Source organism: Stigmatopora argus, chromosome 3 (assembly GCF_051989625.1).
Source record: "Stigmatopora argus isolate UIUO_Sarg chromosome 3, RoL_Sarg_1.0, whole genome shotgun sequence".
NCBI classification, from domain to species: domain Eukaryota; kingdom Metazoa; phylum Chordata; class Actinopteri; order Syngnathiformes; family Syngnathidae; genus Stigmatopora; species Stigmatopora argus.
In genome coordinates this window covers 5,875,383-6,019,561 of record NC_135389.1, presented here as the reverse complement: position 1 = coordinate 6,019,561, position 144,179 = coordinate 5,875,383, and the positions used below count along the sequence as shown (strand labels likewise).

Below are 144,179 nucleotides of genomic sequence, written 5' to 3'. Positions count from 1 at the left end.
CAGAATTGTGTATATGTATTCACTTGGTACAGATGAGGCCTTTTTCCAGAGTTTTGATTATATGCCTCTTCATAATAATGTTGTCTATAATGAAATCAATCCAATCTCATTCCACTTATTTTTAAATACACTACAGCTTACCAACATATTTCATCACTTTTTCATAGCTAAAATCTTTCTCAATTTTCAGTCTATTTTTAGTTTCTCTATTAAGGTCTTCAGTGCTACACAGTTTGGAACATCTAATTGCATTCAATAGCTTGAGTAATTAAGAGAATTGCAACAGTATACGGGAAGATGCCACGGTCATCATTAAATATCCGGAGACAATTTGATTTATGTAGTGTTATTGGGCATGTGGCCCGTGGGGTGAGGTGGGCCGCTGTTATGTATTCGCAGATATGAATCAGGGCAACATGGGGGTGCAAAATCGTGTTGCTACCTAGCTGGCAGAGCAGGCTCATTCTGATGCCTAAATGAGGAATGTCACTGCTCCTGGCAATTTATTCAAGTCTGCATTGCAGTTCTATGTGGGTCTTATTAAATATGCTAATTGAGTAAAAATCAATGCATGAATGTGCCATTAATTTTTATCAGCTGAGTGTAGGAAATACTAAAATTAATCCTTTCCTTGGGTCACTGTCATTGACAGCTACAAATAACTCAAGACACCCTGTTTGTACTTATTGACTCAGACCTGAAATTCATCAGCCATCCAAAGTTTATCAAGAAATGTGCTTGTTATTACCCAAAAACATAGTCAAAATTAAGGGGTCCCTGTCCAAACAAGACATTAAAATACTTATCCATGCAATCGTTTTTAGATTCGGTCATTACAAAAGCATATACTATACAAGATACTACAGCTAATCCAAAATACTGTTGCTAGACTCCTTGCAAATACTAAGAACCATCTTGAAATTACATCCAAATGGTTTCAGCAGTCCCCAAAAATGTTGAGCCACTTTATACTTTTATTTATTTATTGGTGCATCATCAATGAAAGACTCACATCCTCTACCTCAGGGGTGGGCAAACTATTCCACAAAGGTCCGCGGTGGGTGCAGGTTTTCATTCCAACCCATAAAGACGACACCTTTTCACCAATCTGGTGTCCGACAAGTGCAATCAGTGGATTGCAGTTATGTGCTTCCTTTTTTCTGCATAAATCTCATTCATAAAAGTGCCTTTGCTGGGTCGGTTGCAACAAAATTCTGCACCCACAGTGGGCCTCGAGGACCGGTTTGCTCACCCCTGCTCTAGCATCATCAATGCAAGATCAGTTTTAGTAATGTCACAAAATAAATATTGCAAGATTGCAGAAATGTATTGAATCAATGCCACAGAGAGCCTGCCAACATCAAAAGAAAAAAGGCAGCCCAGTGAAATATTATCGTGTTAGGATTTTTTTTTCTTTTTTGGTTGGTGACGTTGAAATGGTTGTTTGTCTCATTGTGCCCTCCCGTTGTCTCAAAACCAATTTAGAGTGTACTCCACCTACTGCCCGAAGTTAGCTGGGATTGGCTCCAGCAACCCCGTGACCCTCGAGAGGATAAGCGGCATGGAAAATGAGTGAATGAATATGATTGGATGTTTTTCATTTTCCAAACCAGTTATCCTCTCGGGGGTTCTGAAGCCTATCACAGCTGACTTCGGAACTAGGCGGGGGACACCAGGGATTAGTGGCCAGCCATTTGCAGGGCACAAGGAGACAGGCCACCATTCACACTCATACTCTTACCTAGGAACAATTTAGAGTGTCCAACCAGCCTACCATGTATTTTTGGGGTATGTGGGAGGAAACCGCGGTTGATTGTTATTTAAGATGTTTAAATAACGTTAGTCATAACAGCAAGTTTACAAGTCTACAAGTCAAATACGACAGAGCCGGTTAGGTGGTCCCAGATAAATCCTGAAATACAGTGCGAAAAAAATCCAGAAGCCCTGGATTTTAGATTTACATTAGGTCGTATAACAGCTTGAGTTAGTTGTGGCCCGTTTCGATAGTCATGTATAGAATTATTCCATTTTTTTCTTTTTCTTTTTAACATTTGAAGATAGATTGCCACTTTAGATCTTAAATGTAATATTAATATTTGGCTTTCATATCCGATAATGTCAGTGAACAGATTCTTCAGTGAAGAGATTACATATTTGTTCAAAGTTTTACTTTACAGTTATGAAATTGGGAAATTGTCATAGTAACTAAACTCGACTGTACGGACCATGGTTTGGAATAATAATAATCTATTTTGGCACAATGGTAGTGATGTTATCAAGCTGCATATTGACATCGCAAAGACACTTGTTGGGAAGAGTAGGCGGCCCATAAAAAATAAAAAAAACTTGATAATGGTCAGTTTATTTTATTTTCTTAACAATGCTCCTGTCAGAGGGAAGGAGTGCTGTCTCATTAAATTGTACTGTAGTGCCTCATCCCAAGAGTCAACCTCTGAGAACAACTCAATAAGATGCAGCAGCCAAGTCAGCAGTAGGTCAATAGGAGAGAATATGTGAAGTGAAAGGCCATATGAGAGTGCGTCCATTGGGAGGTATTTACATAATGCCTAGATTATACAGAATATGAGAACAGGGAGATATAAATACATGGTTTTTTGTTGCTGTTTTGTTGTTTTGGGGCAGGAGCAGATTTGTGACGACAAAAACATTAAGCTACAGAGAGGGACCAGTAAGTTTGTTTTCCAGGAAACTAATTTCATCGAGTCCCAAAAGGGAGTCCACTATATTGGAGTGTTGCCAAGCAACAGTTCTCAAAATGCAATTAAGAGTGTGATGAAGAAATTCTACAAATATTCATAAATGCTTGCATCATTGAGAAAGAAACAAATGTCTTTATATTTGTTTTTGAAAATGTCATCTTTAGCAGTTTGTTAAAAACATTTGCAAATATATCCCTTGTTAAAATGTTATTAAGTAACAAGGAATGGCAGAGCCCACTGAAATTTTATAGTTCTTTTGAAAAGAAAAACTGTCTCACACAATACCCCTGAGGTACTCATTGAGATAATCAGAAACCATACGGCCTGATTTACAGTCCTATTCATGGTTTCTTTATAATTGTCGTTACTTGAAATATGTTTACCATGATAAAATTGCTCAAATATTGAGAACAATTTACTGTTGGTTTGCCGTGTTATCACAGTAAATTATTGTTTCCTCAGGTACGTAGCTAAAAAAAAAAGTATGCTCTTCCCACTTTATAAAGGATGAACGCCATCATTCATACAGTGGCTATTTGGTGCAATTGAAACTTCCTCATTCATCAAAACGTGGCCCACTTTCACCACTACAACGTGCAACTTGCCATCAAGTTACACCTAAGGCAGGGGTCCTCAATCTTTCTTTACTCGAGATCTACTTTTCAAGTACTTAACCTCCCGCGAGCTCACTTTTCAGCAGTTATGTATGTTGATATACTTTTCATCACTGCTTGAGCCAATATAGCGATTCCACACTACTTTTTTGGTTTTTGTTTTGTGAAGGCGCTGTGGACCAAATTGTCTGTTTCTTTTGACAATTTACTGAAGCCATCTTTCACTAATGTCATCATTGTACCATTGACCTCCAGGAGGGATAAAGGGGACCACATTGTGTGGACAGATCACAAAAAATTGGAATAGTTCAGAACCGTTCCAAGATTAACTTCCTGTCTAGGCAGGTTTTCCATATTCTTTTCACTATGTGGTGGTAAAAAGTCTCTTGGCCAGAAACCCCTCGTCACACAGCGTAATAGATTGAATTTCGTCACCTTCTCTGAGTGTGTAAACTCAAGCTTTGTATTTGTTAAAGCTGAAAACAGAGTTGATGTATGCATCGTTGTTTTTACATAATTGGATTGGATTGGATAATTTTATTCATCCCGTATTCGGAAAATTTCATTGTGACAGTATGTCCCTAAATGCACCGCGTGGCCGATTGGTCGGCGAGTTTCCAGGTGCGGGAGAACTGATTTCTTTCCATGTTGACTACGCCTTACGGTAGATATGTTCGTGCTCTCGTGTGGGCTTCATGTATAGCCTTGATTGGCCCTGATTTGTTTGCATTTCGAGGTATAACTGTCTTTGAGTCTCCAGTGCTTTGTAAACAGGGCATGGATGCAGAATTATGGGTGTGAGTTGACACCATCAAATGTTTGTAAATGTGCATTTAAAGTGTTGCTGCTGTTTGGCTGATATGGGTAATTCGTGTTGGTGGTTATTATTTCCAATGGGGTTGGGCTGAATAAGTGGGTGCTGCTGTCTTGGTTTTTGGTAAGTAAACTTCATTTTAACCTTAGCTCTCTTCAGAATATTCATGTTTTCTTCCACTTTTCAGGATCCCCATGAAAGAGAATTCTATTTCTACAGATTCCTCAAACTAATATTGTGTGCTACTTTGTTTTGGTATCCCACTGATGCTTTGGCTTGATTGAATTGAACTCCTGAAATGCTTCTCATATCATATCTGTACATTTTGCTTGATTGATTTGAAGTGCTGAACTTCTTCTGTATCATACCTGTGCATAATTGTATACAAATGTTTGCTGTGCTATGCGTGTAACTGAAATTTTCATTTCTCATCTAACCCATTTTTCAAAAGAGAATTATTTTTACAACTGTCTTTTGGTTCTAAACAAGCAGGTGGCAGCACTGCTTGTTATTAATAAAAAGTAAAAGAAGATTGAACTTAAATACAGAAAATAATACTGCCTTATAATACATTTCGACACTCGATACAAATAAAAGGTTTTTATTTTGCTGTTTGTTGCATCAACACATTCCCGAGGTCAGTAACTGGAGCAGCAACAATCATTTGTTCATACCATTTCTCTTTGATCTTGCAACTCCTTAGAATAGCTCCAACCAAAAAGCTGCAGCTAACACTGAATCACACTGCCTTGCATGTTTATGTAGAACTAATCATGATTGCAGCAACATGCTGCAACATCTTTCAATTCAGAGAGAAATACAAATTCAACCTCGTAACAGAGGTGAACAGACAGGCTTGTATTTTCAATGATCAGCTTCACCATTTGCATAAACATAACCGGTTCCATAAATAATAAGAGATATTTATCCCAAGGTTTACTGATTTGCAGCATAGTGTTTGATACATGTTGTTTCTGGGCCATTCCATTTATAGTTCTGTGGAAAAGCTGTTTTTAGTAGCTCTCTTTAAATTTGCAGTGGTTCTTCCTCAGTGAAATGTCAAATGTTTGCTAGTAATTTTTATTTAATGTATGCATGTTCTTTTGTTTGGTGTTTAGAAATGTTTTTTACATATGCGTTTGTGAGTATCAATTTAGCAATGACATTCATACCTTACCAACAGATTTCATTCATTCATTTTCCGAACTGTTTACCCATACATCACCAGGCGGGGGACGATATGAAACGGTGACCATCCAATCGCTGACCAACAAAATGTAAAGCATTTAATTGGGATTATTTCAACATATTGTTTTTTTTGCTTTTCCCCAAAATTAGTGGGTATTCATACAAGAATTACTGTACCCCTGTGGGATAAGCTTTGAGACTTTTCACCATTCAGTTAAAGGAGAACGTATCACAAAACATTTGTTTGTATATGGTTCACAACTTAAAGGTTAGCTGTTCATTGTTACCTTTACTTAAAGTAGATGAAACTTTGCAGTCTCTGTGACTTTAAACCAAGAGATGGCAATCATTTACATGCAGAAAGTCTGCATGTGATGCAAAGATATGGTATGGTGTGTGTGTGTGTGTGTGTGTGTGTATGTATATATGTATATATATATATATATATATATATATATATATATATATATATATATATATATATATATATACACATATATATACATATATACATATATACACACATGTGTGTGTGTGTTTGTTAAGTAACCATCTTCTTTTAGATAGGTGAATTTAGTACACAGGACGTATTATTTCAAATGACTCTGATAAAACAATGTTGGGAAATTGTGTGGTTTTGGTAAAATTTGGCATCTGCATCTTAATGTCATCTAAAATGGATGTTGTGACCAAATTTTATCTTGTTACACCACAAGTCTTAATATATATTGGCAGGATCCCAACAGTTTGTAATATTATTTTCATGTGAAATTACACAATAACTCAGTGCACTAGACTGACAGCAGACTCTAAGTTTACAGGACAGTTTTTTGATGTAGATCAAACTACGTGTGTGTGCGTTTAGAGCAGACTAATACAAGAGGAAGTGGGTCACTGCTCCTCAAGGGAACCAATCTGGTAGCTTGAACTTCCTCTTGATCATACATGTTTGATGAATTGTATCATTTTTAAAAGGCAAAGGCCCCACCTCACAGGCAATTAACAAAATCAACAAGCACCAAGCACACAATAGGAATTGCACATAAATAGACTCAACCTAAAACAAATAGTTTTAGAATAGATTGGACACCTTACAACCAACAAACAAGTCATAAACATAACATTTTCTTTTACTAATGTCCTGTTAAATTGAATGAATTGCACGTTCAGCATTTCAGGCTGGCTTTCTTGGTTTCTGCTTAAAAACAACTCTGAAAAAGCTTACAAATGCATTCCACACGCATGGGCAAAACATTTGAAATAACTACGACGATATATCTCTGAGCTTGTTTGTTTTTGCCAAAGCCATGAATGCAAAGTGCTGGGAGCTAAATGGAATGTTGGGTGGGGCATTTCTCCATTAGACTTTCCATTATAGCTTGCTGTGTTAGACAATTGACACTTTAAAAGACCTACGCAACAAGTTAGCAATTACCACTTTTGTCACATTTTGTATAAAGCAGTGCCATAGGTCTATAAATCAATAAAATTACAAGACTTGTGCACAGACTGGATATAAACAGAATGTTGCACGTGAAATCAGGATTTAAAGGTAGATGAAGCTGCCTTTTTCATTAATTGACTTTTTTCGCTTTATTCTTGACATAATTTCCATTAAAATCTGAGGGGGATTTTTTTTTTTATCTATTTTTTTTTTTGCCTTACCCGAGTCCGTGTAACGAGGTCTGGCCAGATCCCTAAAGTAGTAGGTGAAATCCAAGCAGTTGTCGTCCTGTACCTCTCCTTTGGAGCACAGGTCGGAGAGCAGCTCGAGCGCCTTTCGACAAATCTCATACTCTCTTTCTTCAGGCATTGCCCTCCAGCATCCTCCTAACTGGTCCGCCACCCTGTCCGAGGCTGCACCTCAGTCGCACAATCGAAGACGCGCCTCAGTCGCACGGTCGGAGACGCACCACAGAAGCGGCACCGCGCCTACACTCTTGGACGTCGACGCATCCGCGAAATCCGACGAAAAGAGTGTTAACCTAGACTTCGACTTCGTTATTACGCAATCAATTAGGATTTGGATGTGTTTCCATCTATTCAAAACATCTTCGGAGTTGATTTGTTGTGCTTTTCGCTCTCTTTCGCACGCCCGCGCAAATATTGCGGCTTCCCAAAGCCTGCCTCCGGCGTTGGATTCTCGCTGGTTCGCTGCTCAGTCATCAATGGCTGCGAATGAATGAGTGACTGGATCCTCTCTGCTCTTGGTGATTCAATGCACTCGGATGTTGAAACGCACAGGAAGTTAATATGCCTCCATCAACGCCCCCTGAGATATGCACATACTCGACGCCCCTCTCCGCTCTGATATTTATTTTAAAACAAACAAACACACAAACAAGGATCTAAATGCAAAGCATGCTATTCCTCCACTGGCTAATCACGATGAGTTAAAGCATGTCAGATTGTTAGCGTACATATATAGGTGGCTGAACAATGAGATGAGGCGGCCCGGTGGATAGAGTGGTTAGCACGATGGCCTCACAGCTCTGGGGTCCTGTGTTCAAATCCAGGTCGGTCCACCTATGTGGAGTTTGCATGTTCTCCCCGGGCCTGCGTGGGTTTTCTCCGGGTACTCCGGTTTCCTCCGACATTCCAAAAACATGCATGGTAGGCTGATTGAACACTCTAAATTGCTCCTAGGTATGAATGTGAGTGTGCATGGTTGTCCTACTCCTTGTGCCCTGCAATCGGGTGGCCACCGATTCAGGGTGTCCCCGCCTCTGGCCCGGAGTCCAGCACCCCCCGCAACCCTATTGAGGACAAAACAGTTCAGAAAATGAATGAATGAACAATGAGATGTAATGCACGTTTGTGGGCTTTACTGATGAAAGCGATAAAGACCAAGCTTAATAGATAAATGTCCCATTAGAGCTCGGATGAATGGAATAAAGGATTTAATGACCCTCGGCTCTGTCTCGGTCAGTTCATAAATATTTAAAGACAGGTTCACCAACATTAGAAAAGTTAGAAAAATGTAGTTCTAATTATTCATTCATTCATTTTCTGAATCTTACAAGGGTCACAGGGGGGTGCTGGAGTCTATCAGGAGCTGACTTCGGGCACAAGGCGGGGACACCCTGATTTGGTGGCCAGCCAATCACAGGGCACGAGGATACAGACAACCATTCATGCAACACTCATACCTAGGGCCAATATAGAGGGTCCAACCAGCCTACCATGCATGTTTTTGGAATTTGGGAGGAAACCGTAGTACCTGGAGAAAACCCACACAGGCCTGGGGAGAATATGCAAACTCCACACAGTGAGGACCGACCTGGGATTGAATCCATGGATTCGAACCCAAGACGCCAGAATTGCAAGGGCGACGTGCTAACTACTCTTCCACCAGGCTTCCTTAGTTGTAATTCAGTTATGTTTTGCACAAACGTTGCAACAGACTACAGAGCAGCTGCCAAAAACAAAAGTGCCAAGAGAGAAAAGGACACTAGGGGTACCCTCCACTTGCCCATCTGCATGGTGTGTTACAGGAGGGAGATATGGAAAACCGACTGGATAGGGGTTCTCGAGGACCGGACTTGGCCACCCCTGGTATATAGCCTAGTCCACACATGTCAAAGTGGCGGCCCAGGGGCCAAATCTGGCCCACCGCATCATTTTGTGTGGCCCGGGAAAGTAAATCATGAGTGTCGACTTTCTGTTTTAGGATCAAATTAAAATGAAGAGTATAGATGTATATTACATTTCCTGATTTTCCCCCTTTTAAATCAATAATTGTAATTTTTTAATCATTTTTTCTGTTTTTAGTTCAAAAATCATTTTGTAAAATCTAAAAATATATTTAAAAAAAGCTAAAATAAACATTGTTTTAGATCTCTAAAAACTGAATATTCAGGGCTTTTAATCCAGTTCTTTGAATCCATTTATTTTAAAAAATATCTAAATATTATATCTAAAATGGTCCGGACCACGTGAAATCAAGTTGACGTTAAAGCGGCCCGCGAACCAACACCTGACACCCCTGGCCTAGTCGGAGTCTCAAATTTATTTTATAACCATTGATTGCCTTGAATCCACAATGCTACATGTTGTGCACTACACAGCAGAGGGAAGCCACAAGGTGCTGAGAAACTGGTTACCCATTGTGAGCCAATGCCACATGCCGAGGGTTAATTATGCCTGGATGTCATACCCGTAATGAATATAATTGTTCCTCTAGGAAGTTATGAACGACACCAGACAGCGTACACAATAAAATTAAGTCATGCAACAATAAATAAATCATAAATCGGAATATTTTCACCAGACAAGGTAGGGAACTGGTTAAAGATTAACCACTAAATTCCAGAGCTCCAATGAGCTTTTAAATATTAATATTGATGAGTGAGCTTGTGAAAATAGAAATATAACTAATTATATTTTCATAAAAGCAGATGGCATAACTTATGGAAATCTCATATCTAGTATGTTCATTTTGCTTATAATGTTAAGGTCCGTGGAGGTCAAAGTACATTTGAACCAAGGAGGCATTTTACAAGATTTGTTCAAACCAAAATACACGCGAAATGCAGACACGAAAAGGAAGTAACAAAATGGCAAAAAGGTCAACGGGGATCTAATAAAAAAACAGAGGGTAACAGGCAATGAGCAAGGGCTACAAGAGAAGGATAAAAGGATTAAAAATTTAAAAGAACACTTCAAACCCACACAAGGCAGCGGATAATAAATACTGTATAACAATCACTGAATAAAAAACAAGACAAACACGCAACTAGCGAATAAAATCAAGAACTAAGGCACGAAATGACAAACTTGGCGATGGCAACTAGCAAGGCAATATCTCAGCAACCTTCATTTGGCTGGCCTGAGTTTAAACACTGTCCTGACGAGATGAAGCACAGGTGCGATGGAGGAAGCTCCGCCCACCGCTACACACCTGGACTCTGTAATGGAAAAAATACAAGCAGACCAGCAGCAGAACATGAGGAAGATCCCAAGGTGTTCCCAGGCCAGACGGAAGACATAATTCAAACTCACCTTTGACATTCTCAGCTGCTCAGCATCATGGCACCCACCTGGGCAATGTGTCAAACAGGTGTGCAATGAGGATTCTTCAACTTCCTCGGTTATTTTCTCACCTGTCCCATCTCTTTTGAAACATTTTGCAGCCATAAAATTCAAAGTTAATAACCTTTATAAGTTTGAACATTAAACATTTCGGTTTTGTAGTGTATTTATTTAAATTCAGGTCTGAATAAACTTAGGTGTGGTTTGCAAATCATTGTATTCTATTTTTGGTGTCGGCCCGATGAACGTGCGGTTCGCGCGGCGGCCTCACAGTTCTGGGGTTGATGGTTCGATTCCAGGTCGGTTCTCACTGTGTGGAGTTTGCATGTTCTCCTCGGGTTTGCGTGGATTTTCTCTCGGTATTCCGGTTTACTCCAAGCATGCAGGCTAGTGGTCTGGCGCAGGCCCGATTCTTGAAGGTGGTGGTATGATTGTGAGTCTGATTGGTCGTAATAACTCATAGTCCTGTTCTTTGTCAAATAAACCAAAAAAGAATAAAAAACAGTCTTCCATTTTCGCTGTTGGGTATGAATGCTACAGTACTACCGCCAAGCTCTTCTGTTTAGTTTCATTACTGTGGCAGCCAGCGTTTTAATTGTTTGTTTGTTTTCCCAAGAAATTCAATCTTTTTATCGAAAAATGGTTCAACACGAACAACATCAACACTGCCAATTTCAGTCTTCATTCTCTTCCACCTGACCGAGGCAGAACCTAAAAATTGGACACTTAGCACCAGTAAGTAGTCTATTCTGTTGTTTCAATGTGAATATTTTCCTCAAAAGTGCTTCGATTATGTGAAAAATGTGTGACGAATGAATTGGCTTGTTTTGGGGGCTAGACTGCAGTAAAATACATTGGTGTTAGACGGTTAGCATGTGGGTTAGGTCCCCTAGTGAATGGACCATCTCTGTGTTATGATACTTCAGCCACCGGCTTGAACTTGCACAGTACAATCGCATATTTTTGCGACCCACATTTTCTTTTTTAAATGCTGTATTCCATGATAAAATAGAATAAAAAATCATCTACGTACTCATTTTCCATTGATACGCCCTTTGCTGCCTCAATGACTCTTTAGACATCATTGTTTCTTGTTAAGAAAACTGATGGCAACGTTACATATAAATAATATTTGCGTTAGAATTTTAATACTACTCATGGAATTGTGTGAGTCGGGATTGTTTGTCTCTTTGATAAGAATTCATTAATTATTTTGGTGTGTAAAAATCTGTGATATGGGGCCTTTCAAGTCAACATTGACGGATGTCTTGAACGACTGACACCACTTGTTTCTTGCATATTTCAGAATTTGTTGGATGAGCAAAGGAAAGCAAAACAATGTATTGGTAGTACAGAAAGGATTGTGTCTTAGACAGATTTTGCATATATTAAAAGCAAGTTAACCAACATCGGATGCCTATGCAGTCTTCACTGTAAGTGGATGTTTAGATCGTCAAAATTAGCAACAAAGTAACCCACATAATGCTTAGTTCACCTTTAGAATGAATCTATTTGCAACTACAGTATGAACTGTATATACTTTAGTTTTGACAACAATGTTTCCAATATTGTTTTTCACCCACACTTTGACATTTTTTCTTTCTAATGTTTAACAATATGAGGTTTTCCTTTATCAAATTGTGTGTGTGTGTGAAGGACAGCTCCATATATGAAAAATTAATAACCAGGAAGCTCCCTGGTGTAAAGAGGCATAGGGTACTGCTGAGTAAACCCCAGGTACATACATTAATTAAGTTTAATCAAGTCACGTCATTAAATCGCTGAGCATTATCAGTTACACTCTTTATACTGCTGCTCAAAGCCAAGCAATCATTTTCCAGTCTTAATGTGATCCCAATATTTATATACAGAAACTTGAGACTAGCACCGCTAGTTTTAAAACAAGCTGATTGACTCAAACCTTGTGGCCCAGTGGATTAAATGTTTAGTATGTTGGGCTCATAGCTCTGGGGTCCTGGGTTCAAATCCAGGTTGGTCCACCTTGTGGAGTTTGCATGTTCTCCCCGGGCCTGGTTTTAAAAATGTTTTTATTCAGAAATAAAACAAGTGGTAGCAGTCCACAGCCTGGTGGTTGGGGACCCATGCACAAAATAACATTATTATTAGAATACAGTGGCGGTCCGTGCATTTTCTCGTAGCGCCTTCAACGGGTAAAATCCACTTCCTAGCAGCATTTAATGATTAAATACAAATACTGGAGCTTTTCAGACATTACAACTGGGCCAGGGGGTGATTTTCCTGGGAAAAGACAGCGATGGACGTCAATGGCGAAACTGCAAAAATTGCACTAAAATGGGGTAAAATCCACTTCCTAACATTTAGTGATTAAATACAAACACTGGAGCTTAAATACAAACACTGGAGCTTTTCAGATATCAGAACCGGGCCCACAATTGAAATATTATTTAGGATTATAGCCATATTTTACTCACCAAAAATCATTTTTAACTGTACACAATATCCATCCTCCTTTCTTCCTTCCTTCTTTTCTATTGCCATCAAAGCTAATACTGAAAGTTGAGCCTGTCCTGTCGTATTTCTGGCATAGTCTGTCTTGAAAATGGCTTTAAATCAACACAACAATATATTTGCTTGTGCAGCTAGCTCCAGATACAGTTTGGTAGCTAATCATAGTTGGTGAAAGCGATGACATATCCCTACGCCTGCGACAGGGCAATGACGTATCCCTACGCCTGCGACAATACATTCTGGTGTTGCCAACTCGAAATTTGATTGGTTAAAGCAAGTCTTATCGATGCTTGTTTAATGCAGCAGAGCACGCAGAACTGATTGTGAAGGCTTTGAGGCAGTTTTCTGACTCTGGCAACAAATAATGGCTGAAATGTGATTGGTTAAATGCTTCAATATGAAAACACACATCTGGAAGCAATGCAACCAGGGGGGAAAGCAATGAAAGGAAGCTAACAGACAATTTGGAATTATTTAATAAGTATTGATGGACCAAATATATGATTCAGATATTTCTTAGGCCAGCAGAGAAGGCCTTGAAGGCCCTGATGACCCGCCACTGTTAGAATATAATTTTCATATGGGTTGGTGCTTTGAGCTTGAGTGGGACTGACAAAGACGAACTCCAGACAGACTGAATGGAAGACATTAGATGTTCTGACTCAGATTATTCAGAATGTTAAAGCAAAGCAAAAGGAAGGCAGATGTTTTAGTTTGTTTGAAAATCTAATTTAACCCCAACCAAATTTAATTATAGGGCCAGTACTTTGAGAGTAACTAGTTTTTCAAGGTAGTGTCAATCCATACAAGATGGAGCCTTTTCCAAGAAATGCTACATTTTCATTGAGTGTATATCTTGGTTGTCCAGACATTGTTACTGTGACCTTGAAATTTAATGATAGGTATTCTATATGCTATACTTTGTACAGCCTATGCGAATACAGCAGAATACTTTCATCTAAACTAAGTTAAAGCACTGTACTTCAAATTTATCTACAAAATACAAAAGAAATGTGACCTTTTAAGCATTGCATTATGATTTGGAATTACACATAGAGCAAACAATAATACAATAGAGTAAGGCTCAATATTTAATTTTTTTAAATGGTAAAATGTGATGATGTTATGTGCAAGTCCCAATAGATGCAGTTTGAATCTGCCTCTTCAAAGATGAACGTAACATCTCGTAACATCTCTTTGCAAAGACGTAACATCTCTTTGCAAAGAATTAGCAACAACAATTTTCTGCAGAGAACATTTTGTCTTCCTCATACTAAGAGCACCTCATATAAGAAGATACGATATTTTAAAATAATAAAAAAGGAGCAACTATCCATCCACTTACTCGGTCACCTATGTTTTGAATTGAATTGAATGCTTTTATTGTCATTATACAAGTATATTGAGATTTAAAACTTTCACCACATACTGCACAAATAACAACAACAAACAAACAGACAAATAAATAATCAATAAATAAGAAATAAATAATTAAGTAGTCCATGTGAGATCAGCACAGCGGAGCGGCCTTGTTCCGTTTTAAGTCCAGGATGAGTTCCATGGTTTTGGAGACGGACAAGCAGTGTCTATGGACTCAACAACAAACAAACAGACACATAGATAATCAATATATAGTCATGATAAATAAATAATCAATAATAGTAATATATAAATATGTAGTATTTTGTAGAATTATACATTTAAAAGAACCACGTTTATACATACTAAGAAAAATATAAAGCGATTGCATCCTGTTACGTAAGCGTGGCATCGTCGTTGGACGCAAATGCAGAGAAGCAGTCAAGGACTTAGATGGAGTGCTCGAACAAAACTTTAATTACTTAAGGCAGGAGTCTTTAGAAAATAACAAGGACTTAGAAGTCAAATCACAAAACCAAACCTGACAGAAGACATGGGGAAACAAGGAACATTGCGTGGTAACTAGGCATGGAGTAAACAAATCCAACAGATCCAACGCTGACTAACAAACACACGGGCTTTAAATAGACAGACGAGGGCTGGTTATCAATCATGTGCAGCTGGTTACGAGAGGAAGGGAAGACAAGAGGTGAAAAGCAAACAAACCAACCAAAAACCCAACTAACCCTAACAGCCTCCTGTGTTCAGACTCGTGAAAATTCTGTCACGGTTGTTATCCTTGGTGTGTCTCTCATGGTGGTATATCAAAATCAATGTATATTAAACTAATTTTAAAAAATGAAGTAATGGTTCAAAACACTCTGTTTTTGATGCATATAGATATTGGCCTTAAAATCAAAGTTATCAGTCCAAATATGTCTAAGATGGCGCCGTTCACGCGGGAGCCAGTGGCAGTAGCTCTGTAAACTCTTATGTTTTTCGTGTTTTACAGCCCTTCTATCTTTTTTTAATTACGTTTTAATATTTCTTAATACATTCCTTTTTACTTTACTTTGTACTTTATACTTTTTACTTTAATGTTTTTACAACTTCCCTTGTTCTGTTAGCCTGGCTTCTTTCGGCTACTTCTTTTTTGGGACCATTCAGCCATGCCTACGCTGTCACACACATGGGACTAGCTGTTACATTACGCAGCAGAGGGAGCAACACCTCAGTGCCGCCGGAGATTCGGAGCTGGACAAAAGTGCTGGGAGAAGAGGCAACGCTTCTGACCAACCATTCCATCGTGGGATAAGATGGAAGAGCTGTCGGCACTTACCAGCAACGGAGTCGAGGGGCTCTACTCTGCTACTGTTGTCTTCAGCTCCAGACTACTGAGGAACTGTGCGGATAAGGTTGGAAGAGTGACTCTGCATATTTTCTACCTCGGTCACAGTCTGCAGAAGTTCCCCATCTTGTGGAAGACTTCCTGTGTGTGGTTCCAGTTTTTGTCCAACTTAACGTCTTTTGAGTCTGTATCCGTTTTTGCTACCGCAACCAAAATGGCGGCGTTCAAGTGGCAGCCGGTGGCGGCAAGTCCGTCCACTCTTGCTGGTTTTGTGTTTTTGCTGCTTTTCTGTCTTAATGATTTGATTTGGTGATTCTTAATGATCTCATTTACTTTGGTTTGCTTTGTACTTTGTGCTTTTGCTTTGTTGTTCTGCAGCCTTTGCGACTGTGATGTCTAACTTATAACTATGCCCTTTCTTGCTACTGTCACAATGAAATTTCCCGAATACGGGATGATTAAAGTTATCCAATCCAATCCAATGTTTTGTGGATCCTTCTCAAAGTCTGTACAAAAAGAACTCACTTCAATTCTTCCACCTCCACTGCCGGAAGCTACGCAACATCTATTACAAGCAGTGGCTAACCAGGAGCGTGAACACTGGGCTTTCAACTCACTCAATCGATTCTGCTTCGCAGGCTTTGTCTAACCATCGGAGATAATGAGAGCAAGGATATGCAAGATAATGTATGTAAAATATAACTGCACACTGTATGCCAAACTGCTATGTTGTGTATACCATGCAGGAACCATTACATACTCCAAACTAGTTGAGAACATCTCAGAGTTGAGATCTAGTTTCTAGAATTTCATTTTCAATATACTATCTTTACTGATGTTTTTAAATTATTACATGAGCTATGATCCCAAAAAAGTGCTTGTCACTACTCAGTTGAAAATTGAGTCCATTTGTCACATTCTTGTTAGAAGCATACACATATGCTGTATGTTTATTACAGGACCGTGTAATAGCCAAAGCAAGGTGAGAACAAAACCTTAAACGTACGTGGCGGCTTGCCTCCATTAAAATCTACATATCGTGAAGCTGTGTTTTATAGTCAGTGTCACAAAAAGGAAATCCTTAATCTTTTGGCTCATTCAAATCAATGTGTAATCAATAGGCCGTCTCGTGGTGTAGAGGTTCACTCGCCTGACTTTGGTGCGGGCAGGAGCTGGTGGCGATATGATTGGGAGTGCGGATGCTATGTGCCCTGCGACTGACTGGTGACCAGTCTTGGGTGTAGTCTGCCTTTCGCCCGAAGACAGCTGGGTTAGGCTCCAGAAACCCCCGCAACCCTTTCGAGGATGGGCAGTATGGAAGATGAATGAATGAATGTATAATTAATAGAAGAATTAATACTAATACTTCATGGTAAGCTAACGACAACACCAGTGCTGAATTCATGCTTATTTTGTCACGTAATATTACAACTTATTCTCATACACTTTGTACAACTTTATTCTCATTAACAACTTTATTTTCATAGTAATCGTATGATTTTAATTTTGTAGTTGTATCCCCCCTCCCTTTCTTTGGCCCTATAGCGTCATTGTATAGCCTACTGTATGTTTAGTAATGAAAACTAAGCACAACAACAACACTTTTGGTTGAACATAAATGTAAATATATATATATCATTTTTTTACCCCTGTAATGGACATACATCTGCTCCCCTGATTTATAATTTGAAACCAGGATAGAGAAACTTGTTGATCCCTTTAACTTCACTGCAGCGGATGTTGCTCTTTCACAAGCTATGAAGAACAGAGCAGCCGGTGTGGAGATGAACAGATCTGTTGTGTTGCTCGAAGGCAGCTGGGCCTGGCAACCAGCCTTGCTGCATCCTCTCGAATCATGAATTTTGATCACCCACAACTGAAACACAACAGAGCAGAGCACCTGTGGAGTGGAATACAGCTGCACCTGTTGCTGCCATAAACCCAATTCCAGTGACAGTAGAATGGTGTGGTAAACATAAATATAAATAGAATACATACATTAATTTCCGAACTGCTTATCTTCACAAGGGTTGCAGGGGGTGCTAGAACATATCCCAGCCAACTATCGGCACCATGCAGGTCAACATCCTGAATCTGTGGCCAGCCAATAACAGGGCACAAGGAGACGGACGACCATTCCCGTTCCAACTCATACCTTGGGGCAACTTAGAGTGTGCAACCAGCCTACCCTGCATGCTTTTGGAATTTGGAGTTAACCGGAATATCGAGATAAAATCCACGCAAACGCGGGGAGAACATGCCACTAACCACTACACCATCAGGTGGCCACAATTGTTTCTCTAAATTTCTGTTTTTCGTTTCTTCAAGCCATAGAGTTGCCATTTGAAAATGACCCCAAAAAATTATGTCATAATGATGACTTATTTTTTTCATCTTCACCTTGTAGAAATGCTTCCCGTAATAACTGAGTGAAAATCGATTTTCCGAACCGCTTATCCTCACAAGGTTTGTGGGGGGTGCTGGAGCCTATCCCAGCTAACTACGGGCACCAGCCAGGGGACACCCGAATTGGTGGCCACCCAATCACAGGACAGCAATCAAAGGAGACGGACAACCATTCAGATTCACGCTTATACCTAGGGGCAGTTTAGAGGATTTAACCAGCCTGCTATGCATGTTCTTTGAATATGAGGGGAAACTGGAGTACCTGGAGAAAACCCATTATGCAAGAGATTATGCAAACTCCACACAACTGGGATCGAACCCTCGAGGCCAGAACTGTGAGGCCAACGCACTAGCCACTCCTTCACCGAGCCACCCATTGGGAATGCATAATTTTTGTCTGTGGTTGTAAGACCTTTGGACAATTCTTTTTATTTGCGCATTCAGCCACTGATATGGATCACAAGGTGTGGCTCACCTTTTTGTTCTAGTTTATTCTTTATTGGGTTGTGGTCAGGACATGGTAATGGCCAATCATGTTAGTGAATACCAGCCTTTCTCATCCATGTCTTTACTTTGCACACTGGTGCAAACAAAAGACATTTTGGGACAGGAATGGGCTTTCAACAAACTTGCACCTGTCCAAAGATATTTGCCCAGTGAAAACTGTTACAAAGTCCGGGCAAGCATGCGTGAAAATGGGGATGGACCCAATTACAGGGAAAGAGGGAAGCCAGCCAGGGTGGTGGTAACTCAAAAAGGTTAATTAAAGAGACCAAAAACATAGTGCCAACAAAGGCAGGGGATCCAAAATCACAAAGGTAAACCAAAAGAAAGACAATCAACCAAACAAGGGCGAGAATAGGACGTTCACTTAGCACTGACTCGGACGCAACAAAAAATTAACAAGCAAAGGGAACTTAAATACACAGACAATAGATTAATGAGAGATGCGTGACACAGGAGGAGGTGGATAGGCCGAGACACATAGGGGCTGCGACAACAGGTGAACGCAATGGACAATTGAAACGAGGGGGAAAAGCCGAGAATAAATCAACACAAAATAAACTCTAAAAGAATACAAACCTAATAAAAAACAATGCTGAATACTTGGTCCTTTTCAACAATTCAAAATAAATCCTGGTAACAGTCACAGGAAACTATCACTGAGCAGGAATAGATACCACTTTTCCTGCGCCGAAGGCAGGTGAATGTTGCATAACCAGACTCCATAAAGACACAGATTATTTAAGTAGTATATCAAAGTAACATCCCAACCAGACAGAAGACCCACTTATTCAACAGCATCAGTTTTAAACCTCACAAATTGCTCCTGAAATGAAGGCCCCAAAACTCACATAAACACACTCTTAAACCTTATAAAAAGCCTTCCCAGAAAAGATAAAGTTGTTGTAGCTACAAAAGAGGGGACAACGTTATACTAAAGAAAATAGATGAGGAATGGGATGCCATTTAGTTTTCCATAACTGGTTCAAGGCAGGTTTACAAAAGGCTTTTGGGAATATAGTGTACACTGTGCAGTATACAGAGGAAGACATATGTTAGACTCAAAGACATTTAGATGTCTTGCTGACAGTTCATAGTTTTTTAAAGGTCTTACTTCGCAAATTAAAATGAATCTTTCATGAGAGTACATTTTAAACTGTGCATGCTCAAATGTGAGCAATGCACATAGAATTTGTTGGTCGTGATTACATTAGATTAGACAACTTTATTCATCCCGTATTCGGGAAATTTCAGTCACAGTACTAAGAGGGTGAGAATACAGACACAGGAAAATACATTTTATACGTAAATAAATAGGTACTAAATAAGTTAATAAATAAATGTGTTGCTGAGATATATATACAGTGGTACCTCTACATACGAGCTTAATTCGTTCCGGGACTGAGCTCGTATGTCAATCTTCTCGTAACTCGAACAAACTTTTCCCATTGAAATGAACTAAAACCAAATTAATTCATTCCAACCCTCTGAAAAAACACCAAAAACAGGATATTGGATTGGAAAAAATGTTTTATTTCTTCTAATTCGCCATCTATTAACAAAGTAACATATACCTAGTGGTTTAATAGTAATAAAATGTGTTTAATAGAACTAAAATTAGGCTGATTTTGCGGAGGTTACACAGACGGACATAGAAGCAGGCGGGGGAGGAGGTTTCGGGGGGACTTTATCCACGGCAACGCACTCGTAGCCGAACAAACAAATTTAAATTAACTTGGATTAATATATACAGACACACTCAAACATACGTTTAATGTAACTTTACACAAAACTGAATTCTAATTTTGCTTTAATTTTTTTGTTCTCCGGGTTGACTCCACTCGGACGTTCAGCGGGAGTTTTTAAAGGGAACGCATCAAGAGTTGTTTGTTTTTGCCTTCTCTTCAAAATATTTCGGAAATGACGAGCACAAATGTCCTCACAATACGATAACGTGCGACCACTTGCCAGCTTGTCAGGGTGCCTCCTTTCTACAAAATCAGAAAACTCTTTGTGATCATTCACACCCAACCACTGCTCCACCGGGCCGCCTAACTTTATCTAAATTAATTTTATTTTTCTAGGTCCACCTTAAGGTCCACCTTTTTTTCTGAGGTTGGTATTATCAATTATCAATTTGTTGGTGTATCTTTTGTTTGTGAAATTTTTAAATTATGTCAAGTAATGATCCAGCTGTTCTATGAATACAATTAATGATTAAATCTGTTTTTTTTCAATATTTGATTTTTTTTAACTGTGTATTGGGCACTGAGTAAGTGGCACCACTGTGAGACAGTGACCTTAGGCAAGTAAACATACTGGCATTTTATTTTAGTAATAATAGTGATTTTGTAGTATTCCAGTTGATATGTTGTAGTGGTCAATGAGGAATCAACAACAGATTTCATCAATGCATTCGTGCAGAAGGATGTCATCTAAAAGAAGTAATTATTTTAAGACTGGAAATACACTGGTACATCTGCTTACCAAGGCTTCCGCATACGAAATTTTCAGTTTACAAAACACTTTGATGTGCATATATTACTGTTCTGAGAAACGTAAACAGTTACAGATGCAGTTACAGGTGCAGCCTTAATAGAGTGGTGTTTAAAAGAGTTGCTCTTGAGTGCGGTTAGGGTTAGGGTTAGCCACTCACCTCACTCATAACATGCACGCAAGGTTTATCATCGCATCAAAGAGCAATTAGAGGGTCAAATAATTATGCAGGCGGCTGAGTCATTAGCGTGTCGGCCTCGTAGCTCTGGGGTCCTCCGTTCAAATCCAGATCGGTCCACCTGTGTGGAGTTTACATCTTCTTCGCAGGCATGTGTGGGTTTTCTCAGGGTACTCTGGTTTTCCTCCCATTCTAAAAACATGCATGGTAGACTGATTAGACACTCTAAATTGCCCCTAGGTATGAGTGTGAGTGTGAATGGTTGTCCATCTCCTTGTACCCTGCGTTCAGCTGACCACCAATTCAGGGTGTCCCCAGCCTCTGGTCTCTGGTCAGCTGGGATGGGCCCGCGTATCTCAAAATTCTGGTATGTTGGGACACTCGTATGTCAAGGTATTACTGTAGTTTTATCCTATCATTTTCTTGGAACATCCCTCATGGCTTTAACATTAGATGGCAGCGCCACTGCCTATCAAAAGGAGAAGTTTGTCTTCACTGTTTAAAAAGCTGTGCTGCCATCTTGTGGATAAAATGAGCAATAACTTGGGTGGAGATTTCAATAGCATCAGCATCTAAACTGGTAGATACATCACTAATACATTATTCAAATGGTGTGGTTTTATGGTGCTTTTTCAGTTGTATACTTAATGTAAACAGACCACATACAGCACATAAAATGAAACTTGGAACAAAAAAGACAATAAAAAGCGTTGACCAGGCTGGTGTGAAGCTTGCTTTGTTATTTCAAGCTATTTTCTATCTTGGTTGTTTTAAGGGTGAGTGGCCACCACAGTGAACAGCTATTTATTAATTTTCTGTACTGCTTATCCTCACAAGAGTGTGCTGGAGCCGATCTCAGCCAACTATGGGGACCAGGCACGGGACACCCTGAATTGGTGGCAGCATAATCGGAGGGCACAAGGAGATAGACAGCCAGACAAGCTCACCCTCACACCCAGGGGCAATTGGATTACCCAGAGAAAACCCACACAAGCCCAGGGAGAACATGCAAACTACACACAGTGAGAACAGACCTGGCTGGGATCAAACTCTCGACCCCAGAACTGTGAGGCCAGTGCGTTCACCACTCGTTCACCAAGCCTCGTAGCGAAAAATAAATAAAAATAAGTAAATTAACAAAAAATAATAATATGTATTTTAAAGTATAAATCATTACTCATCCCATCTCATTTTCTGAACCGTTTTTATCCTCATTAGGGTCGCAGGGTTGCTGGACCCTATCCCCACGCCACAGGCGGGGGACACCCTGAATCGGATGCCAACCGATCGCAGGGCACAAAGAGACGGACAACCATACACACTCACACCCATACCCATACCTAGGGGCAATTTAGAGTGTCCAATCAGCTAGTATGCATGTTTTTGGAAAAAAAACCCACACAGGCCCAGGGAGAACATGCAAACTCCACACAGGTGGACCGACCTGGAGTTGAATCCAGGACCCCAGAGCTGTAAGGCCGACGCGCGAACCACTCGCACCCTTATAAATCATTACTGTATTTTTTAATTAAAGGTTTTCTCTGATTTGTATTGCTCATTGTGCAATAGCTCCAACTCCAAGCCAGGATGAGTGCAAAAGAGGGAATCGCAGATGGTCAGATTGGCGAGGAGAGTTGGTCTGAGGGGGAATCCCAGAAGCGCATCTGAATCCAAAATACACTGGCTATGAAGCAACAACTAAATGAAAAGCAAACCAGAATGTTCTCAAGCTACAAATTATATCAGAGCCGTTTCTCAACGCTGCAAGACTAAAGGGAGCCAGAAGAATTTATATTCCTAAACAAATCCTAGCAAGTCTATGGTTACTGGTTGAAATTCTTCAAATTAATGTTTTGTGTAGTAAATGAATTACATTCTGCTGGAGAGTTGCAGAATACATGAAAATATTTTTTGGAAGGTTATTCTATAGAGGCTTTTAAATTATGTCTGACAGAGAGTTTTTAGTCTTTATGCTATATTTTTTTCTAACTTTAAGCTCGGTCAATAGCCAGGGCTCTCCACAGGATGCCTTTATAATTCAATACCTGGAGAGGCGGTTGACTCAGATAGAGGTAAGTGAAGTGCTGGGATTCTGTTGCATCTAAGATTTATTTATTTTTTTGCACACAAGCTGCATGCGAGAGTATTTCATTAAAACATCTTAGATCTTGCTGTTGATAGTTGTTTGACTATAGAATCTAAACAAGTGAGCTAATAATAAAAGTACAAATAGTAGTCCTTCCATTAAAGAAAGAAAATAAAACAATTGTCACTGGAATAATTTATATATACTAAAATAACACTATAGTGTAGTTATCATTATGAATTCATGTTCAAACTATACATTAAAAGTGAAAATGAACGTAATTTATCAGCGGAGACAAAAAAATGTTATATATATATATATATATATATATATATATATATATATATATATATATATATATATATATATATATATATATATATATGGTAAATATATATTTACCAAATTTCATTCTGATTGGTCTGTAAAAAACAGCAGAGAAGCAATTTTAATTTGGATCTTTCCCAAGAACATTGGCTAACACCTAATTTATAAACAAATATAATCTGTCATTAATTAACCTGTTGTGGTACTCTTAGTTGCATCTGAACATATTATGGAAATCCATTCTATTTTCAGTATTGTATTGTGCATTGGTATTTTAATAGGTGCAACATGAGCTAATATGTTTGCATTCAGCTACTCTTCCATTTATTTAATTAACATGTTGTGACTTTATTTGTATTACTTTTTTTTTCTCGAAATAGTTGAAACTCATTGTCTATGCATCCATCCTCTCCTGCTTACCCGAGTTTGGGTTGGAGGCAGCATCTTTAGCAGGGAAGCTCAAACTTTCCTATCACCGGCCACTTGGTCCAGCTCTTCCAGGGGAATGCTAAAGAATTCTCAAGCCATCCAGAAGACATAGTCCTCCCATTGAGTCCTATGGTGTCCCACAGGCCGAAAAGGCCTGATAGGACTCCTTCAGTAAAATGCATCCCTTACTGCTCATGTCGACCAATGGATTTATGGATTGTCGCCGTGATAGGCACTGACTCCCTGGCCACCTCAATTGAGGCACGTAACATTAGCTGCTCTAATTTATTATCCCCCTCCTCTCCCACGACATGGGCGAAGTTCTGCCAGAGTTGAGAGTTGCAGTGCTTTCTGATGGAACTCAACCTGACATTCCCAGGAAATGCTCACACAACACTTGGGTCTGCTATGACAGACTGGCGTCGTCCCCCACAATCAGAGCCAACTCACCACCAAGTGGTAATTAGTTGACAGCTCTGCACCTCTCTTTACCTGAGTAACATGTGCACGCATGTCCGATGACACAACTACAAAGTCAATCATTCTAACTGTGTCTTAGGATGTGCTGTTGCCAAGTGCTCAGCTCAGCTCAGCTTATTTTCTGAACCGCTTTATCCTCACTAAGGTCGCGGGGGTGCTGGAGCCTATCCCAGCTGACTTCAGGCCAGAGGCAGGGGACACCCTGAATTGGTGACCAGCCAATCGCAGGGCACAAAGAGACAAACAACCATTCACGCCCACACTCATACCTAGGGGCAATTTAGAGTGCCCAATCAGCCTTTCATGCATGTCTTTGGAATGTGGGAGTAACCGGAGTACCTGGAGAAAACCCATGCAGGCCATTATGGACATTCTATATTGAGCGCAAAAGTCCAATAACAAAACACCACTTGGATTCTGATTGGATAGGCTGTTCTTCACAATCATACTACTCCACATGAGCATTAAAATTGATAAATAAAGGAGTGGCCCCACAGGTTGTGAGACCTTAGGTAGGGTATTTCTTTTTTTCTTTTTTTTCAGCGGTGCATGTTCTCCTTATGACCCTGCCAGAAAATACAACCTTGGATCATTTGAACCACCCAAGTACCACCAGCAGGTTGTGTCAACGCCACAATCTCGTCGAAACGGTACCATTGGTGCGTTCGGGACTCAGCTCTCTCACCAGAGGTTACCACAGACCCATATGCAGCCATCAAAAAAGCCACATGTGGCTCCCGAGCCATAGGTTCCCCTCCCCCTGCTCTAAAATGTAAGGTTGTTATGGTTCACTTGAACGTGTTAAGTGATTGTTTTGTTTTGTTTTCCATTCCTTATACTTGCATTCAAAGATAACAGAGTTCAACTCAACATCATACATAAAAAATAATACTTATTTAAATGCCATTAAGCATTAGTCATGATAGACAGGTGACCTACACATTCATAATGGTATTGAGCTAGATAGTTCACTTTAAAAAATGCCATGCTCTCCTTCCAGAGACTTGGCAGTTAATGTTTCCAAAGTGCTCTACAATAACATTGAAGAACATACAGCGTTCATAAGAAACAGGCGGTCATTGAAACTTTAAACAAGACTTTAATAGATTTGGTTGAATGCCAGAGTAGTTGTAGTATCTGACAATCATTGGACTAAATGAAAATTATTCACTTTAATTTGTTGAAAGTACAACATAACATCCATTAAAAACGCAAATGATAGATATAATTCTGATGTGTCTCTATTTCTTGATTTAAAAAAAACATACTTCAGTTCAGTTTCGATTTCATTATTTTGTGTAATGGATGAAGGCATGTAAAAAGCCAGTTTGCATTTCTTAAATATTTACTTCTAAGACTGCAATGTGTGTAATATCTATATTTTGCATCTTTGTTCTGTTAAAGGACACCTGATCTGTGAATAAATCGGGTCAGATCTGACTGGATCCAGCATTTTGTTCCAGAATGTCTTGATTGTCTTCAGATTACATTGTGGCTATATGACAACAAGCCAATGTTTTATTTAATCGTTCCAAAGTACGCATTATGGCTTTTTACATTGTGCAGTTTGGCAAATTCCCATTTCATCTGTCTTGAGTTAATTCAGTGGTCATTTTGGGAATCTCTCCTTTTGTTTGAAGTGTAATATTGGAGCTACACCCCGATGGAGTTTTTATTGTCGCTGGTCGACTGTTCTACCTAAGTTTATTCAATACGTAAATTGTAATACTAGAGGAGACAAAACTCTTGACCATGTCTATTCTAACATCAAACATGCTTATAAAGCCACTTCCCTCCCTCACCTAGCTGGATCAGATCACCTCTGCCTATTTCTCACCCCCGCTTACACTCCACTCCGGAGGCAAACAACGCCACAAATAAAGATAATAAAAACTTGGCCCAAGGGCGCACTTTCTCAGCTGCAGGACTGTTTTTCCCGCACCAACTGGGAACTTTTCGTACACAACAACCTCCAGGACTACACGGACTCTGTACTTTCTTACATAAAAAACTGCATTGACAACGTCACTATAAATAAACGAATACAGGTTTTTCCTAACCAAAAAGCCTGGATGACCAATGAGACACAGGCACTCATCAAATGCCGTAACACCGCCTTTAGATCAGGGGACAAGGTACAATAGAGCGCTGCCAGAGCAGAGCTGAAGAGAGGCATTAAAAAGGCCAAGGCAGCATATACAAGGAAAATTGAGGAGCACTTCACAGGAAATAACCCAAAGAAGATGTGGCAGGGAATACGACACATTACCAATTACAATGACAATAATGTGTCTGTTAACGCAGATGCCTCACCAGCAGAGGAACTGAACCGTTTCTTTGCCCGCTTTGATACTGACAAATCAGACCCAGTCTCAACACCCCCACCACCACCCTGCAGCAATACACTGAAGTTTCAGGAACAGGAAGTGAGACTAGTAATGAGGTCTGTGAACACCAGGAAGGCTGCTGGCCCTGGCGGAGTACCTGGGAAGGTGCTCAAAGCCTGTGCTGACCAGCTGGCTGGAGTCTTCACAAAAAAATTCAATTGGTCCCTGCAACAATCCATCATTCCATCCTGTCTGAAATCTGCCACCATTATCCCTGTCCCCAAAAAGCCAACCATTGACAGCATGAATGATTATAGGCCTGTTGCACTCACGCCTGTGATCATGAAGTGCTTTTAAAAGTTGGTAGCCCACCATATCAGGAATACAATCCCTCCCTCAGTTGACCCTCACCAGTTTGCTTATAGAGCAAACAGGTCCACTGAGGATGCTATTGCCATTGCTCTACATACAGCACTGAGCCACCTGGAACACCATGGGAACTACGTGAGGATGCTCTTCATTGACTATAGCTCAGCCTTTAACACCATAAAACCGGACATTCTGACTGACAAACTCTCCCACCTTGGACTATCCTAATCAATCTGCTGCTGGATAAACAACTTCTTGACCAACCGACCACAAACTGTTAGACTTGGTCCCCACCTCTCTTCCTCCATTACACTGAGCACTGGCTCCCCTCAAGGCTGTGTACTGAGTCCTCTTCTGTTCTCCCTGTACACATACGACTGTACACCCACCCACCAGTCTAACGCCATCATCAAATTCGCTGACGACACCACTGTGGTCGGACTCATCTCAGGAGGGGATGAGTCGGCCTACAGAGATGAGGTCAACAAACTGTCTTTGTGGTGCTCGGTGAACAATCTCACACTGAACACCACGAAAACTAAAGAAATAATCCTGGACTTTCGCAAACACGGCACAGATCTGGCCCCACTCCTCATAAATGGAGTATGTGTATACAGGGTCCAGTCCTTTAAATTCCTGGGGGTCCACGTCACGGATAAGCTCTCATGGTCTACAAACATCACGGCAGTAGTGAAGAAGGCTCAGAAACGACTCCATTTCCTCAGGGTACTTAGGAAGAACAACTTGGGCACCAAGCTTCTGATAACCTTCTATAGAACCACTGTAGAGAGCATTCTGGCGTACTGCATCACAGTGTGGTACGCTGGAAGCACGGCGGCAGACAAAAAGGCCATGCAGAAAGTGATTAACACTGCCCAGAGGATTGTCGGCTGCTCTCTGCCCTCACTGGAAGACATTGCCAGCCCTCGTTACCTCAGCAGAGCCAGGAACATCATAGGGGACCATATCACCCTGGTCAGAATCTGTTTCAGATGCTGCCCTCTGGCAGACGCTATAGGTCCCACAAAGTACGGACAAATAGGCTTAAGGACAGTTTTTTCCCCACATCCATCAGAACTCTAAATTTGCGGTAACACAACACACATTCCCTTCTGAGGTAATATGAAAAAGATGTTTGGGTGGTGATCTGCCTCCTACTAGCTGACTGAAGGTAAGTTAAAGACAGTGAGAGGTAAGTGACCTGTATCCATAACAGCAGAATGCCAAATTACAAGTCCGTAACTATCACTTATTTAGGTCTTTTGCCGAGTAAACGCACCTCATGGAGAAGCACTACCAATTTCGTCATCGCAGTTTCTGGGTGTGATGACAAGTAGGCCTTTTGTTGTTGATGATGATGACAGGGCTTATGTCCGATTATTATTATTATTATTACAGAGAGGTAGCTACTTTGTCCTACAGCAGGGGTAGGGAACCTATGGCTCGGGAGCCATATGCGGCTCTTCTGATGGTGCATGTGGCTCTTCGCTAACCTGTGAGGTAAAATATGCATTTAAACCGCTGGTGACAGAGCCGAGTCCCGAATGCACCAATAGGAGCGTCACGTCGGCACTATGGCGCTGACACTACCTCTAACTTCAATCATCTTTTTTTTCCATTAAACTTTTCTGCATGCATATTTTCATTGATTAGCCACTACGTAACAGTGTTGTCAAAAGAATTCATTTTGTACTTTAAAATGAAAGAAATCACATCTCATTTTCACATTTTTACTCCTAAATTCTGAGTATGGGTCTCAAGGAATAAAATTTGAAAATAGGACTTGTTTATGGTTCCCGGCCCCTGTCCTATGGGATGCCCTTGACTTTAAGCCCCCTTAGCTCTTCTTTTATGTGAGATTTATCAATTTGAATAGCTGGGCAACAAATTACTTGACCTTCATAAGTGGTCATGAAATTGAAGGAAACAGGCCTATTGTGCAATAGTGGGTACACATGTACTTAATTTCTATAAACGCTGGGCCAAGTAAAAAGGTTTTGAAAGTTTTGAAAAAAGGTTTTGTCAGATAATGCAGTGTTTTCTGGTTAATTTATTATTAGCATGCACTTGTTCAAAGGAAAGGTGGCTATCAACACTGCAGTTAACAATTTATTTATGCAATTTAACAAGCATAAAAATAAGCATGTATATAAAAAGACTGAAAAAATAACATAAAATACTCTGCCGTTGATGTCAGGAGCGTCTGAATCTTTGTGAACAAAACACAGTCAGCGTAACCCAGAAGGCCTATGATCTCTCCTCAGAAATGAGAGGTCATCTCACCACCGTAAATGCTATGAGGTAAGATTTCCATTCAAAGGTTTCGTAAGTGTCAATGAAGGAGTGACCTATGCATTGTACTAAGAAACATCAAAATTTACTGTTAGAGGTGCCTGAAATAAGAAATGATTGTTCTTTTAGATCAGAGTTTAGGAGCCAGCTCGATAGCATCTCTGTGCGAGTCGAGCGAGTGGAGAGAGAGCTGGAATATCTTGAAAACAAGATGCCTGCCCCATCTGACATTGACATTGAGGAAGCGCTGCTTGAACAACAGATAAAAGCAGCAGAACTGGACCAGCTAAAGAAGAAAGCGAAAATCAAAGTGGAAAATGGTAGGTAATGTGTGAAATAAGAGTAATAGGACATCTTGAACAAACTATAAAAGGAAAGATGCACATCCGAGATAGAGAAGCAAAGAGGTTTTTTTACATATCTGTTGGAATTATTATTATTATTATAAATTTACATTGTTATACATCTTTTGCAAGAATAACGCTCCTGATTTACAAAGGGAAAAACGCTCCTCTATCCAGCTGTACTAAAATTGTTTTGAAACCTCGACCTCTCACACGGATCCGGGAGGACTCCTAAATTGTTTTGTAACCTCGACTTCTCACACGGTCACAAGCTCACACTGAAGATCCGGGAAGGACTCTTAATTGTTTTGACTTGGACTCCAGCCCAGGTGGCAATACCGTTCACCCTCCGAAAAGACTTGCAATTGTTTTGATTTCTGACCTTAATTGTTTTGAATAGAGGCTTGCTTGGTTTACCTCTTATGCAATTGTTTTGAATAGATGACCTTAATTGTTTTGACTCTAATGCAATTAAATGGGCAGGATAGGATTCGATTCCTTAGAATGATCTAGGACAAAGGCGAGTCAGGATCGATTCTCTCTTGCAAGATGAAGCTGGATATGCATCCGATGTCTTCCTTATCTTAAGGTGTATCTGTTACCTAATTGGTGAACCTATCATTTTGGTCCTTCGAGCCTGGGAGTAAACAAACCAGAGAGGAGTCTGGGCGCTTGGTCGACATCTGGGAAAGACCGTGGCCACGGCGTCTAAAACCCTTTGCGGGCTGGATATTCGGCGGAGCGCCTGGATTCACGACGGTTGAAGACTAATCCTACTGATCGTCCTGTCTCTTTTGTATTACAAGGTGCATTTGGAAATACCTATTGGTGAAACTATCAATAACCCTGGTGTTCTTAATTATTTTCTAGATTGCAATGTGGTTTTGAGTCAGATTAAGTCTCTCAAAATTATAAAGAAGATGGGAGAAACTGCTGGCTCCTGGTTTAAGGACCCTTCTAATGGATCGACCAAAGTATGTCACAGTGGGTGCTAGAAAGGATTATCAGCAATTTTTGTTTTCATATTGTCTGTGCATTATATGCCGATGGCTGATGTGATCCTAACTAGACCAAAGTAAAACAGTATGTGTCATTTTAAGAGTGAAAAAAAAGTGCCAACACAAACAACAATTTCTTTACGGTACATCTTATCTGATCAACCACTCAAAGGTCTACCTGCTGAGTGGAGTTCGTAACAACACACTGCTGGAGTATACAAATCTACAAAGCTTCACGGAGAAAATTGCTGTACCCCCGTTTAAAGTGGTCAGGCTGCCATTTTCTTGGCAGGGAACCGGCCACATGGTGTACAATGGATTCCTCTACTACCACAAAGCAGACACACCCAACCAGATACTAAAAGTATGTCAACTACACCCCAAAACAAGTGTATCTTAAAACAGTTTGTGATATGTTGCTCTTTTTGTATTTTTGCGTAATATTTAATGTTTTCAGTGATCCTACAGAAGATGGGTAATTTGGTGAAAAAAGTATTCATGTCTTAATCTGGAATACATTTTGAAGATACTAAGGAAGGTTTTGCAACTGATACTCTTAGCTGGTCACTGAGTACAGTACATTCCAACTGAACCTAGTCATCGGGGAGAATTGTTTTTCTTGGTGTATTTGCTATCCAATATTATTTGTGGCCAGTCAATGAAATTTGCCCCAAAAAATCTTGTCACTTGAGAGTGATCTTAGAGGTGACATCTCCTCAATATACAATTGAATTTTGTACTCTCAATCCATTAGTCTAACACACATGCATGAAGAAAATCTAGTGTCACTCCATTTAACACAGTTTATTTGAATAGTACTTCAATAAATAACATAGTGCAGCAAAGTACTGTTCAGGGAAAATCTAGGGGCTCGGCTATGGTTGCGTGCGTTTTCGGAATCACTCATTTTTCTTAGGCAGTTTTTATGACTCTCAATGCCCGATGGAGTAAGAAAAAAATTCTTAAAAGGATAAACTGCCAGAGTCTTTTCAATGGGAAATACAGTGCATCCAGAAATTCAGTTATATTTTTCAACATGTTACAACTTGATCTCAAAATAGAATCTATTCATTTTCACTTCAAATTTCTACACATAATGTTATATGATTTTTTCTTAAATGTTATATTTGCACATTTCTTAAACACGTAAAAACAAAAACAAAGGGACTATACATGTACATACCTATTATCAGCTTTTGCCCAGTGCTATGTTGATATACCGATATCAGAAATGACATGTCTTACTGAATATGATGCCATAAGCTCACACCACACACACACACACACACCTATCTTTGGACACTTATAGCAGTAATAAGGAAATATTCTTTCGTGTACGCATAGTAAAACAAACTCTACCATTTCTCATGTAGGTTGACCTGTCTAATGGCACAGTGGTCGACAGTACCCTTCTCCCCGGAGCTGGTCGTCTGCCAGTTTACAGCTTGAACACAAACACCTACTTGGACATGGCTATGGATGAATTGGGTCTTTGGGTTATCCATGCTGACCCAGAATATGGAGGAAACTTGGTTATAACTAAACTGGATAAAGGTAGAGTGCAATACATCTACAAATTGCGACCTCGACATTTGGTGCCTGAAATAATAGCAGAGAACAAGACTAAGTAAAACAATGGAAATACTAATACTGATACTAATACCAATAATCATGACAATAATACTAACAATCATCATCATAATAGTAATGTCACTATATATATATATATATGTATATATATATATATATATATATATATATATATATATATATATATATATATATATATATATATATATATATAGTGCCATTACTATTATGATGATTGTTAGTATTATTGTCATGATTATTGGTATTAGTATCATGGCAGGTGTACATCATAGATGTAATTGCTTCCAAAAATAAATCAACTCAATATGGTGCACTGTGTAGAATTTCTCTGAACCTACAATTAAAATTGTCTTCCAGGAAATCTGGCAGTTCAGTACATCTGGGATACACAGTGCAAAAGTTATGATGCTGAGGGTGCATTTATCATATGTGGGACTCTTTATGTCGTCTACAACACACGTTATGGAGGACGGTCAACTGTACAGTGTCTCTATGATATCCATGATACCATCCACAGGTTGGTATTCGACTTACGATATCCATTATTCTAATATTTTGAACCATAATTATTTGTGTTCTTTTCTGTCTCATCACGTGGAAGTGGTGAGAGTCCTGTGGTGTTCTTTCCCAAACGCTACACAAGCCACAGCAGCATCAACTACCAACCTGGAGACAAACAATTGTATGCATGGGATGATGGCTATCAGACAATATATGAAGTGGAGACACGCAACAATGGTCAAGTTACAGTTGAATGACAGTTTGCTTCACTTATTTTCCCCCCTAAAAGTGATCATCTAATTACATATAGCACAATAGTATCTACGTAGTAATTACTCATGGTACTACTGTGTTGTAAATCAACCAAATGTAACATTTTATATCACATAAATAAAGAGCATTTGAAAGAAAAAAAAGTATTTTCTATTCAATTTAACAAACGGCGGCCCGGGAGCTGTGTGGTTAGCACGTCGGCCTCACAGTGGGCCCCTGGGTTCAAATCCAGGTCGGTCCACCTGTGTGGAGTTTGCATGTTCTCTGCGTGGGTTTTCTCCGGGTACTCTGGTTTCTTCCCACATTCCAAAGACATGCAGGTCATTGCATGACAGCATATTTGTACAAGAAAAGAAACGGCGGTCGCCATGTACCTCGAGAACACAAAATGAACTACAACTAACCATTAGTTGATCTGGAATATTATTGGTAAATGTTTTGGCTGTCAGATAATATAAAAATACATTTTCTTGCCATAAACTCATCTTGTCAAGAAGAAAAACGCTGGATCCTAAAAGCAGCATACTGTGAAGCATTGAGTGGAAACATCATGCTTTGGGGCTATGTTTCTGCAAATGGGACAGAACAACTGATCCGTGTTAAGGGGCAAATGAATGGAGCCATGAATTGTGAGATTTCAATTTAAAATCTGAGCTTTGAAGAAAACCTGACTGGGTCTCCCAGCATGATAAGGAGGAACATATTGCTTTTGGACCATAATATTCAAAGAAATAGCAATTCAGGGTGTACCCTGCCTACAGCCTGTAGCTAGCTGTGACGGCTCTAGCACCTCTGTGAGCCTCGTGAGGATAATGGCTTGAAAATTAATGAATGAACAGCGGCATTTCCTGTTTGTATTTCACATCTATCTTTTATAGTTCAATTGCATCTAGCGTGTCTTCCGTGCATAGAACCTGACAACATTACGTAATCACACATTTATGGCTACGGCATTAAGATGGTCCAAATACATTTGGGCAAATAGGAGGTGAGGTGGCCCTAAACACATTGACATGGTTTGCAATTAAAAGTTCTCAGCAGAAGTGTTAAGAATTTAGTCCAAATATTGAATAGAAAGAATTGTTTCCTTGTATAACTGATTTCATATCAACTAACATGTGGTCTCTATGCATCAGTTAAAAATGCCATCTGGAAATGCCAATGTTTTTGTTTAATTAGGCATCGGAAAGCAGTTACACTGACTAAAAGTTACCAAGCAAAAAGCAAAACAAGATACTACTACATTTGTTGCGAAGGGTGGTGGTGAATGTTTCATTAAATCTGGCAGGGCAAAAGAAGTGTGTGTATGGCGTGGCACAGTGCGCAACAACCTCATCTCATCTCATTTTCTGAACCGCTTTATGCTCTTTAGGGTTGCGGGTGGTGCTGGAGCCTATCCCAGCTGACTCCGGGTCCGACGCGGGGGACACCCTGAATAGGTGGCCAGCACAAGGAGACGGACAAGCTTGTACACTCACACCCAAACCTAGGGGCAATTTAGGGTGTCCAATCAGCCTACCATGCATGTTTTTGGAATGTGGGAGGAAATCGGAGTACCCAGAGGAAACCTACGCAGGAACATGTAAACTTCACACAGATGGACATGACCTGGATTTGAACCCAGGACCCCAGCACTGTGAGGCCGACACGCTAACCACTCGCTCCACCGGGCCGTTGTCATGTAGCAATCAATAGACCGATAATCTTCCTACAAATAAAGCGTCATTATAGACATTCTAATAAAGTGTTACCATACTGCAGTGGACATACATACTGAATTAAAGAAGACAATAAATCCCATTGTTTGGATTAAAGCATATTATGTATGTACTAAAATGTATATAAACTGCAGATAGCCACATTGTAGATCATGGCCACTAGATGGAGATCTGATGCAGTTAATAAAAATACTGCATAATTCATATCAGCATGACCAATTGTGGCCCATTGCATAAGTGGTTAGCACGTCTGCCTCACAGTCCTGAGATCGATGAGTCAGGCCCTGGTGTATTCTTCTTAACTTACTGTGCGGGATTTGCATGTTCTCCTGGGATTCCGTGGGTTTTGTCTGAGTGATCCGGAATACTCCCACATCCCAAAAACATGCATGGTAGGCTGGTTGGTCACTCTAAGTGGCCCCTAGGTATGAGAGTGAGCGTGAATGATTCTTCATCGCCTTGTGCCCTGCGATTGTCTGGCAACCAATTCAGGGTGTCCCTCGCCTGCTCCCCATAGTTGTCCGGGTTTGGCTCCTGCACCCCTGCGACCCTTGTGAGGATAAGCGGTACAGAAAATGAATGAATCATGTCTAACTTCCATTTTGACGCTAATTGGTGTCAAATCAGAACACAAAAACATTTATCTTGTATCTAAATCATCAGTCACGAGTCGCGACAAGTTGTTTATTTAATTTAATTTCTATTTTTAACTCAATTTATGACATCCATGCTAGTCCACCCTCATGCAAACAGAGTGTTTTTTGTGTGTTACCATAACATTCTGTTCAGCTATCCCAAAGTTGTATGTAGTGCTTATTAGTATTCATTTCACCAGCTATAAATCTGTCCAGTTCATCAGCACCCTTGGTGCAAGTTGTCACTTTTCATAAATGCTCCTTTTTTATCTTCTTTTCCTTGCTTTATTTCGTTTAGCCTCGATGACACTCCCATTCAATGAAATGGATTGACATGGTTTTTGTTTGCTACTCACTGACTAGGTCCCATTCAGTAAATTTCTGGTGTCACACTGCGATCTTTTGTCTTCCTTTCATTAAAATTACCGTTTTGAGACGGCTGCTGTGCTAAATTTGGCAACATCAGAGCCATTCCATGACTTTAAGATGACATCTGACTAAACTAAACAGGAAGCATAAATTTGTAAATTTTCCCCCTCAAACAAAAAAACTGCATAAACATACCTTTCCCTGGAAGTGAAGTTTTAGGCTTGTAGCAAATGAATTTTGGAACATATATTTGTAAAGTAGTTAAAGTAATTCACAATACAAATTGACTCCATGTGTTCTCATGTATATGCATCTCTTCTAATGCAGAGTCAGAATGAGTCATATTTCCTATGTAGTCTGCCTTGAAAAAAGGCTTGCAGGCATCACTTAAAGCCTATGAAGTAATTCCCTCAGTGTCATTCAGGCAGCCTGTATCTCACCACGCACACACATTTCCCTCACTGGGACCCAATACTATCATGGCATTATTAAACTTTGTGAGGCAGTACATCATTTATCCAATGAACCATATACACCAGGGGCATTCATTACGCCGAAGGGCCGCCTTGAGCGAGGTCTGCCCGTGATACCGGCCCCGGCCGGAACAGGAAGCGACGCGGTACATAGGGGAAGAGTTTATTTACATAACTAAGGAGAATGGTTTTCTCCCAGAGCCTGTTTTTTGGAAGAGCATGCCTTCCCGGACATTCTTATTCAAAGACGGACTGAACATGCGGATCGTCATCACCATGTGTGGGAATGCTGCTGGCTGGCTTAATGGTAAAGCCAGCCTTAATCAACAATTTTGACTGTCCTCATGCTTTAAAAACAAGAACAAAGCCTGTGTTTTGACTGATTTGTTCAGAACAGACAATGGGGTTTTGGGTTACCTGACATCAAAGATGCCAACCTCCGTCGACCCCATTTCAGGAGCACTCTTGTCCCATTTCTGGAGTTTTTCTGGAGTGAATGTGATTCACGCAAAATCGATTTAAAATGTACCAAAAAAAAACGTAGGGCAATTTAAATCAAATTGTTATTGTCACGTTTTTAAATTAATTGAAATATTGGTTTTTTGCAATCTATTGAAAAAGTACATGTCTGGGAAGGCATCCTCTTCCAAAAAAACTTGTTCCGGCCAGGGCCGTTTTTTTTTCCGAAAAAAAACACGCGATCTAATGAAGCCACGAGAATTGAAGCCGCAAAGTGAAGAAGGATCACAGTATAAAATATGATTTTAAAATGTCTTTTTGTTGCGCTGTCGAGATATGACAACTCCCTCTTAACACTATGAAAGGGGTGGCGAACACGCGGCCCCAAAATGAATGCAGGTTTTTTTTTTGCTTCTGATCACATTTTATATATACTGTATCTGTAATTTAACGTAACAAATGTAACTGTTTGTTCAAACACTGATAATGGATAATAATGCTTCAACATTGTCATGTCTCAGAAGCTGTAGCTGAAATATTCATCGGTTTATTGTCAACACAACTTATCCTGGTCTGGATTTTGAGGTGCTGAAGCCTGTCCCAACAACGTTGGGGCAAAAGATGGACTGCACCTTTCCTGGTACAGAGACAAAGAACCATTTGCACACAGATTCACATGAGGTTGAGTGGGAATTGATCCTGCTGTATATTGTCAAGAAACCGAACAGAAATAAATGAAGAAATAATATACACAGCTAAGCCGCCTGGTGGTGTAAAGGTTCACTCGCCTAACTTCAGCCCACCTTGATTCCCGTTGGTGGTATGATTGAGTGTGGACGGTCATTTGTCTCTTTGTGTGTCCTACGGCTGACTGACGACCAGTCGAGGGTGTAGTCTGCCTTTCCCCCGAAGTCAGCTGGGTTAGGCTCCAGCAACCCCTGCAACCCTACCGAGGAGGTGGGGTATGGAAGATGAATGAATGAATACACAGCTAACATTCATCAAGAGGATCACGTTAATTGTTTTAGCTGCTGCTCTACTGATGAAGAAAATTGATGGAACCTCTTACAGAAAACCGTTTAGGTTTTGTTTTTTCACCAAAATAATTGAAGGACGGGAATTTATCACTTAGCTCACAGGTGTCAAAGTGGCGGCCTGGGGCCAAATCTGGCCCGCCGCATCATTTTGTGTGGCCCGGGAAAGTAAATCATGAGTGCTGACTTCTGTTTTAGGATCAAATTAAAATGATAGATATAGATGTATATTATATTTCCTTATTTTCCCCCTTTTAAATCGATAATTGCAATTTTTTAAACCATTTTTTCTTTGTGTTTTTAGTTCAAAAATCATGTTGTAAAATCTAAAAATATATAAAAATATTTTCTGTTTTCCACTTTAATATGGGATATAATTAAAGAAAATTTGGTTTCCTTTTGCAATGAAAAACAAATGATCAAATAAACAATTTTCCCTTACTAAGAAAAAAAAAGCTCAAATAAACATTGTTTGAGATCTATAAAAAATGGCATAGTTGATCCAGTTCTTTTAATCCATTAATAAAATAAACATCTAAATATTATATCTAAAATGGTCCGGCCCACATGAAATCAAGTTAACGTTAATGCGGCCCACTAACCAACCCGAGTCTGACACCCTTGACTTAGCTGTTATCTCTTACATTACAGTACACAAGGTGTAAAATTTAAAAGTTCAGTTTATTTAGACTAATCCATGAACTATCACATTTTATTTAAGCAATGAGCAAAACAATTAGTTAACTAAATGTCTCATAACCAAGAACTCTTTTCATTGTGAAAAGCAATCAGGTATTAATTTATATGACTTCTGTAACAACTACTTCAAAACCTTTTTTGGGCTTCAGAAGGAATACCTACAGGTTCCTGTATTTTTTAGCAATAAATCACTCACTCTTAAAACCCTTGTCATTACAACTGTGAGTCATATCGAAACCAAGACCTTGAGTGCACAATAAGAAAATGTGAAATGTCTTCCTGTTTAACTTTGGCCGACAAAGACATGCTATAACATGTCAATGTTTTGAAGTTAGCAATGGGCTGTGAAGGGGGACTCTTTCTGTCCATGTCTGACAATGATGGAGCTAGATCGGAAAGAGGGACTCAGAAGTAGAGAGCCATGGGCTATACAAAGCTGGAAGCACGTTTGGAAACTAGAGTCACTTCAAGATCAAAGGTATGGGTATCTCAGGACTCGGAAAATGCCTAACATGAGGAGTCAAGCCACTCCACTTTATCATCAGTTCTTCCTGTCTGGCAGAAGTCTTACACTTGGATCTTTATTTAAACATTGAATAAGTCTTACATACCTGTCAACCTCGGCCAATTGCTCCCCTTATTAATAATTGAAATTCCCCTTATTAAGCGATAATAAACCGTACAAATGCAACGAGGCACATATTTACTCACACTGGGCGCCCTTAAAAGTCTAACATTTTCTATGAAGTGGACATAGTACCCAATCAGTCGGTGTGCCTTTTGTATGCACTAAATTCAAGATTCTGTAGCTGTCGCTGTATGAGACAGAAAGCCTGACTGTCTGGGTACATTGCTTGTGACGCGCTATATTTATATAGTGAAAAGGGGGACGGGTGAAAGGGGAATGCGGGTGCGCATATCATGCTTAAAGCATGACAATATTATCACTTGACAATGATGTTTTCGTCTGCTACCATTGACCCAGATGATCCAGCTTAGAGCCAAAATGGGTAAAACGAGATCGGTTTTGCAAAAAATTTACTTTAAAAAAAATCGTACAAAAGTTGTTATACAGCGTACACAAATGAATTTGAAATGATCAAAAACGTATAACATACGGGAAAACCTATAAATTGACAGCTATGATAAGACGATGTCACATTTCCCCTACCGCATGACATCACTCATAGTGGAAAAAAATGTAAAATGCAGATGATGATTTGATGAGCTTTTGAACGTTTAGAAACGCATAGATGGGTTGTTATTATTGTTTGCTCTTTGAATCGAGTTACTCAATATTAAGACTGAAAGTTTCACTTATACATTTCTAATCTTTTTCACTAGAACTGATAAACCGTGTGCCATAATCCAATTTTTAATGAGTTTAAAGGTCGACATAGCATAAAATTGTTGAGTATATTTTCTCCACCATTGTTTTTGGACTTTTAGCCACTATTTTTTAACCCCAGCTTTTGAACCCGGTTTACCTTCCATCACAGCTTGTTTACGGATTTTTGAAGGCTAATGAGTTGTGTGTCAACAACTCATACTTTCATGACACTGCAAAGTACATGATTCTGACCTAAATTCTATTGTATTCCACAGTGCATGCAATTGTATGCATGGGCATGCTTGTACACCACCATAGCTGATGGAGTGTATATGTTGGTCTTTGTGTACACAGCTTGTCTAAGCAGGTAGAGTTTGTCTCTTGAATAAATACGGTGAGCTACAGATAACATTCATTTGGGAATAACAAGGGCATTTATTCAAGGCCAAACACGCGCAGAACAGTACGTGACAGAAGAAATAGTAGAAAATAGTAGTAGTGAAGAAAGTAGTAGTAACAGTAGTAGTATCCTACTCCTTTCATCAGCATAGAAAACATTGAGATTAATCTTTGAATTAAGGTTCTCATAGCAAATCATTTTGAATATATATTTCCTAAAATAATGGGAAATTATTTAAAATTAAAATATTGTCCTTATTGGCACACATCACTAGAAGTAAGACTGTGCTACATGGCATTTTCAGGTATTGTTCTCTAAGCCCTCTAGTCTGTCCAAGGCACTTAGAATTTCACATAAGTCTTCTAGTCCTCTCATTGTGTTGTTTTTTCTCAGTGTCAGGCACGTAGCTCCAAGCAAAAGATCTCAGGCTAGTGTGTATGTGTACATATACTGTACGTGTGTCTCTTTGTGTGTTTGCATGGCCATGCATTTAGGGGGAATTTTGCATGTTTACCATTCCTTTCAGCTTTAGTCGTCTTGCCAAGTGGTTTAGGTTGTTTTTACCAGTGCTGTGGGTCAGCAAGGGTCACCAAAAGGATTATTGTAGTTGAGTGACAAATGGATCACAAAACAAATTCACTGAACACTGCTCACCGTCAGACGTAAACAACATGAATAAGACTATATAAGTCAACAGACACAAAATCCGTCAGGCAAAAAATATTGATCTTTATTTATCCTCTGGATACAAGTTTGATAATGGGTCATTTGGGAGTAAATAGACATGATTCAAATGAATTAGTCAAGAGCCAGTACAAAGATAATCATTTTGAATCCCATAAAAAACAAACACAAAAAAAAACGGGAAAGACAAATTTCCCTTGAAGGTCCATTTGGGAGTTAAGTGCACCTATTTCACCAAAGCATTGCATTTTAGCAGCTGGTGTCTTCAATTTGCCTTTGGGGTCGCACAATTGGAATACCACAGTCACTTGACATTATCCAACAATTGTGCCAGATATCTTTGCCCGTTAAAGTCATTTCTGAACACTGTACGTATCAGAATGTTGTTGTCTTTTTGGTGTTCTGCCCAATGTACTGTCAGACTCGTTGAATTTGTGAAGAAGCTGGTAGATCAAACGCGGTGAATTTCATGCAGTGAACAGCCAAACGGTAGTGAAAATGCTGTGCTCTATTTTGTACCAAATGTATAATATAGTAATGTCACTTTAGCCTCAAGCAAATATTTCAAGCTGAGACAATGATCTTTTTGTCAAAAGCACGACAGTTTCTATACAGTACAGTGGTACCTCGAGATACGAGCTTAATCCGTTCCGGGACTGAGCTCGTATGACAAAATACTCGTAACTCGAGGTAAAGTTTCCCATTGAAATGAATGGGAAACAAATTAATTCGTTCCAACTCTCTGAAAAAAACACCAAAAACAGGATATTGGATTGAAAAAAATGTTTTATTTCTTATAATTCGCCATATATTGACAAAGTAATAAATAACGAGTGGTTTAATAGAAATAAAGTGTTTAATCTAACTAAAATTGGGCGGATTTCGCCGAGGGGAGAGAGAGACGCACAAAAGGGGCGGGGGGCTTCGGTTTATTTTCCACACGACGCACTCGTAAACAGAACAAACACTCCACCCTCACGTTTGCTATCCATGGGCTGTTTGCTGTCGTACTATTCCCTTCAAAATATTCCGAAAATGATGCACACAAATGTCCTCACAATCGGAGAACGCACGACCACTTGCCGACGAGCAGCAGTCTTATCAGCGATCGCCCCGCTGCTCATGGGAGCTTCGGGGGCGCTGGCTAGCGGCTCCCTTTTAGCTTGTAGCATCTGTGTTCGCATCCCCTCGAACGGCGCCTATGATAGAGTTGCTACCGGGGATGCTGTAGCGAGCCAGTGCCCCCGATGTTCTTATGAGCAGCCAACGAGCAGAGTCTTTTATCAGCGATCGCCCCGTTGCTTATGGGAGCTTCGGGGGCGCTGGCTAGCGGCTCCTTTTAGCTTGTAGCATCTGTGTTCGCATCCCCTCGAACGGCGCCTATGATAGAGTTGCTACCGGGGATGCTTTTGCGAGCACGAGTATACTTCATTACCCAGAAAGCCCTCTTTTCACCGCGCATGCGCGTTGTGCGTTTCCTGGTCTGAATAGCTCATCCGGTGCTCGTAAATATTGTTTTACACGAAAGATATGCCAAAAAAAATGCCATGGCTACCTGGCTTGGTCGCATCACGAAATTTTGACCGCATCACGGGCGAATTATTCGATCGAAATTTCCCCCGTAAGACGAGCATTCCGTATGACGAACGGTCGTATGACGAGGTACCACTGTATTAGCAATTTGAATGTTGCATTTTTTTTAACAGTTCATCCTCACAAGAGTCTTGGGGGGTGTTGGAGCCCATCTCAGCTGACTTCAGGCCAGAGACGGGGGACACCCTGAATCGGTGGCCAGCCGATCGCAGGGCAACAGGAGACGGATAACTATTCACACTCACACTCATACCGAAGGGCAATTTAGAGTGTCCACCCAGCCTACCATGCATGGTTTTGGAATGTGGGAGGAAACCGGAGTACCCAGAGAAAACGCACACAAGCCCGGGTAGAACATGCAAACTCCTCATAGTGAGGATGGACCTGGGATCGAACCCTTGATCACCAGAAGTGAGCGCAACACTAACCACTCAACCATCGGGACATAATCGATAGAGAATTATTTTATTTATATTTATCCATTATTGTAGAAGTGATGGCAAATTGTTTGCAAGAAACAATACAGCAAGTGCTGCCCTTGAATGTACAGTATGTATACAAGACGTGTAGGCAAGACACAAAATTATACTATCCCACTGTATTTTCTCTTTGGTTTTTGTAATATGGGCTTCAACTGGAGATAATATTTCCGTATTTATTCGAGTATAACGTGCACCCATAATGTGTGGCTAAAATTGTTCCACATTATTTTTTCAGTTTTTCTGGCAGACAAAGACAGGTTTTAGGTCTCCCTGTATACATAATGGCTGCGGAGGGGACTTTTTCACCGGCAGAGGGCAGTGTTTCACCGGGATTCGTGTATAACGCGCACCCGAGCTTTGTTTCAGTTTTCTGGTATAACATTTTTCGTATTATACTCGGATAAATATGGTAGTTTAGTTGGTAAAATCATGGTTCTAAAATGCTTAGGGCGTTTCATAAACTTATCTAATTTTAGCTGTGACAATGCCGTTTCTCAACTATTTTGAGGTGAATGGACGCGTACTATAGGACGTGACAAAATGGGCTCGTAGCCTACTTATACTAATGTTGGTGTGACTGTATAACACATTTTTCACCCATTCTATTTTATCGTCTTATTTTTTATGCCATCTTATGTTTGCCAAATACAAATAGAGCCTTTTTCCAGTTCCTGCAACCATTCATTCATTTTTTGTACCGCCAATTATGGGCAGCAAGCGCGGGACACCCTGAGTTGTTTGCCAGTCTATCTGGGCGACGAGGAGACGGGCAAGCATTCTTGCTCACACTCATACTTATGGGGAATTTAGAGTGTTCAACCAGCCTACCATGCATGCTTTTGGGATATGGGTGAAATTCTCGCAACCACTAGTGACTAAACTATCATGTTTGACATTTTTATTAAACACCTTACATAGAAACCAGAAAGCTGCATTCTGGTTGACTGAATATTTCAATCAGTTGATATTTTTCAACCAGCTGGGGCTCGCTTCTATGCATCAACATGATTTTGCACTTTATATGTCAAGGCCCTTTTTTTACCACCTAACTATGACCTGGAGCTAATTGCTACCAGCAGTGATGAATCCTTACTTTTCTAAAAACGTTTGTATATTAATTTTGTAAATTTCCCCAGCTTTCTCCAACTGCTGCTATTGTTGGTTATGTATGCTTTTTATGTACACGTGCATACATACATTCAAGCAATTTTGTAAGGAAAACTTGGAACCGCTTTTCCTGATGGAGACAGACCCTAAATGTTCAAGTGGTAATGGACTAAGTGACAGTAGTGTACGGTATATATATGACCATTTTAATTAAGAGCTGGCAGTTAATATGAATATTTATTATTAATTCATAGCTCCATTGGAGGAAATTGATGAATTTATTGTAGTTACCTTAGTGTTCAAAAGGGAGGGGGTAAATTTGGACCCGCATTTTCATCTCCGTGGAAAGATTTTTAGTTTGAACTGATAGCGGCCTTGAAAGACCAATGGAGAAATCTGTATTCAGTCCATATTTAACTTTTATTTAACAGAATATTAAGTTAAAAAGGCTGGTTATAAACTTCAAGTCTGGAAGGAAAATTCATTTACAGCTCCCAATGAATTGCTTAATCATTTAAAGGTTGCAATCACTCTGCATTAAGTGGGACCTTTGTCCAAATGAAGTCCATATTGAAATTCATTTTCGATGAACAAGGGAGATCTATGTAAATATACTTAGTTGTGTCTATACAGTACAGCACATGTGTCAAAGTGGTGGCCCAGGGGCCAAATCTGGCCCGCCGCATCATTTTGTGTGGCCCGAGAAAGTAAATGATGAGTGCCAACTTTCTGTTTTAGGATCAAATTCAAATGAAGATTGTAGATTATTTCCTGTTTCCTCATTTTAAATCAATAATTGCAAAAAATTGTACTAATTTGAATGTCCAAAAATGATCTATCGATTAGCACGATCGAGAAAGCTGTCAATTTATTAATCGATTAATTTTGGCAGCCTAGTTGGAAGACATAATGGCCCTCCGGATGTAATCGAAACTCCCATGTGGCCCGCGACAAAAAAATGAGTTTGACACCCCTGCAGTCCAGCAAATTGAAATCCAGTATTCTTACTAATACTCCTTTTACACTTTAAGAATCAACGTGGACATTCCATGCTGATACACTTGGGCTTGCTTTGTTGTTGTTTTTTCCTGCATGCTTGCCAGGGAGAACATGTAAGAATTTTGCATCAGAGCTACAAAGATGCTTTATAAAAGAAACCCTGATTTATAATTTATCTTTTACTGTAAAAAAAGCACACTCAAACCCATACCTAGGGGCAATTTAGAGTGTCCAATCAGCCTACCATGCAAGTTTTTTGAATGTGGGAGGAGACCTGGGGAGAACATGCAAACTCCACACAGGTGGACGTGGCCTGGATTTAAACCCAGCACCCCAGCGCTGTGAGGCCGACCCGCTAACACTCGCAACACCGGGCCGCACTCGTCAATGTTCGTATTCTATTTCAGTGTCCAAAGGAAAGAAAGAGAAAACATACTCTTTTGTGTTCCACTGCATTTTATAGCTTGGCAGGGTGGAGAACACGGCTGAAAATAAATCTGTAATTTCCTGTTGAGTAGGTAGCTCACCTTCTGTATGAAATGTCCCTCCCATGAATTTAGAGATATTATCACTGCACTGAACAGCCCTTTTGCACTTTGTGTTAATGCACTGAAATACATATTTAGTCACTAAATTAAAGAATGAACAGGTTGTTGGGTTAATTCTGGGATGTTACTATATGTTCATTTGGAATTAATGGAATAAAGCTGAAAGGAAGTTTTATTAAGGGGATCATGTGCAAATTTATAATATAGGGGGGAATGTTGGGGTAATTCATTATTATAAATGTGTTTGCAATGAATATAAAGCCTTATAATATTATGCTTACTATATTAATCAATATATTTGCTTATTAGGAATAGTAATGCTCATCCTAAATGTGTAACTATATTAAAATATGTGTTGATCGCTTCCAACGAAGACAAACGCCTACGCCAAGGTCGCTCTCCAGGACAGAAGCAAAGGACATAAAACAATCCACTGAGTTCTTGCTCCGAGGACTGATTACTGGAAGATACGCGTCGACCTCTTCCCCAGATGCGAGTTCAACAGGGAAGATCGGTGAAGGACGCTTAAATTGTTGTTGGCTCAACGGATGGCTATCAATCAACTTGTATATTGTTTTTCCTTTGTGACGCTTGATATGGAATTGTTTTGTTTCTTGCTTACGCAATTGGATCGATTACTCGCATATTGTTTTAATTTGTGACGCCAGGTTGACGCTTGGGTTGCTTGATTATGGAATTGTTTTGTTTCTTGCTTACGCAAATGGAATTGATAACCTTGTAATTGTTTTGATTTGAAGCCTTAAATAGGCAGGACATAATGCCGCTCTTTAGAATAATCTTGGGTGGGGCGAGCTGCCGGATGTATTCTCTCTTGCAAGAATTAAATGTGATGTGACTACAGATGCCTTTTTTATTGAAAGCTGAATTGGAAAAACCTAAGGAATAAACCTACTATTGGATGAACCTAACACAGGTAAATATATTTCTTGAATTAATTCTAAAATATGGAAAATCCACTTATAAAAAAAGACATCGTGAGTATAGCCTGAGACTAAAGACCTTTAGGATGAACTTGAATTAAAATTGTGGGCCAAGTCATCTCATCATATTTACTTTACAAATGCTCTTCTGGATGAATTAGAAAAATGCTTGTATAGTTACCAAGGTGGAAACAACTCCACATTTTCATGCACAATCAGTTTCTATCACTTCAATGGCTTAGTTTCCCCACACACTGTACACCCATTTAGAAAGATCATTGTTGTCCTTTACAACTCACTGGTCATTTCTCAAAAGGGGGCAAAATAAAACATCCTTTGTGTTTTTTACTCGGAGACTTAATGTGTATGTGATTCTTCCGTCTATCAATATCATCTACAGTACTCTTTTCATTTTAGCTCTTGAAGTGCTTGACTATCCAAAATGACCTCATATAAATCACCACCTCTCTTAGCTGTTTGCTTTTTATTGGTGGAAATAAAGCAAGACATAGAATCTGTCCAGGAAAATGAGCTAAGATTAGTGACACACTTATTGTATATTCTCACTGTCATTCCAAAACACCCATCCCAATATATACTATATATTTCTAATTTGTGTCACATGATGTGGCTATAAGCACATTTCAGCAGCATCAATACTAAACATGCCTAGGCTGGATTTTAAGTAGTGATCTTTAGTTTGCATTCAATCATTCATTCATTTTCTGAACATCTTATCCTCACAGCGGTTACAGGGGGTGCTGGAGCCTATCCTGGCTAACTGCCGGCACTAGGCAGGCGACACCCTGAATCGGTGGCCAGCCAAATGCAGGGCACAAGAAGACGGACAACCATTCGCACTCACACTCATACCTACGGGGAATTGAGAGTGTTCAACCAGTCTACCCTACATGGTTTTAGGATGTGGCAGTACCTGGAGAAAATCCACGCAAGCCCAGGGAGAAAATGCAAACTCCACACAGTGAGGAACGATCTTGGATTGAACCCTCGACCCAGAACTCTGAGGCCGCCGGTTTACTATAACTGTAATTTGAACAATTAAATTTGACAAAATTTTGGTTACTATCTGCTGTATCATTCATAGCACAAAGAAAAAAGGGGAACATGTTAATGATAAATTGTTTGGAAATTTGGGACAGAGTGGTTTTTAAGGGCGGCCCAGCGGATGAGTGGTCACAGTGCTGGGATCCGGGGTCCTCTTCGGGATTTACCTCCTTACTTCCCTTTTAATTTTGTATACATAATCCCATAATCAACACGAGTATTCGTCCACAGTCTTTTTTTCATTGAGTTTTACGCCCTCTGACGGATACTCAATTTTTAAGATTGCTGATCCACGACGTTTCATAAATTATTATTTGTACTATTTCAATAGTTATGGATTTGCGTGAAGCTTGATAATGTATTGTTTAATACTCTTTGACAAGATTCCATCATTTAATTAGTGCGTAAAAATCCATGATAGTGGCACTTTGAAGTTCAGTGTCGTTGACCCAGTTAGAAATGCTCCTTTTTTTTGTTTTGGTTTCTATCCTTCATTTAAAATCAGATGAACATATGTGACCCCTGCAGCCTGTCAGAAGTGCTTTAGTGAGTGTGCAAAATACACATACTCCAATGCTTTGCTTTAGAACATTGGGCCACATTCAGCAACATCATACTATTTGATTCACAAACTCTGATTTGTCAATATGTTTATTCTGCACATGAAGATTAAGATGTCTCTCTTGTAAAATGTCAAACACGCATTGTAAACCTGAGATGTGCGAGTTAAACTAGTGTTTTATTTCAAAATAATAATAATAATTCAGGTAACTTAAACTATGACAATTTAAATAAATCATTTTTAATGAGTTGACTAATTCATACAACAACATCAAGTGCTCTTTTTGGGTCACATAGGAACAAATGGTAGAAGGTACCAGCTGGTTTGATGCTTAAAAACAAACACACATTTATGCCAATACGGCTGTGGTGAATGTAAATTGCAGTTCACAGGCTCCCCATTTTGGATGTATATGCTCAACTTGTGTTCCAAATAAGAGCATTTCAGTATTTATTTGTAAATTAGCCCCTATGCAATTTTCAGTGTTTCTTTTGGTTTCATGTGGAAGAGATGGCTGTGTATGTTACATGAGCTTTGACGTCTATGAGTTAACTGAAGCTTGTCATACGATCCATTATTGTTGATTGTATGTCAAACGGTGTGGGAGCTACTCTTAGCTTCGGTACTCACCTCTAATCTCCTATCCTTTGGGAAATTGTTCTGCTTTCCACTTGTTAAAATATGCTTGAAAATAGGCCACCTACGTATCACACATTTGTTAATAGGTTTTGGTACTACTTAGTAGTGGGAAAAACTCTATCCACAGAAATGATTTAATTTAAATCCATTTAAACAATAAAGGTTTAAGGAAACCAGCGTATTTTTGTAATGTCTTGAAAAAAAGATGAGCAATGATCAGTCCCAATCTGCCCAGTATGTATTTTTAATACAATTTGACATTTAATGTGCACTTGTCTCATTGAGCTACAGGACGCTTCCAGATCAAGGTGTAACATCACCATACCTGTCAACCTCTGCCAATAACTGCCCTTATAAATAATTATGATTCCCCTTACAAACCCCCAAAAAACCTTACAAACACCGTACGAGTCGTACGGTGTTTGTAAGGTTTTTTGGGGGTTTGTAAGGGGAATCATAATCATTTATAAGGGCAGTTATCGGCAGAGGTTGACAGGTATGCATCACACAAAATGTTTATACAACCGTGAGCCCATATTTCTCTATTATTCCATTCACAAGTGACAAGTGATTGGTATATACGTGCTTCTTTTACGCCCGCATTAAGTCATCGGAGCCTAGTGTTACGACACTATAAATCTTCACAGGGTATCACGAGGAGCATTGCCAGGGACCATGACAGACGATCGCCGAGTTTGTTGGAATTGAAGCCGTTAGCTGTGCCCACGACATATGCCAGAGGTATTTGTAGCACGCCATTTACCATCATCATTAGTAATTTATCAACTAGCTACTGGGAAGAAGCCTTTAGATCTCACTCTCTATACCACCATTTGTCTTTTTGGGTTCTATTGTTTTTTTTTTCAATTCTGTCTTTCGATTGAAATGTGCCATGCAAATTAATTTGCCATCACCTGTCTTCAGTCTTCACCGATAGTCCAAATCATCATCCATCGCAACTGTCATGCTGCCTTTCACATGCTTTTTTCAAAATACAGCCTAGGTATTGCATCTTCAATGGATCTATTCGGCCGATATGCAAACTGATGCAGGTCATGGATGAGGGGGAGACAGGCATTGACATGTTTCAGTACCAATTTTACAAAGTACTTAGTGATGATTGGTGTGAGAGCTACTGGGTAGTCGCCCAGATTGTTAGTGGATGACTTCTTGGGTACTAGGATGGCATTTGTTATTCACACAATAGGTATTTTCAGAATCTCTTGATTGTTTCCTGGAGGATATCACTTCGGCTTCAAAGACACTGAACAACTCAAGCTCTATTCACCTAACTGGTGTCACCTGTCCAACACTTTCCCATTACTGTATCAGACATACAATACGTGTGTTTGAGTTAATTGCTCTTTTACTTGACAGAGAGTGTAAATGTTTTAAGAGTTCCATTGTTCATTCTTTATGAAACTACAATCACAAGAGACTTCAATTAGGATGAAATTCAACGCCTTACATCCATTTCTTCCTCTTATCCGAGGTCAGATCATAGAGGCAGCAGCGTCAGTAGGGAAAATCAGACTTGCCTCTCCCCAGCAACTTCACCCAGCTATATTCTGGGAGGGAAACATAGTCTCCCCTCCTGGGTCGGCCCCATGGACTCCTCCTGATGCAGGGATGGGCAACCCGTCCTCGAGCGCCACTGTGGGTGCAGGTTTTTGTTCCAACCGATCCAGCACAGACAGTTAAACAATGAGATTTCTGCAGAAAAACAAGAAGCGCCTGAATGCAATCCACTGATTGCACTTATAGGACACCAGATTGGTGAAAAGGATTCCTCTTTATGGCTTGGAACGAAAACCAGCACCTACTATGGCACTTTGTGGAATAGTTTGCCTACCCCTGTCCTAATGGGATGGTCCTGGAAAACTCACCAGGGAAAGTTCCAAGAGGCAGGCTATTCAGATGCCTAAGCCATCTTATTTGGGACAAAATAATATTAAAAACGGTAAATTTTAAGTGAAATTAGTATGTAATAAACTTGGTGATTGTCACGTGGCAATAGAGTATCAACAAGACCTGAGCCGGGTTTTCAAAATGTATAGTAAGACCAATTGCTCCAAAACATGGAACTACACTGAATATAGTTGCATGTCTGCACGCTCAGCTGGGATAGGCTCCAGTACCCCCCGAGACCCTCATGAGGATAAAGCTGTTCAAAAAAATGAAAGAATTAATCTAAGTACAACCATATATGTTAAAAAACTGTTCATAAATACAGCCCATGATCAAAAAAATATGAGAATGCTTGCCTAATACACTATAGTTGTGTTTTAGTGTGAAGTGTGTGTTAGTTTTAATTCTTCAATTGAATTATCTCTGTAACATAGCATTGAAAGGTCAGACTCGCCTTATTCATTGGCTGTGTACCAGGAGTTGGGGCTGTCTCCAACCTCATGCAGCTTAAGCCACCATAGCTAACCCGCTCGAAGTAATCACGGATCATATACACAAAAACAATAAACTCAGAAAGAGCACAGAGTACTACCGCAGTTACTTCAAACATTTTCACGCCATTGTCTCAGTGGGGCAGTTTAATTCAATTGGCCAAATGTTATAATGGATGAGAAACCAACAGTAGACAAAGATGGAGACACAGTCACTCATAAAGCCTTTCATTGTAGTTGTAATGACAAAGGGGACTGTCATCCTTCACCACTTCGCGGCTTCAACATTCGCGGCTTCAGTATATCCTGCGAGGTGCTAGAGCCAATCCCAGCGAACTATAGGCAATAGGGGAGACTCTGAATTGGTTGCCACCCAACTGCAAGGAATTGTTTTGTGTTTAAATGGGTTAGTTTAGGAATTGCTTCCCTTAAATAATCATTTTGACCTGTCCTGTGCCTATCCCACAGTTAAGTATTGTGATGGTGACCCTCTAAAAGCCGTGGAATGTCCAGCATAGACCTTGTGACCCTTTAATGGTTACTTGGTAGTTCAGGATCAAAGACAAACATGAGAGTGGAAAATGGAGTGAGTAGAGGGGTCACATACCTCTGTTCACTTAACCTGCATGCTTTAAGAAACCCTGAAATAAGCAACCAATATGAGAAACTTTAACCTGCTGCTTAGACATTCATCACAGTGAACCAACCTGGATTTGTTACTCAACCGCAAACAGAGACCTTTTGGTAATGATGCAGTAATAGTATACTTGTACTTTGTCTTTGACAAAGATGTGCAATTTTATGAGACTTACTTCAATTTTTCGAGAATTTGAATTTATGAAATGTCTCCATTAGTGGCTTGTTTCACTGTTTTAAAGTCGAGAAAATTGTCCATTCTGAGAATTGAGAAGTGTGTAATGTATAGTGTTTACTGTTGTATTACCATATGTATACTATGACCAGCCTCGCCTGATAGTGGCACTCAACAAACAAAAAGCTTAAGTGACATGTCAAACGTTGCCGACTTTGTAGCTGATTCAATCATTAATACACACAAAGGAGAGGGGGGTTCTCAATGTAAAAGGAAATCTCTCCTTCAAATACCATTGTAGCACAGTCTCATGTATGTTTAAATAAATGTGTGACCTGGTTAAAGTTTGACGTTTATGTGACACGGAGTCGTTGTGTTATCGTGTAGCACCAGCCCACTTCATTCTTGCTGCACGCCCATTCATAAAATCTCCAAGCATTTTGGAGCTAGTAGTGTGCTTTTTGTTGAGTCCCACTTTTAATACAAATGTACTTTGTAGTCATTATATTGATCTCAATTTTATTTCAAACTCCCAGACAGCACAGTGAAACTGTTTCAGCATTTAAAAAGCAGTTAGTTTTAACCAATGGTTGCTAGTCAATAGAAGCGCACATGAATTGGGAGAATTCAGAACAACATTGAATCTTAATTTACTTAAGGTAAAATTACAGGAGAAAACCGGGAGAAGGCTCGGGAGAATATTTAAACTTCACTCCAAAAAAGCCCTGATTGAAAACTTGAACCCAAAACCACTGGATTGAAGCAGACGGCATAACTGCATACCATGCTTGTCAGACTGAATTAAATGCTATAATTAGTAGTTTTACACGAATAAAAATAGGACAGAAAGGACAGTTCGACAATGAGATGTGGTTGAGGAATGTTTTAATGGGGAGGAGTTTTAAAAAATCACCCCCAGCAAATAGGAGTTAATCATTTTCCAATAACCACCGTGTTCAAAATATGTACACTAACACTTACATTCCACAAGGAAAGGAGGGGAGATTCACTCTCAAATATTTTCTCAAAGAAGAATGATGTGAATATTTAATCAAATCAAACTGGCTCATTCCCAATATATTAAAAAGTTGATTGTAACAGGTTTCACTGAAATGCCTGGAAAAAATCTCACAATTCAAGGTTTTGTTCAAATTCATTATATGGTTTAGGCAACAGGGCGGTTGTCAGACAGTTTTACTTGTCTGTATTATTTTAGCCAATCAAACGACAGCTTTTCAGATTGTAATCAATGTTCCCTCTAATTTTTCGTTGGTCTGAGCAGAAAGTCAACCTCCCTGAGCGCACTGAATACCAGTGTGAGCGACATCATCGGTACTCGGATGATTCGCCTAAAGACGTTTCGCCGACGGACGTTTGACAGACGGGCAGGTCGCCGAATGAACGTTCGGCGGAACGTCCATTCGGCGACCTGTCCATTTTTCATGTAAAACATGCTGTAAAACACGAAAAACATAAGTGGACAGAGCTACTGCCACTTGCTGCCGCTTAAACGGCGCCATCATGGGGAAAGGGGTAAAAAAAAAAAAAAAAAAAAAAAAAAATCCGATTTTTTTTTTTTTTTTTTTTTTTACTGCGCGCCATATGATTGCTGCTGCGCAGCGAGGACGAGAGTAGTGCGCAATTGCGCACGCGCGCAGCTTAGAGGGAACACTGATTGTAATGTATTGCAAACAAATCATTCTACTCTTACATGCTAATGCTGACAACATTCAAAATTGAATATAAAAATGCAAAGGTTAAACTGGCAACAGGTAAAGAATCTGTCTAAAATGCCACTGATAAAAAGTCTAAATCATGCGGAAACTGTATATACCTCCGAAAACTGATGGCAGATTTGAAATCGTTGACGAAAAATTGTACTTTAAAATTTTGGCCAATGTAATTTAAGACATATTTTGATGCCCAAATGGCATTATTACATTGTAAGAGTAATTTTGAAATACTACTCTACAGTTTATTCAAACTAGCATAACATGAATCAGAAGGCAAGGAAGAGTCTGCAGAAAATGCATGTGAAGCTCCTTGTATGTGAAGCGGCCACGCATGAGTCATCTCAAACAGAGTTCCTTTGATCTGGGTTGAAATGAGGTTGTCAAAACGCTGTGGTTTTATTGCATTGTGGTATAGTGAAGTACTTGGTGATCAACACAAACCCAACTACTATATAATCGAATGAGTGTTTTGCCGTGCGTGAGACCATGACACATGCATGACCTGCTTCGAGGGTTAAGAGTCATTTAACATGGAAAAAGCCCAAAACACACGTTTCTGCAATCAAAAGCTAAAAATGGCAACAACGATGACATTTTCTCAGACATAATCCTACATTTGCATTTCCAGTTGATAGGAGCAGAGAGGGAAAGTGAAACACACATATACACTCACCCGCTCACCTGCACACAAACTTTTTGTAGATGTAATGGGAAGTGGCCATCAGGAAATAAGTGCACATCTGTTTCCCTGTATTTATCTTTGGTGAAGATGATGGGGAGAACTGAGTCAAGATTTACATCCTGTGCATCGCTTACATTATCCCCCAATGTGTAATTGCATCTAGGAAGTTTATAGTGCAATGAAGCTTGTGAACGTGGTTTGCTACATATGACAAATGTTTACCGCACAAGAAAAAGTTTGTTTCCTCAGCCACATTTTCTTTCTAATTCATAGAATTCCACCGATTAGGCCTGGGCGATATGACAGAAATTGTTATTACACTAAAAAGAATTATTGGTCGATATCGATAATTGTCACAATAAAATGTTCACATTTTTCAATAAGGCAGAAATTTGTGCATAGGTATTTAAGAGGCATTAAAAAACAAAGAAAACAACAGGGAGACTTAATTTGGATCTTTAAGTGGGTCAGCTCGGTGTTGTCCTGCATCTCATAATTGCTCATTTTGACTATGTTATAGTCCTTTTGCTTCCATGCTCTGTGTTAGCTGCTCTATAGCTAACTATGCTGAAAAATAGTTGTTCCTTACCATCTTCTTTGGCTACTTAACGTTGGTCTGTGTTGGAATAATGATTCAAACCTTTTAAATCATTATTAGTAATATTTAATTAAAAAAGGAAAAACATCTTTCAACAAACTCTGCTTACAACTTGCAAGGAGATGCAATGTGACACCGCCTTAGTCCCCAGTGCATTCTGAATTGCAGTAACTGAATCATTGTATTTAATCGCGACACTCGAAAAACATGGTTATGTAATCAGTACAATAACACCCTCGCTGGTTAGAAAACAACAGTGTGAGGAATGCTTTCAAGGTAAACAAAGCAAAGCCGTATTTTCAAACAATAATGCGATTATCGCCATCTTCTGCTGGAGTCCCGTCAAAACAGTCCCGTTGTGTTCTGCCGAAAAGCGTGTGTGAAAACAATGTGTCCTCGAGCTGTGGGGCCTTGAGGAGACGATGTGGAGGAAAAGTGTCCCTGGTTCGTGAATTGGTTTATAGCCTTATTACTTATTGAAAAATGCTTACAACACATATAGAATATTCCATAATAATTCTAACATTCCCTCCTTTTACTATATGTTTGTTATTCATTTTATGACAAATTCAAAATGAGAGGGATATCACCGTTGGCTGTTTTAATTTTACCCGCTTAGGCTCTACTCGTTCGGCAGGTCTGAAAATCAGAAAATAAGATCATTTTCGTCCAATCCATCCTCGTAATTACCATGCTCCTGGAATTCACTGTTAGTGTCAGCACTTCAGTAGGAGATATAATTCATGCAATTTGGAATTTGTAGGGGCAATCGCAGTGGTTATAAGTCGGCTCATCAAAGATCTTAAGCAGGGAATAATACAACACCCACATAATGTCAAAATCGTAGCAAAAAGGGCTACCACAAATTAGGCCAAATCATTATTAGTGAGGCCACAAATCTGTCAGCGGACATTATTCTACTCCAGGATGCTTTTTCATCTTGCGGTTTAGGGTCTGCAGGCCATCGTTGGCCCTGGTGTGGGACCCAGTGGGGGGCGTATTGTTGAGTGCAACATTTTCAAACGTTGCATACGCCCCCTGCTCCTTCAAGAAGCATTTCAACCGCTGCACGATCCTGGAACGCCGTCAGACTAGTGGCTGCCAGTTGTTCCTTTATCGCCACAAATCCCTGTTCAGTATAATTTCCAAGTTTTTGGACATTGTGATGCAGGTAATTTATCCAATCAACATTTTTGTTTGGAGTAATTAAAAGAAAAATATACTCCCAACCTGCTGCGATCTGATTAGCCAACTTATACTCATCCTCGTGGATGCCAATCGCATCAATGTATGTCGGATCACCCTCTCGACGCCGTCGCGAGGGGCCCGCCATCATACCTGATTTCTGTGCGGCCAATTGTATCTCCTCTACTGTAGATGGAAAAACAGACACTGGTAATAGCAGTGAGACCAAGGCCCAAAGTCCTGCTGTCATTTTGGCAGGAGTCGTATAATTTGTTTTGACCCCACCACCACCATAGGTCAGAACGTGGAATCAGGGGTGTAGTCTGTTTTAGGACGTGGGCACACCACGTCACATTTATCGCTCCCAGTGCCGGTCCGTGCCCTGTGAGGACTAAGCAGGTAAAATGATTAAACGCGACATGTGTTGAAAAGTTAGGCTTGTCCTTTGCTGCCGTTGTAACTGGGTAGACATTATTCCATTTCATACATTTTGGGCTTACATCTTTTGTCAATATCAATTCTTTGAAAAACGATACAGTATGTACAGATATTACAGTCTGGCAAAATTCGATTCAATCCAAGATCAATATATGAGTACAGTTCAATGAGCCTTTATGCCACAATAATTGGTATAAATTATTGTAATAAATATTGGTATAATTCTAATTATAAATTATTTCCTCTTTTGTGTAACACTTCTAAACAGAACTTGTAGTATGAGACCTTTATATAACACTAAAAATTTTGCATTATCTCCTTTACACAATCAGGGGTAATTTGCGCGGGTACTACTCTTAAGAGAGGTCGGCCCCCCATACATGTTATACAGGTTTGATACAGGTTTGATTTATAATAGCTGCATTTTCCATCAACAATAACCAATTATTTCTTACCGCCTCCCGTTTGGGAACTCCCCGTTGCAGAAATGAATTCTCTGGTCATCTCAGATTTTAATTTTACTATGGCGGATCCGGGTGTTTCCATCTCCGACGACCTTCTTACCCATGGACTTAGGAAAAACGTCAGACAAAGATTCACAAGTTAATTTGTCAGTCTGAATTATGATTTGTAATGCCCCACCGTATGGGTTAATTTTATCGAAGGCCTGATGGTTTTTTGCACACGTGTGTCATCCAAGCTTGCCAATCTAGACCAGTTTCTGCAACAAGGTTTCCCCAATCTGTTTTAGGATTATGTACCACACATATTCCATGTGTATCCCTTGAAATGGATACGTAGCTTTTGTAGCTTGACATAAGGGGGAATCGCCCGTGTTTTTGCCATATATCTGCATATAGATTGAATATATAACCTCCCCCTTTTTTGAGGCATGAAATTTACCATGACTCAAAATGGCAGCCCTCCCAGATAAGTCTTTTGTTTTTGTTTAGTCCCCCAGGTTCCCAAAATTCCCCATTGCAGAAATCAAAAAATTTCATTTGGCGAAATTCTTTTCTTTTTGTTTCTGTCCTACTCTGCCACCGCCGTCCTTGAAAGGCTTATCAGCGATTTCAGAAATATTCCACCTTGATATTAGAATATTGATATATCTTGGTGGCCAGCCAATTAAAACACAAAAGACAGACACTCATCCACGCTCGCACTCATAATCAAGGAATTTGCCTTGAGTGCTCCCCCAATCATCCACAATTTTGGTTTGTTGGAGTAAAACTGGAGTACCCAGAGAAAACCTACGAATTCTTGAGGACACCAGGAATACTCCACACTCCGGAAGGTCTGGATCCACTCCGCATTAGTAGATCCTCGAACCGCAAGATTGATGCCTGAAGAAACTAGATAATTAATGTATTAGATTCACATGCCACATATCTAAAAATAGAAATTTGTTCAATTGCCACCGCCCCTTACCCCATTCAGTCAGCATGTAGATTGCCATGCGAGTGGCTGTGATTAACTATCTATTCGCCAATAAGGCAATAACGGAAAAGTTGTGACACATTGAAACACACACACACCCCCTTTTTGTATTTTAACCGTTTGTAAAAACTTTATCTCACCCCCTTTCAATGTTATCGAATTTTGCCCATTCTAATCAACCCATCTACTTAAAGCATTTCCCCAAGGTTGATATTTTATAATTTGGAGATGTTATTTTTAAAACATAGACATTATTTCATCACTTGTTTCACACCATGGAAGGCCCTACCTGAATTTAGATTTTTTTGTTTGTTTGTAGATATTCCCCTTTATCTAAGCTTGTTATTGCCCATCGTTATCACCGTAACATTCAGTTGTATTAACCCCATAATTGCAATGCAGTAAGTTTTGGCTAAATTCTTAATTTGTATGCCCCTAAAGCAATAGACAGTAATAACGTCCCAATAGTCATCAATATGACCTACCAAAGCATACGCCCCCTTCAGGTCAAACAAGGAAAGTCTTTTGTGCACCTAAAGACGCTCCATGTTTCTTCTAGGGAAACTATGCCTATCCTTAACCAATTATCTTATCTACCCCAGCCAGGTTCAATTTACCTAACAATTTGGACGAATGCCATGAAATTTCTCATTTCCGCATTGTTAATTTCATGTCTGATTTCTTTAACAACCAAATAACTCTTAATACCTAAGACATAAATTGCAAATCACCCCATACTATGTTTACTTAAGATAAGAGCCATTTCTTATAGCTCCCTGTTACCACAAGAAAAATCTACAATAATTAAATTAGTGAAATCCACCTTTTACTAGGCATTTCCTAATTACAATTTTCAATGCTTAATAAAGGACCCACAAATTGTAACCAATATGCCATAATATTGTAAAAAAATCCATTCATTTTTCTTTAACCAGCCAATCTCCTATATTAAAGTAAAAAGAAACCAATAATAACAGTATTATTCCCAATTCCAAAGCCAAACAGATCTTCTATCACCTTGAAAGACATTTCTGATTAAATCCCAAAAATAAATGCGAAGATAATCGCGGAACTCTGCATCCCTTGCAGACCATGTTTTGTTCTTATTCTGAAATGTTTAAACGGAAGCGCGCCCTTACCCGCTGACTGTGACCTTCACGCTCGCTGCAGAAGCAGCTTATCAATGTTGACATTCCTAAGTGCTCTCTTTTCTTTGTGCCCAATCCTTCCCCTCTTGTGCCTCCTGTGAGCAATTATTTTTTTTAGAGAAGACTAAATTACAATATGCTGCAAGCACAACTATATCATAGCAAAACCCATTTCTGCCCTCAAGTTTGCTTCAGCACCCCCAAGGCCAATTATTGTAATATTCAGCCGCATCAAAACAGAGCGCTCCCCCCGCAATCAAAGCATTATTCGGCAAGTTTAGAGTCTGACCAAAACGCAGTTTTGGCAACCCCGCTAAACATTTAATTTGCTGTTTTGTATTTCTGTTAACCAAAATATTCCCGCTAGCAGACGGGAACGAAACCAGGATAAGCCACAATAAGCCATTTCATTCCAGTACATTGACAGTACATTTAGTTACTATTAACAAGTATGCCTAGCAGCATCACACAAAAATTTTAATTGCATCCCATTCACGAACAGTGTGATTTCAGGTTTAATTGTATCAAGTGCCAATATCTCCGCTAAATTTAGTTCCACTTCCCTCTGCTCAAATCCATTTCTCGTTTTGAGCAGGCCCCCCGACTAGTCATGCCGATTTGCCTTCACTTTTAGAGGCCCTGTTATTTGGGCAATCGCGGGATATATGACCTATTTTCCCACAGATCCAACAGGCCCTGTTATTTGGGCAATCGCGGGATATATGACCTATTTTCCCACAGATCCAACAGATTTTCTCTCTGTTACCTCGATTTCTGTTGAACTTCCCTGCGTATTTTTTTTCATTATCCCTGTTAAAAGGTTTACGTTCACACCCCTTATTTTGGTCAAAAATCCCGTCCTCGCTAGAGGGTGCCCCCCCCTTTCTTTTCCCTTTCTTTTTTAAAACCTCTTCAGCCTGGACCGCCTGATTTACGTATTGTTCAAGCGTGCCCGTAGGCCTGTCTATCATCCAAATTTGCTGCGTTTCCACCCCATTCAGGTGATAAAATCTAATGTCCTCTTTTCTGTGGAATAACACAGCCTCTGTGTTTCCAGTCCCACCGTTATCAACCGATTTAACGCATCCATCACTCCGTTCCCTTGCCATCATAAACCAATAATAGGTATCATTATATCCCTCCTGCTCCATTTTGCTAAGGTTTCCCCCATGCTTAGCACGTATTTTATCCTGCAGTATCAAAATCTTATGCATATTAAGCTGGCCAGCAAATCCAAATTTATTTATCCATAAGTTTAGGTGTTTAACCCTTGTAGCGCTTTGATTTTCAACAATCCAATCTGTACACGGCAGACGCATCTTTGGATCGTCGTCAATAGCCGTTTTTACATTTGCGCTGCCCATTTTTAGAAGGGAGCGCGCTCGCACTTAGTTATCAGTTAGCAAATTCTTTTTCCGCGGAACGACACACGTAACACACAACACAAATGTATACCCTAGCCTGATATACTGTCAGAGTTATATTTGTACCTATCCGGACCGCGGTACAGGACACCCTGAACTGCCCCAAGTTTTATAGACTCATGCTCTGTCTCGTTACCTGGCATCGACTAGTATACCCAGGGTTTTAAAATCGCTAATCCCCAGGACGCGAGCCTTACTTCTCAAAATAAGGCCTTCGCGTGTGATGCCCTTCGCGCACTCGGAACCCGTCAACAATATGCAGCCATCACACGCGGACTCGGCAGAAATGTCGAAAGATGCTTACCAAGAGGATAGTCGTCAACCGATTAGAAAACAGGCGCTGCTGAGAAATAGTCCGGCCTGGAAAAGGGATTCTCGCCGTGCACGGTCACTCCAGATATTAAACCGCAGCGTCTGGATTCCCTATCGGTGTGTTGACCCCGGCTACTCGAAGGACCAAATGTTGGAATAATGATTCAAACCTTTTAAATCATTATTAGTAATATTTAATTAAAAAAGGAAAAACATCTTTCAACAAACTCTGCTTACAACTTGCAAGGAGATGCAATGTGACACCGCCTTAGTCCCCAGTGCATTCTGAATTGCAGTAACTGAATCATTGTATTTAATCGCGACACTCGAAAAACATGGTTATGTAATCAGTACAATAACACCCTCGCTGGTTAGAAAACAACAGTGTGAGGAATGCTTTCAAGGTAAACAAAGCAAAGCCGTATTTTCAAACAATAATGCGATTATCGCCATCTTCTGCTGGAGTCCCGTCAAAACAGTCCCGTTGTGTTCTGCCGAAAAGCGTGTGTGAAAACAATGTGTCCTCGAGCTGTGGGGCCTTGAGGAGACGATGTGGAGGAAAAGTGTCCCTGGTTCGTGAATTGGTTTATAGCCTTATTACTTATTGAAAAATGCTTACAACACATATAGAATATTCCATAATAATTCTAACAGTCTGGAACTAGCATCAAGGTCCCAATTCTTTGTGATGAGCGGGTGGTGTAATTGAAGTTTAAATGTATCTAGTTTTATCGAAGGTTTTTATTATTACCTCATCTCATCTTCCTCCGCTTATCCGAGGTCAGGTCACAGGGGGAGCAGCTTCAGAAAGGAAGGCCTTCCCTCTGCCCAGCCACATCCAGCTCATTATTGTTTTATCTTCAGGCCTACCACCCATACTTGGAAAAGAGACCGTCAAGATGAGCTGTATTTGAAAAATTACTTGCCTTTTATACTAGTAAAACTGCTGCATCACCCGTATTTACACTTTATGCTTATCCTCTTCACCTGATTGATGTTTTCAGTGTTATTGATAAACTATATACAGCAGCAGCATGACTGATGCCATTTACAGCAGTGACAATCAGCAGTTATGGAGCACAATCATGGTTATAGGCCATAACTATCATTGTGACCCACCCCCCGTTTCATAATTAGGGGTTCCTGACAGGATCCAGACATGACACATTTTTACAAGGGTTTCACCTCACGCATTGAGTGTCTCACATGCAGATGATGACTCATGCATTTGAGGCCATTCTCACGCTCTATGACAGAACTTACATTTACAACGCAGCTAAAAATATAACTTAATATGGCCAAATTTTAAAAATCAATTAATTCCGTCTACTTTTTAAAAAATATTATTAAATTAATTTCAAGTAATTAGCATATTTATTAATCAATTAATAATTAATTGTTTAAAATATATTTTATTAATCTAACCCACGGTGTGCTTAATTTTATTCAGGCCTTTAACCGAAATAAATAAAATGCAGGTGATGGGTTTTCAAACATAACCTGCCACAACATCTATTTTACAATTATTAAATGTGCAATGCTGAAGTCACCATTTCATACAGTGCAACTTGCTAGTGTCCTCATTCTTCACCTTAACTAGACAGAGATATACTTAAGTACCTTTGGCCAGTTTGCATTAATGCTTTTTTTCAAAGGGATTGGAATTAGGGTTCGTCGTGTTGTGACATTTTGCATTTGTGCTTTTTTTTCTTCTTTCTTTTGCAAAGGATCGGACTTGCATTTTGCCTGACATCGTATACTTCCCTCTTGCTCTCGCATGCCTGCGCAATCTAATTGAGGTAGGCTATTCGACACATGGCTGCTGACAAGACATGGAGCTTTACATGCAGTGCTGTAAATCCTGTACCATGCAGAAAGGAGCGACATAGCATTCCCCTCCAAAAAACTCCCTCTCATAGTCGCAAAATCCAGGATATTTCATCAGACTTGACGAGCATCAGGGAGCTACTATCAATATCAGGGCGATCACAGTAGTTTTGGGAGACTTGGGATGTCTGCATTTGAGTTCAGCCAAAATCCTAACCACTTGTCATACTGTTGTACTCTCACATTGTTTGACTTTCTCTCTCTCACAAACACACTGACAAAGTCATATCATTTACTGATAACATTGAGTTTGTTGGCCTTTGAAAGGATTTGGTGATGTTTGTTTATATTGGTACACAAGATGGAGGCCACAACCTTGACCCAATAACCTCAACACACATTGATATCCAACAAGAAATTTTGAAACTGGATGCAAAATACATTTGGTTAAGGTATCGTTTTTTCTCCTCATTACACCCACGATCACAATAAAGGATTATTATCTAATGGTTCAACAGCATGTGCCGCCTGTCAGGGCCACTGGAGCTGATGAGATTGAGTTAGCCATGAGGGTAACATTCCAGAGAGTGGACTGCTTGTTAAAAAGCCTGGACCTGCTGATGTGTTCAGTCTAGAGTGTCCTTTGCTGTTTTATTCAGCATGAGACCATCAAGCAGTTACTGCAGAAGGCCTGGGGTGGCAAGGAGTCAAAAAAGAGTAGACTCACTCAGCAAAATGCTTGGTGATGTAATCCTGCATTCATCAGAGAAAAGGCAGTAAAATCTCTGCAAGCACTTGGTTGAGTTGTGTGGCGAGTGACAGCATTCAAAGCACAAAATAGCCTTATAACACAGTTATCGTCTGTTAAGTGATATTTACATGATGGCTGCACAAGTACATAGGGTTTTAGCAGGCTGGCCATCTCAACTTTTGAGTCAATTTTTTTTCTCATGGAGCTGAAAGCCAAAAGCATCCTAGCGGAAACCAATTGATGAGATCTAGCAATCACATAATATTTCTAGATAAAAGTCCGGCCAAAAGTTGGCAATGAATTATGTGGAACAGCATGAGGAGTGGCTCAGTCTGTGAAAGACATCATTTATTCAATAATTCATTCATTTAATCATCTTCAGTGCCGCTTATCCTCAAGAAGGTCATTGGGGTGCTGGACCCAATCCAGGTTAACTATGGGAACTAGGCAGGGGACCTCCCTGATTTGGTTCCAAGCCAACTGCAGGGCAGAAAGACATTACCCTGGCAAGATATATACCATAAAAAATGTGTAATTGTTGATCCTTTGGGAATTTTGAATTTAAACACAAATGCCACTGACTTGTATATTCAGCACTCTGGTGATGATTGAGTGTCATTTCTATTTTGTACCACTTGGTATTCTGGTAATTACATAGACTTGGTTTCCATCCTCGAAATGGACTTAGCCTTTATTTCAAAAGTTCTCTGGTAAAAGACAGGCTTACATATTGCCAGATGATGAGCACTAGCCCCAGTTCGGAACACGGTAAGCTGGTCTCATCCTCATTGAAGATTGTCTTAACCCTTCAAGCATAAACTATTGATCAACCGATTATTGGTCAGGCCAATTCTCAGCACCATGTTTAGTCCGACCAGCTGATATGAAGAAATCAATTTAAAACAAGGTTATTTCAAATTAGATGCAGTCGCGCCTCTCTCCTGTCTCTCCTGATTGCTGTCTCATGTGCTAACATAAACGGCCAGCTGCTAGTTAAGTCGAAGGGCTTTGATGTTGTTGCAAGTGGTATGCTTCAATTCGGCACCCTTTATGGTAACACACACACCAACGTACTAAATTTAACCCCCTAACCCTTATGTTGCTTTGCCACTATACGAATAAAGTTGAATGTTACATTCAATAACATGCATCAACATTCATTCATTTTCCATACTGCGCATGATCTTAAGGGTTGTGGGAGCCTATCCCAGCCAACTTAAGGCGAACCGCTTTATCCTCATTAGGGTTGTGGGGGGTGCTGGTGCCTATCCCAGCTCTCTCCGGGCTAGAGGTGGGGGACACCCTGAATCGGTGGCCAGCCAATCGCAGGGCACGAGGAGGCAAAGATCACCCATGCACGCTCACACCCATACCTAGGGGCAATTTGACCTGTTTTTCTTTGTATCAAGGAAAGCTTGATAAAATCCTACTATTATGCACCCTCAACTATTTCATTCTACTATTCCATTCTAGTCTATAGGGATCTCCACTTGGTTCTTGACATTGTGCTCTGAAATACCACATGCCCAACCTGTACATTGTGTTTGCAGATACTCACTGCTTCATGCTATTCACTGATAGAGAAGTTGTTGGGGAGAAAAAACAAACATTCTGGTTTTCACCCAAATGAATATAGCAAGAAAAATATATCTCTTTGTTTTATCTTATAAATTGCCTTCACATGCTTTGTGTTTTGCTTGCAGAGGATGATTCCTAATTATATTTCCCAGCTTGACATGCTGGTATGCCTGAGGTAGAATTGACTTGGAGTTACACTGTGGCATGCGGTTTTAGGTGGTGTAAAAATGTACGATTGGATTTTTAGGTAACAACACTCTCCAATTTTGCGGCATGCCCCAAAAATGCGTGTATTGTATGTTTCAAATTGAATTCACATCACAAGACAAAACATTCCAAGCATTTATTTTATTAATTTGTCCAGTAAACAGATCTATTATCAATTAGTGTCACTTTTCACATTCATCAAAAATTGGGCACACTACCATGTATGAAATCATTCTCAGTTTTTACATTTTTTGGACACATATGCAGTTCCACCTGACCTGGTCCTCTCCATCTGGAAAATCAGTGACAGAAATAGATGTGTAAACTTCCTCTCTCATAAAAGCAGAATGGAACCAAATGAACTATTCCTATGTTTAATGCCAATGTTCCAGTTTGTTTGTTGTCGTTCATCTATTGTTTTTCCAACAGATGATGCACCAATGTTTTCTCTGCCTCAGTAGGACTCATTGGCACTTCAGACATGGATGACTGGATTCCTTCTTCTGACAAATAATATTAAATACCATTTTGTTGGTTTTCTGGTTCACAGTTCTAAACCCAAGATTGACTGAAAGGAGCTATAGTTTAGAGATACAGTATTTGGCTAAGGTTAATAGCTACACACAATATGTAACTGCTGACTACATTTTTTAGATGAGCACATTGAAATAGCTCTAAGAAGAGAAAGGTGACGCTCGTCTGTTCTATCACTAGCTTTTTACTGACTCTTGGCCAATGACTGAATAGCAAAGATGTTGATAATGTTGAGTGTTTGTGAGCCCCTTTTCCCTTTTTCCCTTTGTTCTGAATTAATATAATAATATACATGATACATTTTTCATTCATCTATCTTCCATACCGCTTATCCTCACAAGGGTCACAGGGGGTGTCAGGTGGAAAAACCACAGCGTCATCGGGTGGCACTGATAATTTATTATTGATTAATATTATAATTATATAATTATTAATAGGGTGGCCTGGCGGCCTTACAGCTCTGGGGATGAGGTCCTTACTGTGTGGAGTTGGCAGCCCGGTGGTGCGAGTGGTTAGCGCATCAGCCTCACAGCTCTGGGGTCCTGGGTTCAAATCCAGGTCCGTCCACCTGTGTGGAGTTTGCATGTTCTCCCGGGCCTGTCTGGGATTCCTCCGGGTACTCCGGTTTCCTCCCACGTTCTAAAAACATGCATGGTAGGCTGATTGGACACTGTATATTGGTGTGAGTGTGCATTATTTTCTGTCTCCTTGTGCCCTCCGATCGGCTGGCCACCGATTCAGGGTGTCCCCTGGCTCTGGCCCGGAGTCAGCTGGGATAGGCTCCAGCACCCCCCGTGACCCTAACGAGGATGAAGCGGTTCAGAAAATTAGATGAAATGAGATGAGATTTCTGTTCAAGTAATAAAAAAATCATTCATCCATATTCTGCTCTGCTGATCCTTACAAGAATCCAAGAGGTGCTGGAGCTAATAATGGGGAGTCGGCAGGGTAAGGCCTGAATTGGTTGGGAGCTGTGTGAAAAACAACTATTTACTCTCACACTCATACCTAAGGACAGGTTAGAGTGTTCAACCAGCCTACTATGCATGTTTGTGGGATGTGGTAAGAAACCGGAGAGCCTGGAGAAAACCCACGCAGGCACTCAACACAGGAAGGCCAGAGCCTGGAATTTAACCATCGATATCAGAACTATGAAGCGGAACAACCCACCCCCAAAATTGATTGAGTTTTCTCTCTTTACTTGTTCTTAAGACATCATTTATGGTGCTCTGTCTTCCTGTGATCTTAGAAACTATATATAATTTAAACATCACCCAATGGCAGGTGAGTGCAGAAACAGAGAGACATGGGCCTCAAGTCACTGAATAAAACCGAGGCGAAAGAAACCGGCTCACCAAGTTCATAAACATCAGGGCCAACTTCCTCAATAAATCACTCTGTCATTCCTAGTCTCCATCTAAACACGCACTTGCTCGTTCTTGTTTTCATTTCATGCCATCTTTCCAGTCCTTAATCAAATCTAGGACATGCAGAGCAAGAAAAAGTCAAATGACGCAAAATCTTATACAAACTATCAATTTTGGGAAAGCTGTGGCAAGAAAATCCAAACCAGAAAATGCGTGATTCCAGCCGCACCCAAATATCAGTAACATAAAAGTAGCCATTCACTGCCTGACTAACATGTCAACATGAATAAGTATCACTAGACTCATGCTGCCCGACAACTTTTGGTCCCAGGATTAGGTATTTGACATTAAAAAGTAGGCTACAAATTCCCTAATGATCACAAGTGATTTTTTTACTAGTGGGTTCGCCACTACACATTACCAATATTGCTTGTGCACTCACCATGCCCTGTCGCACCCTAGCCTGACCTATCTTCCCTATTCCTATCGTTCGTCAAAAGTAGTCAAGAGCTTGAAAATCTAACGGGATTGTATCTTTTTGCATTTGCCACTGTTCTTTCCCTGCCCTTTAAACCACATTCTGCCCAACGACATTTTCTGAATTAAGCACACAATGTACAACAACAAAGTGTCACGTTTTGTTGGGATTTTGGTGGTGTGTGCATGTCTCCCTTGTGTGTGCTGTCTGGGTGATGTGTGTCCCTCTAGGCTCCACTTCCTTATGTGACCAGGTGTGTTTGATTGATAATTATCCCTTGCGTGTCTATTTATGTTGCGTCCTGGTAGGTCTGGTTGTTGGGTTATTGCTTACATTTAGTCATGGCGTCTCCCTTGTTTGTTTCTTTATTTATTTGACCAAGTCCTAAGTTTGTATGGATTTTTCTTTTATTTCTTATTAAAGCCTTTAGTTTTGTGCACCGGCACTCCTGTATCGTCAACTTCCTGCATCTTTGCCTCCGACTACGCTGCGCACTTGAGACGTATTCACGACACAAAGGGTAAATGCCAAATTCTCTTTTAGCACATTGAAAGCATTTTAGCATTTAAAAGCACTTCCATTTATGTGTGTCCAAGCAGATGAACAGGATACATTCAACTCTTTCAAATTAGTAGTCTAATCATCACTTGAACCACACACTTGTACCTATAACCATGTCCTCAGGGCGAGAAAACCCTGGAATCATTGCCTAAAATAACAATGCATTAGCATCTAAAACTCATACATGAAATACAAGCAGGCAAGCTTATTTGTTGTGTAATGTCAGATCATTTAACAGGCGTCAGCCAGTAGCAACACGTGTTGTTATGGAAAATTAAACATAATTCTGATTTACCATCTTAAATCATCATTGATATACCTATATGCGGCACTTTGGAGATTTAATTAGCAAGTTGTGGTTGGAGTCAGGAAAAAGAAAGACTGTTGACTGCTCAATAGGAGCAGCAGAACAGGCTCAAACTACAATGGTTCGAAAGGAAGATAACCAATAAAGTATTTTAAATTAATGAATAAATGCAAGTCCTGAGTCATGACTGAAAGGCCAAGCACATTTTAAAGTTCACTGTACTTTCTTGGGTTACACTTTATTTGAACGCTTATTTTGAGTGTCGCAAGACAGCCATAAATAGAACACACACCTGTCATGAATATAACATTCAGTAAAATGTCTCTTTTGATGAAAAGTAGATAGTTTCAAATCTTTGGGTTGGGCTGGCAGTCGGGGGCTCAATTCCCACTGGTGGGTGAGTGTGGATGATTGTTTGTCTCTGTGTCCACTACGGCTGACTGGCGACCAGTCTAGGTTGTAGTCTGCCTTTCGGCAGAAGTCTGCTGGGATAGCTTCCAGCAACCCTTACGAAGATGCGCGGTATGGAAGATAAATGAATGAATTAGGCTTTAGGCACTTTGTTAGGCTCAGGGCACTTAAAGACATCTGTCATAAGCATACACAAATTCATGTTCATTACTGTCGTATGACAGTCTTATGACACTGTCTTAAGAAGCATTCAATTAAAGTGTTACCCTATCTTACACTAGTGTTGATACGCCTAAACAATTTACAAACCAAACAGTAGAAATAGATCTAAGATGTTTCGTCTACGGCCCGGTGGACGAGTGGTTAGTCCATTGGCCTCACAGTTCTGGGATCAATTGTTCGATCCCAGGTTACTCCCCATGTAGTGGAGTTTGAATATTCTCCCCGGTCTTGCGTGGGATATCCCGAGTACTCCAGTTTCCTCCCACATTTCAAAAACATGCTGGCTAGGCTGGTTGAACACGCTAAATCACCTCTAGGTATCAGTGTGAGCGTGAACGGTTGTCTGTCTCCGTGTCCTCTACAATTGGCTGTCCCCCTGGTGCCTGGGATAGGCAACCCCCTTGTGAGCATAAGCCGTATGGAAAACGAATGATGTTTCGTCAGAATCCCGCTCATTAGATATGAAACATCGAATAAAGTTAGGTTGACTCCATCTGCTGAAAGTGAACACCTCTTTCCAAGTCAAGAAAATCTGTCTGACAATTATTGGTGAACACAATTTTTCTATAGTGTTTTTTACTTAAAGTCCATCATATATGCAGTCTAATTAGATTAGATGAGATAACTTTATTCATCCCCTATTCGGAAAATTTCACTGTCACAGTAGCAAGAGGGTGAGAATACAGACACAGGAAAATATATTTTAGACATAAATAAATAGGTAATAAATAAGTTAATAAATAAATAAGCGTGTTGCTTATATATATATATATATATATATATATATATATATATATATATATATATATACTATATATGTATGTATATATGTTAATGTATATATATATAAATACAATGTACACATATATACATACATATATATTAAGCAGTATATGTGCCATATTTCTAAATCCTTTATCTCTGACATGCAACTATACCCATGTGATTTAATGGCTTAGGTCACAGTAAGATTCCTAAAAAAAAGAAAATCTGTTCCATCAGTTCGTGTCTTAATGCTAGGTGACATGGCAGAACAGCAGCCTGGCCATGCAAGCTGTTCCTGCTTCATTATTCATGATAAGGGTGTCTTCACCAGTTGCCACTATAGGTGGATTTTATGGAAGGCTTTGATTTTGGCACATTCTGCATGTCTAAATAAATAATATAACTGACAAGTTGAATAAATCAAGGGGAGAGTAGCGTGTTATTTGGGAGTGACTGTCCAATTACAATGTTAAAAGGTTAATGCAATGCTAATGAGCTACGGCTTCATCTCAAAAATAGCTGCCAAGTCATTCCTCCCTGAATGTTTTAATATGTATACATACAATATGTTCCATCAGTAAAACTGTACTGCCCTATTGACCTCTGTACAAGTTTTATTGATTCGGCCAGTCCTGCAGTTTTTGAGTTTTTCGTCAGTTTGAAGAGATTTGATAGTATCTGAAAATAAATTCAGTTAAATAAAATCCCCCTCGACTACCACAAGTAGATTAGCATGTTACACATACCTTTAAATTCAAGACCGTATTGATTTGGGGAAGCACGAATGGTCACTGTCAGACCTTCACATTAAAATGGATTAAACAAAATGTATATTGACACCAATGGCAGCCAATGACTTATAATGACATGATAAATGAAAAATGTCAAAACAACACACTGGTGTTAACCTGTGTAAACTCAATGTATTTTTTGGCCCATTTTGGCTTTTTACATGTGTTTATGTAGCTGGATGAATAAAAACGATTTATGCCCTTTTCCCTACTTCTTATCGGCAGTAATAGTGCTGGTTTGTTCAGCACCTACATTTTATCATCAGGATAGATCTGGTTGTGCGAAGGAGAAACAGGTCATTCCAAGCCTTTAAGTGATAACTTTATTTATCACAAAGGATGTGGAAAACACTATTGTAAGAACAAATGGTCGTCTGGGTGGGGTATCTTCTATTGTTACTTTCTTTTCAGTGTCTTGCGCCGTACAATCCTCTCTCACCCTTTCACAGAGAACTCAATATTGGATGAGGGCTGATGATCTGGAAAATGTGTGCATATTACTTTTGCTTGTTAAAACACATTCAACTTGTACAGTAACCTAAAAAAGCCTCGAATTTATCATTAAAGTGCTAAATAAAAATATTGTTCATTGTTATTACATATAAAACAATATTATAATAATAATTGAGGGTTGCTTTTATCCAAAAAGTAATGATTTGTAACTAAGGGAAAATACACTGCACTTCCAACTGCCCGACACCAATATCTTTGTCATAATTTCTATTCCGACTTACTGTCCAATACATAAAATGGCCAACAATCACCTTCTTGGCTGAGATTTTGTCATGATTCTCAAGTGCGTAGCGAGACAGGAAGCAGGAAAGTGTTGGTGCAGAACGTAGGATTTTAATGACAAAAATAATCATACAAAAACAATAAACACGGCGACCAAATGGCAACAAAAACTGGGCGAGACACACACCGACAAAGAGGCAAGAACATGACTTATGTGAAAGAGACCAAACTAAACACTAAGTAATCTCCCACACCAACCATGTCAGACTCAGGGGTTTAAATACACACACAAGGGCCAATTACCAATCACACATACCTGGCCAAATAAGGGAAGGGAAGCCCGGAGGGACACAAGAGGTGAAACGCTCACAGTCACTCGGACAACACACACACAAGGAAAGACACGCACGCATCCACGCAAAACTTGACAGATTTAAAGTGTTAACTCATTTTATTCATAAATATTTAATTTTTTCATTTACGATAAATTAGGTGTCAACAACAGTCATTCACGCTTCCTTGGTCTCTCCTTACGTCAGTGTGGAAAATAGATCTCTTCTGAAAGAGGGATTCATGAAACAGAACAACCCCTCCCCATTCCCACCCACAGACACTAGGAGAATAATGGTGACTGACACTACATATCTTGGATCTGGATCAAGTGTCAGTATTTAGTGTGATATTTTCTAGGAAAAAATATAGCCCTAAAAATAATTGATACTGTCGGTGACCTAGTCTCTGTGTGAGTTGTTGCACTGCCTACTTTTTCTTTCATTGTGAGCTTCATTTGAGTTACCAGAAGGGGCAACAAGATAGCAAAAATATCTTAAATGTATATCAGTAATAAAAATACAGCCTACCTGTTATTGAGTTATAAAACTAACAAGAAAGAACCACATTCGGATGGATAACAACAACACATTTTTGTAGTTTATTCATATTACTGCATCGACGACCTGAAATATCTACTTGTCAGAGGTGATGAGTGAGCATAATTCAATGCCTTTGCTGAAACAAGTATTAGTGAAAAAGGTAAAGGTCAAAATGACTAATATATTCGATTTTACTTTGGCAGGGTTTAAGTTAACCAAAGATAAATGAGCAAAGGGAAATTTAGGATGCTTGTTGTATTCAATAGGACCTGTGTAACTGCCAGTGAGGACAAAGAAAAGTCATTTGTGTCAATCCGGATTCCAAAAAGTCAAGAATTAGGAACCACATGCCATTATTATTACAACCATATGTAGAAAACGTGTTCCATTGACAAGCAGTGTGGTGGAATGAGACAGCCAGTGTTTGATGCCAGCAGCTGTATCGAGTGACACTATGACATGACAGACAGTGGCCTTGGGGGAACGGTGTTATCTGTACATGGCAGAATCAAAGTTGGAATGTTATTTAACCACAAGGAGACTATTAGGTATCAGTATTAAACATATCAGGCACTATGGACTCGTGGTTCACAAGACTGCCTCAAAGATCTGAGGTTGAGCACGAGAGAGAAGGAGAAAAATATTTTGAAATTCCACCTCTGGAGCCCCAGGCACTGTGATCTGCTTAGCATACACTCTTTTGAGCCACACTTTGGCAAAAAGTTCAATCTTGGTGGTGAGATGAAAGTTGAAAGTTGGACTTTACTGCCCAAATTTTTGGGGGGCAGGCTGACGGGTGCAAACTCGCCTGGCGACTTGGTGCAACCCATTACGGTCAAATTCGGGGATTTGGGAATAGAAATACACCTCCAGGTACTGTGTGCCACAAGGAACACTATTTTTGGCTATGGTCAGTCGGCGGATTGGTGGCTTAAATAAAAGGTTGTCTTCTGGCCCAAAATATGGCACTTTGAAGCAAATTGACTGGCCGTAAACCCTGTAGGATGCTCGGCGCAGCCCGATTGTGGTATTTATTGTTATTTGTTAAGCACAGAATAACAGTATTGTCATCCTTCACCACTTCACGGCTTCAACATTCGCGGCTCCACTACATCACAGTTTTTTTACATTAAGTATCCAAATCAAAAATGTTCATAAAAAAATCACACTGAAACTTGCAAGCGGAAGACATTTCCCTGTCTTCCGCTTGCCACTCAGAAAATGGCGGAAAACAGGGGACTGTCACTCAACTCGGCACTGAAGAAGAAAAACGTCGGGAAGTGGCCGTCATTGAGCAGAATAACCGTCAGGGAGCCTCAATGAAGGTGGATTTTTTTTTCTCGGAAATTTCAAATCTCCCTCCACCACCTCCCCTGAATCAAATAATCTGGATTGGTATCAAGCTTCTGGACAGCTTTCTGATGAGTTGATCATTTGAATCAGGTATGGTAGAGGATTAAGATATGGAAAACAGACTGGATAGGGGCTTTCGAGGACCGGACTTGACCACCCCAGAGTTAGGCCAATGAGGAGGTCTGCTGGAAGAAGCAGCACCTGATTGCAATCAACTGATTACCGTTGTAAGAGAACAGTGGTGGAAAAAGTGTCGTCTTGGTGGGTTGGAAGGAAAACCTGCACCTACTTGGCCCATTCTGGAATGAGTTTGACACCTGTGATCTAGGGTGTAGTCCACCTTTCGCCCAAAGTCAGCTGGGACAGGCTCTAGCCACCCATGACCCTTGCAGGAACAAGCAAAACGAAAAATGACTGCAAGGATCTTCAATTATAACCAGTGGATTATCTTTCTTTTCAGAGAAAATTTGTAAATTAGTAATTCATTCATTCATTTTCTGAACCGCTTCATCCTTCTTAGTAGGGTTGTAGGGGGTGCTGGAGCCTCACAAGGAAACGGACAACTATTCACACTCACGCCAATACTCATACCTAGGGGCAATTTAGAGTATCCAATCAGTCTACCACGCATGTTTTCGGAATGTGGGAGGAAACTGGAGTTCCCAGAGAAAACCCATGCAGGACTGGGGAGAACATGCAAACTCCACAGAGGTGGACTGACCTAGATTCGAACCCAGGACCCCAGAGCTGTGAGGCCGATGCGCTAGCACTCATCCGCCCGTAAATTAGTAACAAATAAATAAACATCTTAAACATCTTAATTTTTCTTATCAGTATATGCACTGAGGATTATAAAGAAAATACTTTTTTTCAATCCGCACGCCAAATATTTAAATATTATGTCCACTGAATCCACCCCATTCATTGCAAATTTAGGTGGTGGCAGGCTGTAAATTCAATGTCTGTACTTTAATTTATACAATACAAAAGAACAAAGACATCTGCATGTTCGGACAGCAGAGGAGGTGAGGTAAAAGTGACCTGACCCTTGAAGACATCACCCGTGGGCAGTGTGCAGGTATGTTACTGCAAGGTAACATGAGCCTGCAGGAGTGGTTTCACAACTCTTTCTGGTTGTCATGATCAGAACAGAAGCTCATGCTAGAATGATGACGGAGTAACAATTACACACAACTATATACGACCAGCGTACACACATAGTCATATACGCTTGAATTTAAACTCTTTCATTGTGGCTCAGAGCTAATCTATTTTTTTATTTGTCATTAAATCAAAGTAGAAGGTCTAGTCTAGTCTATGGGGGAGAAAACAGCTATTTAAATGTTTCAGTCGTGTCACTCATCCTTCAAAAAGCCACACTACAAGCTAGAGGTTTTGCTGTTTATTTCAACACATACAGGCATGTGTAATTATGTACCAAAATGCAGCCAAAGTTGAGTGGACTGCATACTTTAGCTGAGTTCATATGGAGCCTGTGAGTCGGGGATCTAGATTCAGTCATAATGAAAGAACTACATATTGCCATGTTGTCGCCTGAGTGAGCCAAAAAAATGGCCCTTAAATTGACTCCATACAAACCAACTAATTCTAAATCACCATAGCACTCTTACCAGTGTCACAAGGCCATTACTCTTCACCATTTTGTGTAAAAAGCAAACTTTTGACATACAATTAAAATACATTTTTGGTGTTTTTTTAAAAAAGATATTTTGTTCGATGTAAAGTTGCAATGGAATATTTAAACAACTAAATTGCCTCTACTTCAATCCAATGTTCTTTAAGAATGCTGAGACTATGAAGATTGGTCAAAACTCTTGTAAAAAAAAAACTAAATTAATATACACAGCATATATAGATACAGATATAGCAATGACACTACTGTTTCTATCAAGGACAGCTACTACTATTACTACCACCATTACAGTACCATTAGCTACATCAATTTACTTGATAAGGTGCTTCGTTGTGTTCTTTCATAACTAATGGCTAAATTGTGGATATCTTGCTATGTACATTTGTAAAAGTCACCTGATCTCATATGAAGCACCATGTAGTCTTATGAAGGCTTTATTCCATTTCTGTTTGCTGGTAATGACAGTGTGCCATGGTGAGACCCCTCCCCCTTAACAACATATTTATTATTCCATCCTACTGGTAGTATTAACTCATTATTAATTAAAGACATGGCTTTCAATTGTCTGAAAACAAAATCATTTAACCCTTAAAGCCATTTCATAGGATCAGATATTTTAAAAATATTACTTATATAGTCTGGTACAGTATTTAGCTGTAACCTACTAAATAATGATCCCCTATGCATCAATGGCAATCAAGTTTTTTTCCGTTTTGATGGAAGAACCCAAAACCCATACTAAATGCGTGAAAAATCAGTTTTACAAGGAATGCTAAGCAGATATCTGTGGACATAATGTCTGCATTTGTATATTTTATTGACAACAAACTCGGCATTTTTATTATTTGCTTATTTTTGCTTGGTTAGCTGGCACAAACAGAATGTGCAAATGTGTGAACTTATGACTTAGGAGAAAAATATATGAATTTAGAGGCTGAGATAACTCCAACTTCTGGTCGTCACCTTAGAAGAGAATCACACTGTCAGTTTAACAGAGAATATTGACTGGATTTCATTTCACGTGGGTGTCAAAATCCTTTTGTTGAGGCCACCAATGTGGTTAGTAGTCTGGCTCTTATAGTTCTAAAAATGTTTATAATCCTGAATAAATTTGTACACACTCGTAACAAATTAATGGCTCACTTGTTTTGAAACCAGAGTTGAAGAATAAACATATTTTATTGTATTACTTGTATTTGCAAGAGATGTGGTAACAAAAACATGCTTGCGGTATAACAAATTTCCATGCTGAAGTGAGGACAATGTTGTTGCATATTTTAACAAGAAATGTGCTGTAATCGTTTTTCTATTTTAAATATGTAATTTGGCAGGCTATCTCTGGGTTGGGTCTGGCACCTGTGATTTAATGTTTTTACAAGGTTAACGTTCAGAGAGTTGATAAAATCCTGAGAATTGTCACTTTTTTAAACTCACCTCAGTCAAACATGAGATTGGCAAACTACAACACTAAATGTATTACTTTACATTGCATTACAGCATGTGGCTTGAGTTGCTACGTTAGCGCTGCTGACGTTTTCTTTCATGTGATCCGGTTCACACTAGAGATTCACAGACGGGAGGGTTGTCAGAGTCCTGACTGTGCATGGAGCTCAGACCCGTGTCCGAGTCCTCGTCGTTGATGCTGCAGGTCTTCGAAAGACCTCGGGCTTGCTCTACCCAAATGCTGCTCTTCTGGGCTACCGCACTGTCATCTCCTTTCGCTTCATTTTCCTCATCATCATTCTCCAGGACGTCCACAGCTCCCAGTTCCGTGTTCGTCTGATCAATTTCCATACTTTCCACTTTGGCCAGTAGCTCCATCAGTTCTGTCTCCTTTCTCTCCCAGAGATCAAGACTCGTGTCCAAGTCCCCTCGAATGCCGTCCAGGTCTGTCTTGAGTCTCAGGCCAATGTAAAGGCTAGTGTTCAGCTGTGTTTTGATCCTCTCCTCCTCTAACACCACCTCCTGTCCAGCCATGCACTCAGGAGAAGCTGACAGGCGCACCTCCGACACCTTCACTTCTTCCCCTCCTGACTCCACCTGCCGACGTTCCATCCACCGGCGGTTGAGCTCCTCCTGGATCTCTGCGGTGATGCTCTCGACAAGCGCCTCCCGCTCCATCAGCTCCTCCTGCAGACAAACGACCTCCTCGCATTTGCGCGCGTATTCCTCGAACTGGGCCAGGGATTCTGGAGTGACTTTGCGAGGACAGTCCTCCGGGGACAAAGAGTCATCCAAGTAGGTGTCCTGTACATAGTTGACCCCATGTCTCTTCATGCGCTCATAGTGCACCTTGGACTCAAACCTCTCGATCTCCTTATCCAGCTCCCTGAGTCTTTGGATCTGCTGACGGATGGTGTGATCCTGAGAAAGCACCAGGTGGACCAAGGTCTCCATCTTCTCCAAAGAGCTCTTATCTTTTCCAGGAGCTTGTTCTTTCTTTTTGTTCATCTTATCCAACTTTCTAAAAGCCTTTCTCACAATGCGCCTCTGCCTCTCCTGGGACATGTTGGCGGCCGCAATAGGCCAACAGGTCCTGGAGGCGGCTCTGATCACCCCGCCCGGACCCCAATTTTCTCGTCGCTGGACCACCCGAGCCTCAGCACTCCGGGGGCCATTGTTGGGAAGCGACGCGTCACTCTTGACTAGGACGAAGCGGACGTTTTCTTGCTCGACCCCCCAGGCGCTCCAAAGTCGAAGAATTTTTGTCTTATTGGGTAAAATCCTCTCGAAGCCCCTCCATTTCTCCACCACACAGTAGGACTGAGGGGGTCCGGACAACATCCCTGCTGAGGCTCCTTGCCGCAGGTTCTGGTCTTCCAGCAGGACTTGGATCACATCTCCACATGTGGTCCTCTTGCTCAGTCCAGAGACCAGCTTCTCTTCCTGGCAGACCCAAACATTGACCTTTCCTTCTTCTGGCTCCATGTCAGTGAACTTACAGTAACTCCAGATATCCCAGATAAAAATTGGTTCAGAAGAAGGTGTAAACTCAAAAGTCAAGTGTGATAGTCACCTGAGGAAAAAGAAAAATTGACAAGGCAAAAGTGAGCACTGACAGAATGATGGTCGGAGCTCGTCTTGAAAATAAGACCATCCATGTCTTATCCTTGGTCGAGTTAGTGCGGTGCTTCCCCGCTGCGTGGACATCGTGTCACTCGGACCCCGGTAGAAAGAAAAAAAGCAGCCAAGAGGAAAGAACACGCTCACTCGCCTGCTTGTGTCATGTGTGTGTGTGTGTGTGAGAGAGAGAGAGAGACCCGAGGAGGCGTTGAGAAGCTTTGAAACACGCCCCCTCCATTCCTAGTGCTCACCCCCTCCCTCAAAATCACGTGCAAAATGAGAGAACTCAAATCCTTCTAATTAGCCCATAGTTGGAAAAAGTCAAGTAAAGTTTTAATCTTATAAAGACCTGAGTCCATGACCCAAAATGTGATGTCCACCAATGTGGACGCCAGGTCTCTATTGTACTGACATTAATTATTTTATCATTCATCATTATAATATTTTCTATATCATTTGTAACTCTTGGCGGCCTGGCGAATGAGTGGTTCGAATCCAGGTCGAGTTTGCATGTTCTCCCCGGGCCTGCGTGGCTTTTCTCTGGGTACTATGGTTTCCTCACATTCCAAAAACATGCATTGGAGACTCTAAATGCCCCTAGGTATGGTTGTGACTGTGCATGGTTGTCCTTCTACTCGTTCCCTTCGATTGGCTGGCGACCGATTCAGGATGTCCCCCGCCTCTGGCCCGAAGTCAGCTGGGATGGGCTCCAGCACCCCTCGCAACCCTTGTGAGTATAAAGCGGTTTAGAAAATGAATGAATGAACGCTTTCAGGGCCCTGGGTTACTACAGAGTGCAGCTATCCAAAACTTGACACTCCAGACCTTTAAATGATCATATTGCTGATTAAAAAAACGGTCTGTTATTATATCTTTGAATTATCATATATTGTATTTTATGTAATTTGTACATAGGTATGAATGAAAGTAGAGTATTACACTGGTGGAAGACCGGCATGAGAGTGGTTAGCGCATCGGCCTCACAGTTCTGGGGTCATGGGTTCAATCCAGGGTGGGTCCTCACTGCGCGGAGTTTGCATGTTCCCCTTGTGCCCTTCGATTGTCTGGCCACTGATTCAGGGTGTCCCCTGCCTTGAGCCCATAGTTAGCTGGGATAGGCTCCTGCACCACCCACGAACCTAGTGAGGATATGTAGTTCATAAAATGAATGAATGAATAATACACTTATTACAGCCCCAAGTAACACTAAAAAGGTGTTTCCCCCCCAAAAAAACTTAATCAAAGTGAACACTGAGTCAACAAGATGAAACTGCGGAGCAGTGGAGACCATTCCGTTTGTACTGGATGGTTCAGTGGTAGATGAATACAAAATGTTAACAGCTTTGTTCCTGTGCGTTATATTAAAATATTTGATGCAACTAATCTGGGAGGAAACTGTGGTAAAATCTGCAATTAAAAAATGCTCCATCTAACACTTGGGAAATAAAAACTTTTTTTTTTATTGGAGGCTAATAATTCTGTCCTCAAGTGTAAGCTCAACCAAGGCAACTTTATGTTTGGTGGTTATAATTCTGTCACAACAGTGAGGTTTTTAGCTCAAACTTGCCACGTGTGGGTTATAAGAAACGCACTTGCAGTCTTTCAATCATTGTGGTTTGATAATAACTACATAGTAAGCGTTTTTGTGAATGGTAGAACATCATGCACAAAGATCAGTAGTTTAGAAGTTTAATTTGTTTTTCACTGTGGCCAATATGGTTGGGACAGGTTGAAAACCATAATTGAAGAGATTGATACCGTGTATTTTTTTTAGCAAAGGGTAATTACAGTAGAGAATACAAAAGTTAAAATGACAATTTCTGAAAGAATTATATTTTTCCCCATGCAAATTATGGCCACCGTTGAAGTGGTGTGATGCAGCATCACATGATTCTCACCTAGACACACCATAACAGAATAAAATCCTTGACACCATATTGAGTCCTCATATTTTTATGCAAATACCCTATGACTAAGTTATTTTTTTCTCCATTTTTTGGTAATGATTTCAAGCTTAAATATGGTTGAAAAATCTCACAAAATGATTTATCTGCCTTGAGAGCATTTGTTTGAATACAATGTGCCATTAGTCATTTTTTCTGAACCTCTTTTAAGAATCTGTGACGATTGTTTAGAGATAACCGCTTTGAAAAACATCCACGATCACATTTCACATGCACACATGGGCAGGGTGGTTGCATGTGCACAAAAGAAGATTTGATAAGAAAGATTTGTTGATGCCAACGGTGTGTCTGGGCAGTGAGATAACAGAGACTATTTTTCTAATCTTTAAACTCATTTCCTGTGAGGTCACTAAAGTAAAAAAAAAACAGACCTGCCCGCAGGCACACAGCGTGACAACAATTTATTTTAGCTTTACTCAGTAATGAGCAATAACGTGAGTTAAAAGATAGATATAATATTGCTTTTTGAGTTGTTTCACTCTGATAAAATTCAATACACTCGAATAAGTTGAGTGTGATTTTTTTCACTTTAAATGCAGTGACTTGACATTTGCATGGACTATTAAACGGGATTTTTTTCACTTTAAAAGCATTGACTCGACATTTACATAGACTAATTATAGTACGTATCTTGCAATGACAAATAGGTATATTATTATCTGGCGCCCTCCAGTGTTAATAAAGAAAACTGCAACCCAACTGTTTACCCATTTTGACCCATCACATCTCATCTCATTTTCTGAATCGCTGTATCCTCATTAGGGTCGCGTGGGCTGCTGGAGCCAATCCCAGCTGTCTCCGGGGACCCCCTGAATTGGTGGCCAGCCGATCGCTGGGCACAAGGAGACGGACAACCATGCCCACTCCCCCATACCTAGGGGCAATTTAGAGTGTCCAATCAGCCTATCATGTATGTTTTTGGAATGTGGGAGGAAACCGGAGTATCGGAAGGAAACCCACGCAGACTCGGGGAGAACAAGCGAACTCCACACAGATGTACCGACATGGACTTGAACCCAGGACCCCACAGCTGTGAGGCCGACGCCCAAACTACTCTTCCCACCGGGCCGGCCCCTTTTTAACCCAATTTTACAATGTCTAGATTATTGTAATGTTTTCAGAAAACTTGCATAAAATGGATAAACTCCACCCCAAGTAAGAAAAGAATTACAGGATGTTCCAAAATGAGGTGAGTAGGTAAAAAGAAGAGTATACCAAAACACCTGTAGAAAACCCACAAAAGCCTTGTAGTATAATATGCAAACTCCATGCAAGTCGAAATGTGAACAAACATTTTTTTTACTGAACAGTGAAGAAGACAACCTCCCACTTCAGCTATCTTTGGTCAACAAGAAGAATTAACTAAACATTATATCCATCATTAGTCTTTATTCTTTAGTAACTGACTAATAGAAACACCGTTTACGCCTGAAAACCGGTTCTGATGGAAGTTGATGTGGAGAATATATGAGCTGTTTATTTGTTGTCAAACAATCAAAGTTTAAATTAGTCATGATCATAATGATCATACGGTTCAAGCGTCATACCGTGAGCTCGGATAAGAAATGTAATTTCAAAGTTAAAATGTTGTGTCTTTCAAACATTCAAATAAAAAACATTATTTGAATCTGAGGTAATCTACATATTTCTTTAATTTAGAACCATGGGACTGAAAAGCAGCGTTCCCACACATCATTGATATGGGCGCAAATAATACTGTCACAAATTGAGTCAATCATCAACATAAACAACTGCTCCAACATATAGTATGTTTCACAAAAAAGAACTATACCAGCTAACTATGGTTACCAAATAGTGGACACCCTGAATCCGTGTGCGGTCGATTGGTCGCCGGTCTTTTCATCGCCGTCTTTTGGTTGCCGGTCTTTTGGTCGCGGTCTTTTGGTCGCGGTCTTTTGGTCCCCCGGACCGCAACAAAAGACCGGCAACCAAAAGACCGACGACCAAAAGATCGGCGACAAAACAAGGTAAAACAACACGGTCTACGCATCAATAAAAGCCAACAATGGCCATGAGCAGTTTCACTGAGCCGATGTGTGAGTGTATATAAGAGTTTGTATGTGCATTCGTTTTCCCTTTAAGAAGCTACGTCAGTCAGGGTCTTAACAAGTTCTCCAACAAAAAACAATAAAAGTCTGGGAAATTTGGAGCTTTTCTTTAGCCTAATAATTACTAGGGCATTAAGTATGACTAAATAGTAATTCGCAGTTTGTATTTAGGAAATTTGAGCAACGATTTAAATGGTAATGATCAATAACCTTCCGGGCGACCAAAAGACCGGCGACCAATCGACCGTGTACCCCCTGAATCAGTGGCCAACCAATCATAGCCTAACCTGCATGTTTTGAGGATCTGGGAGTAAACTGGAGTACCGGGAGAATACCCACACAAGCCCGGGGTGAACACGCAAACTCCACAATGTAAGAACGGACCTGGGATGGAACCCTTGACCCCAGAACTGTGAGAGCGGCACACAAACTACTCACCACCAGGTCTAACAATAAGTAATCGTTGTTATAATAATAACAACAAAGAATATAAAAGATGAATGCCAAAACATTTAGAACTGGCCATTTATTTGAAAGTGATAGCATATGCATACAAAGTCTCTACAAAGCTAAAAAATATCTAACATACTTTAGAGCCATGACGGAAAAGGTTACAATTTACAAAGCAAAGATCAGACCCTGTGCAGTACCAATAAGTATGCCACTAGCATTTGGATTCTCCTACATGTACTCTCATTGCAAAATAACGTTGAAATTAGAATATCAAAGATATACACAACACTTGTAATAAATGTCATTGTCACCTTTATACAAAGCACCTTAATAATAATAATAATAATAAAAAAAAAATCTCCCATTACTCATACGATGGGAAGCAAATATTCAAGGCCATTCGGGAACTTGTTAGAGGATTTTTGTGCCAGTAAGGTTCTAAATCTCCAAAGACAATATTAATGACACACAAATATCATTCATAAACATACATAGGTGAACTTTAAAAGCCATTAAAATATTAAAAGAAAATTCACCACTTCAGTAGCGGGACTCAAAAACATACAAACAAATGATTGAGGATATTTTCTCATTAGTTGGTCCCAATCAGCAGCACAGTGCTAACGAAGATGAAGGGTTTTGACTTATATATATATATATATATATATATATATATATATATATATATATATATATATATATATATATATATATATATATATATATATATATAAAGATGGATTATTTATCAAGTAAAAACATAATCAGAATACTAACATAATTGATCTGATAATTTCACTGCTATTCCTGTTAGGCAAAATCTGCATTATAGATTGTGATTTTCTTTCCAGTTGTGTTGACAAAATTCAAGTTTATTAATACAATTTTCATTGATAGAATGCCAGCATTTAGACACGTATTCATGAATGTGCACCATTTGGTGTTGACCCAGCCGAAACATCAGTGCTGTTAAATCTCCATGCTCAAAATATAGTGGTTAAAGGCCATTCAGTGGACTAAAATATAGACACAGAATACAATTTTCAATTCAATTACGGTAGAATGTGGCTCCAAACATTATTTTTGAATGAGCCACTATCCCATTACAAGATCAGTACACAAACTCAAACACGTGTATATAGTGGGAGCATATGGTGCAATGCCAAATGACTGTTGAAGAAAGACTTATATTTTCATTTTCAACCTGCTACAATACAATTACCATAAGAAAACATTGTACATTAATCCAATATTGCAGTAATAAGAAAAGCCTTACTCCCTAAAGAACAAATTGAACACTGACAGAAAATATCACTCAAAAGAATTGTGTGACATATAGAAGACACTTTAGTTTCCAGATAAAGGCACTTCATGCCAATTGGCATGACCAACCTGTAAACATCACCTGCTACAATGCACGACATTTGGTTCATTTCATAAATGTATTTTGGAATTTAACAAACTAAGAGAAAAAAGTACTGCCTTTAGGGGTTCCGTGGGTTCTAGTTCACAACTAACAAAGGGGGTGGGGGAAAGAAATAGAGGCACATAAGCAGTAAGGAGCGATATGAACGTTACCAGACATTTAGTCTCTATAAACACCTAAGCTGGTAGACACATGTTAAAGCTCTAGTAAGCTGGTGTAAATCAACTGGACACCTTCTATTACCATCTGCTTTGAAAACAATCTCAATTCTTCTCCCATCTTGCTAACTGTGGTCCATAGTTCCTAAAATTCACAGTGCTTGCCAAACAATTTTTAAAACATAGCAATCTTTCACACAGTCAGTACGTTGAAATCAATTCAGTTTCACAAAAATGTACCTGAATCTGTTTTGTTTTACTCATGAGTTCTTATTAACATATACATTTTAGATAGTATTACTGGACTTAATATGTATAAATAGCCATAATAATGTCCCAAAGATTTTTTGTTGAGGAACAATGAAAACGGCAAAGAAAAAAATATTTTCTTTGGGAGTTTTTTTGGTGTGCAAGACTGCAGCTCACACAATTTACCATTGCTATTTGTACAAAACCACCTGTCTGTATTCAACTATATATATTTAAATATATATATGTATTTATATATCAATGTGATAGTGTTATTTAATGATCTTGCTCTATATTGATGATACACAGGGTCTGAACTTTTCCACACAGACACACACACACACACACACACACACACACACACACACACACACACCAACAACAACATTTGATTTTGTTTTGTTTTCAAGTAGGTGAGCAACACGAGACAGAGAAGAAGTGGAATTAAACGTGGGGGACATTTGATATGAATTCCAATGAATGACTCATAATAGTTGTGACAATGTAGCAACTAAATTTCTTCTCCACATGATATTGTCTGCTTCAAAGACACTTTTTGTAGATTTCACTTGGAGACATTTCACCACAAATGTCGCATTCGCATATCAAGAAAAGGCCATGTGTGTGTCTACGTGTGTGCATGTCTAAAGAGTATTGAGTATTATTCCTTTATTAGACGATAGATGTGGTGCTGTGCTCCGTGTTCGTTGTTCGACACCTCAAACACACATGCCATGCACAGCAAGGTCTCCTGAGTGTCTCTGTTGCTCACGACCTAGAATTCCCCAAAATGAAGAGCCATCAGAAACGTGTCCTTAACAGTATCAACAGTGCGTTGTTTACTCACCAGCAGAATGGTGAAGTTTTCCAGTACGCTGTTCATCATGTATTTCTCTGGCAGATGTTTGAGCTTGTGGATGAAGTTGATCATGTATTCGCACATAGGAGAGCGACTGATTCTGTACACAAAATGGCCGTTTTCAAACCTGGCATACTCTGTCTGTGGGAGGAGAAAAGACATGATTGTTAAAGACAAGATCATTCAAGGGAAATACATCAACAGCACCTGTGCCCATTTTCACCTCTGTAATAATGGACTACATTGCCCACTATTTGTATATATATATATATATATATATATATATATATATATATATATATATATATATATATATATATATATATATATATACACATACATACATACATACATACATACATACATACATATATAAAAGACCTCATCCGTAGCAAGTGAATACATTGTATTCACTTGCTACGGATGAGGTCTTTTTCCAGAGAGTTTTGATTATATGCCTCTTCAAGTATTCATGGACAAAATATAATTAGCATCAGTCTGTGATTCAGATATTTCTTAGGCCAGCAGAGAAGGCCCTGAAGGCCCTCACAGCACACCACTGTCATAAGACGAGAATTTTGTATGACGAGCGGTCGTATGACGAGGTACCACTGTATGTATATATATATATATATATATACATATCTGGAATATATGTACACTCGGTACATACCACTGTATGTATATATATTTATATATATATATACATACATACATACATACATACAGTGGTACCTCGTCATACGACCGCTCGTCATACAAAATTCTCGTCTTACGACGGAAATTTCGATCGAATAATTCGCCCGTGATGCGGTCAAAATTTTGTGATGCGACCAAACCAGGTGGCCATGGCGCTGTCTTTTTTTGCATCTCTTTCGTGTATAAAATCTTTCTACGAGCACTGGGCGGACTTTGCATTTCCATACCCGTTTTTCCCCCCACTTTGGTCTACATTTACATACCAGGTAAACAACAATGGATCGGCAGAGTTTTGCAAAGAAAAGATCTGGAATATATGTACACTCGGTAATCAGACACGGGGAAGCGGCAAGTTCCAAACAACTCTTAATGCGTTCGTTTTGAAGGCTCCGGCGGAACGTCGGGGTGGGGCCAACCCGTTACAAAGGTAAAAAAGATTAAAACTAAATTAGAATTCAGTTTTGTGTGAAGTTACATTAAACGTTGAGTGTCTGTATATATTAATCCAAGTTAATTTAAATTTGTTTGTTCGTTTATGAGTGCCGTGGATAAAGTCCCCCCGAACAGCCCCCCCCCCCCTACCTCCGTGTGTGTCATTGTCTCTCCTCTCCGCGAAATGCGTCTAATTTTACTTCTATTAAACACATTTTATTACTATTAAACCACTCGTTATTTATTACTTTGTCCATACATGGGGAATTAGAAGAAATAAAACATGTTTTACACGAGTGTGGCGTTGCCGTGGATAAAGTCCCCCCGAACAGCACCCCCCTCCGCCTCTGTGTGTGTCATTGTATCTCCCCTCCGCGAAATGCGTCTAATTTTACTTCTATTAAACACATTTTATTACTATTAAACCACTCGTTATTTATTACTTTGTCAATACATGGCAAATTAGAAGAAATAAAACATGTTTTACACGAGTGCGGCGTTGCCGTGGATAAAGTCCCCCCAACACCTCCCCCCGCCTCCGTGTGTATGTCGTTCCCTTCCCCTCCGCAAAATGCATCTATTTTTACTTCTATTAAACACATTTTATTACTATTAAACCACTTGTTATCTATTACTTTGTCAATATATGGCGAATTAGAAGAAATAAAACATTTTTTCCAATCCAATATCCTGTTTTTGGTGTTTTTTCAGCGGGTTGGAACGAATTAATTTGTTTTCCATTCATTTCAATGGGAAACGTCCGCTCGAGTTACGAGAATCTCGTCATACGATCTCAGTCTAAGAACGGATTACGCTCGTATGTCGAGGTACCACTGTATACACACATGGAGAGAGAGATTTCGTGTAACACACTTATTTACTTATTTACAATTATCAATCATATCTACAATGTCTTTTCCTGTGTCTGTTTTCACCTTCCTGCTACTACAACAAAGTGAAGTCCTGAGTACAGAATGAATAAAATTTTATCTAATCTAGTCTAATTTAAAACATCGTTTTAATAGTTTTTCACCCAATCTTAACTGAGTAAAGATTCAAAATTAAAACGATGTGCTGTCCATTAAATAAGGGCCAATAATTTTTAAAGCACGAGTGATGTCTGGTAGGACAACACAATATTAATATGGAGATTGTTAGAAAAAGATTTCAGATGAAAAGGATTTGCACATTTTCCTGAAATTTTGAGTGTTGTTTAAAAAACATGTAGGTATTCAAATAATAGATGCAGTACATTAAAAGTCAAAGGGAAACTCATTACTATCGGTTTTAATTGCATTGAATTTTTGTAGATTTAATTTATTAACTTCAAAACTGAACAGGAACTCATTAAACAAGAGCCAGACTAAAAAGATTCAATTACACAAATATTCTTTCTATATTTTAAATTGAACCTTCAAAATAATACAAACATAACATTGGTTAATGAGCTGAACTCAAGAGTTCAGATTCTCTCAACTCTTGGTGGACACTTCTTTTTTGTTGAATTAATCCACCTAAATGTGGTGTAATAAAATGCTGAGTAAATTCATTCTTACCTCCACCTTTTCTACAACCTGCTTTCCGAAAGAGCAGACCTTGGTGGAGCACGTGATCGTCATGTTTTCTGAGCTCTCATACTGGCTAGTGACACCGTAGAAGGCCGCTGGGTCATCTTGTACATTGTAATTTAGGTCAGCCTACCATAATGACAGCAAAAGGAAAGAATGTCATGAAAATGCACAAAAAAGTGAGTCTTCGTCCGATGCCCAAAGGGTTTCATGAAGTAAAAGCTGATGTGCGTGTGTGTGTGAAAGGGACAGAGCCAGGTTCGAGACGACTGAATACAGTAATCCCTCGATTATGACAACTTTACTTATTGCGAATTCACTACATCACAATTTTTTTCTGCTATTAATTGTTTTAAAAAAATAAATAAATCCGCAACCGGAAGACAGATGAAAATTGCAGTGAAAATGGCAGAAGTCAGGGTACTGCCTCCTCTTCTGCGCTGCAATGATTGGTTCTAAGTGCCAACGATACCACAGAAGAAGAGCAAAGTATTAATGGCGCTGCGGACACGCGGGGCGGTCTATCCTGTTCCCTGCGTTTAGCATCACGTACGGAGAGTGAATTCCAGCTTTCTTTGTTCGGATTTCACAATTATACGCCATCACGAAAAATGGCTCCCAAACGTCCAAGACCACCCAATCCTTCATCCGAATCGAGTAAAAAAGAATGACCAAGTTTTTATAAGATATATATATATATATATATATATATATATATATATATATATATATATATATATATATATATATATATATATATATATATATATATCATTTTCTTAACCGCTTTATCCTCATTAGGGTCTGGGGGGGTGCTGGAGCCTATCTCAGCTGACTACAGGCCAGAGGCGGGGGACACCCTGAATCGGTGGCCAGGCGATCACAGGGCACAAGGAGACGGACAACCATGCACATTCACACCCATACCTAGGGGCAATTTAGAGTGTCTGATTTAGTTTTACACCTTTCTCAACCTTAATTTACTAAATGCCCTGCGATTTGCTCGCGACCAATCCAGGGTGTGATCTGCTTGTTGCCGGTGTTTTACTGGGATGGGCTCCAGCGACCCTCGTAAGGATAAGCGCCTTGGAAAAATAATTAAACAATTAATTATTTTGATAAATTCGGAGTCATACTAAATCACAAAAAAGAATATTGATCTAAAATGTTTGCCCTCTCAGCCATTATTCTTACAGAATTACATAATTGTGAACATATTTTGAGTATATCTGAAGAATGAAAAATAAATTGAGTTGGGAATGTAGAAAGAAATAACCACAAATGTGTTCATGCAAGAAGGTGAGTTCAATTATGTGCTCACCCAAAACTTGATTAGATAGAAAGCATTTTGAGGACCCTTGGTAAACAACTCTTTAAGGCCACCCTTCTTCTCTGGGAACTTGTCATAGATCTGCCTGATGTCTACACACTCCAACAGAGGGTCACTGTAGGTTGGATTGCTTTGATTGATGTGCACAAATAGGTGTTTGTTGTACTGTGAAATAGAGAAGAAATATTAAAACATAAAAAAAGAAACAGAACAGAAAAGTCCAAACTCAGTTTGTTAATTATTGCCATCAAGCCTAGAATTCAACAATGTTCTTCCTTTGTTTTATCTGTCTTCTAAAGTGGCGGACAAAAACACATAGAAATTCATTTAGATTTAAATGCTTCCAGTAAATGAAAGAATCAAATATTATTGTACCGATTCCTGTTGAAAAAAATATATATATATCAAAATGTATTTTTCTTTCTGCGATTGAATAGATATGTAAATCTATTGGAATAGACAGGCTGTCTAAAGACTCATCAAGACAGCACTGTTTTTCCTGATAGATGTGTTGGCTAACCTCAACACATGTTGACTAAATAAAGATATGTTTTATATTGCCTAGCACACCTGTGCACTCAGTCTGACCCCCGTGGCCAGAAGCATACTTGCCACAAACGAAATATCTTCACTGCCCAGGTGCCTGTGAATTCTGAAATATCTATTGGTTCCTTCTAAAAAATTTAAACACTGCACCTGACTATAACTGGCACGTGTCAAAGTCTTATTGCAGGATATTTACAGAGATGTTACACAGATATAGTTGATCAAAATATCTTTATTAACCGAATAAAGACGAATCAACACGCCAAGTTAAGCTGTCCTGATACAAATGGTGTGGCTTGTCACTCAAAGGTCCGAGACACCATAATTGTCAGGTTTGTTCTTTCTGAAACCATTCGGAAAAAAACACCTAACTTTAAATACAGGTTACTACATTTACAAATATAAAATGCAACTTACCCTGCCTTTTAAACTTGCAACGACCTAAATGTCCTATCTTATCTAATGTTCTCAAGGCTACCGGCTATTAACGACAGTGGCCCTTATATAGAATACTACGGCAATCTGTTTTTGTCACACCATGGTGAAGTTGTCATGGCTTACATTTCTGTTTTATTTTGAAAATATTACCTTCCTCACTTCAGAGCACTTGCCATTTCTCGTTATTCCTGGTCACCTATTGTTTCAATTACAGACGTTCTATATCTGATCATGTGATCAGAACCCAGGCCTGATCACGTCATTTTCATCGGAGGATCAGAATGGGCAAAAAAAGAGATTACGTTTTAAAATGTGTTCATTTATTAAGTAAGTTAGTTAGTTAAGTAGTCCAGCCAGTCCTGTTTAAATCAATACAAAGTTAAAACAGCCTTAAACGTTTCTTTTGTAATGCAAAAAAGCATTAAACAGAGCATTCCTGGGCATAAACGTCTAGCTAGTGCTGGTAGAAAACTGGTAACGAAGCTTCTGACTAGACTTTTTGGCGCTGCTTAGAATTTGTCAGGAAAAAATGATATTGGTTTGACAATAAAAATCCTACAATAAGTTGTTTGTTATTAAAGCCCACAGAATAAAAACAGAGTGCATTTCTTTTTGTAGCAATAGTTTATCCAAAAGATTCAGTTCTTTCAATCAATGGGGTTGTGTTGGTTCCTTATACGATGGCAACACCTATCGATTATGACGGAAACATTTAAGTTGTGTCCGTTTAATATTTTACAGATTTGGAGGCCATCTTCACAAATTTCTTGATAAATATAAGCCTGTTCTTTTCTTCCAAAGAAAATGTTTGACAACCATGCGCTTCATAGACTCTTTTTAATCCATGCTTGGACTATTATCGTAAGTAACTGAAGAAAAGAATAAAACAGAATTTGTGATAAATTAATTTCCGTATTTAAGCCTCTGAATGTGAATCTAATTGCAGAAGCAATTGAGGGGCAGGTACATGGAAGGAACATTGACGTTGTGAGGCTTTTAGACAGCACGTGGATGGCGGAAAAAGAGAAACAAGTTAAAAGCCATGATGATTAGCTAATGTTAAGTTTAACGTCACGACAAATCTGAGACCTTCTATCCCTACTGTGTGTGTTTACGTGAGTCCTTCCTGAATATCCGACAAAGCGTCTACATGTATCCTGCTAAATTGTTTTGTGCAGTAAAGAAGTAAACCAAACAAAATCGACAAGATGAATGCTGTCTGTCTGTGAGTGCAAGGCAGAAAAATGGCCCTGAGTCCACAGTGTGGCAGCATGACAGATAGACTGAATAGAAACTGTTCAACACGGTTGCTTATATGTGGACATAAAAAACATTGGCTATTTGTCATCTACTATGTATGTGTATGCGTGTATGCGGGAGGGGATTGTGATTGTCTTGTTGTAATACTGACTGATTCTTGGTCTCGTTGGGTTTCCAAAAACGACGAGAACTCCACCAATCTTAGTTTAGTTGTACCAATAGAGCGACCTTGCCACGCTGGTTCTCTGTGAGACTCTGCTGCTGGGCGCTCATAACCTGAACAACACAAAAAACGGATTCCTCCTGAGTTAAAACTTGCACTTCTTCCAAACATCCAATCATGTTTTACTTGAACCAGATCTCTTCAACCTAGCTCGGCACACATGCAACCAATTCATCCAGGAAAGTACCGATCAAGCTAAGTCAAGCTTTGTCTTCGCATTTCACTTGCATGTATTTTGCCTAGTTTACTGAAATAACTCACAGAGTGAAACCAAACCAAAATATAACATGGGAGCAAATAAAAATAAAATACACAGACCGTGAAACCTGTGTTTTCCATCTTATTCAGCTATGTAAAGTAAATGTTCACTAGCTGGAAGTGCCACAGTTCTAATGGGTACTCGGACGTTTCGTCAAAAGACGTTTGTTCTCCGGACGTTTGGTCCCCGGACGTTTGGTCGACCGGACGTTTGGTCGACCGGACGTTTGGTCGACCGGACGTTTGGTCGACCGGACGTTTGGTCGACCGGACGTTTGGTCGACCGGACGTTTGGTCGACCGGACTTTGGTAGAACGGACGTTTGGTAGAAGGGACGTTTGGTAGAACGGACGTTTGGTAGAACGGACGTTTGGGCCGGGTTGTTACTGTTGAAACTAGCTCTCAAAATTATAATCATGAGAAAGAGAGAGTGAGAGAGTTTAATATCTAAATATCTCATATCAAAATATCAACAGTAAACTGTCATAATTTGACAGCGAGCGAACCCGGCGACCAAACATCCGTTCTACCAAACGTCTGTTCTACCAAACGTCCGTTCTACCAAACGCCCGGTCGACCAAACGTCCGATGGACCAAAAGTCCGGGGACCAAACGTCCAGGGACCAAACGTCTTTCGTCAAAACGTCCGGTCACGGTTCTAATGATAACAATAGTGACTAATGATGGTGGTATTGCATTAACATCAAACTTGCTGACTGCATGTACATTTTACGAGGCTAAATTAATCACAATAAATGATCTAAGGAGGTAGATTGACCCATTACGTTGTACTCAGGGACTTCCAACAAGGCAAGCCTCCTGGTGACCCGGAACAATAAAAAATACTCCCCATGCAACCAAGAAGGAGGACCGCCTGCTCGTTTCAAAGAAAGGAGATAATTGTGGTGCGGCCCCCCTCACCTGTGATTGTGGTGGTCCCTGCTGTCTGCACTGAGTAGGCTTGCTGTGAAAACGGCTTGATGCTGACAGAAAAAGACAGGGGGAAAGGGCAGTATTAAAAGGCTGAAAGGACATAAGACACAGCATGGCCAGTCACATTGTATCCGCATTGTACTAAAAGGAATTACAGTGTGTTCTGTGACTAGGAGGAACACTTGCACAGGCACAAGGAGGTCAAGAAGGTGTAAAAGCTATGAAAACCTAACCTAAAATCAGATCCTCATTACTTTCATGGAGTCATGTGATTTAACATAGAGAGGGTCAAATATATCTACATGAAATTGTAAAATAGTTATTCTTTTTGCTATAAATGCACATATTCATACCGGCAGCAGAGGCATCACAGACTGGAGGCGAGGAACAATTGCAGTGATGCAAAGTAACACTTGATAACAAGATTATGGTGTCCAGTGATGTGTAGAAAGAATTTTAATGAGAAATTAAGTATCTTAGATGTTGTAAGACAATGCTGACTTGTATGGTGACAATTTATGGGAGCGTGCCATAACTTTCTTTTAAAACACATTATATGTGTCATCCATCCTCTGTGTTGCATTAGAAGCAAGTCCCGACAAAAAAACAGCTGTTATCTAACAGTACGTCGACTTGATATTACAAAAATACAGATTGGCGACACTTCCCTATTCAATAAAAGGTTGTTCATCTACAGTATTTTATAATGCACAATGAACAACAGTGATAAAGCTTGAAAAAGGACAGTACATAACATGACTTACTCTTCTGAGGCGGAACTTGACTGTCCTCCAGGGATCATCCCCTGCCACAGCTGCAAATTAAGCACCATTAATTCACTTAACATGGGGTACATGAATACACTAAATTCTCGTGTGTCACAATTTAAAAAAGAGGTTTTGGAAAAGCATACTGCTGTTCATGTTGATTAATTTAGTGTGGATCTTGCGGATGCGTTATTATAAAGAGCAAAGTATGTTTGTTCGTACAGCACCTGTGTGTTGCCCGCAAAATTGGCCCGCACAATTCCAGGCAGTAGCTTGCTGTGTATGGCAGTGGCTGAGACAATCTGAGAAGAGGACATGGACGAGATGCTTTGTAGCGCTTTTTCCTTGGCACTATGATCCTACAATGCATAAAAGGCATACAGGAAAACATAACAAAACAGCAGACAAAATAATCAACACATATTTCTATTTAAAAGGAAGATTATAGTATATTAAGTGTGTTATTCATTATAAGCATGCTAGTTAAAAACCCAATACAACGAATCCCTAAATGTGTTTTAAACACTGCATTTTTTTAATTTAAAAAAGTACTATAAAAAATCGAAATTACTAAATCTATAATACAACTATTAGCATTGAAAGAGGTAAGATTACAACTGTGAACCAATAAATGGATACATGTCTGAGGCTACATTATTCTGAGAATACAACTTGATACATGCATTTCTGCATGTTAGAAGTTGTGAAGAAGGGCTAGTTTTTTCACAATGCACAATGAAAAAGATGTACAGTAATACTTTGAGATACCATCTTAATGCGTTCCGGGACCGAGCTATGTCAATTTACTCGTATCTCAGATCAATTTTTCCAGTAGGAATGAACTAAATACAGTGGTACCTCGTCATACGACCGCTCGTCATACAAAATGCTCGTCTTACGGGGGAAATTTCGATCGAATAATTCGCCCGTTATGCGGTCAAAATTTCGTGATGCGACCAAGCAGGTCTTTTTTGCATATCTTTCGTGTATAACAATATTTACGAGCACGGAACTAATTAATTCAGACGAGTTTCTCATACGACCAGGAAACGCACAACGCGCATGCAAAAAGAGGGATTTCTGGGTAATGAAGTATACTCCTGCACACAAAACCATAGGCAATGGCAACCTTTCGCAGAATAAAACTTCATTACCCACAATCACTACGTTTGGAAGCTCAGCTATGTCAATTCCTGTTATTCTTTCTTAGGAAAGCTCCCGCGATCGTTTTTTAAAGACTATTTCTCGTTGGCAAGTGGTCGTGCGTTATCCTATTGTGAGGACATTTGTGTGCATCATTTTGGGAATATTTTGAAGGCAATACAACAGCAAACAGTCCATCGATAGCGAACGTGAGGCGTGGCAAACCGCCAACCCGAAAAACGAAGGTAACAAAAGATTACAACAAAATTAGAATTCGGTTTATGTAAAGTTACATTAAACGTATGTTTGAGTGTCTGTATATATTAATCCAAGTTAATTTAAATTTGTTTGTTCCGTTTACGAGTGCGTTGTCGTGGAGAAAAAAAAAGGAACCCCCCCCCGCCCACGCCCCCAAACGTCTCTGTCTCCCGTCGGCGAAATCTGCCCAATTTTAGTTAGATTAAACACATTTTATTACTATTAAACCACTAGTTATGTGTTACTTTGTTAATGGTTGGCGAATGAGAAGAAATGTTTTGTTCGACTGTTTTTGGTGTTTTTTCAGAGGGCTGGAACGAATTAATTTGTTTTCCATTCATTTCAATGGAAAACGTCCGCTCGAGTTACGAGAATCTCGTCATACGAGCTCAGTTCCGGAACGGATTAAGCTCGTATCTCGAGGTACCACTGTACAAATTAATCCATTCCCACCCTCCGAAAAAACACCAAAAACAGGATATCAGAATGAGGAAACATCTTTTTATTTTTTCTAATTCACTACAAACTCACAAAGTAACAAATACCTATCTAGACATTATGATCTTCAATACTAAAATGTGACATTATTCAGTACAGACAGTAGCGTCTTAATGCAGAGGAGAGAGACCTGACGGCGCTGTGCTCGTAACATAAACTTTAAATTTAACTGAAATTAACTTAGATTACTATACACACACTTAAAAATAAATTTTTATCTTACGTTACACAAAATTTAAACCTTCTTGTGCGATAACTGAGGCAAAGATGTTGTTAATGTATTCCACCGTGGCTTTAGAGGCGGAGCTTCCTGATTTTCCATGCCTCAGAACCGAATATTGGTTTTGCCGGTGTCTTTTTCAGATGCTTGCTTCGATTTCAATTCCATGTAGATTCCACTGGCTTTTTCGCAGATTATCGACTCGGTCACGCTATCTTCGGTAAAAAAAATGCAAGCTGTATGGTGGTCGGAGATGTCTTTACGCGAGGGAGATGCGGCGACAAAGACACAGCGATGCTGTTCTCATAAGCAGCCTCTCGCATACTTGCCCACCCGGACGGCCGCACCGGGAACCATCTGGTATGTCTCGTATCTCAAGGCAAAAATTTGCTCGGAATTTTCCTCGTATCTCATTTTTTTTGTATGTTGGGACACTCGTATGTCAAGGTATTGCTGCATGTTAACCAAACAGTGCCTATTACTATGTTCTGATTCTTTAAGTGGCGCAGTTACTCTACCCCCATAAATCAGAAATTGTGTTGTTTCCCAAACATGATGAATAAAAATAAAATAAAACTGCATTTAAATAGCTTTTGGGAGACCTACCTTTATCTTGGACTGGAACTCCCTTGATTTTCTTCTGGCTAAAACTTGTATATGACTGGAAACCTATAAGTGGTATAGAGGACAATTGAGTATATCAGAATGCAAACAAGTACAAAAGAATTAAGGAGAATCAGAATGGGTGACAGAGAGCGAGGAGGAAACAACCAACAGTGTGTTACCATGGCTATGAAAGGACTCTTTCTATGCAGTCACGCACACACAAACACTCATCCCTCTGACAACTACGGTTGATCTATGTGCATCAAATGAGGGCTCAACAAAAATATTTAATAAAAATGGGCTGAGCCTGAGGTATTGATATGTAGTGCTATACTATTATAGTATATAGCTGTTGGTGTCAGAATTGGCAATCACACAGTAAAAAGTAGGACATGGAATCGCTCATGCTCACAGGTGATTGGTCTTAATATTCACTATCATTGCTTGCAGATTCATCCTGCCCTGTCATGCCCTAACCTGACAAATCTTCCCTCTTCTGCTCCTATTCGTTCGTATTGCCGAGCGTTGCATTAACTCCTGCTCCGTTGAGAGTTTGTTTTGGTGTCCCTAACCAACTCGTCAACGTCCTCCTTACTGACCACAAGTCCCATCATCTGCCCCCACGACACAATTTTGCCCACCGTAGGCTGCGGTTCAGGTTGAGGCTCGACTGTGAGTTCGTCGAAGGCACTCGGCGGCCACAGCTTCCTCCAAGAAAAACTTCAAGACAACGAACCACGGAGAAAAAACCATAAGAGAATCTTGAAACATGAAGAGTTGTTGTCGACTGGGAGTCTGTCGAAGGCACTCAGCCACAGCTTCTTCCAAGTATAAATTTAAGCAGACAACGGCGGTCAAAGAAACATGGAGGGTTGTTTTGAGACAGCCAATGAGAGCCCAATAGAGTGTAGGAAAATTGCCAAGCAAGAAGCAGTGCATCCGCAAAAAAAATCAAAATAAAATAACGGATATAGGAAATCTGTTGACATTTTCGCAACTTGGATCTTTTTTCGTATCTTAAGGCACTCATTTGCATCTCAAAAGGTTTTGTAACCTGAAAATTTCGTACCTGGAGGCATTCGTAAGTAGAGGTATGACTACATATATACACACATCTTCCCTACCTCGCATCCTCGAAAGGGTTACTGGAGCTTAACCCAGCTGACTTCGGGCGAAAGACACAGAGAGAGAGAGACAAACGACCATCCGCACACACAATCATACCGCCACCAGCGGAAATCGAGCCCGCGCCTGCTCGCAAGTGTAAGTATATGTAAGTATACTCAATTTCCTTGTATGGCATTAAAATTGTTTCAGCATTTAAAGACACTCAGATTTGCCATTCTCCATGTCCAAGCAGCTGAACAAAACATAAAAAATGTTGGAGATGTTTTTATATTAAGTACTGTACAGTGTCTACACCATATAAAATGAACAATAGCAATCACTTCTTAATTTTGAACAGTAAAACCACATTCTATCAAACAAATGGTAGTAATTTGATCTTTTAAGAAAGGAACATGATTTAATTGAAATAAGCTCCTTTATTCATACCTGTTTCCTTGTCCGCGTTTTTCCAGTGCGAAGCTTGATGTATCTTGCTATTAGCTCATTTCGACCTAGAAAGCAAGCATAAAAAAATATTTATTTACCTTTTCTTTACCAACACTCAAAATTCAGCTGACTTTGAGAGGTACAATTTAGTCCCAATGACCCAATGACCTTGTGTTCTAGTGCCTTAAATTCTGGCTAAACCTCTGTAGACTATTACAAATGCAGCACAGACATAAAAACACACACCTACACTCATGTGCATATAATCAAGGACCCCACAATAACATTTGCTGTGGTCCTGAATACACATGACCCAACAATACAAGCATTCATGCGGACTGGCCACCCCCTGATAACCACCAGACCAGTTGTGACCATGATTACATGGGTGCACATGCTTGTGCGCACGCACGCACACACACGTACATACACTTTGACAATACTAAATAATTCAATCTGTTGAATAGGGAGCAGAGCATGGCCTGGCCAACATAGACTAGTACAGCCCCAAAACCAAATCACATGGGCCTTAAATGTTCATAGCGCATAAGGAACATGTTTTATTAAGTGCAATGTTTTTTAAGAACTTATGTAATGTGATAGTTATTTGCATATTAGGGCATGTGGGTGTTGTTTGCTTGCTGTCCTGCAAGACTTTCAGATCAAAAACCCAAATCAGGCCAGCTGGCTAACTGATGATGGTCAAGATCAGCACAAAGCCAAAACTCAACACAGAAACCAAATGCCTCACAACAATAGCCTTAACTAACTAGCAGATGGTGGAAGTGTGTGTAGATGTGTGCACGTATGCATTTGTGTATTTTGACCAATCGCACTCTCACTGAGATGGGCAGCAGACAGCTTAGCCTGATAAAATCTATAGCTTCCATGCAGGTGCTTTCCTTCCAGCAGTCAAATGCTGGCTCTCACAACAGAATGCACAGACATACTATGCACATGTACGCACATGCACGACTGGCAACACACACAGACACAGAGAACAAGTCCTGGCTGCTGACATCTGACTCCAGAGGGGCCAGCTGGTCTTTCTAGGAGGCTTAACGGTGAATTATCATCCTTCACTAACCCTGCGGCACACATCTCTCTCTATAAGCCCTCCCTCTTTTTAAAACTCTCCAACACACGCACACATACCCTCCCTGTGTCGAGCCATCTTCTGTTCTGGTTGTTCCTTTTCCCCTCCCCTGTCCCACTCCAAGTGAATAGACTTCTGCTCCCTCCCCCTTCCTGTCTCTGCCTCCTGCTGTATTGGCCTAGTCAAAGACTTCAAGGCCAAAGTCAGATGGTCATTAACCGTGACCAAAAGAAACCCCAGAACACGCCAGCACACCTCATAATAAACTGCAGAATGACTGTGTCTGACAAAATATGTCCTATTAACTTCCTTAAGGATCATAATTGGGTACTCACTATATACGTAGTTGCTGCTAAGTAATAGGCAATATTAAAACCTGTAGCTCTGACATGATCTTGACAAGTGGACTGCACATTATATGTCAACATGAGTAAGAATGTGTTTTTAAAAAAGGCACAAGTAAATAAGTCGAATGCATTTTGAGGAAAACAGTATGCAGGTACAGGTAATGATGTACTTAATGCAGGTACCGTACAGAAGTCACAACTTTGGTATTGTGACAACAGTACTTCAAACTAAACATTTTAGTTTTTTACATTTGTTAAGTACTGTTCAGTTTTATTTAACTTTATGATAAACTTTTTATATCTGTTTCTTTTCGTACATTTACCTACCATATTTTGGGGTGAAAAGACGCATCATTGATTTTTCCCAAGTAATTACAGCAAACATTATAATCCAGGGCACTTTCTGTATGAATTGTGGTTGTGCTTAATGATCTCGAACCTAATTTGTTGGAGGACAATTGTATTACACTGCTCCGTTAAAGTGTTCAAGACACATATTCATCAAACAATAAAACAAATACTAAATACATTGATAAATGAAACAAGCTAACACTTAGAGTCAGAAGGCTGCACTTGCATACCCTCGACTGCCTACTTAGAACCCAGAAAATAATTATGTAATTAAATAATCAGCTTTGATACAAAGAGTAAAAAATCTGGCTCCATGTATGGATTCCACATAGGACGAGATTTGAAGCCTCAGCTTCAAAACTATGAAGACAGTCAACTACTCTCTCTATTCCATCCAGTTTAAGTTTAAACACAGAAAAAAATATATATTTTCAACTAAAGTCAGTCATCATCCGTACCGCACATCTCGCAAGTGTTGCGTAGGTTGCTGGAGCCCAAGCCAGCAGGCTACGGACGAAAGACAGACTGCACCCTAAACTGGTCTCCAGTCAGCTGCAGTGGACAAGAGAGACAAATCTTCTTTGTAGAGAGGTTAGCCTTATAAAAGCAATTTCAGTTGAATCACAAATCACATACATGACACACTTCATATAGGTCACACACATTTAGTATGAAACAAAGTTTTAAATTTCAACTGAACTGTTACATTTCACATAATTCAGTGACTAACGTATCCTGAAATGATCCACTAAAATAGAAATATTGCTAATAAAACAAAAACAACAAAACCATAAGTTTCAGTGCAATCTTAGTAAATGCTATTCATCTCAAATGAATATAGTATGGTACCTATGTAGGGCACACCACGAACATCTTCACCTGTAGATCCTAAGATACACTGAACTTTTCTACAAAGGTATGATTTTACCATTATTACCCGTTATTCTCATGCCACACATTCATTTGTGAATTTTGCCGCATTTCTTTAACAAGTACATCATGGCACCCTTGCACATTTCCTTTTCTATTGCAGCCAATTTTCCTACAACCAGTGGGGGGTATCTTTAGCCACAGAAAGACCCATCACAGTCTGATGATTTTTTTTTTGCTCACCTGCAGCTTAAACTATCTTCACTCTTAGTGCCTAACAGTGTGTGCCACAAAACCATAATTAATGACTATGATGTGTCAAGAGAAATGGTTTCAGTAGTCTGCATAATGTTTTTATTTTCTAAAGGCCATATGGCAAACACTTGGTCTGCAAACTGGCCGTATACGTTTATGGAAAGATTACAGAAGACAGAATGGTCTTTTTTTCCACAATACTTTCATCAAAACACTGAAAGGGTTATAGGAGCCACTTCATATAGGCCCTAATATTGTAATAGACATTAAATAAACATAAAAAACATTCTAATACAGGCCTCAATGGTTAAGATGAGAGTTTTCAATTTTAAAAGTCAATACTCTGCCGATTTTTGTTTTTATTGTTTTGATTCTGTCTTAACAACGGATGTCCATCCCTGCAACAATCAGCCAATTGACCTTTCGCAAAAGCTCCACCCGACTTTGATACTATTGCTACGCTGTGAAGCTTTGTAACTTCGACAGTAAAATATATGGCAGTGTAATATGTACCAGTGTATATTAGTCTTTTGTTTTGGAGCAATACCAAGGCAATGTCGTCCAGATCAAGGTAGAAGGGTTTGCAGGAGGCAGTGGAGGGTTACATTCACAATAAACATTTGTAGCAAAGAAAAACTACAACAACCACAGGAAAGTGTGCAGGTTGCTAGTTAAATCTAATCATTTTAATGTTAGCACACTCATAGAAAGGGCTGCGAATGAAACACAATGAAATAATTGGATGATATAGCGATGTTATCCTAGAAAGATATGATATGTGATGACAGTAACTTCAACATTATCCAGTTTTATGAATATTCCTGCTTCTACGTGCAAGTTAGGCAAGACAGCTCGTCTTTTAAAAAGTAAACGAATAGCACTCCACCAGATAAACTAATTTGGTAAATTTACCTACTTCACCATTTTGGATGCCCGCTGCTGATTGAGTTTTTTGGAGACTCCCGTAAAGTTGTACGGCAGTTTGCAGTCAGATAAAGCTTACGCTTGGTAAGCTTGACAGAAACAAACCTTGCTTTGAATTTTTGTGACAATCTCAGAAATAAATTAAGAGTATACGTACACTGAAGTTGCCTTCACTCAATAGAGATAACTGAATAGGAAGGAAAAAAATTACAACAAATGCAAAAGTTGCAGGCCTTCTCCTTGACAAGTGATGTAATGTAGAGTTGTCTTATATTTAATGTATGGTAAACCCTTGGCATGGCACGTATCTTAGCATACGGGTCAATTGACTTGGGCAAAGATAGCATTTTTACCTGGGTGTGTATTTTTGTAGGTCATTGGTATTAAAATGCATGATGAATAAAATAGTCTTTGGAAATGCTGCCAATGCATTACCAAAAGGGAGATTTCTTTGAGAGTCACTGCATTAGAAACTAACCCGGACACCATAAATCAGCACTTTTAACCTATCTACTTAAAAATTATTGACATATTTATTTGTGCACCGATCTAACCCCTGTGGGATATGAAACCTGGTATCATCTATTACTTTTATCATTGTCAAGTAATAAACAGACATTGAAGCCTATTGCAGTACCATTTCCTCCATTAAGGTTTTTTTAATTTTTAACCAAAATATTTGTTTCTACTGTTAAATGTTTTTTATGTAAGAAGAGTGCAGATACTTGCACAGCAAAATAAGCAGATAACATTTATTTGGTTGTTTAAAGCTGAAATTTGTAAATTTTTTCCAAGCTACTAGGAAGATTTTAAAGAATGTCACTCGACTATGGGCAAAGCCATGCCTTTCTTTAAAGTGTACATTTCACAGAATACAAGTGGATTGTCCTAGGCTGTTACGTGATTATGGTTGAATTATTTATGAAGTCTGTAACCAACCAGGTCACACATAAATTTTAGCGCTCAAAAGAGGTGACTGGCTAAGTCCAAGTAGTCTTCCTGCATGCATAGAAAAAGGATTAATAGCATTAACTTACTACTAAATTAACTGACGTTTGAAAACAGGTAGATGCAAGATGGGGCATTTTAATCAAAAGCAAGTATTAATAATATATTACTGTTAGCCCATAAATGGCAAAAGGTCAATTTTCTTGGATTTGATTTTTTTTAGCTTCAAATGCACAATAAATAAGCTTTTTAAGATTGAAAGAATCAGAGTGTAAATGCTGAAAAAAAATCCCTATTATGTATTGACATCCAAATTTTGCAGGTTGTAAACAGTGATCAATTCAGTTGTAGTTTTAACATCCTATTAGTCTTACCTTTGGACCAAATGTTGCTTGTTACTTCTATTGATTTCATACACTGTACTATGCTATGCAATGGAATAAAGAATATGTCAAATTCCATTAGGTAATCAAACATAACAGTTGTGAAAGGGGTCTTGCTATCAGTGTTTTTGCCTTTCTGTCCTATTGACGTGGCCATTGTTGAGGCTGCTTGTTGCAGACAAAACATTTACATAACAACTAATCTTGCAAGAACTGTGAAATGAGCAAGCAAACATTGACACATTCATTTGAAACAACACAGCAACATTTATTTGGATTTCCCTAATAAATGTGAGCAAGATATCTATTCACAACGCACACCAGCTGTTCACTAACTGCCTGTTGCTGAGCAGGTGGTGTGCAGTGGCGTTATCACAGCATTTCACTAAAGCAGCTGACCCTTGCTGCTTAGAACACAAATGAAGAAGAATTGGGAAAAGACCAAGAGAAGACAATGGGGTCCAAAAGGCAAAAGAAGAAGATAAAAGCGTCAAAAAAGACACACAAGATACTGTTGAAAAGAACATAGATAGATGACTAATTGATTTTAGCCAAGGAGATTTGCCTACCATGCAAGACTCCATCAATTAATTCAGGGAAAAATAAAAACTTGATACTGAAGACTAAGATACTAATTGTTAGAATATCCTAATTTATTACTTATAGAAGCCATAGTTTGAAGCTGTGTCATAAAGAATTCAATAGAGAACACTCTATATGCACAAAGTGGGGTGAGACGGAGGCACAGCTGGTGTCAGCCAGAGGACCATCTGCTCATTATTATATGAATTTAACTACAACTACACACACACACACACACACACACACACACACACACACACCCTCACCCCACATACATCCTCGCACAGAAACATTGCGGTATTTGTCTGTCATGGGGATTCTTTAGCACTCCCTTGTGGACCACAGCTGTAATAATGCACGATGGGAACGTTGTTCACCGCTGCTACTTATCTTGACAATCTCAGTGGCCGTCATGTTTAACAAGGTCGACCAGAAGTTCTCTGCCTACAGTTCCCATGAGGGCTGTCCAAAACGATTATTTTCCTCCAGACTAATCTATCAATTATCTTTGCGATTAGTCAATTGGCACAATGGAGAAATGTTTTACTAATTTAGTGATATTTTTTTAAGCTTCACATTTCTGAAGACCAATTTTTTTTTTTTTAATTACAAAATTGAATACTAGTTGCGGCCCAGCAGCTCAAGTGGTGGCCTGTTAGCCCATCGGCCTCACTGTTCTGGGGTCCTTGGTTCGAATCCAGATCGATCCACCTGTGGGGCGTTTGCATGTTCTCCGCGGTCCTGCGTGGGTTTCCTCCAGGTACTCCGGTTTCCTCCCACATTCCAAAGACATGCGTGGTAAGTTGGCTGGACACTCTAAGTTGCCCCTAGGTATGACTGTGAGCGTGAATAGTTGTCTGTCTCCTCATGCCCTGCGATTGGCTGGCCATCGATTCAGGGTGTCCCCCGCCTTTGGCCCGAAGTCAGCTGGGATAGGTTCCAGCACCCCCCGCGATTATAATGAGGATAAAGCGGTTCAGAAAATGAATGAATGAACACTCGTCACATCTCTTTTAGACAAGCTTTAGGATGTCTGAACTTTATTGAGGTATTTCTCTGCCCATGCATTTAAGTAAAGCAAAGTGTCAGCACAGCTAGAGTAAAGTAATTAACAAGAAAAAATAACAAAACAATAATTAAGTCTTAAATAAACGAGAAGTCTACTGAAATCAAATCTGGACGACACTAACACAAGTAGAATTTACTCCGGCACCCTCAAATTACATATTAAGATGTCACATGTTACTTAATGTTCATAGGTACATAAAGCAGCAGGATTAGTAATGTTACCCACAAGCCCCTAACACAATTTAACTGTAGCTACATAGCTAACTTAATATTAGCTACATAATGCACACGGTTAAAACTCAACGTTGTGTAAATTACTAAAACCAGCTACGTCGAGAAATAAAACTGAATGATGCACGTTAGCATCTTGCATGTAACGGCCACTTCAGTAAAATCATCTCATTAGTTACTTAATTATATGTACACATAATCCTCAATCCATTTGTTTTGTGTCACCATGCAGCAGTACACATAAATGACAATTCTTAAGGTGCTTGTTCATGACCAATGTGCTGTTGTGGTACGCTAATTCGGCTTTACGAAGTCGGCAGGCGACATCCGTATTCTTTCTCTAAAATCAACCCACGCTTTGGATTTTCTTGTCTGCTTTTTTGTCTGTTTCATTTTGGCACTGTTATATTCCCAGCAAGAAATGCTTCCACCATTTCAAGTGTGCATATGTGTATTCAACAGACTGCATTCATGTGTCGATTTATTTACATCGCCAACATTCTTATAAACTGTACTAATCAATGCATTTTTGTGCTTGATGATGTCGATTAGTCAATACAGTTCTAATTCCCATAGACATACTACCATTGGCGGAGTCCCTATGAAAAATGTTAGGTGCAACTTCTCCCTCATAGTGTTGGTTGAAGTTTACCTGATAAATCCAGTCTTGAGTGGATAGGAATTGGAGTGATCATGTGATCAAGATGTTTGTTTTTCTTCAGCTGCTCTCCGACCTAAGTTTGCGTACTTAACCTATTTAACCTTTTATTCTACTAGTTCCTTTCACCATTCATCATTATAAATATGAATATGTTCATTAATATCTGTTGTCCCTTGTCAAATTAAATCAATCCATCAAACCCAGTGCCTAAAATAATCTGAGAAAATATGACAAATAGCCACTGCTTTTTTTCTAATACAACAACTCTGGACCTATTGTTCAGATGATCTGTTCATCAATCTTCTATAACGCTTGTCCATTGGACGGACGGGTGAGTGTTGACTTTCCTGGCTGACTTTGGACCTCAATGAAGCAGGGTACAACATGGACAGATCGCTTGTCAATTGCAGGTTAGCCGATAATTAATGGTCTTATTGGCTGTAAATGGCAATGTTCAGCCTTGGAAAGATTCTCATTATCTAAAAAAAAAATTGTAGTCGTAAGAGCATTTTGTGTTAGTCTGTGTTTGATTCATACACACGTAAAAGAGGGTCACACTTGTACTTCAACGAGAACAAAAGCCTTTTTATCCATCACACACGAGCAAAAAAATATTTTGACACACCAGTGCCAGTGCAAAAAAATGTTTCACACACGCAAATATTTTGCAAACACACAAATTACATTTGATGGGGGATCAAATAATAAGTGAACATTACGCCTGAAGAAATTTGACATTCCAGTGTTTATGTGAACTCACCATACATCTTTCCTTCATCAGACAGTATAATCTTCCTTCTTCCGCATGGTGGATAAATAGCAAGGGCTTCTTGGAAGCTTTGCTCAATGTCAGGACTCCACACGCCCTCAGGATCCCCGTCCATTGTCTTGTCCCCTCCGGAGTCACTAAGTCTATCCATGTCGTCCCCAGGACTCTCACTGCCACTCCAACTGCTACGTTCCATTTCGGGCAGCTGAAGTTAACTAGTGCACCAGGGAGCAGACTAGTTTTGAATGGGTAGCCGCAAAATGGTTACGATCCAAAATGTTCCCTCAAATCTTTGGGCCAAACCATAGAAAAGAAAAAGGTTGGTCAAAATCCCAGGGAAGGTGCCAGGAAGCCTATGTAAATAAGACAAGGGAAAGAAATGTTAAGGTTAAATTGACATCTCAAATAACTCAAAATGATCAGTCCTCATTGCTTAATAGCCTGATATCACTTTAACAATATATCAGTACATCTCAAATAACTCAAAATGATCAGTCCTCATTGCTTAATAGCCTGATATCACTTTAACAATATATCAGTACATCTACTATCTTCCTATCCTCCCTTCACTTAAAAAATATAAAACTTCCAAGCTTAAATATGTGAATTTCTTCTAACTGAAGGACAAGCAAGGCTAATTTAATTGTATTGCACAATTTAACATTTGATAATTCAAAGTGACTTATATCACATGAAAATCAGCAAGAAAAAACAACGGAGAAATTGAAATAAGAGTCACATCAACTTATGAAGACAGTTAAAACAAAAATAAAAAAACAATTACAACAGGAAAGAGAAATAAAACAAATACATGGGTCAAAGCAAAAGCCATACGATCTAGAACCTGGATGATAAGGGCATTTATGAATACGCTGAAGTAAACAATAGCGTTTTTTTTTAATCTAAACAGAGGTTGCTGGAAGGCCAACTCAGACATGTGATTAACAACAAAGTGTGCCAAAATGAAGAACATCAAGATCAAAGGGAAGCCTTACAAGCAGCTGTGTCAGGACGTACATAATAGCTGAGGCTGGCAGGACTACAGTTAGATCCTGATGAGACCTTAACCTAATTGAGTCAGAAATGCATCTTCAAACAAAGTACGAGTATTGTAGTGGGTACATTGCGATGTCACTGTACAAACGAGACATTGTTCAGGCCCGAAAAAAACTACTACAAGACTAAATCTTACTCTCAGGCGATCTAGCAATCGTATCTTGACGATCAACAGGTCGATCGCGATTGACGTAATGAGCACCCTGAGCTAAGGGGTCTAGATGCTTTGTAGAGGTAAACCATGTATTTTGATCCATGGTCAAGGTCCAGTGTTTTTTAGACATGTGAATTCATAATGTATGATTTACATGGGTACTCGGACGTTTCGTCGAAAGACGTTTGGTCCCCGGACGTTTGGTCCCCGGACGTTTGGTCCCCGGACGTTTGGTCGACCGGACGTTTGGTCGACCGGACGTTTGGTGGAACGGACGTTTGGTGGAACGGACGTTTGGTGGAACGGACGTTTGGTGGAACGGACGTTTGGTGGAACGGACGTTTGGTGGAACGGAGGTTTGGTAGAACGGACGTTTGGTAGAACGGACGTTTGGTAGAACGGACGTTTGGTAGAACGGACGCTTGGTCGCCGGGTTGTTACTGTTGAAACCAGCTCTCAAAATTATAATCATGAGAGAGAATGAGTTTAATATCTAAATATCTAATATCAAAATATCAACAGTAAACTCTCTGTCATAATTTGACAGCGAGCGAACCCGGCGACCAAACGTCTGTTCTACCAAACGTCCGTTCTCCCAAACGTCCGTTCTACCAAACGTCCGGTCGCGATTTACATGCATTGATTAAAAATAACAATTTTCTTGCACGGAGTAGACCTTACAACTTCTCCAGACCTATTATTGTTTTCTTTTATAAACACCTACAAAATATATAGAAGATTTGTGACTGAAAATGTGGTGTTGGTTTCGGTCGGAAATTATAGTACCAAAACCCAAGACTGCTTTGGCACAAGTAAAAAGCTCGGCAGCGTGCACTTCTTGAGTGCACTCAAGCAGACAGTGGATAAGGACGTGTGGCTCAGTGCAGATATTAGCACTTATGGTGGGAGAGCACCTACGACATTCACTTCCCACCTTTAGATCTGTTCTCTTCTTGCTGCCTTTGAGCAGCTATAAAAAATCATATTTTCTAATTTTATTTTTTGGGAGCCAATCTCAGAATTGAAAAGTAAAAATACATGAAAATGTGTGATTGTTTTTGTCATTTCACCACTTTTAAAGTACAAGTCTCTGAATTATTTTGACAACATTGTTATGTTGTTGCTAATAAATCTGTATGAATGATATCATGCATGCAGAAGAGTTATAACACACAAAATTATGATTAAAGTGGTGGTAGAGGTAGTGTCAACGCCACAGTGATGCTCCTATTAGTGCGTTCAGAACTCAGCTCTCTCACCAGTGATTTCCATATTTTACCTCGCAGGTTAATGGAGAGCCATATGCACCCATGGAAAGAGCCACATATGGCCCCGAGCCATAGGTTCCCTACCCCTGGGTTATAAGGTTGTTTTATCCAGCTTTGGAAACTTTTATTTTAATCTCGTTTCTGCGTGGACACAAAGCTCATTTTTCACGGTGACTCAACTGCAAGCAAGTACAACTAAATGGTACATTCAACTGTCACCCCGAGAAAAGATATTTAAAATGATTCTTTCAATTCCCATTTGGAATGGCAAATGAACAGAACCGCAAAATATAATACAAATAGTGAAATTAAAGTAGAAATCGGGTAACTCTGAACCAACAGTATATCATATTCAAATCCTGTCTTCCACTTGTGAGAATTTTGGCATTTTTATGAACATTTTTGATTTGGATACTTTAACACGTGAATTTTGAAGGATGACAGTATGCACGATTGCCAATTTATTAAGTAGAGCAACAAATATTACCTACCACAACTAGCACATAAAGAGAATATAAGTCGCTTGTTCCCAGCTGTTTACAATTCGCCTAAAATCCCAGACGGGAAACAGCAGGGTTGGCATATATAATACTCACACTCACACACGCTAGCATTGCCAGCTCCTTGGGCAAACGTCATTTTGTCAGGGCTCAACTGTTCACACTTGTCATGCTCTCTCCCTTGCCACAGCATGAACAAACAGATTGATTTGTATGTATTTGTGTGGGTTGGCTGGAGAATAACAGAGCGCATTCACATATGTGTAACTACAATGGGAGCATGTTACATTTGGCTGCACTTAACATTGACCATACACTTTTTTGCACTGTATGATAACTCGATAAGAGTAAACAAAGCTGTCAGGAGAAATCAGACAGAACATGCAGTGTGTGGTTTTTTTTAAATTTATTTTTGCAAGTATTTGTCCTCTGGTGGCCCTTCCATGTTCATTCTCTTCACTTCCATTTATGTTTCCTCTCCAAATTCCTGCCCTTTATTTCCATCCCCCCTCCTCTCCTGTCCTAACACCCCCTTGTTTTCCATTCAAACAACAATCCATTCATTCAGAAAGCTGCATGTCGTTTCCACTAGTGTTGATTGTGTCTATGACAATGTCCTAATACAGCTAGTATGAGCATCATTCACCTACCTCTATGTGAGAACTACAGACTTTAGTCTGCATAAACTGAAATGTGTTTGTAAATCTAGATCGAATATCAAACATTTAAGCTGCAACTACGGATGCATAGATTTACACGGTTTTACTTCCAATCCGATTCTCAGGCGCAGGGCTAGGCGTGTTGGTGAATGTGTAGCCCATCTAATCACAAGTCCAGCATCAAATGGGCGGAGCAGCGACAGGTGCCACCAATCATTATCACTGATCTACTTAAGCCAGCCACAGCACAATCACATCGCTGGACAGTTTACCTGTTATTTTCTTCTCACATTATATTCTTGTGATTGCTAATAACCATTGGCCTCTTGCTCTTCCCAGAACCTCGCCTACGCCTGACCCGTCTTGTACCTTTGCCTCAGCTTCTGCTATGGATCGAATGGCTCTTGCCCCCCACCAACATTCACTCTGGTACCTTCGCTTTGGCCTCTATTCAGAACTTACCGCATACCACGTTACACACGACTGTGCAAATAAAATTCTCATCATTATAGTTTGCCTTGTCTGTAGCCTGCTAACACTGATACAGGAATCAGAATATAACTGAATTAATTTAAATGGCAACCATTTCTTCATTCATATTTTGTACCGCTTATCCTCGCAAAGGTTCTGGGGTTGCTGGAGCCTGACCTAATTAATGATGGGCAGGAGCCGGGCTACATCCTGAAATGCCTGTCTGTCCCTGAGTACATATTGACAAACATTTCACACGCAAACAATCGACCTTGTATGAATAATTCAGAGTGAAATCAGCCTACAATTAATGTGGTAGGAAAGCAGAGTACCTGAAGAAAACCCACGCAGGCATGAGAACACACTATACACAAGACTGCCGGAGAATGGGATTGAACCCTAGATCTCAGAACTGTGAGGCAGATGTACCAAACACTCACCACTCACAATACTGCCTGCAATTTCAAAGACAGATTTTTTTAAATGAATAATTTTACTAGTTTACTCTTCTAACCACACCCGAAAGCAATAATATTTGGAAAGCATACAACAGTGAAAAATCCACAACAACACAAAAAGCAATCTGATCTGAACATTTGGAATGCAATAAAAATGACAAATAAAATCAACGTTTTGCAAAGACCTGCTAAATAAGTGTCTTTTAATATATTTTTCTACGTATATATAGTACAAGCAGAAGAGCCCAGTTGTTGGTACATGTGTTGGTAATATGCATCCATCAGGTAACGGGGAACAGTTGGTTCGAGTGTATGATATTTCACTTAGTGGCTAAATTGGTGGTTTGATGAAGGACATGAAGTGTTACTAAGAGCCATATTTCAAGCTCCCTTATGCGTACTATTTTAATAGGGTTCTACAGTGAAGGCGATTTGCGAATGTAATGGTTTTTTATTGGCTACATGTAGGGATGGAATGGAGAAGAACTGTGTCAAAGATGGTTAGAAGTTTAGCGCGAGGAGGTTTTGGGGGGGGTTAGAACTTCTTTGTAAACAAACAAACCAATTTTTGGCCAAAGTTTTCAGAGAGAATATGAAAAGCGTGGATGGAGAGCCGACACGCGAGCTGGCTGCGCAGAGCTGGCCGTGTGCAAAGCACTGTTCTTGCAGTGGTTTTAATATTTTTAAGATTTTCTTTGCTGTTGAGAGACCCATGATCTTGAAACTCCGGATTAACACTTATGACGGTAGCTTGCAAACGTGTGTCAAATTTGGTGTATATCGGACAATTTTTTCAGAAACCCGATTTTTTCGATATCGATTTTCAATATTTATCGGGGGTGTTTTGACACGAAACCTAGCCCTTGTCACTCCCAGACACTTAAAGTATAACTGTGTCAATTTTCATGAAAATCAGTTCAACAGTATCAGAGTCCAGAGGCTCGAACGGTACTCGGACATTTGGTCGCCGGACGTTTTGTCGCCCGGAAGGTTATTGATAATTGCCATTTAAAATTGTTGCTCAAATTCCCTAAATACAAACTGCGCATTAATATTTTGTCATACTTAATGCCCTATTAATTATTAGGCTAAAGAAAAGCTCCAAATTTCCTATACTTTTATGTGACCTATATTGTGTTTTGTTGGAGAACTTGTTAAGACCCTGACTGACGTCCCTTCCTAAGGGGACAACTCACGTACATACACACTCTTAAACACTCACACGTCCGCTCAGTGAAACTGCTCAGGGCCATTGTTGGCTTTGATTGATGCGTAGACCGTGTTGTTTGGTACTCGGACGTTTGGTCCGGCGACCAAACGTCCGGTCACGGGCTCGGACACATACACACACACACAGACAAAGATGCATTTATATAATAGTATAGATAGATATAGATGTATCTGGTAAAAATGTTTCGGCATTATTTGATGGATTCAGGTTTATTAAAAATGAAGATATCCCAGCCAACTATGGACACCAGGCAAGGGACACCCTAATTGGTTGCCATCGAATTGCAGGGGACAAAGAGAAGGACAACCTTCACAGTCACAATCATACCTTATGGCGGGTTCATGTGGCTCTTTAGCGCTGCATTTAGCTCCACTGCCGCACTCCCATCTATTTATCTCCCGTTTCCACCTTAAAAAGCTTGTACTAGTTAAACTATATATTCCATAAATAACAATGTTTTGCCTGTGTAAAGACATTGGCTGTGTCTACATACATACTAATAAAAACTTTATAATACAGTTACTTCGAAATTTCTTTCGTTGTGTTTTGTGCCGGTTTCACACTCTTTACTAGACATTTTTATTTCAAAGGGTCCAACTTGTCAGTTCTTGGACTGATTGAAAGTCTGAATTTTTTTGTATTGGTCCAGTTTACCTATTCTGTCCATCACACACCGACATACAGATAACTGTTAATGTTTATCCTTACACTTTCACAATGAAAACGTCCAGATTTTTTTGTGCGTGTTTATCATTGATTTGTTCATGTAACACATCAGGTTGATGTTGAAGCTAACGACTATTTTGCTTTTGGACACATTGTTTGTCCTTTAATTCATCTAGACGTCCTCATAATGAGTTATTGAAGGATCCAAAGATGTTTTGATGAGATTCTCGCATGAGCGGGGCCCAGTAACAGATGGACCCTGAAGAGAAACATTAGGCACACAACAACACGCAACAATCCACTCTGACTACTGGGCTTTGGACCGCGTGTTACCCCTTCTCATTCGTGTGTGAATGCGTGACTGCGTGCACGTGTGTCGTCAGGATGGCAGGCAGGCAGGCAGGCAGGCCTGGAACAGTCTAGCCAGGACAGCAGGATTCATGGTGTCAGTGCCAAACGCTCAGCAGAACACACGCAGGGCATCAAGCCACTATCCTGCAGCTGCGTTAGACCCTCATGTCCTCCCTTGGTGTTCCTTTCGCTTTTGTATGGCCCAGTAGTTTGTTGTAGCACCCTTACAAGCCAAACACATGTTTATGTGCATGTAAAACCCATGGCCAAAAGCCTCCAAAGTCCACATTGTTTTAATTATGTAAAATGGGGGCCATGTTTGCACACTGACAGGGTTCTTATTGGTACTACAACATTATCACGACTAAGTTGATTCGACAAATATCAAATATTTTTCTATTTTAGGTCACTTTTAACACAACTTTATTTTTATATTGACTGTATGTCTGTCTAGAAAGTTATAATGTATTTTATCACATGGTGTTTGTTAATGAACGACCGATATGGGTTTTTCCACGACCGATACCGATAATTAGTAGTTAGTGGAGGCCGATAACGATATTCATTTGTAGTAAAAAAATTATGCAAGGTCTGAACTTTATAGAACTTATTATATATATATATATATATATATATATATATATATATATGTATATATATATATATATATATATATATATATATATATATATATATATATATATACAGTGGTACCTCGTCATACGACCGCTCGTCATACAAAATTCTCGTCTTACGGCGGAAATTTCGATCGAATAATTTGCCCGTCATGCGATCAAAATTTCGTGATGCGACCAAGCCAGGTCTTTTTTGCATATCTTTCGTGTATAACAATATTTACGAGCACGGAACGGTTAATTCAGACGAGTTTCTCCTAAGACCAAGAAACGCGCATGCAAAAAGAGGGCTTTCAGGGTAATGAAGTACACTCGTGCACACAACACCCATAGGCAATGGCAACCTTTCTCAGAATAAAACTTCATTACCCACAATCAATACGTGGGTAAGCTCAACTATTGTATTTCCTGTTATTCTTTCTAAGGAAAGAAGCTCCCGCGATCGTTCTTTAAAGACTATTTCTCGTTGGCAAGTGGTCGTGCGTTATCCTATTGTGAGGACATTTGTGTGCATCATTTTGGGAATATTTTGAAGGCAATACAACAGCAAACAGTCCATCGATAGCGAACGTGAGGGTGGAGGCGTGGCAAACCGCCAACCCGGAAAACGAAGGTAACAAAAGATTACAACAAAATTAGAATTCAGTTTTGTGTAAAGTTACATTAAACGTATGTTTGAGTGTCTGTATATATTAATCCAAGTTAATTTAAATTTGTTTGTTCCTTTTACGAGTGCGTTGTCGTGGAAAAAAAAAAACGACCCCCCCCCAAACGTCTCTGTCTCCCGTCGGCGAAATCTGCCCAATTTTAGTTAGATTAAACACATTTTATTACTATTAAACCACTAGTTATGTGTTACTTTGTTAATAGATGGCGAATTAGAAGAAATAAAACATTTTTTCCAAACCAATATCCTGTTTTTGGTGTTTTTTCAGAGGGCTTGAACGAATTAATTTGTTTTCCATTCATTTCAATGGAAAACGTCCGCTCGAGTTACGAGAATCTCCTCATACGAGCTCAGTTCCGGAACGGATTAAGCTCGTATCTCGAGGTGCCACTGTGTGTGTATATATATATATATATATATATATATATATATATATATATATATATATATATATATACATACATATGTGTATGTATATATATATATATATATATATATATTATATATATATACATGTGTGTGACTGCCGTTAGATTCATCACACAATGGCTAAGCTTGTTAGCGGTGTAATTTTTAGTGTTTAAAACATTATTTTCTTCAACAGAATGAGAAAAAAAATGTATGATTTATATAATTAAATACAGTCATACCTCTACTTACGAATGCTTTCCAGGTTACGAAAGCTTTTTATATGCAAATGAGTGCCTCGAGATAAGAAAAATATCGAAATATCGTTACGAAAACCCCCGAAAAGTACATGTATTCCTTATGATGAGATGCTTCTAAACACATAAAATCTGTTTGGAAATAAGTACTATAAACTTGAGCACAACCTGCAAATAAATATAAGTGCTAAATGTCTAAATTATAAGGCAGAAACTATTTGGGTCTAATTTTTTTAGGGCGGGTTTAAAAAAACATGTTGCCATCATAACTTGAAGCCCATTGTTGCCACTTCTTTCTGGCCCGCCCCTACCTTTAAATAACCATGAGAGCACTACCAGTGGCTATTCTTCGTAAAGCAGTAGAGTAGCATCGCCAGTGTATATTCGTATTAATGGTTAATGAGACGAGTTGTGTCGACAGAGCCACACGCGCGAAAAGCTGCTAATTAATAAGCAGTCCAGAATTGGCAGTGAAGATTTCACGAAAGATGTTTGTTAACTACACCATAAAGGAAAATGGCTTTGTACTGATTTAAGGAGCTATACAATCGCAACCTTATTCCTCGACTACGACGTCAGCAGTAATAACGATCTTTTCACCCAAGCAATTAATGTAAGTAGACATTTGTGCAAGGTAATATGTAACGAACATTAACACTGATGTACCCAATGTGTCGATTTTATTCAGTTTATAAGATACATTCAGAATGCAAATTCCCCAAGTAAAAAAAATGGTGTGTAAATTATCAATAGTGTTATGCCATACTCGACGTTGTATTGATCATATAAAAGTTCATTCATTCAAGGGACGCGAGGGCGCTGGAGCTCACCACATCCAACGAGGGTCACCAGGCGGGCGGGAGAGATTGGTGCCCAGCCAATGGCAGGATACAAGGAGACAGACAACCATACACGCTCACAATCATACTTGAGGGCAATTTAGAGTGTTGGCTCCAGCACCCCCCATAACCCTAATGAGGATAAAGTGGTTCAGAAAATGAGATGAGTATATTTGACTTGCTCTGGTCAACATTGTTTTTTTGCTGTCAAACATAGCATTTATTAAGACTTTTCCTTATGGATAGAGTGGAGTTGGACATCTCTTGCGTACACATGGTAAGATGTAAAATCATACAAGACATCTGTCAACAAAAGAAAGGGACCAGGGGAGGTATGTCAACACCATTTAATAAGTGTGAAAACATGGTCCTCTGTACGTACACGTACAGTCGATGCAATAGCTGACTAAAACCAAACAGTAAATCTATAGTGCGGAGGTCTCCAAACCGGTCCTCAAGGGCCGCTGTGGGTGCAGGTTTTTGTTCCAACCGATCCAACACAAACAGTTTAACCAATGAGGTTTCTGTTGAAAAAAGAAGCACCTGACTGCACCTGATTCCACTTTTAGGATACCATATTGGTGGAAAGGTTTCCTCTTACATGTTGGAACGAAAACCTGCACCCACTGCGGCCCTTTCTGGAATAGTTTGGGGACCACTGCTATAGTGCATCATCTACCACCCACAATTTGATTCTCCCCTGTAATATATGCATTTAACTCCCCATTCAAACACATGAAAACTACTTTATCTATTGTCCAATACATCCTGGTTATTGCTATTATTTAGAATGATAAAAAAGAGCAATAAAAGGAGGCTGCTGCAAAACCTGTAAACATCCTACAGTGTGTAAATGTATGGCCAATGCTTATTTGGTCTCTAACCCTCATTTCCAATTTTTTTTTAGCCAAGGCTAGGTGATATGCCCTTAAGTACTTATGACGGTAAATTGAGCAGATTTACCTTGATAACGATAAATGACAAGTAATCGGACGATTATATCATTTGAAAATCTAAATAAATGCATCAAATACTAATTGACTGTTTCCAGTTGATTTATTTACCAACATTAAAATGAACATATTTTTTTTTTTAATTCAATTCAGTCTAAACATCAAGTACAGTAATCCCTCGAACATCGCAGTTAATGTAGACCAGACATGGCCGCGATAATCGAAAAGTCAGGAAGTAGGGTCACCCCTATTATGACTTTTTTTTCAGTGCTGACTCCTAGTAGCAAAAGTGGGTTCCACTTAGGAGTTTCAGTGTGGATTTTCACATTTGTATGGACTGAAAAAAAATAAATACATAAATCTCCCATCTCATCTCATCTCATTTTCTGAACCGCTTTATCCTCATGAGGGTCACGGGAGGTGCTGGAGCCAATCCCAGCTGTCTCCGGGCCAGAGGCGGGAGACACCCTGAATTGGTGGCCAGCCGAACGGAGGGCACAAGGAGACGGACAACCATGCACACTCACACCCATACCTATGGGCAATTAAGAGTGTCCAATCAGCCTACCATGCATGTTTTTGGAATGTGGGAGGAATAAATAAATAAATAAAAATTTAATAGCGGGGGAAAAATCACAAATCACTGAATTGGCAATAAGTGAAGACGCGATAATCGAGAGATTACTGTATATAAATTTATAAAAATCTCTTTTAAACCAATGGTCCACGACCTTTATCTTACCGGGGACAAGTAAAGTGATGATTAAAGACAAAAGCGGGCAGTCACGAAGACCGCCAAAGACACAACACGCGGCGGGATGCATGACGGCTAAAAACAGAGACGGGGAACCCAACATTACGGCAAAAGAAACAAGTCCGAACAACAATTGGATTTGATTTTCACTGTTGCACAAGAAATATGCTACTTTTCTCATTAAAAGTAGGAGGGCAAGAAATGTTTGTGCTTTTCAAGTGTGCCAAAGATTTGGAAACCTCAAGAAAACACATATATGTAAAGTCCCAAATAAAATACACTTCAATTGGGTTTCAGAGTGAAGTAGTGCATGTCAAAAGTGGAGCACCACGTTCAGCAACAGCATGGAGGCATCTTTGACTTGGCCATCAGCCAGCTTTAGCCCCTAGGATGTGCAACCAGGGAAACGGCGACCGCCCTGGACCGCTTGCTCAAGAACAGCTCCTTGCCGCTGGAGCTCAGCACCTTGGCCAACCCCGGCATGGCCAAGAAGCCTTCGACTCGAACGCGACCAAAAATAGACCGACTCAGACCTGGAGGAGGATTGTGTGGTCCGGGTGGCCATGGAGCAGCATCATGTCAGTCACAGTGCGCCACCAGGCATATTTTTTTGTATGGAGAGCGCATGAGTGTGTGGATGCGCAAGTGCAGTAGTGATGATATACAGTAATACCTTGAGAAACGAGCTTAATGTGTGCTTAATGTGAGCTGGTATGTCAATTTACCCGTATGTCAAATCAAATTTAGAATATGTAAGTATATGGACACAAATGCGAGATTACACTTACACTGGAATATATGTGAGTTGATAGCAGGTTCACATCAGTGGTTTGTTTTCATTCAGTCATTCATTTTCTGAAGCACTTTATCCCCACAAGGGTCACAGGGGGTGGTGGAGCCTATCCCAGCTAACTTCAGTAATGAGGCGGGGGACACCCTGAATTGAACCCAGGACCCCAGAACTGTGAGGCTGATGCACTAACCACTCAGATGCCGGGCTGCCCTAATTTTCTTTTCTTTTTATAGATAATCTAGGAAATCATTACACTTGTTGAAAAGTATAATGAGAAAATGTTCTCACTTACAATGTCAACCTTGGAACAAATTAAAGTCCATGTTGTACAAAAGGATACAGCACAACCATTCAGATATTGCAACACAATGTGTCCTGCAGTATACTATTATTCAAAAATTCACAAAGTGCACAATTTGTTTCATGTGTTGGTTGTTTTATCATTTTTAATTAACATCACTTCTGTCTGTTTTTCCTTATCCTGATTCATTTATATCCAAATTTAACAATGGCATTTTACTAAGATATGTCAAATCATTTGCAAGTGTGATTCTCAGCAAACAAATGATGGCACATCTTAAGATAGCTTTCCCAAAGTATTACAAAAAACATACGTACTTCAATCCTAAACATGACCTTTTGCACTGATGGATAATGTTAGGAATTGGATTTGCAGGCCTGTTTACACAGCATAGTTGTAAAAATAAAATGTGTAAAACATATCTTGTTTTCGACAGTTCTTGACGCAATGAAACTGACTGAAAAAAGCATTCTCAACACCTCACTTAAGTTAATCGTTAGTATTGTCATGATAATAAAATACCCAAGTCAATTACCATAATTGAAAGAATACTCAGTGCTCAGTACTTTTTTCAATACGGCATTAATAAAACAAAATCAAATTACTGTTTGCAAGCAGGTCTATCAACATTTTTGCATCTTCGTTCCTCTGAAAAGCTAAATAAACCCCGACAACGCTTTTGCTTTTTTCATTTTCTAATATTACTGGCTGTGTGCATTTCAGTAACAATACTTTTGACAACATGCAGACCAGAGTATTGAGTGTTACTGAGTTTTTACACTCCTCAAATGTCTAAGATATTGCCCGCAATACAGTCTTTGGCCCAAATTTCACTCTTCAATGGTAGTGAGGTCTTATCCCCCTTCAGTCATTTTGCAGTTTATATTCCACAGTGTTATTTTTGTTTTACTCATATGAGATCTCCTAGACTTAAGCGAATAATAATGGTACGCAAGGCTGCGAACATTTTGGAGTTATATTAGCTATGTATACAATTGTATATTTTAACATCAGTGCAGTGGAAAAGTATTCATCTCCTTAAATTCTTATAAAGTGTATGTTCTTATTTTTGCAGATATATCAAAAGTATATCATTAAAGAAATGAAAAATCAGGCATTAGCTTTAGAATATGAGATGAAAATTGTTCAGTTAAATAAAAAGCTATTTCTAAAAGGGGATTACAGGTATCCCCTTGATGAATCATAAATTATTAGTAGTCTAAGTTATTAGAATACTGACAACTTAACACATCAAAGCCTGATTACCTCCACTTCTGTTTAAGATATGGAACCTGCATAACAGAATAAACTTGTCCAAAAGAGCTCAAGACCTTTCCTGAGAGTGGGTGGCCTACACATATTACCCCAGAGCAACAGCTTATTCAGGAAGTCACAAATCATTCTCTCTTCTCAGTCTGAAATGCTTTGTCAATTCATGAATGTGCTCGCGGAACAAATAATGGTTTTGATCCCCTAATTTTAATTTGTTATTCATAAAGTTCGGGAAAAGATCTGTTTTTTGCTTTCATTTTGATCCCATTTGGCATAATTAGAACATAGGCACAAAAGAGCAAATGCTGACGGTCACTACCACCTAGGCTGAATCAAACAAGACAAAGGTTAGACTAAGAAGAAATAACGCTAGAGAGTCAGCTGTTTCTCAGCTCGTAGGGTTCATCATGTCACGTTTGCCAGCCGGGAAAGTAGGGAAGATAGAGCTGAAATCCCCACTTCCTCATACTGGGCTCAGGGGAAAAAAGAGGTAGATTCAGGCTTATCTGTTACAAACCAGTGCAGTGACTCAGGCCAATAAAAAAGCAGATTAAGATGACTTTAAAGGTTTTGAGATCTAATGTAAAATGTCTGTAATCAACAGATAAAGAGGGGAGGAACTGTAAATTGCCATGCAATCTTCTTTACCACCACCACCACCACCATCAAAAAAGGTACAAATTACAAAGGATAACTTCACTGGTTTGCGGGTTTTGTTTCATTTTTTAGAGAACTATATTCAAAACAAGGAGTGTGTCTCTCTAATAATTTTTCTTTTACACAAATATTGGCCACCCAAAAGTAGTTTCATGCCGACACCATTGTGGTTCAGCAGTACACCCTGCCAAAATTATTCCTTCTAATTGTGTAAAAAACAACAATACAAAATTCCTATTGTATAATAACTTCATCGTATTCCTAAATATAGTCTGATACTCTAAAAACAGCTTAACAGAGGTAGTGACAAAGTGCATTGAGGGTCCGATTTTATGAATGGCCATTGGAAACACACTGAAAACATACCCGTGGACATGAGTGACAGTGTGCTCAGTGCACTCAGACAACACAGGCTTTGCGGGCCTCCTGCAGCCAAAAACTAAACCCAAGCTTCTCTGACCGCCCCCACGCACACCCGCTTCCTTAACTCACCCACCCAGGAGAAAGCTCATTATTTCTCCATACCCTAAACAAAGCCTGTTGCCCTCCCTCCGCCTTTTACTCATATTGCCCCTTTGGACCCTATGATCCTACCAACTTACTCAACATTGTTTCGTTTATAAACTGTCACCGGTACTACTGAAATTTCTATACATACACTTAGGCCTGTCACAATAAGTACTATAAGTGGACCCCCAGGTTATGAGATTAAGTAGTACCAATGCACGCAAGATTCTGAATGAAGTGTCTTACTGACACCGACCAAAAACATACAAGTATCTTAGTGACACTGTGATATTTACTAATAGCAGACAAGCATCTAACTGACTCCGTGACGCTGACCATCTATATCAATTTATCGTCTGCAATTAAAATAGCCGATGATTTTGCTATTCAGGACGCCATTAATTACATGTCATAAAGATTCATTTGCACTGCATTATACTCTCCCTCTGAAAGCAAACTACCGTATTTTCTTGCATATAAGCTGCCCCTGCGTATAAGCTGAAAACCCTTAAAATTGCCTTAGAATCTTTGAATTTTAAAATTTCTCGCGTATTAGCCGCCTCCTGATTCCAAATTTTCACCTCCACATTCATGTTTTTAATAGGGAGTACAAATGTGTTACTTTGAAGGGTAAATCTTGAGAAAAATCATCGCACGTGGTATTTCTGAGATACTGTATGAATCAAAAGCACATTACAGTGGTACCTCGTCATACGACCGCTCGTCATACAAAATTCTCGTCTTACGGCGGAAATTTCGATCGAATAATTCGCCCGTCATGCGATCAAAATTTCGTGATGCGACCAAGCCAGGTCTTTTTTGCATATCTTTGGTGTATAACAATATCTACGAGCACGGAACGATTAATTCAGACGAGTTTCTCCTAAGACCAGGAAACGCACAACGCGCATGCGCGGGCAAAAAGAGGGCTTTCTGGGTAATGAAGTATACTCGTGCACAGAACACCCATGGGCAATGGCAACCTTTCTCAGAATAAAACTTCATTACCCACAATCAATACGTGGGTAAGCTCAACTATTGTATTTCCTGTTATTCTTTCTAAGGAAAGAAGCTCCCGCGATCGTTCTTTAAAGACTATTTCTCGTTGGCAAGTGGTCGTGCGTTATCCTATTGTGAGGACATTTGTGTGCATCATTTTGGGAATATTTTGAAGGCAATACAACAGCAAACAGTCCATCGATAGCGAACGTGAGGGTGGAGGCGTGGCAAACCGTCAACCCGGAAAACGAAGGTAACAAAAGATTACAACAAAATTAGAATTCAGTTTTGTGTAAAGTTACATTAAACGTATGTTTGAGTGTCTGTATATATTAATCCAAGTTAATATAAATTTGTTTGTTCCGTTTACGAGTGTGTTGTCGTGGAAAATGCAAAGTATCAAATTATTCAATTTGAAAATAGAAATAATTCTTATTATTGATGTTATTAGTTGCTAGTTATTTTTCAAACCTTGGTACTAGTTGGTATTTGTGTTCAATGTCTCATAATTTAGTGTCAAGTTCCTAATGGTGGCCCTGTAGGGAAGTGGTTAGCACGTCGGCCCCAGAGTCCTGGGGCCATGGGTTTGATCCCAGGTCGGTCTTCACTGTGTGGAGTTTGCATGTTCTCAGGCTTGTGTGGGTTTTCTCCGGGTACTCCCACATCCCAAAAACATGCAGAGTAGGCTGATTGAAAACTTTAAATTGCTCCTAGGTATGAGTGTGGGCGTGAATGGTTTTCCGTCTCCTTGTGCCCTGCGATTAGCTGGCCAAGAATTCAGGGTGTCCATCGCCTGGTGCTCGAAGTTAGCTGGGATATGCTCCAGCACCCCCCATGGCCCTTGTGAGCATAAGTGGTTCAGAAAATGAATGAATGAGTTCCTAATATGGTGGGTGGTCTAGTGATGTATTCACCTGCCATTGAAGTAGTTAATTTATTACATTACAACAATATAGCACTTACCTATGTCAATCAGGTTAAATGGCAGGAAAACATGTTAAATTAACAATACTATACCCATTTCTTTGAGACAGGTAAATCTAGGTGTTTGTAGGTCATTTAGTTCTAATTCTTTGGTACTACCGTGGCAATAGAAGATGTAGTCACTGTAGTCAGCACATAACGGTGTGCCTAGGAAGTGACGATAGTCTCGATAAATAGGAATATGATGATAATATTTCGTTTTGTCGATATATTTGTCATGTGTTACATGTTAGATGGGATAACAGTACACTGGTACCTCAAGATACGAGCTTAATTCGTTCCGGGACTGAGCTCGTATGTCGATTTTCTTGTAACTCAAACGAACGTTTCCCATTGAAATGAACTAAAAACAAATTAATTCGTTCCAACCCTCTGAAAAAAAACCAAAAACAGGATCTTGGATTGGAAAAAATGTTTTATTTCTTCTAATTCGCCATCTAGTAACAAAGTATCAAATAACTAGTGGTTTAATAGTATACCAAAATGTGTTTAATAGAACTAAAATTAGACGGATTTCGAGGAGGGTAGAGAGAGAAGGACAGAGGGGGGGTGAAGGGGGAGACTTTTTGCACGGCAACGCGCTCATAATATAACATAAACAAATTTAAATGAACTTAGATTACGATGCAGACACTCAAAAATATGTTTAATCTAACCTTACACTAAACTTGATTCTAATTTTGTTTTAAATTTTGATACCTTTCTTCTCCCGGGTTGGCTCTATTTGCCCCGTCTCCACCCTGACTTTCAGATGCAACCTGTCGAGGGTTGTTTGCTTTTGTATTACCTTCAAAATGTTCTGAAAATTATGCACACAAATGTCCTTACAATAGGATAACGCACGGCCACTTGCCAACAAGTAGTACAGTGGTACCTCGACATACGAGCTTAATCCGTTCCGGGACTGAGCTCGTATGACAAGATTCTCGTAACTCGAGGTAAAGTTTCCCATTGAAATGAATGGGAAACAAATTAATTCGTTCCAACTCTCTGAAAAAAACACCAAAAACAGGATATTGGATTGAAAAAAATGTTTTATTTCTTATAATTCGCCATATATTGACAAAGTAATAAATAACGAGTGGTTTAATAGAAATAAAGTGTTTAATCTAACTAAAATTGGGCGGATTTCGCCGAGGGGAGAGGGGCTTCGGGTTTTTTTTTCTTCCACACAACGCACTCGTAAACAGAACAAACACTCCACCCTCACGTTCGCTATCGATGGGCTGTTTGCTGTCGTACTATTCCCTTCAAAATATTCCGAAAATGATGCACACAAATGTCCTCACAATCGGAGAACGCACGACCACTTGCCAACGAGCAGCAGTCTTATCAGCGATCGCACCGCTGCTCATGGGAGCTTCGGGGGCGCTGGCTAGCGGCTCATTTTAGCTTGTAGCATCTGTGTTCGCATCCCCTCCAACGGCGACTATGATAGAGTTGCTACCGGGGATGCTGTTGCGAGCCAGTGCCCCCGATGTTCTTATGAGCAGCCAACGAGCAGAGTCTTTTATCAGCGATCGCCCCGCTGCTCATGGGAGCTTCAGGGGCGCTGGCTAGCGGCTCCTTTTAGCTTGTAGCATCTGTGTTCGCATCCCCTCGAACGGCGCCTATGATAGAGTTGCTACCGGGGATGCTGTTGCGAGCACGAGTATACTTCATTACCCAGAAAGCCCTCTTTTCCCCGCGCATGGGCGTTGTGCGTTTCCTGGTCTGAATAGCTCATCCGGTGCTCGTAAATATTGTTATACGTACACGAAAGATATGCAAAAAAAATGCCATGGCCACCTGGCTTGGTCGCATAACGAAATTTTGACCGCATCACGGGCGAATTATTCGATCGAAATTTCCCCCGTAAGACGAGCATTTTGTATGATGAGCGGTCATATGACGAGGTACCACTGTATATATAACTCTCGTATTAGCGATCGCCTCGCCATTCACAATGACTAACAGGGGAAAAAAACACTGAAAAAATGCAACGCTCCGCCCAGTGCTCGCAGAGACATAACAAGAGGGAGTTGCGACCAGAGACATTACACGGGGGAGTTGCGGGGAGAGAGACAGTGCCCATGATGTTCTTATGAGTTGAGCAGCCTCTCGCGTCCGCTGTCTGCTCGTATATCAAAATTTGTCTCGTATCTCAAGATAAATATTTGCCCGAAATTTGCCTTGCGATTGGCTGGCAACCGTTCGGTTCGCTGGGATAGGCTCCAGCATCCCCCGCAACCCCCTTGGATAAGCGGGACAGAAGATGAATGAATTATCTTCTTTCATCATTCATTTCAAAATGACAATTCCAGTATTGATTTACACTGAAAAAGAGTTTACCCCGTTTTATTTCAAAAGTACGACCTAAAATAATGTTTTCCCTAACATTATATATTATTGTGCTGCATGATCATGATTACAATAGTGATGAAAATTAACAATAATAATGAACACTTTGTTTTAAACAGACTGCATGTAGAACAGTGATACACAGTCACAGTGATATTATGGAATATTACATGTTTAGTAGTGAGCTCTTCCTGGAAACTAGCATAAAGAAATCGAATAACATGTAGAAAAACAACATCCTGAAGTTACAGTTGCTTTGGGTTGGCCAAATGTTTCAAATAATCATCAAGTAATCAGTAAATAGAGAGCACCAGGTTCCTCTTTACTATATCTAGAAACAACATTAATTCCCAGATTTACTGTGTCACCTGTTGCTGTGTGCCAATGTGAAGAACTCATTCAAAATAATTCAGACAAAAGGTTTTTCTGGTATAAAAAAAGACTGTCTCATCATCTTTGAGGGGGGGGGGGAAAGTCTGGATGCCAGGTTTTGTCCTTGTGTCAAGAAATGAGGGAGCAGATGACACAAAGGGAGCAGCTTGCAGCGAGCAACTCCACCATACTGAAACCGCATTGGTTTGGTACATGAACAAACACACAAACATGTACAAGTACACGGCAGTTGTGACTAAAAGCACACAGAGGCCATATGGTGCGTCCTCATCCACCGACGCCTGTTGCTGCTGCTGCAACAATAGACCTGCCTGCCCGGGACAGCAAGAGACAAACACACACACACCAAATGGTCGTTAGTCAGCCACTCGGTGTTGCTTAGTCCCTGAACAAACGCCCGGATTTGCATTCTGCACCTCCCTTTATCGTCCTCCCCTTTCTAGTACGTGCACGCACATGCGCTTGCACAACCTACAGGTGCACAAAGCACTCAAAACAGATGTCAACGGAATGAAGAGGGTGGGGGTGGAAGAGGGCAGGAAAGTGTGTGTGTCGATGGGGGTTTAGAGGGGGGCTGTTTGCCCAGGGTGACTAAAAAGCTTTGTACACTCCCAAGCCTGGACACAGTGAAGACAATGACACACAACACACACACACAGAAATACTCTCCACAACTAATTTACCATTATAAGGAAAACAGAATCAAAAAAGATGCAATGTCTATATGTTCCTAAATACAGCTTTAATGTAGAAACTGTATTATAACACAAAAAAAACACTTCTATGTTTGTAGATATTTCACAAGTTAACTTGATTTTATGTTTTTTATGTACAATTAGGAATACTGTCACTTGTTTTGGTAATTAGTGGTCTGATTTTTAAACCATTACACCTATTGGATTTTGATTATGATGTTTTTTTTTGTTTTTTAAAGAACAAGCCTCTGGCTGCTAAACATGTCATATTTCACTCAAACTTCCCTAATTTGTGGTTAACCGAGAAAGTCAACTGATTGGTGATGTTTTATATTAAGTTCTGTCTATCATTACACATTTCTTCTAAAAAAAAAATCACTCACCTTTTTGTGCCAGGCATTTTAGGAGACATGTTGCCCCATTTAAATAATGTGATTGAATTTTTAGACAGTTCTATTTCTATGAAAAATAGTTTCCACTGGTCATTGCTTAATAAAACACAAGTGAGTTTCTCGTATGATTTTCTGGTCATATTTAGTCATAATGCATACAAGAACAACCATTAGAGATCTACGACATGTGAAATAATGCAAAATTTTCTGTTTTATTCACAGTATGACAATAGTCATTTCACCCTATAAAATGTACACATTTAACTCAATGGCTGCTATTGGCCTCAAACCAATTTTGACTGGGAGGGTTGGCAGCTATCAATGGCACTGAAAGACCAGCAGTCACAGCCAGTCCTTCTAGTTTAAATCCATTTCACATTTATTGTTTCCAAAGGCAAGAAATGAGATTTAAAAAAAACTATCAAAATTTTAAAAAACATCAACTTTAAAATATGAATTATATATATTATTATGAAGACAATGCATTCACACATGGACATCACAGGGTCACGTAGGCCACTTATATAGCAAATGTTAATATTTTCCCTTCATGACCCAAAATGTGGGTCGGTGCACAAATGCAGCCATGATGGCAAAAAAGTCCCAAGCATAATAGCAATTTTTTATTATTATTATAACAACTTTTCTCATTTCAAGTAGGAGGGCGAGATTGAAAATGTTAATACCGTATTTTCTCGCATATAAACCGTATTTGTCACTCGAAAAATGATAACCGAATCCAGGGTATGGTTTATATGCGCATAAAAAGGTTGACACACACGAAACTGCAAGGTAGCAAAGACAAAATGCCATAACGCAAGACAATGCAGCCAATATGGTCATTTATTTCAAAATAGAGAAAAGATGAACAGATAAAACGCCACGTGCGATGATTTTTCTTAAGATTTTCCCTTCAAAGTAACACATTTGTACTCCCTATTAAAACCATGAATATGGAGGTGAAAATATTGAATCAGGGGGCGGCTGACACGGGAGAAATGGTAAAAATCAATGATTTTAAGGCAATTTTAAGGATGCGGTATTTATTACTCAGGCGGACCGGCACCGGGTGGCTCGCGGACCGGTACCAGTCCACGGACCGGTGGTTGGGGACCACTACTTTTTTATTTTAATTAATTCCAACCAAATTGTCACTTGCCCTATAAAATGAGCACTACATGATGATAAAGAAACATTCCTATGATGTGAATGAGTTTCCTCAGTCTTTTCGTGTCTAGTGGGTGAGCAAGCTATCGTATTTTCTCGCATATAGGCCGTATTTGTAACTCCAAAAAATGATGACTGAATCAAGGGTAGGGCTTATATGCGTACAAGACTTACAGCGTCATTATACTCTTTTTCACCAGTAGATGTCGGCAAATTAAGATTTACTATTTGTTGTTTATTTTCTGTTTTGCAGTAAGAAAACAGCCATTACTGGATAAATTAATTCCTTGTGATATTGACCCTAATGATGAATTAATTCCTTGTGATATTAACCCTAATGATGAATTAATTCCTTGTGATATTGACCCAAATAATATGCTTTTGATTCATACATTATCTCAGAAATACCACGTGCAATGTTTTAGATTTTTCTTACGATTTTCCCTTCAAAGTAACACATTTGAATATGGAGGTGAAAATATTGAATCAACAATTTTAACGCCAATTTAAGGCTGCGGCTTATACGCTGGTCGGCTTATATGCGAGAAAATACGGTCTGTGGCAGTGTGTTGTTGTGTTTCAATTGTGTGTCCGTGTTCCAAGGCTGTGGCTTGTGTGTGGTAGTGCTTGGGGCCTGCCTACAGTTTGCCTTTCTGCCTGCCTGTCTTTCTTTCCTGCCTCCCCGCCTCTCTCCCTCCCTCTTTGCCTGCGAGGAAGACAAAATCCGCCGATGCAACAAGTCCTCCATTGACTCTCAGCTTTGTAAACAGTGTGTTTTTCTCCGCCATCCGCTTTTTTCCCCACGAACGAACCACAAGCGAATCACACCAATAAAAAACACCACCATTGCGGTTGTTTTCGAAAAAAAAAACATTTTGTATTTTGAAATCGCTAACTAAAAAAGTGTAACAAAAGCGACGCACTGAGGTGCACACGGCCAACACTTAGTACAGTTCATACTCTGGACTATTTGTGTAAAAATACACTTTGGGTCGGTGTATTTTGCTCTCGATGTCGTCAAAATAAACATTTGGAGATGAATGTCCGGTGTTTGCAAGGCAAAGGCGGAGGAGGGGACTCCTCTTGGATAACTTACCTCGATTCATTCGCCGCTTTATCGCCAAATTCCCCCACTTTTGCGCACACGGGTGTATCGGCAGCATGTGGAGGCCTCCCCCGGCAACTCGCGAGCGTCGACCCGGTTCGGCTTTGACGGAGGTTTCGGCTGCGCTGAGTGCGTAAAATTCGCCGGCTCTCTCTCTCTTTCTCTACCTCTCTCGCTCTCTCTCTCTCTCTCTCTCTCTCTCTCTCTCTCTCTCTCTCTCTCTCTCTCTCCAAGGATGCGAAATATGCGCGGAATGGGAGCAGGAATGAAATGAACGCGGTGGACTGAGTTGAACGGGGCGGGGTTAGTGGCGTCACTCTGGAGGGATGAAATGGAGCGAGTGGGTGAGGGAGTGAGGGAGGGATGGGAGGATGGGAGGATGGGAGGTTGGGAGGATGGGTGGCGGAAAAGAAAGAGCTGGCTGGGGGGAAGGGGCCTGGCTGACTGGAGTGTACTAGTGTAGGACCACGGTTGTGTTGGACAACAAAAGAGTGGAGCGCCCAAACTCTTTTCAAGGAGAAAAGGATATGAGCAACGCAGCTGACGGCAAAGCGACACAGCGTCAAACAAAGCACGGGATAGCAGCAGACTGGACTGTAACATGTTCAACTTTCCTTACGTTATTTTAAGACAAGTTGCTCGATCGCTCTAAACTAAAAAAAAGTAGTACAGTCATGCCTTGAGATACGAGCTGAGTGTGTTCCCGGACCGAGCTCGTATGTCGATTGACTCGTATCTCAAATCAACGTTTCCCAAAGAAATGAACTGATTACAAATTAATTCGTTCCCACCTCTGAAAAAAACACCAAAAAGAGGATGTTAAAATGGAAAAAGATATTCTTATTGGTTGTAATTCATCATCTACTAACAGAGTAACAAATAACTAGTGGTTATGATGTTTAATACTAAAATGAGACATTATTCAGTACAACACGGTGTGTGAGAGAGAGAGAGACTTGATGGATGCACTCGTAACATAACATAAACTTTACATTTATTTTAAATGAACTTAGATTCCTAAAACACACTTAAAAAAGTTGTAATTTTACGTTACACTAAATGTAAACCTTCTTGTGCAATAACCAAGGCAAAGAGTATTCAACTAAGGCGAACTTCCTGCATTGGCGAGTCAGCTCAGTCACGTGTACACTACTCATGTTTTTCGATTATTTTGTGCTTAATATCGATTGTCATCATACGCCTTTTCTTCGCATTACCCTTTATTGCACCGGCTTGCTTTGGACCCATTGTGTTTCACTTAATTCTGCACTGACTAACGCAAAACAACACGGAAAAAAATGTGGTGGCGAGTACAAAGTTCCAACTAAGTAAGCTTGAAATCCATTCATTCATTTTCATCAGTGTTACGATTGCGCCGAGACGTCGTGGCGCGATCCTGGTGGAGATTGATCCCACTGCCTGCACCAAAGTCAGGCAAATGAACCACTACACAATCAGGTGGCAACCTTGAAATTATTAATAAAGCTTCCATGCGGTTCATCACATTAACAGCTACAGAGGACCTATCGGGAGAGATAATTGAAGTCACTGCTTATTCCTATCCTATCCCAGAATTGTACCACTTCATTAATTCATTGTAGCTTAATCTAGATACGCTTTTTTTATGGTACAGTGCAATTAAACCAAAAACAAAAAATATACAATTTTTTACAGGCTGAAGGCTTTTCAACTTGCTACTCAGGTTGCAGTTGTCGTGGACGCTAATTTTGTAGTCCTACTCTGTCATTGAAACTTGCAAGTTATATGTAACACAGGGAGAAATTGTCAGAATTCTATTTATTTATTTATTTTTTTACATCAGGGCTGATTAATTAATTGCAGAATTACTTGCCAGTAGATGTAGATGTAGTAAAATTATTCCAGACCCTATGTATAAGTTCGTGTTGAGTTTGTCTGTGCATGTGGAAAACTGGAGTATTTCTGCTTTTATTGTAAAGTATCTAGACTGTAATTGCTACCACTTTGCGTTAAAAAAAGTAAATATGATTAAAAAAAAGATCGATATCATGTGAAATTCATCGAGACAGGGGGTGTTATGGGTAAACGATAGAACATTCTTATGGCACAATTGTAAGCCCCTTAACTATCGTTGATCAAGGAGGTTGCATTGACTTTTTTTTCATTCATCTTCCGTACCACCCATCATCGAAAGGGTTGCGGGGGTTGCTGGAGCCTAACCCAGCTGTCTTTGGGCTTACAGCAGACTACACCCTAGGCTGGTTGCCATTCAGTCATAGGGAACGCAGAGAGACAAACGACCATCCGCACCCCCAATCATACTGCCACCAGCGGGAATTGAGCCCACGCCTGCCTGCACTCAAGTCAGGCGAGTGACCTTCTCGAGGCGGCTGCATTGACTTACTAGTACTTTTGGTAATTCAAATGTTCAGCCCCAATAAATTTTAAAGTGTGGATAATCAAGCAGAACGCAATACCTAACCTGTTCCCAAATAGTTCACTATATACTTTACATCTGCTTACTATGAAGTTAGCTAACAGATTAATTGCAGAACATTATTTTCATGTGTTTATTTGACCTACCATGCAAATTGTTGATGAATCACTTGAACTCAAAGAACTCATTTATTTATTGCCAAGCGTGGGATTCATGTTGTCCATGCTTTAAATTTGACCTTTCTCCAGCATCCACAGAGTCATCATCTACATTAGTTTTTATGTTTGCGCCCATGTGACACTTACGTCACATTGTTGCTGACGAGGATTTGGAACGCCTTCCAGGATGTACTAGGCTATCTATGTACATAGTAAATGTCTGTGTTGCTGACCCTCTGGCACTGTAGTTATCAGAGGCAATTAGATGAATGCTCTGTTCTGGCAAACATAAGCAAAATGTAGCCTTTTGTTTTTAATTTTATTCTTCATTTGTGACAGAAGAACTTTAAAACTGAGTTAAACAAATATTTCCCGCAATATTATTAGATTAGGGTGTCCTGGTGGAGCAAGTGGTTAGTGCGTCAGCCTCACAGCTCTGAGGTCCTGGGTTCAAATCCAGGTCATGTCCATCTGTGTGAAGTTTAATGTTCTCCCCGGGCCTGTGTGGGTTTCCCCCGGGTACTCTGGGTTACTCCCACATTCCAAAAACATGTATGGTAGACTGATTGGAGACTCTAAGTTGCCCCTAGGTTTGGGTGTGAGTGTGCATGGTTGTCTGTCTCCTTGTGATGGCCACCCAGTAAAAAATATTCAAAAGTCTTCAAAGAAACAAATAGTATTAATATTAAAACAGTATAAACAGTATCCGCTCTTGCTCGTTTTGTGTTTTTGCTGCTTTTCTGTCTTGATGATTTGGTGATTCTTAATGATCCCATTTACTTTGATTTGCTTTGTACTTTGTGCTTTTGCTTTGTTGTTCTGTCTAATCACCCTCTTGCTACTGCCACAATGAAATTTGCCGAATACGGGATGAATAAAGTTATCCAATCCAATCCAATTAATGATAACAATACAAAAAGACAGTCAGGGCAAATTATGAAATTAGTCCATATGCTGTAAACTGTAATTTATGTCATGTATATTTGATTTTTTTTACATAGTTTTTAATGCTGGAGAGTTTTTTGGGGAGTTGCAGCCATTCCTCAAGGCCGAAATTGGGTGAGTTCGTATCATGTTAGTGACACCTACTACTACATACATGGAAATAAGTCAGCTCATATTTTTTGTTAATGCTTGTAGGACATTAAAAATGTTGGACAAAAAAATAGATATAATTTACGATAACATTTTATAGCAAACATTTCCAGCCTTTTAAGTACCCTGGACCACCAATATTTTATTTTTACAGTACATGAAACATTCACTCATTCCCTAGTAAAGAAACTGCACTGCAGGGATCGCACTTTCAGGGAGCCACTGTCCTAACCAGAAAATCTTTTGTCTCTCCCACTCTGTCAGATCACTGAATACACCAAGCAGTCGCCTCATAAAGGAGTTGTTGTTTATCACTAAGCTCTCCCTATCTCAGGTTTCAACCCCTCAGGCGAGGCTGGACTGTCATCTCCCTAAAGGGAGGAGCTGTGACATAAAACAAACACAGATATGCCAGGGTCGCAGCCTGGAACACCCACTGAAACCCTACACCATAAGCACGGAGCAAAGCAGTAGCAGGCACGCTTTACAATCAGCATTCCACATGTTTGGAATAAATATTCTCATATACTGACATACCAGCACACAGTTGAGACACATGTGCTCTGAACAAACACTCCTTGTGTCCAACATATTCTTTGTGTGTGGGGTGGGGAGGTGGGAGTTCGGGCAGTGGGATGCTGGAGGGGGAGGCGGGGGGTTGCAAAACACGTCTGTCTCCTTCCCTTCAGTCACTCCCAAACAAAACAAGACTTCAATATTATCATCTCATCTAATTTTCTGAACCACTTTATCCTCACTAGGGTCACGGGGGGTTCTGGAGCCTATCCCAGCTGACTCAGGGCCAAAGGCGGGGGACACCCTGAATCGATGGCCAGCCGATCGCAGGGCACAGGGAGACGGACTACCATGCACACTCACACCCATACCTAGGGGCAATTTAGAGTGTCCAATCAGCCTACCATGCAAGTTTTTGGAATGTAGGAAGAAACCGGAGTACCCGGAGGAAACCCACGCAGGCCCAGAGAGAACATGCAAACTCCATATAGGTGGGACGTGACCTGGATTTGAACACAGGACCCCAGAGCTGTGAGGCCGACGCGCTAACCACTTGCGACACCAGGCCACCTGACTTAAATATTATATATTATCAGCTGGGATAGGCTCCAGCACCCCCACCCTCCGCCCCCAACTCTGGGGAGGATAAAGCAGTTCAGAAAATGAATGATGAATTAATATATTTATGTATATGTATGTATGTATGTATGTATGTATGTATGTATGTATGTATGTATGTATGTATGTATGTATGTATGTGTGTGTGTATGTATGTATGTATGTATGTATGTATGTATGTATGTATGTATGTATATATGTATGTATGTATGTATGTATGTATATGTATGTATACGTATGTATACGTATGTATACGTATGTATACGTATCTATATGTATGTATATTCCTCATACGCAGCTAAGTATGATGACAATTAGGCTTTTGTCGAGTCAATGATAATGACAAAGCCTATGTCCGATTATCATTAGGTCCGATTACATGTATATATGTATGTATGTATATATATGTATGTATGTATGTATGTATATATATGTATGTATATATATATATATGTATGTATATGTATTGGCCTACGAAATGGGGTCAAACATTTTGGTACACCCTGTATATAACTACTGGAGTTTAAAAAAAATCATACACTTGCATTTGCTCTTACTACAATACTTGAGTTGCACGACAAACACTTTCATTTGTCACTTTCTTTCCCCATGACCTCCACTTTCTTACCACTGTCAGCCGCCTGATCTAATCAGTGTTACCTTTCATGTCTTTATGTTCATGACAGGTGATCAGACCACATCTTGAAGAGGAACATAATTCCCAAGCACATTTCTCATCACCCTGGGGATCCAAGACAATAAGCAATACAGAGCTTTAATCCACTTCACCCAAAAAACAAACTACAGTAAAACCTTGATATACGAGTGCCCTAACATACGAGAAATTTGGGATATGAGGAAAATTCCGAGCAAATATTTGCCTTGAAATGCGAGACAATTTTGAGATACGAGCATACGAGACAGCCAGGTGGCCGAGTCTGCAAGTGACTGCTTATGACAACAGTGCACTGTGTTTCTCGTCGCATCTCCCTCGTGTAAAGATATCTACGAGCGTACAGTTTGCATTTTGTGTGATCGAAATGGACAGCGGAATCTACGTGGAGCAAGCATCTTAAAAAGACACCAGCAACAGCGAGTCGTGGCTGGTTCGCAAATTTGAAAAAACACTCGGTTCTGAGGCATGGAGAAGCAGGAAGTTTCACCTCGAAAGCTGCGGTGGAATACATTAACATCTTTGCCTCGGTTATTGCACAGGAATGTTTAAATTTAGTGTAACGTAAGATTAAAACTTATTTTTGTGTGTGTATAGCAATCTTAGTTCATTTAAGTTAAATTTAAAGTTTTTGTTATTTTACGAGTGCGTCTGTTAGACTCCTGTTCTCTCTCTCTCTCTCTCTCTCTCTCTCTCTCTCTCTCTCTCTCTCTCTCTCTCTCTCTCTCTTCTCCCTTTCTCTCTCTATCTCTCTTGCTCTCTCTCTCTTTCTCTCTCCCTCTCTCCTTCTCTCTCCCCCTCTCTCCCCCTCCCTCTTTCCCTCGCTCCGTCCCTCCCTCCCTTCCTCCCTCCCTCAGAACCACTAGATAGGTATTTGTTACTTTGTGAGTAGGTGGTGAATTATAACCAATAAAAATGTTTTTTTTCTATTGTAATATTCAGTTTTTTTGTGTTTTTTTCAGAGGGTGGGAACAAATTAATTTGTATTTTGTTCATTTCAATGGGAAAATTTTATTTGAGATACGAGGAAATTGACATACGAGCTCGGTCCTGGAACACCTTAAGCTCGTATCTCAAGGTATTACTGTAGTACACGAATTTGCTATTATAAGTCCTGGAAAGCAGCTCGGTGTGCGTCTTGAGTGGTTAGCGTGTCGGCCTCACAGCTTTGGGGTCATGGGTTCGGATCCAGGTCGGCCCACCTATGTGTTTTCATGTTCTCCCTGGGCCTGAGTGGGTTTTCTCCAGGTACTTGGGTTTCCTCCCACATTCCAAAACATGCATGCTAGGCTCATTGGAGACTCTAAATTGCCTGTAGGTATGAGTGTGAATGGTTTTCTGTCTCCTTGTGTGCTCCGATCGGCTAGCCACCGACTCAGGGTGTCCCCCGCCTCTGGTGCGAAGTCAGCTGGGATGGCCTCTAGCAACCCCCACGACCCTTGTGAGGATAAAGTGGTTCAGAAAATGAATGAATGAACTCCTGGAAAATATTACGGAATCATCAGTACTGATAGAATATTCACTCAGTTGTTGCATTGTGTAGAAAAAACAACAACAATGTGGGTATAGTACTCACAAGGAAAGCCCACGGTTTGTTTACTTTAGTCCGGACCAAAATGCTATGTTTTGTTGAGGTCTTATGTGTTTCATTTTCTCATTAAAATTTTCATACACATCCTAAGATTTGACAACAAACACATATGCAAACATTGGTCAAATATCAAATAAACATTAAGTACACGTTCCATCACCTCTTTGCTCGGTCACTCTAGCGAATTGCACAACGGTTTGCTTAGAAGTGAACCAAGACCACCTCTCCAGCGAGGTCTCGGAGTGACTGTTTGGTCAGCACCAATAATCACTGGTTTGTCTCAACAACAGCAAAAAGGTGCACCACAAACGTTTTGATTTAGTCTGAATCAAACAGGGCAGGTGTGAATCCACCTTGTTTTGCTTACTGCCAGGACATTCATTCATTCATCTTCCATACCGCCCATTCTCGAAAGGATTGCAGGGGTTTTGCTGGAACCTAACCCAGCTGTCTTTGGGCGAGAGACAGACTACACCCTAGACTGGTCGCCGGTCAGTCGTACGTAGGGCACACAGAGACACTCTCACAATCACACCGCCAGCGAGTGGGAATCGAACCCATACTGCCCGCTCCAAAGTCAGGCGGAAGTTCTAAGGAATGAAACAATATTGAATCACTCAACTGTGAGGAGACTAACATAGATCACGCGGACACACAATATTTTATTGCTGTACTAGAGGGAGATACTTTATTAATCTGGCACCAATTTTCTGCTTTACTGAGTCTTAGGAAAATTCTTGTCTTCAGTTTCCAACACGGATTTTCAATTTTATTGCAATACAGATGATTTGTAGACCAATAAATTGAATTACTAAGTGTGAGTTTTGACAGTTTTTGCTAATTTATTCATGCAGCATACATTGTCCCCCCCCCCCCCCTCTTTTTGTATTTTTTTTACGTGGAGTACTGTTGTTATGCAGCTAACAAGAATCCCAGTGACTTTTTGCATCTGTATGAGCACAAAAATAGGTCAAACTTTAGAGTTAATTCAATGCTACATACTTAAAGACCTCAAACAGATCTTCTGAACCTTGCTCAAGTTTTCTCGATTTTTTACCATTACTTAAGGTTCCTGAAATCTAAAAACAGTTTGAGTCGACTTTTTCTTTATTAGAATAAAACCAGATAAAGGTAAAACAAAAAAAAAACTAGACAAACATGATTCCAACTCACTTCAGCACTATGTAAAAGTGAACAGATGTGATTAGCATTTCTTGTAATCGAGCAAAAAAGAATCATTCTTTGCTACATCAATGTCCTGTCAGTCAGATGTATGCCGTTCTCACTCCCCACGCGACTCTTGCAAAGAATGCCGATTGTGAGAATAATGCAATATTATTACTATAACAAGGTCATAACTAGTGCTGCAAAAGTGTTCCCCTGGCGAGAAAGCGTGGAGGTAATAATGGTAACAGAGTTTAGGATCCCTCAGGATAGGTTGCATATCTGGCTTTGAATCAACTGTGAGGGCATTAGGCATCAGAAATTGTTACTCCAGCAAACTGGCCTTCTAGGCTACTGGCTTTCAGTTTTGTACCATTAAGGGGTGGGGGCTCCTTACAGTTGTATACAAAATATCTAATGAATTAAATGTTCAACAGGCTTTATTTATTTAACCCTTTACACTTCATCAATCAACTGTACTGGTCACTTTTATTCAACTACAAAAGATTCCAATTTTATCATTCAACCCTTCGGTACATTACTCCCCCCCTCCTCCCAAAATCTAATTTTAGATTGTTTTTCCCAGTGTTAATATGACCTATGAAATAAAGCCAGATTTTGGCCAGTACAGCTGTTTCCCCACTCCTTTTAATTCAAGGCGTTAAAAAATCAAGGCAAACCACCATCTTAAAAACTCTGTAGCTTATATTAACAATATAAAGCCATCATCAAAGTTGTATCAGCAGGAATTGATTATGCACAGAAAGTATTTAAATATCAAATTATTCAAACTAACTATGGGGCTGCCGAACACTTCCGATTTATGTCATGTAAAACTACTTTAATATTGTAATTTTCTGATTTTTTCTCCCAATATTAGTTTAATCTTCTATTATGCCAAAAGCAGTTTTGTGTTCAAAAGAAAACCAACCTTACATAGCCAAAATTTGAAGACCGTGAAACTAAACTTCCACGTAACATAAAAATAAGCAACAAAATGACTAATTTTGTAAGAATACAGTTTTGGAAGTTTCATTCAAATGCCAAAAAGGAGTGTGCAACATCTAAATTGACATTTTTTAAAGCACTTTAAGTGAAATGTACGGGATTGGGTAAATATGTACATACATGTTGAAAAAAGGCAGCCCACTGAGGGATTACAGCGTTGGCCTCACAGTTCTGGGGTCGAGGGTTCGGTTCACTCAGGGCGGTCTTCACTTTGTGGAGTTTGCATGTTCCTTCCGGGCTTGCATGGGTTTTCTCTGGGTGCTCCGGTTTCCTTACACATCCCAAAAACAGCCAATAATATCAATCAAAATATAAATTTGGAGTAGTTATAAGCATTTTGAAACACTTGATTGTTTTGTCTCGGTTATTCCTATACATGTCTGTAAGCAAATATTTTTAAGAAATCCCTTTAAGCACTGCTCAGGCCCTTCTCTCTCTATTAACCTAGAAAAAATATCTTACTGGTGACATTATATTATTTATTGAATGATTAAAACATAAATTGACATGTTAACAGCACTGATAAACAATATTGTATAGCATACAAAATGATATTTCTCAACATGCGGAAAACAAGTATGAAAGGTGGATATGCATGATTAAATGTACAAAATATACAGAAGCATTGTGTGACTAATATAGTAACTTCTATAGTAACACTTTTTTTTTGTTTAACATAACCAAGGTTTACACCAAGGCTCTAGATTGGTGCATACTGCTATTCTTTGCTCAGACATCATGCATTTCCACTTCAAACAAACCTCTGCCTACACCTTATCTTGGGGGTTTTGATTTTATCTGAATCTTTGAACTGGGACTTTACAAAAAAATACACTAAAGGCTCAAATGGTAAAGATTAAGGCCCCATTACTGACTTCTGGATGTGGTTTATGTTGACTGTTTTGAAGTCTGGTGTGGCGGACCAAAACACAAGAACTTGCGGGTGCCTTTGTAGTGGAAAAATAAGTTATTATATGTCTACCAACTTTTAATGCTTGAGCTGAATAGCTCCTTTAGCTAATTTGCATTGTCAGATGCCATGGAGTTCAAAACCTCTGGCGGGCTGCTCAATTAAAAGCACAAGATGAAGAATTCTCTTTTTATTTGATTTTAGCGTTGATCTTTATGAGAACCAACAAGAGAAAGATGATCTACTGAGCAGGTGATCTATTGAATGTTTGCAATGAATAAATTAAACATGCTCACAGGTGATTATGTTCTCAAACCCATGCACAGTTAGCCTGCAGTTATTTTGTGGGAGGAGCCTAAGGCAGCTCTCATATCTACCACTACAGGATATTGTCTGCTTCATACAAGAGCAAACAGACATTGTGAGAAGTTCATAATGAAATGCGTTTTCAAAACGAGTGCCTTGTCTCTTGAACAGGGGAACACAGCTTCAGTCTCTTTTCTAGAACTCAAACCATAAAAAGCTAGGGAAATATGTCGACAAAAGTATCAAATTCACAATAAATACAGTAATTGTTCAACAATAATGTCAACAATTTCAGAGAATTGAACAAATCCCTTCAAAGGTGCCAAAAGGTATGAAAATTAGTGACACACAAATTAATGCTTTAGTGAAGAACATGTGCAGTACTTTTTAAAATGAAAGAATTCAGATTTAAAAAACAACAACACAAAAAAAACACTTAAAGAAGAAATGTAAGGTTTATAAAAGCATGTCGTCGGTACGGTATACGAAGGCTCCACTGTTCTTGCTTGGGTCCTCAGTCTACATTCCTGTACCTGGTAAAGAGGTTGTATAGCACACGGAGGGTTGACTTGAGGTCACAGTTTACGATATCTGAAACAAAAGAGTGGGGATGGGGTGGGGGGTCGGTGGGAGGGGTGGGGTGGGGGGGTGGGGGGTTGTTAGGAGATATAAAATCTATCTTGACTGATAACAATATACAGTCATACCATGGGATACGAGCTTACTGCGTTCCGGAACCGAGCTCGTATGTCGATTTACTCGTATCTCAAATCCACGTTTCTTCATACGTATTGGCTAGCCAGCTCAGTTACACGTAAACTCCTTATGTTCTTCGATTATTTTGTGCTTAATGTCGATTGTCATCATACGCTTTTTCTTCGCACTACCTTTCATTGCACCGCTTGCAATTCTGCACTGACTAACGCAAAAAAAAAAAACCCACGAAAAAAATGCAGCGCTCCGCCCAGTGCTCGTACAGATCTTTGTCTCGTATGCTCTAATCTCAAAATGTGTCTTGTATTTCAGGCAAATATTTGCTGGGAATTTTACTGGTATCTCAAATTTCTCGTATGTTGGGGCACTTGTATGTCAAGGTATTACTGTACACAATAACAGAATATATCCCTCTGATTTATAGGCCATATGATCCACAAAAAAATGCCCACTGTAAAGATTTAGTGATTTTAAGGTGACTAGTGTCTGAAAAAATAAATAAAATGGAAATGAGTCATAAAAACAGATAATGTGTGAAACTAACACAAGAGCTATGCTGTGTTGATTCCTACAAATGATACAAAAAAAAGTATAGAAAAAAATGCATTCATGTCTAAAAAAATATGACTTTTTACAAACCTCATTGTTATTTTCTAAATACATAAAAATGGAATTTAAGTAACTTTCTAAATATGACTGCTTAAGTCAATTAGATTTCATTGTATTCAACACTTTCATACCTTCTGGCCTTGGCTTTGGTCGCTCCAGACCCCCATCCTGCATCAACTCGAATGAGAAGGACACATTATGTACCTATGGAGAGATTAGGCATTATTACTCATGAAACGAATTGCTCACTACTTTCTATATACAAAGGGAACACTGCTTTTTACCAAATAGGGAACATTGTGCCTAAATGCCACAAAACAATTCAATTCAATTTATTAACGACAATTGTTCACACACACCTGTGACCTCAAACACTGCTAAACTTGATGGCGCATAAAAAGAGCCTCCTTATTCCTTTTGGAGGAGTGATACATTTTCTTTAAAAAAATCAAAACAAAAACAAAAAAATAACTAATTCAGTAGTTTTGGTGTGTCATAATGGTCAAAGACTCGTGAGGAGCTATTAGGGAAAAACTGAAGGAGAGAACGGGGGTTGGTCGTAATACAGATTAGTCGGTACTGAGAATGTCCATGATCTGACCATGTGATCTGAATTCGGGCCCAATAATGTGATTCTTTTAAAAGATCGGAATCATTCATTCTTTCACAGGTTGGCGGCGATTGAACAATCCCCCCCACTGCTAAAGTGGATTGGATGTCTATCGCCATCATTGGAGGTTAGACATGATCGCCAAATGCTCTTTGTCAAAGGAACGAAATAATTGACGGCCTACGAGCAAAGAAATAAGGAGTTTAACAATTAGAGATATCCCTGATCTGATCATGTGATCAAAATTTGGGCCTGTTAACATCATCTTTAGAAGACCAGAATGAGATGAAAAAGATAAACTTCAAGATTTTTTTGTACATTTATTAAAATAAGGTGTATAAGGATATCGTTAAAAGAAAAAAAAGTATGTTTTGTACTACCCAACATTTTTAGATTGACAGAGTGGAAATACATAGATCATCATTTTAATATTTTTTTAAAGCAACAAGATTAATTATTAAAAAAATATGGTCTTCCATATAGTTTTTATGGACATTTACACACAACTGTTCGATGAAAGTGTTACTATAAAAATTATGAAGAAAAATGTATTTTTTCTTTCAACAATCTGAAGGCATGACAAATGCAAGCAAGAAGCATGAGGTAGAAGACGTTTGGTGCGGCGACATGTGGCCGAGCTGCAGGCAGCGGGAGACGCCAGCACTCTTTTGGGCTTCCCCGTTAAACTTACTAAAGGACCAAGTCAAGTTGAAAAAGCCAACGTTATGTTGACATTGCTGCATGGATATGTTAACCCACTTTTACAATTTGAGAATGAATTTTGATTCTAAATGCAAGAGAATTGGTTCGATAATGTCACTGCAACCATAAATGTGACAAAACAAAAATAAATATGTGCACAACCACAAAGATATTCATGAAAGAGTAAAAATTGTGACAACCAACCACATTCTCTGTAAATTCTAAATTGTGAGTTACTACATGTCATTGAAAGGAAATTCAAGATATACACACTTATTTTGTTGCGCGGACAATTACATTTCAACAACATTATGTTTTTTTTCTCTCTCCAAATTTACAACCCCCAATTTTTTTCTAAATCATTTGAGGCAAAACTGCAATGAAGCAGTACCATTCTGACACGTGCCAATTGCCCAAGAAAAACAATCATTGTGGAACGTATTTAAAAAATAAAATACTTTATATACATATATGAGGCAACGCGTTACAAGTAGTTAACATGTCTGCCTCACATTTATGAGATCAAGGTCTTTAATCTTCGGTGGGTTCTGACTTTCCTGTCTGAGAGTTTGCATATTCTTCTTGTGCCTGCATGGGATTTCTCTGGCTGCTCTGGTTTTCTTCCACATTCCAAAAACATGCATGGTAGGCTTGTTGACCACTCTAAATTATTCCTAAATAGGGGTGTGAGCATGAATCATTGTTAATCTCTTCTTATGCCCTGCGATTGGCTGACAACCAATTCAGGGTGACCCACGCATAGGCCAATTTTTAGCGTGGATAGGCTCTGGCAACTGTGACCCTTGTGAGGATTAGTGTAAGGAAAGTGACTATGTATTTAAAACAGCGGTCTCAAACTGGTCCTCGCAGGGGGTGCAGGTTTTCATTCAAACCGAACAAGCGGACACCTTTTGCAAGTGTAATCAGTGGATTGTAGCCAGGTGCTACTTATTTTAGAAGACCACCCATTGGTTAAACTATAGACACTGGATCGGTTGAAACAAAGACCAGCACCCACTGCAACCCTTTGCGGAATCGGTTTGAGACCCCTGATTTAAAAAGTATGTATTCATTCAATTCAATCGTTTTCTGTACTACTTATCCTCACAGGGGTGAGGGGGTGCTGGAGCCTATCCCAGCCAACTATGGCCACAAGGTGGGGTACACTCTGAATTGGTGGCCAGCCAATCGTA

General features: G+C 39.7%; 5 protein-coding genes and 1 long non-coding RNA gene across 6 annotated transcripts in view; 1 reads left to right on the top strand and 5 right to left on the bottom strand.

The window, feature by feature from the left end:
* The window catches only part of syt9b (synaptotagmin IXb), a 35,834-nt gene extending 28,268 nt beyond the window's left edge, over positions 1-7,566 (bottom strand). Inside the window, exon 1 of the mRNA XM_077596840.1 lies at positions 7,002-7,566. Within this exon, the coding sequence (XP_077452966.1) occupies positions 7,002-7,149 (148 nt within the window). The 5' untranslated portion in view covers positions 7,150-7,566. The remainder of the gene's footprint in view (positions 1-7,001) is intronic.
* Positions 7,567-14,215: 6,649 nt separating this feature from the next.
* Positions 14,216-15,970, bottom strand: LOC144071577 (uncharacterized). The gene is made up of 2 exons (XR_013299672.1): positions 15,556-15,970; positions 14,216-14,450 (listed from the first exon to the last, which is right to left on the bottom strand). It is a non-coding gene; the product is annotated as an uncharacterized LOC144071577 (long non-coding RNA).
* Positions 15,971-23,118: 7,148 nt separating this feature from the next.
* On the top strand, positions 23,119-33,169 carry olfml1 (olfactomedin-like 1). Its single transcript, XM_077597417.1, has 8 exons — positions 23,119-23,220; positions 29,364-29,467; positions 29,588-29,778; positions 30,673-30,776; positions 30,973-31,164; positions 32,174-32,354; positions 32,769-32,928; positions 33,013-33,169. Exons 1-8 carry the CDS (start codon positions 23,119-23,121, stop codon positions 33,167-33,169), a joined length of 1,191 nt encoding a protein of 396 aa, XP_077453543.1.
* Positions 33,170-75,238: 42,069 nt separating this feature from the next.
* Positions 75,239-78,722, bottom strand: rassf10a (Ras association domain family member 10a). Its single transcript, XM_077596374.1, has one exon. It carries the CDS (start codon positions 78,431-78,433, stop codon positions 77,060-77,062), a length of 1,374 nt encoding a protein of 457 aa, XP_077452500.1. The 5' UTR covers positions 78,434-78,722; the 3' UTR covers positions 75,239-77,059.
* Positions 78,723-83,112: 4,390 nt separating this feature from the next.
* LOC144071121 (transcriptional enhancer factor TEF-1-like) lies at positions 83,113-130,088 on the bottom strand. The gene is made up of 12 exons (XM_077595960.1): positions 129,888-130,088; positions 106,956-107,317; positions 98,480-98,544; positions 96,926-96,988; positions 94,428-94,559; positions 94,198-94,247; positions 93,422-93,483; positions 92,171-92,295; positions 89,767-89,940; positions 88,434-88,574; positions 85,735-85,887; positions 83,113-85,662 (listed from the first exon to the last, which is right to left on the bottom strand). Exons 2-12 carry the CDS (start codon positions 107,158-107,160, stop codon positions 85,549-85,551), a joined length of 1,284 nt encoding a protein of 427 aa, XP_077452086.1. The 5' UTR covers positions 107,161-107,317; positions 129,888-130,088; the 3' UTR covers positions 83,113-85,548.
* A 9,512-nt stretch (positions 130,089-139,600) lies between these two features.
* LOC144071502 (alpha-parvin) overlaps positions 139,601-144,179 on the bottom strand; it is an 18,557-nt gene continuing 13,978 nt past the window's right edge. Inside the window, exons 12-13 of the mRNA XM_077596690.1 lie at positions 141,806-141,878; positions 139,601-140,942 (exon numbers count right to left, since the gene is read on the bottom strand). Coding sequence (XP_077452816.1) covers positions 140,866-140,942; positions 141,806-141,878 — 150 coding nt within the window. The 3' untranslated portion in view covers positions 139,601-140,865. The remainder of the gene's footprint in view (positions 140,943-141,805; positions 141,879-144,179) is intronic.

What these genes read in the sequence shown, in the direction of transcription:
- rassf10a (XM_077596374.1), bottom strand. Translation starts at nt 78,433, where the DNA reads ATGGAGCCAGAAGAAGGAAAGGTCAATGTTTGGGTCTGCCAGGAAGAG.
- LOC144071121 (XM_077595960.1), bottom strand. Translation starts at nt 107,160, where the DNA reads ATGGAACGTAGCAGTTGGAGTGGCAGTGAGAGTCCTGGGGACGACATG. An exon ending in TGATGAAGGAAAGATGTATG is followed by an intron (nt 98,545 to 106,955) that starts GTGAGTTCACAT and finishes CTTGCTTTCTAG; the next exon opens with GTCGAAATGAGCTAATAGCA. An exon ending in AGGTTGTAGAAAAGGTGGAG is followed by an intron (nt 85,888 to 88,433) that starts GTAAGAATGAAT and finishes CTCCTCCCACAG; the next exon opens with ACAGAGTATGCCAGGTTTGA.
- olfml1 (XM_077597417.1), top strand. Translation starts at nt 23,119, where the DNA reads ATGCTATATTTTTTTCTAACTTTAAGCTCGGTCAATAGCCAGGGCTCT. An exon ending in GAAAATCAAAGTGGAAAATG is followed by an intron (nt 29,779 to 30,672) that starts GTAGGTAATGTG and finishes ATTATTTTCTAG; the next exon opens with ATTGCAATGTGGTTTTGAGT. An exon ending in TATAACTAAACTGGATAAAG is followed by an intron (nt 32,355 to 32,768) that starts GTAGAGTGCAAT and finishes ATTGTCTTCCAG; the next exon opens with GAAATCTGGCAGTTCAGTAC.